Source organism: Lepisosteus platostomus, chromosome 9 (genome assembly GCF_059453375.1).
Source record: "Lepisosteus platostomus isolate fLepPlt1 chromosome 9, fLepPlt1.hap1, whole genome shotgun sequence".
Lineage (NCBI taxonomy): Eukaryota > Metazoa > Chordata > Actinopteri > Semionotiformes > Lepisosteidae > Lepisosteus > Lepisosteus platostomus.
Window position 1 is genome coordinate 37535623 of NC_142619.1, and position 124306 is coordinate 37659928.

The 124306-nt window shown below is 36.9% G+C and overlaps 2 protein-coding genes across 3 annotated transcripts; both read right to left on the bottom strand.

Annotated features, from left to right (window-relative positions):
* Positions 1-13386: 13386 nt before the first annotated feature.
* On the bottom strand, positions 13387-33396 carry LOC148654924 (transmembrane protein 168-like). 2 transcript variants are annotated; one of them, XM_088644872.1, is made up of 5 exons: positions 33211-33396; positions 30572-31837; positions 23452-23594; positions 20914-21188; positions 13387-15181 (listed from the first exon to the last, which is right to left on the bottom strand). In XM_088644872.1, exons 2-5 carry the CDS (start codon positions 31706-31708, stop codon positions 14634-14636), a joined length of 2103 nt encoding a protein of 700 aa, XP_088500998.1. In that variant the 5' UTR covers positions 31709-31837; positions 33211-33396; the 3' UTR covers positions 13387-14633. The 2 variants fall into 2 exon arrangements, with proteins under 2 accessions (XP_088500998.1, XP_088500999.1); XM_088644873.1 differs by having other exon boundaries at positions 33238-33389.
* Positions 33397-37988: 4592 nt separating this feature from the next.
* Positions 37989-108348, bottom strand: samtor (S-adenosylmethionine sensor upstream of mTORC1). The gene is made up of 6 exons (XM_088644874.1): positions 108118-108348; positions 88834-88975; positions 80056-80184; positions 72935-73018; positions 57103-57217; positions 37989-41580 (listed from the first exon to the last, which is right to left on the bottom strand). The coding sequence occupies exons 1-6, from the start codon at positions 108278-108280 to the stop codon at positions 40951-40953; spliced, it is 1263 nt and encodes a 420-aa protein (XP_088501000.1). The 5' UTR covers positions 108281-108348; the 3' UTR covers positions 37989-40950.
* Positions 108349-124306: the final 15958 nt, after the last annotated feature.

A 124306-nucleotide genomic window follows, 5' to 3' on the forward strand; every position in this document is an offset into this window, starting at 1 on the left:
GAGTAAATGTTGAATAATAAATGAAAGAAAGCAACTAAAGAAGAAATCCAATGGGAAGAATGGTTTAATGTTTCTCTGTGATTGCTGTGCACATCATTGTATTGTACATGCAGGAACATTTCTTAAAACTTAAATTTGTTCTGATATTCATCCATATGACTACAATAATAATGTTTGTGAAACTGAATGCCAAGGAAAAGCTTTACACCAAATTGAATCATTGTATTTACAGGGCCTTCTATAATCAATTTATTGAGTATACAATAAATAAAGTAATCGTACCTTAATTGTTATTTTAAAGGTGTAGCAGTTCTTTTTCTCCTTCCAGAACAAACAGCTTTTAAAAATAAACTTTCCAGCCAGTAGGGGGACCCATTTCTCTGTGCCACATGGTCTTGTTACCGTGACAACGCCAGCACAGAAAGAAGGTCAGCCTATGGATCAGCACTGAGGGAGTATTCTGCAAACAAAAGGCAATGCCATCTTAATACAAACTTATTCCTTTCTTTTCTTTTTTGAATTGCACTTCTTTCATATAATTGTTTTTTAATTCTGTAAAATCCACTCCCCCATAAAATTGCAAAAGCCATAACAGACAGCTTGATTGAACTCAAATAAACCGAACACCTCATTTGTAAAAATAAGGCAATTTCTCCTCCCAGGAATGCCATCCGTGTTTCACTAAAGCTTGTATTGTTCAGCTCATTCCTGAAGCACCAACAATTAAAACCTTCTCTAAAAGAAATATTCCTCATTTTTTACCATTTCTGTTAATTGACCATGTTTACAATTGTTATCCACTGTTCAGAATTTGTCAGCAAAAATGAGCAATTGAGAAGAATTATTTTACTGCTTGCTGGCATGTTATTTTATAGACAGTATGTAGTATTGTTTTCACTGGCAAATAAGGATACCGCTAAAATTTGTACTTACAGTAGCTACACCCTCCTACAGGCTTTATGAAGAGATTTTGATCATGTGTATTTGAGTATGTCAGCGTTGGGTTGACCACAGGAGTTAACTAACCGTCTTTCCATTTGTTTGATGGTGGTGTTCTATTGTGTAATACCGAGGATCCAGACCGTGGTTAGGGACCAGAAAATCACAATGTATACCGAAACAATGTGTAAAGCTAGGGTGACCAGACGTCCTCTTTTTGAGACCTAAAATGTTGGTCTGACCGTGATTTATAAAATTCCAAAAATTGTCCGGGATTTTGTTTTGCTCTTTACTCAGACTGTGTAAACAAACACAGGCCTACATATTTTCATTCGTTCCATGCATTACTGGTAGATGTTTTGAATTTACACACAGCGTAGCTTGAAAAGGGTTTTTGTGTGTGTGTGGCTGTTTTTATGGCCATGTGAAATAACAATGTTTAACTTGTTTAATTATATTTCAAAATGTTCAGTTAAAATTGATCATTTTTGCAGCCAATGAGGACTTCCACTAAGTTATGATGTCTTCATTTTTCCTCAGATGTTAAGACTTTTTTGTGTGAAAATGGAAAAAAAAACACTTTAAAATAGGGCAATATTTTTGTTTTTTCATTGTTTGCCATTATGGAAGAGAAGTTAAACTTACAAAGAAGTTTATTAAAAACTAGAGAGTGTAAATTGATTTTTTTGATTAGAAAAAGTAATAAAGATTCATTAATCTTTTTTGAAAACCAAAATATGGTCACCCTAGTAAAGCAGATTTTTTTTCTCTACAAGACCAATGTAAATATGGAGGGTTCATGATTGCCATGTGATTGAAAGTGAGAGGCCTTTTCCTTAAAGAATAAATGAAATAGAGACGCATTAAGAAAATATACATTATATTGTTTAGGTTACTTTCCCAAATAATGCAATTTATAATGAAAAGATTTAAGAGAATTAATGTCTTGAAGGAATAATGTAATTAGCTTATATTAGATATATTCCCAACATACAGTTTAGACACAGGTATGCACATTTAATGTATCTGTAACCCATAAAAACAATAACTACAAATAGTGTACTTTTGGATTGTGATCATGTCGAAACAATAAAGATTGTATCAGGGTAAATCTTTTGCCTCATACTGTTCATACAATTTAAGTGGGTGGATCAAAACTTGATCCGTTGGTTGGATCAGTGATGTAATGCGTTCTGTATATTGTAAGTAATGTGCAAAAGCTTATCTATAAGAATTTTTAGATTTTAGATTTTGCTTTCTTCTTCATAAAGTCCTGAATACCAGTAACACACCACACCATACCACCAGGGCACATGGTAGTGTAGGAAGAAATATAACCACATCTGGAAATATTATTTTTTAAAGGTCCTTAAACCTAGTGAGTATGTACTATATGCTATTGTACAATATTTTTTTGTCTGAGGATAAGATTAAAAAAGTATTTATGAAAGTTATAAATCTAACTCTAACTCTTGTATATCTAATCCTTATTCCTCTGACTTCTTAACAATGCGTGCTCTACATTCTGATTTTTAATTGAGATTTGTATTGTTTTTCTCTATAGGAGTTTTAAACAAATCTCTCAGCTTAAATGAGGGCTGTTACAGTCAAGTGGCTTTTATTTCTTCTAAAACTATAACCTTTGAAATCTTTTGAAGGCGATTGAAGAATAATGAATAATGTCAAACGTTTTGCCATCATTATTAGTAATCTTAAGATTTTTCTGGCCAGCATTGAACTTGTTTACATGCCCAGCTGTCAAAAGATTCCACTTATAACACAAGACTTGATCTTCTTTCTATGAAATACAGTGCCTTGAAAAAGTAAGCAGCCCCTCTCTGTGGCATTATATTTTTGTGAAATCACATAATTATACAGTACATAAAAATTTTCAAACTTAATATTTCATTCAAAACATGAATGGTCAAATTGAAGATTTCTAAGGGTAAGATGCTGTAAGTTTAATGTCAGCAAATACTAAAGATAAGGAACTGAAATATGTTAATTGTTTTAGTATTCAGACCCCTGAACTTAAAACACCTGTTTTTAAATAAAACATAACAGACACCTGTTGCAATTTTTGGCCATTCTTCTGGGCAGATTTGCTCAAGCACTGGATTAGTGATAAGTGCTGATAAGTATTTTGTCATCAAAAGGGTTGATTAACAAGGGCTCTACTATAATACTTTATTAGCCATATACAACTTCATGCAGTAGGAATTTACCTCAGCTTGTTTTCCATGAGACACAGATAGGGAGAGAAGCTTGGGGTCAGAGCACAGGGTCAGCCATTTATACAGCTTCCCTGGAGCAGTTGGGGTTAAGGGCCTTGCTCAGGGGCCCAACAGAGTAAGATTCCTCTGCCAGCCATGGGATTTGAACCAGCAACCTTCCAGCCACAGGCACAGATCCTCAGCTATAGTGCTACTGCTCCTACATTACCAGCTTGTAACATTTGTAGACATAGATAGAAGCAATACCAGCTGTACCTGTACAATACAAACAAGTTACACAAGGCTGGCTATGGGAGTGTCTTCCATTGCCTTTCCAGAGCCTGGACTGGTGATAAACCTGACCCCAGAATTTGATGCATGAAATCGCTTATTTGTTGCCCCCCCATGTACAGCATATTAAAAATGTTGGATAAAAGTATGTTCTCATTTTTCCTTTATCTTCTTCCTTTACTTTGTTACAATCCTCAGTAAATGTCAGTGCAGTGAGTTCCTTTAGTTCTTTTCTGCCATCAACATGGGGATAGTGGCATACATAATTAAAGACAATGTTGCCACTGTGAAAAGGTCTTCATCATAAGAGGACACTCCTTGCAAATAAGTCTGCTATCTGGGATGCTGCAAATGTATGCTAGATTTTAAACAGAGCTGCTGGTGGCCATGTCTGCAAAAACATTTTCACTTTTTATTTCACGTTTTATTTTCACTTCCAGGGGAAAATAACTCACTCAAATAATGATATGCACTGTGTCGCTAACCTACTATTATTACCGTTTGATCTCCATCTTGCTATTTCATAACAAATGGAACACACAATTCTTTAGATGCACGTTTTCCTAGCAAAAGACTAAAATAATCACACACTGAATAGCTGCTATTAACGTTTTATATGATTTCCCATGCAATTTTGCTAAATACAAAAAGTAGTGCCAGTCTTAAAAGCAGTATTTTTTCCTCTATGAAATATTCATGCTGTTTTGAGCAAAATAGATACACTTCATGGATGAACTCTGTACATAATACAATTGGAATTTTTAGAACACTATGAAATGTAAATCATTATTAAGCTGATTTTTCCAAACACTTTCCTCTGCCACTCATGTCCATTAAGAAGAGACTGTATATTTTTGACACAATTGTTCTCTGTTTCTCACTAGGCAATAACTTTACATACTGCCAGAAGCCTTACTGCTTACATACTTACATACAGTATGTTGTAGGTAGGCGGACAAATTCAGCTAGTCATCTGACCTTCTGAGGAGGAAGTTAACATTAGAAAACTTTATCAGACAGGGTAATAGTGGGTAGAAGTTTTTAAAAACTCTTTCACTAAAATATATTCCATCTATAATCCTACCCCTCATTGTGTCACAGTACATAGAGATGCAGAAATGTAGTGACAAAGGTAAGGTGAATTCTATCATTTCTAATTGTCCAACTTATTCAAACAGATTTATGAGGAACACATAATAAAAGTAACACATTAAGTGCATAAAATAAAAATAAATTTGAGAAGTTATGATGTACAGTTTTTTTACTTATTACTGGCGATTATTAATATTGAACCCAATCACTTCATTATTATTTGGAATTGTACATAACTGTGACAGGTTGTAAAGTAAATAAGAAATGTGTGATTCAGAATAGCAAGGGTTAAAAAAAGAGTACAGAAAAAATGTTATAAGTTTTGTGATTACCATTACCAGACAAACAGCAGAACAATTCAGTTTCATGAAAAGTGCTGTGTGGGCTGTTATTGACAAACACAGAAGAGGAAGTGTTGCAACTAACTCCCGTTGTAGAAGATCGAGCCAAAAATGAATATAACTATACCAGCACAATGACAAAATTATTGGATTACTCCAAACGATTTGACAAAAGAAGTGAAAGGAGATGGAGAAGAAATTCACCTGTGTTCAATTTACCTATATCACAACAAGCTGAATGTTTATGGGAGACAACCAAGATTCTTAAAAACAGTATACATAAGGAAACACATTTTCTACTAAATCACAGTGATCGTCTTTACTGTCATATTAGATTGGTTTACTTTTTTTTACATTACTGTTGCAAACTACATAAAACTTGCAGATGCCAACAATCTGAATTGTCATCAAAGACGCATGATAGCTTTAAAGAGTGATCTGTATGTTTTCAGCAATGACACTCATCACAGTCAGTACGCACCTCTTCATAACAATTGTAATTAAATTGATCTGCTATTGTTTGTTAAATAACTTGAATATTACTGTATAAATATATCACATTAAAGGTAATATTTACGGTTGCGAAAGCAAGTCTGGTTCTTAGTATGTTTCCATAGTATGTTTCCGTTTTCAGGATAATAGAAAAGATATGAATATTAGTATATTAAATGTTAATATTTACACAGTACATTTCCAGAATACATTTGTACAATACATTCTTATAGACTGAACCTTGAAAAAGTATGGTTGCCATGGCAATGTGATCTTAGCAAATATAGCCCGTAAAATGGTTCTCATACATTCTGTACTATATTGCAACACATAGAATGTGAATAAGATACCGTATATATTTTAACTTTTGAGCTGATATTATACTGTAAGTGTTCAAATGCATTCATTTGCAAAGAAACAATAACAAATAAAATAAAACCAGTAATCTGAAATGATACAGAAATATTGGTTGATTACCTAGTAACTTTGCTTTACTGTTGTATTTATTAGACATTATTCCATTATGGTGGAATACAGAATATAGCACATACCCTCAAAAATTAACCCATTTGCAATTCTGTGTAATTTTACTTAAATATAGCAATACAACAGTAATAAAGTATAAGATTTATCTCATAATATTATTTTAATACCAAAATTAAGTGAAAGTATAACCTAAACCCTAAAACCTAAAACTAAACTCAAACCCTAATCATAAAACCAAACCATATCTTCATTCAAACATTTTTTTTAAAACCCTCAACTAAATTCAGGGAAAGCGTAATACTGGAACCCTTTTCCTAAGCCTAATCTAAAACTAAAAATATCCAGTAAAAGCATAACAAATCTGGTAATTAATTTTCTTATTTCACTGTTGCAAACACAGAGTTTGGTAGTGTTTTTCTGTCTGTGTAAAGTGCTGCAATGTTATGAAGAAGCCACAATGTCAGTCTCTAGTATTATTGTATCATTTGAGCCTGAGGCAATCAAGAATAATCTCCCAGAGCTGTGTAGTGCTGTACATCACAAAAATCCAATGGATATACTATATTTCCTGCTGTGAGATTCTTGAAATGAAACCTTCAGAAATAGAGTCTAAAAGCTCTTTGCCAAGTCTAAAAGCTTATCCCTTTTCATAAAAGTGAAGCAATCTGGTAAAGGAGCAAATAATTTAACAGAATATATATAAAAAAAATATCCAACCAAAAATGAATTCTACCACATATTCTATTACACTTCTCAGATGTAAAATGCACCGTTTATTGAATGAAAGCTGGAAGTAAAACCAAGAGCCTAAAAGAGACAGAATAGTGTCATTTTTCTTAATCGTTTTATGTATTCTGTTCAAGCTACACTATAAAAAATAAAAAGCTTACACCAACCACTCACATTTTCAACCAATTAACTGACTGACTGAAAGCAGGAAACCCAGTAGGTTTTTCAGTGTTAAGGCCCTGAATAGCAGAATGGGAAAGATGAAAGATATTCTCCTGGGATAGCCACACAGTTTGAAATACCCCCACACACGTACTGTACACACTGATACTGCAACAGTATCTGCTTCCAAATTAGGGAATCCCATTTTCTTAAACTGAAATCACCCAACTGTACATTTTAATTGCTCTAGTCCAGGCAGGAAATGAGGAGATAAGGCATATTGTTATCGGCATGTGTCGTGTAAATTGAACGGACCCCCCTCTCCAGACATGTGGCTTCTCCTTGTTGCACTCTGCGGGGGAACTTGAGAAGCCCTCCTGCTTTGCCAGGTTGGTCCAGATCACAAGCCAGCTGTGGGGCTGGAATCAAAGAGCTCTGACAGAGGCCTCCTGGGGCAGCTTCCTCCATTGCTGTAGCGAGGAGAAGCCACTGTGCTACTTCTGCACACAGCTTCCTTTAGATGTGCATTTGCTCCTACACATGTATGTGGATCAGAAATTTGAAGATATTTTATTATTATGTTTTAACACAATTTGTATTTCTAGTGAAATTAAAAAATGTTACATTTTTCTCATTAAAAACTTCCAGAAATCCCTCCTTGATTCCTCATATTTTAAACTGTATAAAAATCTAGCACACACCTGTTATAAGCAATGTAATAAGCAATCCAAAAACATGTCCACGCTCACATAAAAATCAACCATGCTTTACATTTGCACCTGACTAGTCACCAATTTGTAACTTTTTCCCCATATCCATTAGCCATCTTCAAGTAATGCCATTAAGTGTTTTCGCTATTTATAGTTGGTTTTGCATCAGACTTCACAATCTCCCCACAAAGTATCTCAGGGAAAATGAGAAAGATAAACTTTAAAGGAAAAACAATTTCTCAAACATATAATTGTTTCCAAGGAATAATGTTGTATTAAGAGGATGGAATATCCAAGTTTTCATCTACATCACAGCACTTATTTATTGGATCGCATTAGTGCCTCTGTGCATAGACATCCGGTTTAGCGCACAATTTGAACCCTGCAACTCAGAAACGGATGGTTTCAAGATCTACTGTGTCTCTCACCCACTGTAACCAGGATTCCCCAAGCGCAGCCAGTGTTAGGAGGATTTTTATTCATTGACTCTGGCTTTTCCCAGATTAACGTCTCAGATGACTTTGTGATTTTACTTGGACAGCTGGACAGAAGAATATGCACTCTGTGCCTGTTATACTGCATATGCTCTTCTACACTTTGTGGTGAAGCATATGTTTTGTGTGCATCTTGATATTTCTGTTTAGAGGGATGTTCTGAGGTATAAAATCTGCCTGGAAATGCTCACACCCAGAGCATAGCAGGAGAAAATTCATTTTTATGTGTTCCTGTTATTCTCTTCAAAGAGGCCCTTTTTCATAAGAAATAAATGCATTTCAAACTTTGTTGAGCTGCATTTTGACTTCTTGTATGCCTACACCTCGTATCTATAAAGTGCTTTAGGCTGAATAGCCCTCTATGAAAAGCAGCATGGAATTCAAAGTTGGTATGATGTTTTAATTTTTACCAATAACACAGTCCCCTGTCTCCTCTATCATATAAAAATATATTCCAACTATGGCTGTTCAATACTTGCACAGCAAAGTAGATATATTTATACATGGTGGAATTGTTAATTTTATATACTGAGCCTCAAAAGAAAATGATCACTTATAACTGTAACAAATTTCTTTCTTGTAACAGGTGCACTGACATGAACATGACATTGACAGAACATGACATTAGGACATTTATTCAATATGCAGATTAACATTGATCAGCTGTCTCCTATGAAAAGCATGCATCAGTACCAAACAATACAATCTTCAACGATCTTTAATGACCAATGAGGCAGGCTTAACATCTCCCGTGAAGGCTGCGGGAAATGAATGGGTTTAGCTGAATAATTCTTGATGTTCTGGGGGTGCCAAATATTAAGTTTTGCTACATTCAGATTAAAACTTTGCACTGTTTATATCTTAGAAATGACAATTTTATGAAGGTCTAATTTTAAGTTTTAATCAATTTGCCTACAAACCTGATGCCCAACAATTTGCCCAGTGTGGTGAAATCCTTTTTGTGTCCTGCCTGTTGCTGTAATTGACTCTTCTCCCCAGCTCACTGGCTGCCTTAGTGACATGGCAGTGAACCGTCAATGGAGTTGGCATGAGAACAGAAGAATGAGTGCAATCGAAGCATTCTATATCCAGGTGGATTGTTTTGGCATCGTAGGGCCTAAATCAACGTGCGTCTGACAGGTATGCTAATTACCTTTTAAACTTCCACACTCTGAAACTGCTGACAAATACATTTATCCTTGAAGTTTTCTTTTTACTCAGGGTACATTTGTGCTCCGTTAATTATATGTCACTAAAAGAGCATGGTAAAAGTTCAGAAATGTTAAAAAAACAGAATTTCTAATGACCACACAGTGCCCGTAATTCATTTTTATCTGCAATTCCTGTGCAGGATTGAAACCTGAGTGCTGTATGTTTTGAAAAGGAAATAAAGCTTGGCAGCTGCTTGCGTCTCCCAAGCCTGGTGAAAGAGACCCAGCTGCTAACAGTCTCTGTAAAAACCATGCAGCACAAAGATGCCAGACTGTGAGCAGCCCCCCACATTCCTTATTTTTGAATTTTTTTTGAAGAATGGATTTTGAAGAGATACAGAAAATCTACAATACAGAATATACAATAAGTACATCATTATTTGTAACTCTTTAATTTGGTTAATACTTTAAAAATATCACTCAGACAACATTCAGATCACTTTCTTTGAACAAAGTGATCTGATCTGAAGATCATTAAAGTTGCTATCAGCTTTTATTTACTGTAAAACATTAAGATATTAACTGTCACTGAGCTGGCACTCTGTTGAATTTTTCAAAATCCCTCTTTAAAGGTCTGCTTTTCTCCTTCCTTTTTAATACTACAGTACTGTATATGCACCAATAACTGCATTTCGGGTTCAGGAAAACTGTCTCCCAGAATATAAAGTCCTTCGAAAAGTCCTTGAAACACTGCCCATATCTTTTCGTTGGATGGAACGTGTTGCTTTTACTTGTGATTTATACGAGTTCTTTCAGATTGTAAAAATAGTTTTCCTTTTCAAAAGCAGACTCATGAATGTACAGTACATATTACACACAGAAATTATGCAATACTTAAGACAGTCAAAATCACACATTTAAATAATATTGAAAACCAGACCAAAAACTACAGAGGAACAACTCAAGGTACTGAAGTGAAAATATGAAGTGCCAAATCCCTAACTGTTTTCAAAGGCCTAGAGAAGAGGTAAAACAAAGAGCTGCAGTGAGTGAGCAGATTCCAGCTAATACAAAATGGTATGGTAATGTACTCCAAGATCAAACAAAAGAGCAGAATCCAAAAGCATTAAACTCCGAGAGTCATTCTTTTCAAAAGGCACTGCATCTGTAACCTCTAGATTTGTATATTGGTTTCTATTTTTTCAAAATGACTGTAAAGTTGGAATATGTTGTAAACAAATGTAGGGGAAGGACTTCATTTTATCTGTTTAGAGTTAGCGGGGAAAACCGGATGAACCGGAAAAGCTGGCATTATCCTACCATTCAGCAAAGCCTCCAAAACAAATGAGTATGAAATGGCACTTTGCATGACCACTCAGGGGTTGTTTGGACTCCTTAAGAGGTTCGAGTGGGGATCTGTAAGTGTGCAGGCTGAAAAGGAACAAGTAGAGGTCAATTGAACACTGAAAGGTGGAGTTGTCTTCAGGTAGGTACATCACAAGAAGGTTCCATAACTGAATCGTTTTCTTGTCTCTTAATTCCAGGATAAAATATACTACTGATTGTTCTACAAATCATTTACTGCATAGCATGGGCATGCTGGCAAGCAGCCGCATGAGCCCAGAGTAGGCTGACTGCAGCAGCAAAGACGGGCTGGTGCAGTAAAGGTGATCACAGGCAAGCACAGTCCTTGCAAATACAGTCCAGAGCAATAAACAGGGAGAAGCAAAGTTCAAAACAAAGAGACAGTGCAGAGGCAACAGAGGAGGATTCAGAGAAAAAAGTCATGGTGAAGCAGGGTCCCAGGAAGCAAACAGTGAGAACTCAGGAACTTGGGGTAAAGCTAGAGACATGGCAAACTCTGTGACAAGAGTTCGCGAGTACTGTCTGATCGCAGCCTACAGTATGTGGTCTTGAACCACCCGAGGTGGGTGTGGTGAATAACTGCCTCCAGGTAGTACAAGACTATTGTCAAATTAATCATCAAGGTTACTGGCATTGAATGACAGGTACAGTAGCTGACTATCATGGAAATACTAGTAGGCCCCATCGCTCGTATGGGGTGATGAGAATGACAGCGATACAGTAGTTCTTTCTTATATTGGTCATTTAACACAATCTCTGACCTAGCCCCTCAGCTGAACAGTGTGAACAGAAAATAATTTTCCAATTGTTAAATTATGATCTTGCCTCCTGTCTTTTCTAACTGGGCTGTTAGAGGTTGCCAGTTTTCAGGAACTGTGCCTGCTGCCTACATACTTGAATGACCTACAGAGACACTGGCCCAGCAGTGTCATTGGATGGGGAGTATAAGTTACACTCAAGCCCCATGGATGTAAGTACTGGATCTCCATGGTGAGATGAGTGTGTGCTGGCCAGAGCAGGTAGGTTTCTCTCTCTGTTGTGGTGTATGAATAAAGCAAGCTTCCATTTTCCCTGGGCCAGGATGACTCCACACCTCCATCAACATACCTGAAATCCTGTGAAGACAGCAGGAATACCAGTCATGCTCATTAGAGTAGCAAAGCTCCTTTGTAATTGTGGCATCCAGTGGAAAATCTCAAGACTAAATTTTATCCTGTATATCCTTTATGATATCAATAAATATAATATATAATTATAATTCTATCTACAAGTTTAGAAACTTCCCATTATTTTCATTATGCACTGCGGTTGAAAAAGCTGGTGAGCTCTTTACTATGAACTCTGCAACCACACACAGGGAAAACCCATCCATCTTGGAGCCATTTATATTAAAATAACTAAACAGGCTACAAGGCCCTGTACTGCAGGGTCAGGACCTATTGAAGGAGAGACACCTTCTCTCACTGACAGCACCCCACACATGAAACCCCCAGGAACTCATTGGGGACACTGTTGCCTACTGAGCCCAGCTGCTCCACCCTGCCCTCGGAGGTGCAGCAGCCAGCTACTGATTTTCTACTTTTCCATGCCTGTTTGGCATGCTCCTTGCCTGATTCCTAAACCCTGGAGTTCTCTATCCCCAGCTAATAGATGCAAGGATATGCTAATACCCCTTTATAACTTTGTGAAAACCTGTGCTTTCAGTTAAATAGGCCCTTCATTAATCAGAGATACATTTAATCAGTAAATTAAGTTTTGGAGTTACATGTTTTACTTGATTTGAAGCAAAAGCAATTTGATTCTAAGTTTAGACTGCAGCTGTCTTTCTTTGTTTCCTTTAATTTGAACACTAAGGTGTTTCTACTGATACATGCACACTAAGCAGTCAATACTTCCATAATGTATTTGTACAAAGTGCTTCGCAATAATCAGCCTCAATCCCAAATGTCTTATAAACAAAATTTAATTCACTCTATTGTTTATATAATGTAATATTAATATTACTGCATCTAATAATATTGAAAGAGTTTGTGTCCCTTTCTCATGCCATCAGCGTTGTGGTTTTAATATTAACAAATTAATCTGTCTTAGTAATAAAATCAGATCTCTCACACTGGTTTAGTGATTAGGAATACATCTGAATTTGTGAAGATGCTGTTGCTTAGCCATTGCCTTTAAAGAGAAACTAGAAAGAAGCTAAAAGTCAGGTGTATTTTATCAGATTTACTTCGAATCAAACCCCCAGCATATATTACAGAACACGGATTCAATATAAATAAATACAATTCATGTGTCATCAGGCAATTCATTCAATTAATTCTCTTCATTCCTTATATATACTTCAAAACTCAGATTAATTCTCAAACTCTCTTCATGTTCTTTCTCTTTAGGATTCCCAAGATGTATTGTGGTGTGCTCGTGTTATCTCAGTCTGATTGCTTTTACACAGACACAGATTTCTGGAGCTCACACTCAATGCAATGAAAAATGTGAAATGTTGACCATTTCAGGCTTGGATCTTAGGTTTTCAAAGTGCAGCTGTGACTTCAGTAGTGACCGTCTTTAAGGCTTAGTCTTTGAGAAACTGTTCCACTAATTGGGATAGTACTAATTACTGATTGAGCTATCTGGTATATGTCTCTATACCAGAAAACTACTTGATCTCTAAATGGCATGTTACAGAATGTCCTGTTTTTGCCTTTGCATATCATAGCTTCTGCTGTGCCATAAGGTTTGTTCTATCATTTTCAGAAAGTGAGAAGGGAATACAATTACACAAAATAAAAAAGTACTGTTTTGGCCATAGTTGTCTAAATTTAAAAATAAAATAGAATTAAATAAAGTAGCTTGTCAACTTAAAAAAATCAAAAAAGAAATTTCTCTGACACACATCAGCAACGTAACTCAGGCAGAGGCAGAGCTGAAGAAAATGGATTTATTTAAGAAAATAGTTTTCTTAGGCAACAATAATAGTAATTTTTCCATGCATAAAAAGGGAAACTGATGACTTTGGATCTGTAATGAAAAAAGAACAAGGCAAACCATTTCTATAATAAAACTAGAAAGCTCCTCCCTGAGTCGGGGATGATAACAGTTAAGCTGGCAGGAGGCCACTGCAAAATATGTAACAAAATATGTAAAACACAGCACCAGTTCCGCAGGCTGCCACAGAGTGCCTTTAAACTAACCCACTCCAAAAGCTGCCACCTCAAAGCTGCTTAAATTACAACAAAATGAACATGCATTCTATATTAGCAGGGCAATTAAATGTTAATTGTTGCATTAAGATGTCAAACAAGCACACTTTAGCTGGTCGCAATTTTTTTTCAAGCTGAGCCAGACATGTTCAAGGGCCAACAAGGCTATTAGATTTCTTTTGCTACAAAAATGAGTTTAAACATTTGTAAGTGATCATTTTGCTATTAAAAACATGAAACCATATACTTTGTTTCCAATGAGTGACCTATGGGAGAGTTGATGCATAGTACTGTAGAGATGTTGTGTAATTATCTGGATAATATCAAGCAATGTGACACCAATGTCATCCTTATTCAAGCAAGCAACCTCACAGCCAGGTCTAGAATTTGTCATCTGCTATGTCGTCCAAGGAGATATTTAAGCAGGCATTTTGATAATATCCAGATCAAAAATTAAAAGTAAAATAAATAAAAGTTGGAGGATCAGCTTCAGGATCACAAAGAATAAATGATAGGTTTTAAACATGATTCTTTAATCATACTAATCCCCAAAACAAAATGTGTTCTGTTCATAAGATTTTTTTTCTTTTGGACCTCAGAGCATTTTTTTTATTTGTATATAAATGGTGATTATTATCTATCCAAAACTGAAGTACCTCACCCAGCTCAACATGACACTTTAGTACCTGCTTCATAGCCAGGCAGAGTTTCACTCTCATAACAGCTGAGAATTAGAAAGGACACTACAGTCACACCCTTAGGACTCAGGACTATGTTTGAGGCACATTTCAAAGGTTTTGCAGAAAACCACATTTTGAAAACATCACACATGGAGCCACCTAGATGTCAAACAAAGACCAAGAAAGAAGAAAATGCTCTTGCACTCCTTTGACAGTCAAAAAAATAAAATAAAATACCATAAAAATAAGGGACCATAAAGGGGAAAAAAGGGGAAAATACCACTGGGCCTTTCAAGATTTAACCAGCTTGAATCCTTGTCCTGTGTCAAGCACAGTTGGTGGAAACCATCTTAACTTCATTCTCCTAAAACATCGCAGACAAATGCTACATGCCCAAAAAAGGTTTAGCCCACCACACCAGTTTGCCAGATGTACAAGTGGGTAAGTTATCCTGGGGAAATACACCATCCAGTGCTTGGCAAGATCACTTCCTGTGGGCAAATGCAGCATATAGTCACTCCAATGCTTGGAAACCCCATACATTGCAGTCACAGTACGCCCTTTCTCCGACCACTGAATATTGTTGTCAGGGTTGCAGTTAAATTCCACCCAGTCCGATGTAAAATCTCCCAGCTGAGGGGGATCTGCCTCCTCTGCGTCAACGTATTTGGCCATTTTCGCGCCCTGAACAGCCACATACAGGTCGCCGACTTTCTGTACTTCTTTGACCCAAGGCAAAGCATTTTCACAGTCCAGCACGATTATGAGCCTGGAGCAGAAGGCGCCGTTCTTCTCCTTCCACCAGTCCAGCAGGTTTCCTAGCTGCAGCGTGTCCCCTCCTGAACAAGAGAAACGAGCATCACACGGTTACCCATCAGCTTGACCCCTAGCACTTACGGCTTCCTGCTCGTTCCCTGAGGTGGAGCAGGTACATATCAACAACAGCTTTTGCAAATTTAAGAAAATAAACTGGATTATAAAAGGCAAAGACTAACAAAGCCAAGTTGATCATTTGCATACATGCAAATATATCTAAGAAGCACCATAGATATAGACTTCAGATATGTAGTGCAAGCACATGAACTGTATGTTCTAGTTTAAAATTAAAAGCATACAAATACATTAATGTAAAAACAAAACCTTTTACTTTTTAAAAATTTCCCTACAATACTGTTATTAGACATTACAGGCCTCCTCCTAAGTGGCTAGAGGTTGGAGAGCTTCTCCAATTAAAACCACTGACAATGTATTTTTCAGTATTCTAAACTTGAGGCTGCCTTGAATCAAGTGATTTAGTCACAGTGACACAGATGCATCTTTGCAAAAAGGGTGTCGGGGGGGCAGGCTGATTGAATGCATTTGCTAAATAAAAATAATGTACAAGTCTCTATTCATCACAACTGTTCTAATAGTTTTAAAGATGTAATGGTATAATCACTCTATGAAAAATGCATAAAATGCATTTTAAATTGCTAAGAGCTGATGTAGCAGATAGTTAAAATAAACATATTAGTAGAAACAGTTTAGATCAAAAGACCAATGGCCTGTGTTTTTTTACTATAGGCTCTTGTGCAATGAAAAAAACATGTTCTGAAGGAAGCATGTCTATAACATAATTCAAAATAACATCACAAAGAAAACATAAAATACCAGCTGAGTAACTTGCAAAGTGCAGCAACCATATTATAAAATAATTATGAAGCATTTTCATATCTGCAACAAATGTATATTAACTTTAAAGTATAGAGATGATAAACTTCACGATCTGAAGATGTTATTTCCATACATACAGACCCCCACTCATTTATTGTCCAGTACTGGTTCTGGAATGTCAAATTGTCTGCAGGTTTTCATTCCTAACTAACAGGCTAAATCAGCTTCTTACTGACTTTTTCACATAAAAAAAAAAAGACTTTCGTCTTAAATTTAGAACTGTCAATTATTTTTATTACACTCGCCATTTTTGGAATTGTCAGTTGTGTGCTTTTTACGTTTTTTGACTCGCAGAGAAAAAAAACAACCCCCACACACACGTGAGAAAGAGTAAGCGAAGGGAGATTCCTATGACCTGTGCATGTTCCAGGCAACGCCAACCACACAGCCCTGTCTACGAGGATCAGCGCTGACTTGAGGAGAGTCAGATTCGCATGACTCAGGCTCGAACCCGTCACAACAGGACCTGTCAGTTAGTGAATGTGACCCTAGCTTTATAGGTTTCATAAGATTCTTGCCAGCTGCTCGGACAGACCCATAACCAGACCACCTTAACGTTTAACTGCATAGGCCAGTCCTTCAGGTGCTGTTGTATAAAAGAGACTGGGAAAACCTGCTGACACTGCAGCCCTCCAGGGCCATGTCTGGACAGCCTTGAATGAATGCCTCTTTTTAATGCAAGCACAGGGTGGCACAGACTGAATTGAACTCCTGAGTGCCTTTTAACTTTCTCTGTGTATACTCAAAACACTGTACTAGACTGGGATCGCCTCTTCACATTTCTGCAGAAATTAAGTGGAAAACAACAATCTAATTCGTGCTCCTTAAAGCATTGTCTTGCCCACTTCAGAGTCTATTTAATCAATTATTGTATCATATTTTATCTGAAAATATTACACAATATTTTCACGCCCTATTACACGAGCTTCATCTTTTCTCACTGTCTGCCTCACCAAGTTTCATATTAAAGCAGCACGATTTTTTATTTTTGCTGTGTGTCATGCTTCATACTATTTATCTACAAACCCAGAGTGCATTATATGATTTTAACAACTCATAAAACTTTGTTTTTTGTGGTTTGAAGTAGGATACTGCTACATTTTGAGCAACCTCAGTGAAACAGAGCCTGAAGAATTACAGGGATGGTAATAGTAAGAGTTCTGCTTATAACAGATAAATCACCATGTCCAGATGTTATTTTTGTAACTGTTCTCTAAGACATGAGGGATGTTACTCATGAACTTTTAGCCAGGATCTTTAATGGGTCACACTAAATAGGAGAAGAGACTGGAGACTGGAGAATTGATAACATTGTACCCATCCATAATAAGGAGGGCAAAACTGGGTCAGGCAAGAATTTACACATAGTAATGAAGGTATTAGGGACAGCCATTATGGGTTTAGAAAAGACAGACCCTATTTAGCTTTCTTGGTTACTTTGAATAAGCAATGATGGACCCAAACTTAAGTAATTTTGGACAATCTGATTTTAAGACCGTAATTGAAGCTGCACATAAATGTCTGATTTTGAAACTGGAAGAAAAAATGAAAGGGAACGTCATGAATGCAGAGAGTAGAGACAACGCAAAAAAAATATTGACTGGAACAATTCAATTGCTGATCTAAAACCTTTTACTTCAAACTAATATTTTTAATTAATAACTTAATTAAAATTACTGACACTATTATTTTTAATTTATATTTCCATTTTTCGTACCTATCAGGTACCTTTTCCTACACCCATTCTTGTTTTTCTCAAGTTTCCATTCTCTGAATCCTTCTGTTTTTACATTATTTTTGTTCTTTTATATTACATTACGGATGTTTCTTATGTAGTTAACTATTTTCATGAAATCGTTTTGTATATTTTCCAATTATTTTGTCTTTTGTGTTCCAATTCATTATTTTATTTAGATTAATTTCATTTTTTTCTTTTTAGTTTTTGTTGAAATGTATTAAAACTCATATTATTAGAAGTCCTAAGTTTCAGCCCTGGGTTTTGAACAAAATATTACATTTGAAATATATATGCATGCATCATTTTCTAATTCAACAAAATGTGACAGCATAGGAAGGGTCTGGATACAAGTGTAAAGGTACTGTACAGATAAAGACATTGTTTCAAGCAAGGGTGCTGTTAGGATCACTGGTATTAGAGAATGCATTTGCAATTTGTAAAGAAATCTGTAAAATATTTAACTCTGGTACAACAGAAAGAAAAACGAAAATTTTGAAAGGTGTAACGTTGAAAACAATAAGGGTGAAGACATACTGGCAATTTAATACACAATAATGATAATAGCACAATGACGTATGCTTTGCAGCAGATGCCAAATGTATAAAGAAGATTGCTAATGAAAAGAAAAAATCATGTAAGATATAATTAATTTTATTAATAGCTATTGATATATATTAACTATTACTCTGAAACTTAATTGAAATATGGACTCAATTGCCTCCTCTACTTTGAAGCCTTTCTTATATAATTACATGTACATTTTTTATTTAAATAGTAGCTGTCAACAGCTTTTTCCTTGGGGGATTTCTGGCGAGAACAACTGGCTGTACATAGGCTGAAGAAGAATCAGAAAAGCCTCTAATTAGAACACTGTGAAACATTTTGTATTTGCATTTCATGGTTCACAATTGTTTGTATGTGGGACAAGATGGCCTCATTCTGACAAAGGATACCTGATACAGAAATGCCAGAGGCGAAATGCTGCTTGCTCATTAGTCCATAACACTGCTGTGATTGACAGATCGACATGAAAATGCCAGAGGCAACATACTGCTTGCTTACTGGTCCAGAAGCTCACTGCAATTGACAGTCTGGAATGATTATCGAAAAAAAAGATTTTTTTTCCCCATCAGATCTCAATGGGTATTCCTACGATTCAATGCATTAAATTCCTATGAGGCTCAAGTGCTCCTTTGCCTATTAACTAAGACTAAATAAAGCAGTACTAAATCAGTTTTTTGGTACAATCTTTTTTTCTGTTAAAAGAAGAAATCTAACCCTATGGAAGGCTGGGAAGTTTCTTGTATTTTGTACTTGATCCCTTGATAAATCTTTTCATTTCTACTGTTATGTTTCTTTGTTTTTCTTTTGGCTTCTCCAATGCTAGGGTGCATCCCTCCTCACACAGCATCCTCGAAGAAGATAAATATGAAAAATGTCAACACCACAACAATATGGCGCAGGACTGAGTTCCATTAATTTTCACTTCTTAGCGATTAACAGCTGCAGGCACACGGCTGATGGCCGCAGTCTTTGTTAATCTGCTTTATAGGCTGTGAGGGGCAATACATTACAGCAGCTCCCTTCAGTGTGGTCCATCTGCCAAGAAACATCATTGACACTTCGAATCTCTTTGACTTCCCTGCTGTTTCACCTGAAACCACTTAAAAACTGCAACAGGGTTTTTTTTAATACTAGCTTCACTCAAATACTGCAACATGTACTGCAACAAATACAGAGAGATCACATTGAAACCCTGCCAAGATACTTCTTTTACAGGGTAACAAATACATAAACCCTCTTCAGACATCTGGATTGTTTAAGGTGCTACATAAAATTAATGTTATGCATTTTTGTATGTTTTGCTAAAAATAACTAAAAGGTGTTTCTGAAAAAGAGGTACTTTTCAAGTGAAGATACAGGAAAAAAAAACAAATAATACAAACAATACAATTTTCTAGGGCTCAAAAGAGATAGGAAAGGGAGTTTAGTATTTCTGGTTAATGTTTTTTGCTACTAGGTTATGAATTAAATGATGAGAAGTACTAGTTAACTGCACATAAAATCAAAATCCTTTCATCTACCATAAACACTGCATTTTTGTTTCTTTCCAAAAATTACGAGGTGGAGAGTTTATGACAAGTACTGGAAATACAGTATTTTTATGTCTTATTTTCCTAGTCCTGGGAAAACCTGACTCTACTGCAACATCCCATAGTCCTAAAATACTCTACTAGAATATCCAACACTTTTCAGAAAAATCTACCAATAAACATGAATTCAATTTAGTAAAATGTCCATAATTCGAAATGGAGAAAACAACTCCTTTAAATCCAATGTTGTAATAATGCCAAGTATTTTAATAGAATCATGTTTTTAAAGGTGCCAGATGCTCTCGAAGCAGATTACGTTTAAAATAAGGATCTGCATACTTTCTTCTTAATTGTGCTCTTTATAGTTTTATAAAGAAATGTAAGTTTTAGTATTTTAAATTCCAGACACTATTTTAAGTCTCAGCATGAAAAAATCAATTACCTAGTAATTTACCATAATTATCTTTCATTAAGCATGCAAATAATTTTGATGTGATAATTAAGACTTGGATTATAAAATTAAAAGAATGTATTCTACTATATTGTGCACTCCATATGAACTGCATTTGGACAATTATGTTTGGAAATATAATACAACCTAAAAGACAAGCTTTTTTATAATAGGTACAGCATATAATATTTTTCCCTATTTACTGTCTAGTGGGTAAAAGCCAAGTGTTTGACTGAAAACTATTCCAGCCTCTTAAATCCTGCCAATTTCTAAACATAATCGCTGCTGGGAAAAATTAAATATAATAGATGCTGTGGAATATTTTGTAGCCTATCCTACATTAAATCCTCAATAAAAGGCTTCCTCAGGTCCAGCTGTTATCAATAAATCATTTGCGTGCACTAATCACTTTACAATAAAAATGATCAAGTATCTTGGCAAAAGCATTTGCAAAGCTGCCAGGGTTAACTTTCAGGCAAGGTTTCACAGTTCCACAGCTAAGAGTTCATGGGTGTGTAATTGATGTAGAACTGCTTGCTGGTATTGATCTGATTCACCACATGAAAAACACATTACCTGCCAATGCCCACTCTCCGGAGCCATGGGAGTGGCCACTGTAATACACGATGTAGGTATCGTGTCTGGGTCCGTCCGGGGTCCGCAGGTCCAGGAAAGACTTCAGTTTGGACTGCAGGGTATCCAAGGACAAGCCGCTGGTGGAGTAGTCACAGCCGTACGTCTCAATCATATGGTAGGCAAAGAATCTCTGGATGGAGTTCAGCATGCCCGTCGACCTCAGGTTTAAATCCTCCACGTGGTGAGGAGGGAGCAAAGTGGGCTGGCCATCAACACTGTAGGAGAAAAACAAGAATATAGGAGACACGCCTCTGTCTCGCCAGCCCTCTACAGTGTGTCCCATCCATTAGCTAGTCAACACTGTTAAATAAAGCAAACAAACTTCCAAAGATTTACCTGTCAACGCTGCCCCAGTGACTCATTCTTCCTACATTCAGACAGTCCTGTGGGTGGATGTCTCTGAGTACCATAAAAACCTCACTCTGTCCACAACCTAGAGCTGTGGCTCTCAATCCTGGGTCTGACCAACCACTCTGCTAATGGTTGTCTCTCCAGCTGGGCTCTCAAATCTTTGCTGTTCTAATTAGTGCCTTAAACACGCTCAGACCTTGGTTTCAAAAATACCTAAGCTAAAGTTTATTTTGTCCCAAAATATCACTTTATAAAACTTCATGCACTCTCCCCAATTTGCTAATTTAGCATTTTTCTGCTTCACGACTAAGAAGCTCCTTACAGGTGATCAATTGAAGAAGAACAAACACTGAATGACACTATATCAGACACTCCCACAGTGAGTCAATGTTTTCTGTTAAAGACCAGTTTCTCCCACATCACCCAACGCTTACATATGGGATAGCTCTGACAATCACTAATTAGTAAAGGCTTCATATCAACTGGTAACTTTTAACATTTTAAGAACTGAAGGCAAATTTTACAAAAGACCTTTCTTATAACATTGAAATTAATTACCCTATATACTAGAAGACTCAAGAGATCCTCAGGACCAGACCAGGACATGGATTGTGCATTGATTAATATTTCACCTGTGAATGTTCTGCTGAAATATATTATTTCCTACTCAAATATAAATGTGTTTATATGTATATCTGATGGTTTTATCCATTTATCCAATTATATTTCAATTCAGGTGAAGTACCTTTTTCCAGCATACAACAGCAGTGTTTCACATGGGATTTGAACCCAAAACCTTCTAGTTAGGAATCCAGAATCCTAACCAAACCTCCACAAAGCTGCCTTTTTAACTATATAAAGTGGCTGAAAAAGTAACACATGCATTAGCTGTAAATTATAGGAAACAGGAGCTGTCTTGGTTTGTACATTTTTGCATTGGGTTGCAAATAATAAACTTACATTTTTCAGTGACATGCAAGCACAGACCTGTAGTGTTCTGACTATGTGATTTGTGAAAAAAAATGTAATATTCTTACTTTGTTCACAAGACATCCTTCCCAAAAGCATACTTGATTGAAACTGCATACTTAGAACCTACTACATTATTCTAAAATTAGAATTGTTAAGCATTATACAGGCTTGATTCTTCACCGAGGCTGAAGAAACAGCTCCACTGTCTCATAGCCACAGTTCAGCCTGCTCATTTGTATGAGCTTGGCCTGCTAGTTTCTCCTCTCCCCAGGGGAGGCTGGCACTCTCCTCATCATTGAAAAAAACAGGATGTGAATCCATTAAAATCCGAATGATAAAACTGCTACATTCTCATCACGTGTCTCACCCCCCTGCTGGGCTTCAAACTCACACTCACACTGGAACACTGGAAGGTGATAACTACAGCACAGTGCTTAAGTGTGATCAGCCATTAAAGAGAAAACTGGAAACATTTTGTTAATATGCACAGATAAAAGGTGCCATTCAATCTGTATGCAGAAGAGACATGAAACAACAAGACTTCTCATTAAGCAGGGAAAATACTGTCAAAAACGCGTCTGTTGATGTATAATGAATTATATTTCGCTTGTGATGACCTGCGTCCATAAAAATATCTTGTTTTTAGACTTCTTTTTCTTATCAAGTAAACTTGATCTACACTTTACATGATATATGAACATGATATCTGTTATGAACCTCATATACAATAAAACTGGAAAGCTGGGCACCTAGCATTTTAAACTAATGTTATAATTTGATGGTGAAATTTCAATCACCGTCACCATTATTTTTTGCAAACTGCTTTAATGTTACCTCAGTTAAAGCTGGACTGAAGTACACAAGGAGGCATAAGGCAACTGGTATCAGTCACACAAATACAATGACATCCCAAATTGGATTAATTCTTTAAGGCAAAGGCATGACTTTAACCCATGTTTAACCCATTTGGGTACTCGGATCTCTAAATTTCTCAATAACCGATAGGAAAAGCAAATTATAAAATCAGTTTTTGACCCCAGTTGCATGCATCAGACTATTTGTAAATGTTTTACAGCGTTGCCATAAATGAAAAATCCTAAAATGTAAAAATCTTAAGTCTTAAAGTGTATAACGATGGTCTGCAGTGTTCTGTACCTGCAATAGTTGGTGGGGACAATGACAGCATATCCCACACATGTTCCTCCCAAACAATTTCCAAGTTCATGAAACAAACCATGAGCCAAGGACTCCAGGGGTAGAACAACGAGGAATACACTCATGAAGATCCCATTAGTGACCTGAAATAAAGTACAAATTAAAACCAGAATGTGAAGCTACACTTAAGTTATATCTAATACAGTTGCTCACTCAGTACTAACCTGATAAAACAAGTTTCTCTCTCTTATCAACATGTATTAAATCCTCACATTAAAGAGGTCCCTCAGTTAATGATGTAGGATATGGTGAATTATAATATTTTTCAATATTAATTTAATTTAAAAAAAATATTTCTCATGTGCCAAAAGTTTAGAATCAACAAGTAAAGTGCTGTAAAATGGGAAATCCTGCTTATTCTTTTTGCTAGATGAATTCAATTACAGTATACCATGAGCAGATCACTGGGTCCTCTTAAATTCCTTTAAGGGGAAAATGCCCCTTGATTACTGAATGTAATGTTTCTGAATGCATAGAATAAGGTGGGGTATTCTGCCTTGTACGTCAGCTAAGGTAGAGGTGAGCTGCCTGGGGTCTGCAGATTGTCCATCCAACCAGAATGTTCATTCTGACTGTTAATCCTTAATGCTCATTCTGGGGATACTGACTGACTCTCTATCACTGCAAAGACTGGTTCTACCAAGGACCATTAAAATAAATTATCTGTCAGAATTGAGACAGAGCATATTCAACACTGTTTTTTGAAGAAGTTTCTTTTTTGCACTTATGGAGAACTGATAACAGAGAACTGTGTAATCTGTGAACCATTGATCTAACAATGCATACAAACTATTACACTAAAATAACAGCTAAAAAAGTCCTTTTAGACTTACCTGAAAAACAGACATGTATATTGATATCACGTACACTAGAGATAGCTATAATCAATGTATTTTTAAAACCAAGAAAAGACAAAGTTATGTAGGTCTTGCAGACCACTGTCTCTTCTAAATGTTGATTTGGAAAACCTTTCAAAATCGCTTTGCATTAAGACAGGATCCTGTCATACTAATGCTGATTCATTCAGCAGATATAGGGGTCAGAAAACATCAGAAAGCTCCTGCCTGTGACTGTAACTTCAAAGGAATGAAATCAATCCCCAATATGTGTTAGCTATGGGTACAGAAAAGGCCATTGATATGACTGAGTGGGATTTTTTATTTCAAACATTCATTAAGGTGACGTTTGGAGATATATTTGTGAATTTCATTAGACCTTTGTACAAATCACCCAAAGCACAGACACTTACTAATATAATTAATATTTTAGTCCCTTTACACTGGGAAGACGCACAATACATGAATGCCCATTATTTCCATTTTTATTTGCTTTAGCTAGTGAATCTTTAGCTGTTGCAATATTAAGTGATAGAGATAATACAGGTGCTTATGTTGGGAAAGTGGAATGGTGTTCCTGCATACAGATGAGTTATAGTTATATGTAAGAAACCCAGGCAGATTTCTACCAATATCCTTTCATATTTTAAATCAATATAGTGCCTTAATAAAAACGCAAGGATAAATGTAAATTATTTAATAAAACTATTTAAATAGAGGCTTGAGGGATATATAGGTATTAATGTAACATCAGGTTGGAAAAAATTAATGTATATGAATTGAATTATGGACCACTGATAATATTATACTGGATTTAGAGAGATGGGTCCACCTACCTTTATCAATATAAGGAGTGAATATGATTAAAATGTCTGTTTTATTTATGAGGTGACATATTTATTTCAATCTTTACCAGTAAAATGTCCATCAAAACATTTTACACTGATTAATAAATTGATTTCTAAATTTATTTGGGTCAAGAAAGAAGTACCAATAAAAACTTCAGTGTTGCATGCTCCATTTGAAATAGGTCGTTTAAATCTTCCAAATTTTCATTTTAGCTGGCTGATCAGCTGAGAGCTGCCACATAACTGGTTTAACCACATATAGCTATGTCTTCTTGGTTAATATTGGAGCAACAGTGAATACGTCTTTAAGAGCTACACTTTATATTATGTGCCATTACTATAAACGTTGCCAAGTATGTAAGAAACAGGAAAAGGTAAAAATTTGACTTAATTTACCGCTTTATGGGATACCTTGTTTGTTCCATGATCTCTTTTAGATGGTATTAATTAGGCTTAAACGCTAGAAGAAGGGTATTGTTGAACTAGGTGATTGATGTTGTAAGGACACTTTTTCAGATTTACAGGCAACAAAAAGGAAATATATCTGATAAACGTTTTATACAGTATATGTCTGCAGATATGAAACTTGGTTACAGTTAAATTAAAAAAAGAATTTCTATAAACACCAAGTGAAAAAACAATCCAACGTATTTACATCCTTAAAGGTTTTCTCTCTAAATTATATAAAGTGCTGAATTCAGAAATGAAAGATGATTTTATAAAAAAAAAAGGTAAAATGGGAAAATGATTTGCAACATGAGATTTCAGTACAACAGATACTGTTATGGAATTATATATTATATGCATTATATCATGTAATATTATATGTAATCCATCGAATATGCCATTAAGGAGAGCTAAATTTAAAGTTAATTTACTGTATTATCTGAGTGCCCATGTTGCAAACCAGAAATGATGATATGATGCATGTTATGAAATTGTTATACATTTAAAAAAATTGGAAATGCTACTCATTATATATCAAAAATGGAAAAACATCAACCAACATTTATTTTTTGGGTTATAAACATCTATTGTAGAATTTTTAAAATAACTGCAAAAAAAACATACTTTTGGAATTAACTCCAGCTATGCATACTGAAATATTAGAGAACAGACATTGCACCCTTTGTAAGGCAATGATGGAATGAGCTTGTGTCATATTGTACACTGGAAACAAATATGTACAATGTAGATGGACAACCAACCAAGAAATGTAAAGGGTTTGGGAGATGGGAATGATATGTTGGAAAAATTATGAAAAAATAATAACATTTATAAATAAAACACATAAATAAAAAGAATGACATGAAAAATGCTTAACTGGACTGAAAACAACAACTAAAAAATGACACCAGCATATGTAACAACACAAGCTGACATAATTTTACACTGTATTCTACTGCAGTATCAAAAATGTATTTTCTAACAATTGCTAAACATCTCAGAATTGAGAATTTCCTTCTCTAAATGAAAACTGCAAGTTAATTTTTCAGGCACCATACACACCCTAACCAGTTGGACAGAGAGCTTAAAAAGCCAATTTGGAAACCCTCCAGACTTAAAATATGTTTCTTCATTTCATAAATTAAAATAGTACAAATTCATTAAAACAACTTTCTGTTAAGGGTTGACAATACTGTCCTAACCACCTGGTACCACTGCAGAGAATGTCTTCCTCTAAAAGACATAACCAGCCCATTACATGAAAAGACTGCCATCCCTCTGGAAATGACTCTTCAGGAACAGCATGAGCTGACAGACAAGTCACTGAACAGGCAGAGATTTACAATGGACAGCTGTATTTACTGTGGACACCTGTACAACAGGATGGTCAATGATACTAGCTTAAGAAAGCCCTATACAACAATTTGTCTTAAAAAGTCTAAATTCATTTGACCTGCCAACCTCCTGTTAGAATAAAATCAGAGGAATTTCAGCAGCAAAAATTATAAAGCAGAGATTCTCCCACAGAGCATATGCATTTGAGCAATTACGTGAAGTGAACTAAGAATTTGCTTAATGAAACCTTTTTAAAATATTTCAACTCTAACTTGGTTGGAGGCGGTTCAGCAAGAGATGTAAGCCTAATTCACAGAGTGTAGCTGAGATTGAAACCACGAGAGAGCACCAAAACCAGGATTTAAAATTACGGTTAATGTACACATTATTTTGACTGCACACAGTAAAAACAAACTATAAATACAAAATACGTCACCCTGAGCTACAATATGCTACTATGCGAAAAAGACTTAGGCGTTATGTTGACACATCATTTCTAACTTCTAGACTATGTAGAGAACCAATTATAAAGGCAAGCAAACTATTAGGATATATAGTTAAAAATACAAATTTTAAATGAAGGAATCTTATGTTAAAATTGTATAATGCACAATTTTGGTCTCCATGTTTAAAAAAAAAAAATAGCTGCCCTGGAATCAATTCCAGGATTGAAGGGAATGTTTTGTCCTAACAGGCTGAATCGCTGTTCAAGTTTTATAGTCTTAAACAGAAAAGACTATGAGGAGACTTGATACAAGCACTCAAAATCCTCAAAGGCAATGACAGGAGACTTTTTACCCAAAGAGTTGAAGGAAAAAGCTGGCTGCCATGTTGTTGAAGCCAGTAGCCTGTCTTCTTTCGATAAATAGTTAGGAGAGATCCTGAAATCAATAAACTACAAACTACTACATGGGCTACACAGGCCAAATGGCCTCGTTTGCAACCTGTCTTACATCTTTAAAATATGTCCGATTACATGCAACAAATACACCTGACCAGATCAAACTGAGGTGCAGTAACAATGCTAAAGCATACATTCTTATAGGTTCATTGATTAAGATAATTGCTTTTATTTCCTTTTATGAGGCCTGACAAGAAGTACACAAATCTGAAATGGCGGTTAATAACACTGAAAACAATAAATCAAGGCAACAAAAGTGCTTTGTAAACCATCTTAATAAAAAAAACAGCATTTTATAGGACAGTAATCTGCTAAATCAGCAGGTATGTGTAAATTAATTTCACATCCTGTCTACCTAATGATGCATGCAGTCTGCACATATTTAATTACTCTTTAGTTCTGATGTTAATTTAAAGTTATTCTCTTTCCTACCAGCAAGAGCTTATTGTTGTGATTTTGTTATGAGCTTCACAGGTGGTGTGAGATCTCCTCTGACACAGCAGTCATTAATAAAAAAGATTCAGTACTTCTCTTTTGCTATGTGATCTCCAATTGTTACATACAAAAGGTTATGTGTGTTTCTGTTATATGGGTTTTCTTGATGTTTTATAGTCAAATGCAAAAACATCTTCCAAACTCTTACAGCAAAATCATTAAAAGAGATATTCAAGTTTTAACAGATTCTAAAGAAACATCACCAAAGGGACAATTAAATTAATTTTAAGTATGGTAAACACTCACATTAAACACTACAGTGCAAAGAGTTAAGCTTTCATTTATCACTTTTTGCCCATTTTAAATACAATGTAGAATCTTTCATGTATGAAGTCCATTGAGAGGGGACAGAATGAGAGAGAGGGAGAACTCAGAAAGGGCAGTTCTGAGGACATGCATTTCAAACACTCAATTCTTTAAAGCTCATTATGAAGACTGTACATTGTTCCATCTATAGCATGTTGTATTTAACCAGATACATTAAAATGAGAATAAATTATCATTTACATCGATGAGCTGGACACCACCCTATTATCCTGCATGTCACTAGAGAAATGTGAGCAAAGTACCTTGCTCTGGGGTATAATAGCAGAGACCCACCAGGAATCAGTACCCAACCCCAGAGTCCACAGCCCTGACCACTATTCCTCATTGCTGCCTATAGGCCTGTTTCCCACAACACACCTCTTTAAACCCTGACAGTTTCTCAGAGTGATCTGAGGTACTACAAATAACCAGAGAACATAAAATTATATAAAAAAGCATCATATATAACAACTTGGAAATTGTAGATTAGATCAATAAAGATGATTCAGTTTGAACTACTTTCTTGAGGTGAAGCCTTAATGCCCAAAAATGAATAACCTTTATGGTACTAGGAACCATTTTTTTTTTTGCTTTTACCATTAACCGACAACAATCTTTAGAAAACATATTTAGCATCTTGAAACTCATCAATGTTACCGCCTGCTGGATCTTGTATTAGATTCACAGAACAATCTATTTAGAAGCCTTGGGCAGTCTAACCTTCGGGTAAGAAAAATTACTGCTATATATTATGCACACTTTGTGTGAATATCATACTCACAGCTTTGTATATTCAAATCAATTCTGAGGAACAGTTATTTTTAACTCTACCATGATGAAAATGTGGAACTACATTAACCATTTCTGATATTTTGAAAACGTGAAAGATTTTCCAAAACCATGAGATTAAAGTCTGGGAAGTCTTTAGTAATTTAGTCATTTTGACAGGTCCTGTACTTCAAACAGAGCTTTCAGAAGTCACTTGTCTGGCTAGCTACAAAATCCTGTCGTTAATCAAGAGTGATTGCTGCTAATTAGTCCTGTCTTATACTTGATTTTGCAGATAACAACTTAAAGTACAATTAAGCTGATGTGTTGCCTTTGGAGAAATGCTGTAGTTAAAGAAGGTCATATAAATTAAGACTTGTCATAAAATACAACAAAAAAAATGTTATGTCAGGCTAGGTTTTGCAAAGAAACAGTTATAGATCAAACTGTTGAACATGTACTTTCTTTTTTGCTCCTACAGCATTAATTAGTTTCAAAAGCAAATTCCTATGCTTCCAATTTAGAAATATATACAATGAATGTTATAGAGCATTATAGTAAATAAGAGTGTTTTTTTTTTTTACTTTTTACATGCAAAACAATAAATGTATTGTTTGGTAGTGAAAATTATGTTTTATATTCAGCCAGGAATTTTGTAGGCAGTATGGACATTAAATGACTGAAGTAAATTAAAACATATTTTGAATTCTTCCATTCTTCATTGTGTTGTCTGCTTCATTCTAACATGGCTCCCTTAAGACAATCATATTACATTTTAACTTATCTGAGTTAAATCATTTAGCATGTGGATTGAGCAAAACTCAACAGACTTAGTTTTTGCTAATTCAGAGGTTTTCAAAAAATATGATTGTAGATTGATGCTTTTTTTCCTTTCTGGCACCATACGTCTTTGCAATAACCAATGATACCTTCTAGTAGAAACCCAATAATACCTGCTTTACAAAGGTAAACCTCTTCAAAATAAAAAACAATTAGGTTACGGTTTTATAGCTCATAAGACGAATTTAACTTTGCTGACTTTAAAATGACTGACTGAGACCATTAATTTGCTTTGTTGTGTATGAAATTACAAGAGAGGCAGCTGTGCATGAATTTTAACCCACCTGCCATGACACTGCACCCAGGATAGCTGTTGACACGAGACTGAAGAACACCAGGCGCTCTGAGATCAAGCAGAAATGGCGCATCCCCTTGGATGCCATCACCCTGTCCAGGCTTCTGTTTTCAGAACGCTGAGTGTAGTACACCTTCTGGCAGTCGTTCAGTTTGGTGTGGAACCCCCAAATGGTGATGATGAAGATGATGTGGCAGATCATCCAGAAGATCCCAAAAATGGAGAAGCCCGGTATCACAAAATACCACATCTGTAAATCCCTGAGCTTGAACGCCGCGAGGATAAAGAAACTGAGCTCTAGAAGTCCGAGTGGGAGAACAGACAGCCTCCGGCACAGACTGCCGTGAGTAAGGAACGGCAGCCAGCGTTCTGTGACGGACAGGCTGCCGAAGTAGACATCGAACAAGGGGTCGCACATCAGGCGGCTAAAGTAGCATGCCAGAGCAAAGGGGTTTATGGAGATCTTCAGCGACGGAAAAAACAACACCGAGGATATCACTGCGAACAGGACCAAGTTTGGAATTGCCATGAAGGACTTCATCCGCAGATCGACCATCAGAGTGGCCAAAGCTACCACCAGGAGAATGATGCTGATAGCCTTGTGAAGCAGCATTGCGGTGCTAGCTATAGCAAAGCCGACAAGCTCCAAAAACTCAGTGGAAGTCAAGAGAGCAGGCCGGTAACGGACACAACCGCAAATTCTTTCCACGAGAGCTGACAACGTCCTTATGATGATGCTGGTCAGGAGCAGGTAATTGGTGACTTCCTCTTTAACATCACTCTTTAAGGAGGAGCTGTTCAAGAAACACAGGAGACCTAGCAGAAACCCAAACCATAGATGGGACAGGCTCAGGCTTGCAGTTTCCATGGAGAAGTAATAATACAAAATGCTGGCAATTCCTAGGACAAACAGGCCCAAGATGAAAATCACCAGAATTAGAGAATCGTCCGTCTTCTCCCATCGTACATAGAGACCTAAGCATACGGCCACCAGCAAGTTGAGACTGGCTAAGTGACCAAGATAGCGCACAGAAGACCGCATGCTGACCTCCTTGTTCAACTCCTCCAGTCTAGTCATTGCTGCATACAGACAGTGACTGACACAGTAGCGCAATGACCTGCACATGTAAGTGGATGGGGACAGGCTCCTGCTCACACCAGCAAAATGTGGACCTGGGAAGGCTCATCCGGGATATTTGACATTCTCAGCCTGAGGAGACGTTCTCCAAATGCTGTAATAGCAAGTGTTCACCAACTGTAATAAACAAAACACCAAAAGCAAATTAAATAAATGCTTGTGTGCTGTTAAGTCAATAATCACAACCTCCCAAATACACAAAATCTGCAATGTCAAAGCATACCAATATCAATAAACAGGCTGCACAGCTCGTTACAAGACATTCTTACACGACGAAATACATTTATACATTTATACATTTTAAGAGCAAATGCTGGGGTCCTGGTAAATCCAGTTTCACTACGGGTTTCTGGGTGAAACCTGTAACCGAACCAAAAGTTAACACTCTTTTCAGCACCTGTTTGTATCCAAAGCATTCTCCTCATGAAAAAGACAACTTCAGCTTTCCTACAAGCCCTAGGCAAAACTAGATTTATCAAACCACCAGATTTTGCCCTTAATATATATCTCACCATGAAAACTTTTAGAGACAATGTAAGAAATCACAATTAGGTATGTTAAGTATATTCATATATATGAGGACTCCAAACAAACCTTACAGAAAACTTATATGTTTGATGACCGTTTGATGAATGCTTGTTAAATTTCTTCTTTCACGCCGAAATAAATCGTAAAAACAAGGGATTCATCTATCACACTATACTCTAATAATTTAAAAATGTCAGTATGTAGAGCATGTCACCTTTTTACAAAATCATAGAGAAGTCAAAACAAAGTGGTACAACGAAAGCACTTCTTGTTGCAGCAGAAGTAAGGAATTTCATGCCAAACACAATCTTAACATTAATATCTTGTGCACATCTGACAAAAAATCACTTCCATTGCGCAATGTGTCATTTTCTGATTGTATCTCATGTGTAACCAAACTAGATTCACATAAACACAGTTTACACTTGAAAAGTAACTTAAGCGTAAGCCCAAGAGAAAAGAAAGTTCCTCTTCCGCCTTATTTTCTTGGCTTGCCATAGATATTAGAAGGTGCATTTCTTTATACTTTCTGGGACAACACATTTATTAAACAGGATAGTAAACACGAAAAGACCACCTTATTAGCGACCATGCTAAAATGCATCAATTATTTAAAGATGAACAAATAACTTTCCTAAATAAGCTATTTTATTATTACATTTACACTGTTTATATTTTATTTTTTGGTACCGAAAGACGTGATAGTACATGCTTAGATACTGAAAATACTTTAAATAAAACGTACTGTCACGCGTTTTATCTACCAAGATTACATAGGTGCATATTTTATTCAACCATATCAAACTCTAAGACCAGACAGATTTCTATCCGTTTACTAAAAGTGAACAGTCTCTTCTCATGACGTTAAAACATATTTCTATCCGATAGCAAACTATCACCACTTCCTGCAGTGCGCAGTGAATGAAGTTCTTGCGTTTAAATTTATTTTGTTAACTACGCACCAGTTCAGTAGATTTTCAACGACTAACCGTGGACACAGGACAAATAAATCCTATCGTCGTTTCTCTCTGTTTTAATCCCATATGGTTATTTAAACTTCGTTGTTTAATTTATTTTGATTTCAGTTTGAAAACTTTCCCTGCCTCACATCCGCCATACTTTCTCCGTGTCAACTACGGCGAGCAGCGAAGACCAATCCCTGCCTCCATGGGACTCTTATCGCTAAAGCACCCATGCAGTCAAACGGGGTGGCACTGGAAATGCAGTAGATCGTGGTTACACGGGCATCCTAACAGTGTGCTGCTGTGAAGACACTTAAGCATACAAAAACAAAGATAGCAGTTGGATCACGATTTAGTGAAAGAAGCTGTTTGAACACTCCAACACAGAAAAGGAAATGACTTTACAAAATCATTAATGCATATAGTTTTGATGATTTAGATTTCAGGGTCATATCATATATTTTCATCTCATTTAATGAGATGAAAATGAGATATTTGTCAACAGTGACAAAAGAAGAAGATTACAAACTCTAAAGACACCGTGTCCCAGTACCCTCTGAGTCATGTGTAGCAGGGCTCCGTGTGCTGATGCAGTTAAGGAGCGATGTCACCCCCTCTGATACCCAGTGAAAAACTCTACCACAGTACAGAAGGCCTGTAAGAGGTGTTGTGCGTGACTGAGGGCCATGATCTACCAATATTGAATGTTGGAAGGAAGAAATGCATTCGTCACACATGCAGGAGTCAACGCATTAATGTCGGGTAAACATTAAGGGTAAATGGTTAATAACATACACCATAATGGATGATGCAACATTTACCAATAAAGACATTAAGACTGAAGTGAGTAAAGGAAAAAAAAGTAAAACAAATCATAATTGATTATGCATCTTTGGGCATCTTGAAACTGAGCAAGTGTGAGAACATATTATGATGATAGTGCAATAAGAGTACATGTCTTTTTTACCTTTTAAATTTCACCTTTCACCTTTCACATTTCTGACAAAGATGGAAGCTGAGGCTACCAGGCCATGCCAGTGTACACAAGTTATGAAGGTGTACTGTTTATTGTGTGAAGAACAGCATAGGAGGATACAGTAAGTGAATTAACACTGTTCCAAGGTAGAACCTGAAATAGTTTTTGTAAACACATGTAGATAAATTGCTAGTATGAATCATTGTTTGGGATACTAGGGTGAAGGCTATAGTTTAGAGATTCAGAAAATGTTTATACTGTATATATAACTTGCTGAAGCCAAAAAGACAAATTTAAAATGAGAAGCATGGTTAAATGCTTCAAATTTGGAGTTCATCATATTCCTGAACTTCATTCTGCATCAAATCTTTGTTTTCAAAAGATATAGTACTGTGATATGGTGGTGCACTGGTTAGCACTGCTGCCCTGCAGTGCTCGGGCACTGGGGTACCATCTGGGTGGAGTTCGCATGGTCTCTCCATGTGTGCGGGGGTTTCCTCCCACAATCCAAAGACTGGTAGGATTTCAGGGAAATCTGGCCCTAGTGCAACCATGTAAACGTCAGCATCCATGTCACCGTCCCATCCGGAGTGTACCCTGCCTTGAGCCCATTGCTTGCCAGGACAGACTCTGGCTCCCTGGACTGAATAAAGACGTGAGAAAATGGATTGATGGATATAACATATTTATCATGTAGCACATGTATGGATAATCATCCATACTGGTGAGTGGCAGTCGGTTTCGTTCAAATGAAGAAACCTTCAAAGACCCCTAGAATCACAAAATAATCCATAAGCATTGGTTGAGAGGGCTACAGAGAATGTATACCTTTTACAGTATATTGTCTATTTTTAGAATACATGGAAATAAATTGTTTACATTTAGTTTTAAAATACAGGCTGGTAACAAAAACATTTCAACCATATTTACTTCATTTTTATCTATGCTGGCAAATGACTACAGACTGCCACCACATCCTGTGCTGCATGAAAGTATCTGGCTTGTCAACCAATACTTCATGAGTTACAGAGCCTGTCCTGTCCTTATGGATTATTTGATTAAATATTTAAATTAGATCATCAGTTTTATAGTAAATTAAATTTGTACTATAATCTGCATGAGTGAAAGAAAACATAAAAAAATACTTGCTATGCCATGGACCTAGCTATGCCAATATTTTTGTCAGCTGGGTAGAAGAATGCTTCTTTGCTTCCTATACTGGCTTTGTCCCTGACCTCTACAAGCGAGGCATCGATGACTGCGTCGATGCTGCTACACGCTCTAATGACCAGCTAGAGCACTTCCTGCATCAATTCACTCTCACCCGTCCCTCAAATACACAGTTAACATATCTTCCACCACTCTTCCGTTTCTATACATAAATGCATCTATTAACCATCCACCACTCTCCCCCTCGGTCTATTACAAATCCACAAATTCACACAGCTATCTCCTGTACAGCTCTTTTCATCCCACTCACATCAAAACTCTTTCCCTTTTTCACAGTTTCTCAGGCTACGTTGACTCTGCAGTGATGACACGGATTTCCAGAAACAAGCAGTCAAAATGCATTCTTTGTTCATCAATAGAGAATACCCTTTCCCATGTTATCGATAGGGCCATCACCCAGGCCAAAAACAGCCCCAGGATCATCAAGTCGACCAGGAACTCCTAGTCTCACAACTGCATTTCTTTGGTGCTTCCCTACCACTCTAAAACACCTTCTATCCCCAGGACCATTATTAACAACTAGTCCATTTTACAGGGCAATCCCTGCATCAGTACCCTTTTTTCTGACCACCCAATCTATGTAAACTTCTTGTTCACAGCTCCCTTGACCGCACTTGGCAATCATCCCCTCCAGGCACCTTACCCTGCAACAGAACTCGCTGCATCACCTGGAAATACATATTTAGCAACACGCTCATTCAGGGCCCCTCAGGTCAATTCTGGATCACCAAGATAATATCCTGTACCTCCAGTAACCTCATTTACTGTATCTCCTGCAAAAAAATCCCCAGCTATCCATGTTGGGGAAACCGGAGGGAGACTAGAAGACTGCTTCAGAGAACAGTGAAGATTAAAGATTTCTCCAAGCCAATAGTTTCTCATTTCAGCTCAGACGACCATGATCACACTGATCTGATCTCTCTCTGTTCTCAAAGAAGGGTTTCTCATCTCCCATAGAAAGATAACAGAAACAAAACTCGTCCTGAAACTAAGTTCACACCTTCCCCCGTCTCTCAATGACAGACGTTTCGTGTTATCTTCTCTATTCTCATGCAGGTTTTGACTTCACACCTTTCTTCACCCCTCTCCACTTTGTACTTCATGAGTGGCCTCTCTGCCTCCTCCCCTATCCCAGCTTTTGTTCTTCTGTGCCGTTTAATATTTGCTGTCTGCCCTGTCTTTCTCACACCTGAAGAAGGCTTCACAGCCGAAACGTTGCGTTTTCTCTCCTCTTTTCACCATGGAATAAACCTATTACTTGTTCCTTTGCAGACTATGCATGCTGATGCAGCTACCCACCTGAACTGTAAAAACTACTTTCCCATTTTGAAAAAAGGCATTTAGGAGAAAGCAAATGAAGAAGTCTAGAAATTTGAGAATGACAACAAAATCTTAAGTTAATTGTTAAAAGGTAAAAAACAGATTCAAACCTGTTAATAATATAATCAATGCACACAAGAAAAATGAATGTTTCATCAGTACTTGAACAAGCCCCATTTCCTCAACCAAATTTTACTGTCAAACTCAAAACAGATCCTCTTTTTACAAAAAAAATATTTTTGGTGGTAGAAGGTAAAAGGAAAACACATTGGGGGTTGAGATGCTATACGCTTATTTCTCTCAGATCCTGGTGACATCTGTATTGAAGGATAGGATGTATGAAAACTCAGTCAGTTAGACAGTACTAGAAGATCTATTGGATGGATGTTTGTACAGTATTTCACCAAGATAATGACTACAAGCATTCTGACTCCTGCAAAGGAATTTTTGCAAGACTGCAGCAGTCAGTCTGCAGACTTGAATCTAGCCAAGGAGCTGTGGATGTACCTGAAGGATGCTGTTCCAAAGAAAACCACTATCTACTGGAAACTCTATTGAGGAAAGCTCAGAACCATTTCTGGACATACGCCAGAAACTACTTTCAATATGCACCAGACCACAGGGTTTAAAAGAAGCATACAATACTAAAATGACACTTAAATAAAAAATACTAAACATGCCCAACAACTTTAGATGTTTGTCTACACATAACAAAAGTACAAAATATTTTTCATGTTATTTTTATTTAATGCATATATGTTTTTATTATAAACCAAATTTGTATTTTTTTATCATTCAGCACCACCGCTGGAAGTTTCAATACAATAAATGCTTTTAATGCGCCAAAAATGTCTCCTCTATTCACTTTAGCTTATGATTAACTTTTGTCCTAAATGGAAATATATTTAAAGCAATATATGTCTATAGTTAAACAACAGTACCTTTTATCTAAATCATTTAAATACCTCTACATTAAAGGCAGTATCTAAACTTTTACTCAATAATATACTTCTGATTAATGTATTTGAACCAGACCGATCATGATTTACTGGAATATATTTTTCTACAAACCATATAAAACTAATGTAGTAGCACTTTATTTTCTGACATGAAGACATAGTCAATATACTGTATCATAGTCCAGGTACTAAGATCAGATTTTTGCCATTATGAATTATTTTCACATGATTTCTGTTTTACCATGCTTTAAAATCTAGATTATAAACAGAGTCAATAAACCACACAACAGGAGTGCATTCACATTCATTTATAAAAGGAACAGACATTGAACAATACAAGCATGTTTGTGCTCTGTGATAGTCAAAATATATTTCTTGTACAAGGAAACCAAAGTAGGTCATGCAGAAGGACAGTGGAATACAAAAACAACAACAAAAAATAAAAAAACAATCCGTTTTAGTCCAACTGCTTTTACAGTTTTCCAAAATCTTAACCACATGCTTTGCTCTCCTTTCAAATCTCCATCAGGACAAGAGGCACTGTTTTACTCACAAAGATCTGTGCAAGTCTAAAAGAGACATACAAGTTCTAGACTTTCAATTCATGGTTCTGGGGTCCCTGAAAGAGGAACAACTTACTGAAACCAGATGAAACATACACAGCATTTAAAGGACAATAGATTTGGAAATATTTGTTTCACCATTTCTAAAAAATCTGAAAGGTTTTCTGTTTTGTTTTCTCTTTTTCTCTCTCAATCCCAGATTTAATTTTCGAGGTCTTTGCAAACCATCAGGAGTAGCATGCTTCCCAGGGCTGTAACAATGTGAGACCATTAGTTTTATGCACTGGAGAGAGATGCTCTTAAGTTGGACTATTTGTAATCTTCAAACAGCTCGCCTCCCTTTCTTAAGTAACTGGATAGAAAGTCTTACAAAAAAAAAGAACACAGATGAAAAAAGTTTGTTATACTTCTGTGCATTCAAAAAGATTTTAAACCATCAATGCACAATCTTGGCATCTACAGTTATGTAAATGTAAAGTTAGGCTGAAGTATCATGCATCAAGGCTTCAAGTTCACAGAGAGAAAAAAACAATGTAAACATACATTTTATGTTTACAGAAAGGTAAAGAAGTAGGATTTATGAAACAAGGCTAGCGTTAATTAGCAAAACAAAAATGTTTCAGTAAAAGTAGTGGTGGACTGCTCTTGAAAGCTGAATATAAAAATGAGAGGGGAACATTACATTTCAGCAATTAATTACTACAAGGACCACTGCTAATACAAAATAACACCAATTATTTATAAATTGAAATTAGTGTTTCCTGAAGTTATAAATCAATTATGCCAAATTATGGGAATATTTGGGGAATAACTGAAGACAAACTTCTGAAATATACTTATTGGGAAGTTATTGTGTACATGTCATGAAACTTAAACCACACAGCTTGTAGAGCATGAACAGAACACTTAATGAAAAATATATATATGGCTAAGAAGGCACCCTAATGAATGGCCTTGAGCTACCACTGAAAGATAACTTGTATGTTTGGCTAACAGTAAACTCTTCTGTATCTTAAAGCTTAAAAGGCTAAAGAATTTGTAGAACATTTCCCCTTTCACATTATTTTATCACATCTACCTGTAACATGGAACAAGAACTGATTTTGTTACATTTACAGGTTTTGGCACACTTGGGGGATAACAAAATACATTGAAAAGAGTGACAGAAATGTATATAAGGTTCAGCAACCCAAAACAATATCATAAGTGCAACATTATCAGCCAATTTGCTAGTGTTAATAAGAACCATAACAGAACACCCCTACAATATTGTTAAATACAGTACTTCTTTAAGGTCACGCCAAGCTATTGCAGAAATGCACTCAAAGCAAAAGTAACTTTGTCTAAGACCAGAGAGGATATTAGTGCAAAAAACCCTCATTATGAGGTAAATTATTTTAAAGAACTATGAGACACTGACAGCTCAACACAAAGGCATTTGGATAAATGTCTTTTGTGTCAAATTACTTTTGGCTGATGAAAGGAACAGCTGCTTGAAACTGTCTACAATATAACTAGATTCAAATCTGAAGGATCCCCTAGAGAGGAGAACAACAAACATAAAAAATACAGCTAGAGATTATCATAGGAAGAAGTTATGAATTTCAATTTTGTTTTCTAATGCAATGCTCTTTCTATATTCCAAAAGGCAGGATATTTGTTAAGTTAAACACTGGATACTGAAAAATATCAAGCTTTACATTTACATGAGCTTTCAATGTGATTTGTGTTTGGAACATTTTTAAACTGAGTAAAAAGGCAAGTACCTGCGAGACAAATAGTAAACTTACATTTGTCTTGTGAAGAAGCACAGAGCAAAGTCAATCACAGTCTGAATGGCTTGCTTTACAAGTACCAAGTAATTATACTCTAAGTTTATCAAAGAAAACCATTTGTTTTCACAGATTCACAACAGTAAAATATAAAAGCACATCTGCGAGTGCTGGAGAAGCTTAAAATGATTAAGAGGTTCCCAGTGTCAGCAGCCAAAAGATGCTAAGTTAAATTGGTATTGCTGCCTTTAAAAAAATGGCCAACACCAGTTTGTTCAAAAGTGAACAGACCACATTGTTCGTCAAGAAAATTTAACTATCAGACTAAATGCACAAATACAAAACAGAAGTGGTGCAAATTACAGCCCAACTCTAGGCAGAAAGCAAAACTTCTTAAAGAAGTTTTATTTTTCATTAACAACACCTTGTTCCCCTCTCCCCCCCGCCCCCATTAAATTCAAAGGCTGACACGAAAGAGCCAAGACACACGTCCTCATGTTGCTTTACTATTTGGCTTTTCAATCTGCCGCAAGAAGAAATATAGTGCATCGAAAAAACATGGATCATTTTAAAAGGTTTATAATAGATGGTTTTATCTGCTGACCTCACATGATCAACTAAAGGACAGAATAGGAAGTATAAGGCTAATTCTCCCTCCCAAAACGCTTTCAACTACCTGCCCTGTTTTTTCTGTTAAAAAAAGCCCCCACACCAATGTGCTGTTTTTCCATACCAGATGCAGAAGAACCATTGTAATCAACTTCTGTAAACTTTTTTTTTCTGTGCAAACTGTACATTTTTGTTACACAAAGAGCATGAAAATACAGCAGAGTTATTTTGGCAACACAGCAGCTCAGACAATAAAAGGCAAGTTTTTTTTTTTGTTGTCATTATCTCCTTAAGGTTAGTTAGTATTTCCATCAGGTCTGGAGTAATATAGGGTCCTCCAGCTCTTGAACTGGAACAGAGCCAGTCTGGCTCTCTCCCGAGTCAGAATCGTAAGGTGCGTCAGGGAGCTCCATAAAACTGCAGACCAGCTGGTCCTCCTCGAACTCGGAGCGTGCAGGGATAAGAACATCCGAAAACTCCTCCTCCTCGAGATAGTTAAAATCCTGAGGGATGTACAGCATCTCTGGGTAGTTCCTGCTGACAAGATCGCTGGTGGTCTTTAAGGAGACTTTCCTGAAGGCCATGAGATGCATGTGAGAAAACTTGACATACTTGTACCTTTTAAAACCCAGTGACTCCACGGCGATCTTCCAGCTCTTCATCATCAGGGTGTGACGGTTCTGATGGGAGGAGTCAGGAGTGATGATGAGAAGCAAGCCGTTCAGAGTCAGCAGCTCGTGGGCCTTTTTGCAGCAGATCCAGCGCTGATAGGGGGAAGGGAAGTAGGAGAGAAGCAGAGAGAATACCACCACGTTGAAGAGCTCTCCGGGAAGGGCATCAATGGGGCTGCGGAGCTGCTTGAGAAAGGCATCAACGGCGTCCCGCGCCAGCTGGAGTGGCTGCTGGAGCTGGAGGTTAAGGAAGTCACACTTGTACACACTCTGGGAGAAAGAAGAGTAAGAAAAAGAGCCTTTCATCATCAACGGACTGTATTCTAGAAATACGTTACCATAGTTCCATTGAAACCTTTACAATATCAATTCTGGGCATATTCAGGTTTTTGCTTTCATGTTTTCTTTGACAATTTTTTACCTGTGACGCTAAGTCTTCATTTTAATATGCTGAATTTAATCAGAATGAGAAATAGGTGAATGTAGTTCAGGTGGGTAGCTGCGTCAGCATGCGTAGGCTGCAAAGGAACAAGTAATAGGTTTATTCCATGCTGAAAAAAAGAAGAAAGAAAACACAACGTTTCGGCCGTGGAGCCTTCTTCAGGTGTCACCTTCTTGACACCTGAAGAAGGCTCCACGGCTGAAACGTTGTTCCTGTAATAGGTAAATGCTTACTTGTTCCTGTAATAGGTAAATGCTTAATTTTAATTTTAAAATAGATTTTTGACTTGACTGCATAAAAAGGATAAACCAATCTGTTGAAAGTAGTTAGATTTAAAGATGGCACTGGCATTAATAGCCAAAAGCCATATCACCCTGCAGCTCTGAACTAGCTACCCACTGAAGCTAAGCTTCGGATGAGATGTTAAACCGAGGTCCTGACTCTCAGTGGTCATTAAAGATCCCTGGGCATGTCTCGATAAGAGTAGGGAGTTATCCTGGTGTCAGGGCCAAATTTCCCCCCTCGGCCTTTACAGTGGCCTCCAAATTGTCACCATGTATGATCAGCTTGCTCTTGCCCTGCAATGGACTGGCGCCCTGTTCAGGCTGTTCCCTGCCTTGCGCTTGTTGCTTGCCAGGTAGGCTCCCGCTTCCTGCAACACCGTATGGTATAAAGCGGTTTGGCAAATGACACGACTGGCATTAATGTTATATGTATGCTGATGTTTGGAGAGTAGTATTTGGGTCGATTGCGGTACATTGTATTTAAGTTGAAAAGAGGCCTAAAATCCTTAATTATTATATAGTAGTTAGTTTACTGAGACAGATTCATGGCTGTTGTACTGTTAGGTTTAAAAATGGGGCAAGGCTAAGATTGTCAAAATATTATTTAAGGGATTAGAGGCAGCATTATGCAAAGTTTGAAGATTAATACTAATAAGCACTAAAGTGTGCAACATCCTCTACTATAACCCTAACTCTAGCTTGTTCCCAATTCACATCTTGACTACAACTGAGAACATCAAAAACACAAATATACCAGACTTTGTGCTCATCATAATTCTTTAATCTAATCCTTTCACTTTGCACAAGGCTAATGTACCACCTTTAAGTCAAACTCTAATCTGGCCTCCTAATTACTATTTTACCACTTTAAACTGTTACTGATTTACATACAGTAAATATATTGATTAAACTGAGATTTTCACACCAGTGGAAAGTGCAATAAGTACAGTACCTAGTATAGAAACCTTTATTATAACAAAACAACTGTAAAGTTTGAAAACCTTGTAACCTATTATGAACCCATAACATAAGTAATAACCTTTTTGAGGACAATTAATGTTAAGAAAAATACGGAAAAAAAGAAATTTCAATACCAACTGAATTCAATGAAAGTAATATTACTTAAAGAAAACATCAAAATACTAAATTACAGCATAGTGCCTAGATAGTGAGATGTTGTACCAGACAGACCTTGAATGTAACCTGACAGGAAGCCAGTGCAAGGACTCCATGACAGGAGTGATGTAATTACTTAATTATAGTCAAGTAAGGATTGTAAGGGCCAAATTCCAAACATATTGTTACAAACTAGAGGTTCAGGAAAATAGGTTAAATAAAATGTACCCGAGCAGTATGTATAATTTGAGGCACAGCTCTTAATTTTCTGGCACAGCTCTAGCAAAAGAGTAATAAAACAGTCAAAACTTGACAAACATTTATTAACAATAAAATAGCTACAAAACACTAAGCAAAACACATAAACACAAGTTACACTATATACAAAACCATGATTCAACGGCCTTTGTCCTACAGACCTACTGTAGAAATACAGTATTCTAACCATAGTAGTCCCCTCTGAGTAAGAAGAATTACCAATCTCTGGAAAACAAATCACAAACTAGTTTTCCCACTTTAGTCACAGCAGCATGGGACCCAGTCTGGCAATATTTTTAAGATGGAAAATCAAGATAACTATTTGCATACAACAAAGCATTGGGTATGAGTCAAAAATCATTCTAACTGTTGCCAGAACATACTGTATGAGTAAAGATGTACATTCGATTCAGAAATGTGCTACCAACACTCCAGTGAGAAACTGCATAGTCTTCATAGTGTGTAAGTTTTCACAGTAGCCAAGGTGTCAAGTGATTCCTTTTTTGAATTACTGAAGAGTTACACCTTACCTTCCAATAGTCAGAGACAAGAAAACAATAAAGTACAGAAAGAACAGAATAAATAAACCTAAAGGCTGACGACTTTGAAGGTATATTGACTGTAAAGTTGGAAATGGAAGAGACAGGAAGGTCCAGATCAAAGAAAACAGGCCTGTGACCAGAAAGACACAAATCAAGATTAGTCAGATGGAAAACAAAAGAGCTATTAGCAAAGAGGGGAATAAGATGTGAGATCACAATAAATGAAAATGAGGATAAGAAGGGTAATTCATTGCAAAAATAAATTAAATTGGAGTCGCTGTAATAGGGTACTCCATTAACTATGAGAAAATGTAGAAATGCAGAGCAATCTAGATGCATGCACTTACAATATTTTACACAGCAGGAAAGATCTACAGCAAAACACAAATGTAATGCACCATGTATAAATACTGCAGTATGCAGGTTTTAGCAACGTGAAAAGCAACCTGAGTCATGTAAGCAAATACTGTATTTTAAATAAGAGAAAGCATCAGGTTTCCACAGAATAAAATAGCAGATCTTCTTTTGCCATCCCTCCTACAGCATGCGTCATCAAATTCAGGATACATTACAGAGCACTCCCACAGCCCTCAGAAGAGCAGGATTCAGTTGAATCAAATACAATACTTAAATAGAAATGTGTCTCACCGTGGAGATTCAACAGTCTTTTCTGACGACGCGCTACAAAAAGTTCAGCAAGGTTACACAACTTAAATTGAGGTAACATTTAAACCACGTCAACGCCTACATGCATCAAAACACCTCAGACTAGCAACAGAAGATTGTACCTATCATACTGTAACTCCTTTCCCATTCCACAGGTCAGCAACTACAACAGTATGCACAGTTAAGCCTGATTTCCACAAGAAAGTGCAATCAAAACTAATACTAACAGGTCTACTTAGCACATTCTGCTGGTATTTCCAGGCTTTGTGGACTTATTTCATATTGCTGTTACCTTTTCTGTGCCTCAGGAGATACTGCTGTGAAAGTGTGAGGTTTTGTCCAAAACTCTTTTTCTAAGGCAAGCCCCGAGACCTGGTGTCTCTGCCATCGTCAAGCAGAGATCTGAAGCCTCCTGCTGATTGACCCTAATTGCTGATATCTATCAGTGTTAAATTAACTGCATTTTTAGCTCTTCCAGAATTTCACAAGGAATCCTGCTATGCAGCAGATGTGCTATTAATGTAGTTGTACAACATGATTTATATTTTCTCCAGCGTATACTTTTACCCTTGCCAATTCATTTTAAGACCTTAACAAAAAAGCACCCATTCCTGGCTCACTTTCTTCATTCTCTTGTTTATTTCTCCTCTGCTTTTTTTACCCAGCTTGGTCTCAGAAGGCAGGGTTCTCCCCCCTAAACAAAATGAGGCTGTGTCCTACTTCTTCCCCAGCTAGATAGAAAACAAAGGGATTGGAGTATCCAGACCTGGCTAATGTGGTGCTGGTGTGCCCCAGGTGAAGCTACTGGCAACAGACGGGAGATTGTGCATGCTCAAAGACTCAGCAGACAGTCTCTAAACTAGACTTTGTTGCAGGCAAACAAAAAATGTTGAATGCTCACACAACAAAGCTGAACATTTCGCAGAATAAGGTAAGCAAGATGGAGGCATGCTCGTGTAAGAAAAACATGTTGATAACAGGACCGCCAGAGGTGGACTAATGGAATGATGAGAAATTCTTTAAAGATGCATTAATGAAGCAATTCATGAATGTTATCTATTTTTTTAATGTGAGATGTAATTGTGGAGAGTTTCCATAGAACATATAGAGACAGTTCTTCTGAAGGATGTTACAAGACCAAGGATCTTATTTTAAAGCTTTTTTTCTAGTTCACAGACAGCTCCTTCCGAAAGAAAGCAGGCCCTGCTCATTTGGTGTAGGTATCGGTGTTGAGCTTCTACTCAAGATGACAGGACAGCTAAGACACAAGAGTGCATCACTGAAAGAAGTCAGTGGTACTTAAGGCCCTCCACACAGATGGTTCTGTTTACAGGAGGCTGAAGGTTTTGCTAGATCTTAAGGACTGTCCTGTTGTCATGGATGTTGTGGGGAAACTTTTTTGTTGATTTTCAAGGGTAATATCTATATGAGTGATAGATTTTTGATTAATGGAGAGTGTCAGCTTAGAGTTTGTTGCAGCTACTGAAAATGAGATTTGAGAAATTGAGAACTGAGATCCTATTGACTACCTCTGTTCACCAACAGCAGCACCTATTCCTTGCAATTTTGGGGTTACCGTTTACGTTTTTAGATGGGTTTTCCAACGTTCTGAGTTATCTCCTACATGGAAATTATTGTGCTAATGCTTGCTGACTGGATTGTGGGAGGGAAAGCCCTTTGATTTGGCTTGGAGTGGAACAACATTAGTATAACAGATTCAAGAACAAGAGGAAGGCGGACTCTGTTTTAAAGAATAGAGACGGTAATTTTACTGCAAAAGCATCATTTAAACTTTTATATTAAAGTCATGCTGTGATAGCCTAGGGAGCCTGACATGCTTGAAACCTAATATTTCAAGCCAAAATATTGTTTCAGTTTATGCCCTTATGACATTCCAACCAGACTGGTATAACCTCTTGTCCACATCCCTGTTGGAACTTGTTGACTTTGGTATTCTGGGCACGGATAGAAATGTGGTCATGAATCACATATTTGACAGATCAAATTCAGAGGAGACAAATGCCCAGTCTCAGGCATCTACAGCATGGAGAAATTATGTCTGATATGGATGTGGTAGATATATGGCATACATTTTTACACCTCAGCTAGAAGATTTTTCTTGGCTAGACATAAATCATTAATCACAACAGGTTATATTTTTGTGTCCTTTTTGTGCTGTGCACAATATGGAGATACTACTGTACCTATGTTGCTATTAGATTACCACGCAATATTCTGTAGATTCATGTTAACTGATATATTTTACATTTTTATATATAGCATTACTTAAAATCAGGCACTTTGTAAACACTTCAATGCATAACTGGAAAAGTTTCTTGATTTTAACTGTGGCTGGTTCAAAAAGCTTTCAATTCTTTGGGATGGAATCAAAGGATTCATTAAAACTATTACATTGCATTTACATCACAATGGCATAAATCTCACCTCAGGAAACTGGAAACTGATGGCCTTTCTAGAGCAGTTAACAGCTTATCTTTTCTGAGCCTACTGCATTAGAAATCAATCTTGTTAGAAAAGTTATAACCAGTTAACATTTCTCATGTAAAATGTTAAATGTTACAATTAATTTAATAGCAGTCAACCCAGTAATCAACTGTGACACTTTGTAGTAATGTTTTGCAGACATCACTGCTGGAAGATCAGCACAGAGGTACTTCTGTCAGATCTCATACATCTAAATTCTACATTCCTTCTGTTTTACACTAAATTCTACATTACCGATATTCAACTGTGAGAAAGTGTCTGCAGTTCTTCCAGTCTCTTTATTACTCCAATTAGTTGCCAATAACTCTGTCTGGGCTGGAGGGTCTGGAAGACTGCTGTAGGATATCCTGCCATTCCTCCTGTAAGCCTGTGTCCAGCTAGGGAAGGCTGGATGATAATGGTTATATCCTTTTGAAGGCACTGGTGATCTGCTTTCCACATGTTTTATTGGACTAATCTAGTCATGTCAAGCCTTTGGCATTGTTATGTGGAGGTTGAGCCACTGTATTCCTAGATCTCCACAGTTTTGCAGATTAACAAGGGGACAGGATGTTTTCAATGTATCATTAAGCAATGTAGCATTTTAAAGTTGCACTCAATCAATACCAAAGCCATTCTTCTATCCCCATTCATGTATCATCAGTTGGCATGAACAAAAGCAAAAATGTTTTCGCTAATGCCTTGTATTCATGGGTGACTAAAACACAGCAACTCAGCTTGATGTCAGTCTATAGATTTCCTTTCTCAGTTGTCAACATGTTATTCCTAAATAATCTCCAAAATTGCAGATAGTTTTCATGAAGATGGTGAGCTTTAATCATTCTGTTGATATGTGGGTTATTTCTTCGTGGAACTTCTCATGCTGTAGTTAAAGCAGCATGATATGATTACACAGATATTCAAATTGATGGTCCTGGGTCAATGAGCTGACATTCTACCTTCCAGGATATGGCCCGTCTCTCACAAAGTTAGTTCCTTGTCTTTCTGGACTATTCTGTCCAATTGTTAAAAGAGAATCATCTTATAGGCAACTACAATGCAGGCAGGCTGCTTTCAATCATCATTCCTCAAGTGGGGCCTCCTTGTAACGTTTGACCTTCATGCATTAATTAAAATAGTCTTTTTCAATAGCTCTTTATACAGATTATTAATCATTGCATTTTGGCACATTTAACAAATCATAATCCAAACACTGAGCACTGGTGCTTGCGAGAAATCACGTGATAGGAATCAGTATTATGTTATACTTTGTAAAGGAATATCATCACAGTAGCACAATGAACTACTGCTATAAAACATAAGACAGTATATAGCATTTAGAATGTAACTTAGGAGATTTTGGGAGTTAATGTAAAACCTTTTAAGTACAGAATTAATAACTTGTCACCTTTGGACTGTACCATGACTAAGCAAGGAGAAACTATTTTGAACTACAAATCTTTTTTGAAAAGACAACTCTTAGTCATTATTCAAAGACTCATTAGTCTCTCCAGAACAAAGGAAAGCCATGAATCATAAAACCAGCAGTCATCTTTCCACAGTTGCAAGCTCAAAAGCCTCAACATAAGGCAAATGTTATCATTGTAACGAGCTCAAGAAATACATTGAAAAGCTATCACTATATACACAACAGCAGTGCTTTCACATCAGGTTAACATTCACTGTCTAACTCCAAGAACATTTGAATAATTTCTCCTATCATATTTTTCAGAAGTAATTCAACTTTCTTCTTGATAGCTTAAACTCTTAAAACATAATAGCAATGTCAACACAAAAGGAGTACATAATCCACTGACATGTTACTTACAACTGTATTCTTTATGTATAATAACCATACCTTCACTCAGACTAATTTGCAACACACAATGAAATGGCTTTCATCCTGAACCAATTCAATATAGCTACAAAAGTATGTGATTAACAAATCAATAATCATGTTATTTTAAATGAACTCTAATAAGGTTTCAAGCCAAATGAAACTGATGATCTGGAAACTCACATTGTAGAAAGGCAAACTCTGCACAGCACAATGCCAGGTAAGAGGGTATGGAATCATCTGAAGAACTATAGTCATTACCCCTGCTGCAGATACTGTACCTGTCCTTCACTTTCCTTACCATTTGTTATGAAGACAGAGTATTTGACGGTTTCAAAGTTCAAAATAAAAATAAATCAAAAAAGAAGAAATTGATGGTGTGATCACTTTTAGCAACACAGTCAATCCTTCTACCACACATACCTGTCATCTTTTTAAATTGTTGTTTTTCCTCAGTTACTCACACTCAAGGGAGGAAACCATTGTGATCATGGATGCAATAAAAATAAAGACCAGGGATGATGCTCAAACCACAAGGTGCATTGCCTTAACACAACTTACCAAAGGGCCATTTTGTGCTATTACACAGTTTGAAAAACTGAAAATATTTTATGTTGTATATTGTTATACAAATTAATTATAGGAGACTCCAGTAGCCTTCAGATTTATTCCTACCATCGATGAACTAGGAATTTACCAAATATATCAATCTCTTTATTTTAAACTATGAGCATCAAACTGTTGCTCATAGTTTAACTATATGGTAAAATAAGCCCTGTCCATCAAATTGTTAATTTAGTATTTCTTAACCTGTTTTAAACAAAATACAGAAAAAAGAAATAATAAGAGACTTTTATTTTCAAAGTTTTGTTAAGGATATTTTTAACAGAGAAATCCTATTTTGTATATTTTATTTTTAATAATATTGGCCATCTATGTCTTTGTCAAGTTACAGCAGGGAAAAATTTAGTTAATATCAGCAACTGTCTTGAAACCAAGCAACATTTACTGTATATAATATATACAGATGTATATAAGATATAAGGATATAAGATAGACAAGATTTTTTCATATACATAATGTAATATATACATTGTAAATGTCTGATCTAAACAGAATACATTAAAATATAAAGTAATTTAATACATTTTCATAAATATGAAAAAAGACCCTTATAGTAATCAAATTACTTAATATCTTGTTTAGACTGCACAGTGATTTTCATTAATTAAAGTTAATTTGAAAAAAAGGTATAGTACAATATTAAATTCTGCCCTGACCGAAAAGGTAACTACTGTGGTGAGGGTAATAGCAGATATGACAGAATCTGTGGTAAAGTTACATAAGGAGTCTATTATGGGCCTAGGATGTGGCATATTCTCTATCCCATGTGGCTGCAGCCCATTTTGTGTTGGTAAAAAAAGAAGTGCTGATCATGCTTAATTAGGAAATAAGGGTCTTGCAGACAAGCAGTTAGAAAAAGGATGGATAGGTGTGGCAGACTGAGGTTGCGGTCTGTTTTAAGACCATCTGTGTTGGAAATTAGTTGTTTTTGACAAAATAAAAGTTGAGGAAACAAATAGCTTTTGGTTTTGGAGGACAGAAGATATTTTTCATTTCTTTAAGTTTGAGTAAAGTAAAAATTAAGTTTCCAAACAAAGAGCAATTTATTTTTGGCCACAAGGAAGCAGGAGGACCTTCATTTTGTACCAGGAGGATAAACCAGGAACACACAGCTGCTGCGACCAGCAAAACCCCAAGGTGTCCCCAGGTCAAAGCCTATCCTGGAAGCACAGGACCCAGGGAGGGACTGGTTGCAAGTGACTGATTCCCCCCTGGACAATGTCCCAGGGCATTGTAAAATGAATCCAATATCCAATGAAAACAAAGAGATCCTATCTATATACCACTCAGCAGACAATGGAGGCCAGACTGGAACCCACAACTCTGGATCTGGGAGGTAACAGCATTACTTACCACCCCACCATACAACCCTGCTGTACTGCAATTTAGTAAAAGTATGTGCTTGCTGTTGTTTTAGCTTTCTTCCCTGTTCAGAGCAAATTTAAACTAGTTAGATCCACAGCTAAATCCAGAGCATTTAATTGTTGAGAACAACTCCTTTTCTGTATTTAGGTTTTCCTTTCTTAAACAGTACCACAGCATCATGAAAATCAAACCAAACAGCACCTAATTCCGTGTTGTGAAGCAGAAGGAAGTAAAAATACATTTTGACTGTGGAGACTAAAGTATTTTTCTGAAGTGAGGGAGGAGGAGGAAGGAAGCAGGAAGGTGAAGTGAAGAGGTGGGTTAGGAGAGTGAAAGGAAGAACAGGAGAGAATGGGCACTGCAGGTGAGAAAGTGACTGAGCTGAATCTCAGAAGTTTGAAAAGCTAAAACTGGTAAATGAGCTTAAAAAATGAACTCGGTTTGGCTTCTGGTGTCTTTTTGGCATAAATGTCCTGAAATGCCTGTGAAAGGATGCAGACAGAAAGTGTTCGTGTCTGAGTAAGGTACAACTAGGAGCTATTGGCTTTGATCTTCACTGCTCTGACATGTTTCTCAAAACAGTCAGTTTCAGGCAGTCTTCTACCTGTTTTGTCATTGCAAAGGGTGGGCCAATTCCTGCAGCATAGATAGCCTATTTGGATTGTTGGTACAAGTGTTCAATAACTTTCTCTTAAAATATTTTACATGGATGGCAAAACTATACCAACCCTTTCTGCCCAATTTACCCATCTCTCTGGCACACAACCTCAGTATGTTATGAAACTTTGTGTCTCTTACTCTTTCAGGCAGGGATGACACATTTCATGAGAAAGCCATAACACACTTAAGAGAACTCTTGATTGTTTTATTCTGCCTGGGCACTGCTGAATTAGCGATGTGTGAGGAATCTTACTGTCATTTTGTACAGAATGAGTTTAAATTCACAAATACACTGCATAGTATTAAAAATAAAATGGGCAGCATTTAGGCTCAACATTAACCTCAAAATAATAAATACCATAAGAAAACAATGAGGAAAATACTTATGGAGAAGTTCTGTGCACATATTGAAACAAATCTGTACTAGCCTTTTGAAACTTATTAATTATACCTTAATAAACTGTTATACTATAAGTAGTATAGTCCCTTAAGGTAAATGAACAAAAAAAGCTTTCACCTTTTTCATGGATTTCTTAATAGAGACAATACAACACTGAAAGAAATAATTGCTAATTGTGAGGTGTCACAATGTAGAACTATAAGGTACTATTTTCTATACATTTCTGCTGCAACGGTTGTACAAAAATATATATATTTTGTAACTACTAAGCTAAATTTGAGGATTGCTAAGTCTTGCTATGTTTTTTGGGGGTAGGGATTCAACAAGTCCTCATCTGCTAACTTATCTAGAGGCCAAAAAACCTTCACTGTGAATTAAAGTGTGGCTTGCTACCAATATACAACAGCTGGGCATGTTATTTCAACAACCATATTTGCATTGGAAAAAAAAATCAGTATTCTAGTAGAGCCTAAAGAAACCTGCTAACTGAGTTAACATTTTAGCTGATGTTTTGCCTCATGTGGCATTAATGACTTTCAAAACTTCCTGTGGGAAACGAGAAGTTGAGTGCATTGCTCTATCTTCAACATGCATAAAATGTATAATGCCTAAAGGTTCTCAGATTTTTCAAATCTCATCTTGATGAAGCTGGCAAAAATGTGTGTTTTACTTGCACTGCAGGGAAAAAAATGGCCAGCTAATCTCTTTACACTTTAATTTAGGTAGGTGTACGCCATATTCTGCATTCATAAATAAGATACTCTGCCAAAAGCCCCTGTAATCACAGAGGTAGCAAAACTGAGCATCTGCTCTGCCATTTGAAACTCAGCAGACATGACTGATAATTTGTCTTGCAAAAAGGCACAGCAAAATGACTTCACCACACGATCCCCAAATTATCCCATTTATCTACTTCAGGCATTTACCTGACTTGAAAGCAAGCAACAGGGATCTCCCAGTGTTTGTAAGGGTGAAAACAAGAAAGCAGGGCAGATCGGTAAGTTTTAGTGATAAACTAAACAGTGATAACAAAAATAGATTTATACTGTCAGGACATCTTTCTTCTTGTGCGTAGTACCAGTGTGGGTCTTTTAGAATTTGGTTTAGTTACTCCATTGCAGACAATATATGAAAATAGTTTTTTTTAAAAAATTTAATAATAAAGTTTTAAGATAGTAGGGTTTATTACTATTAATATTAAGGGCGAATCCATACAGGTTTTTCCTAATTGGCTGAAGAATTATGAAACTAAGCATCTGAACGCATAAATATAACCAATCATTTTTCAGCAAATATTAAACAAGGTCAAAGTTTGAAATATTGTAGGAATTTCTAAACGATAATACTATTAGCTGGTCTGTTGGGAGGAGCCAAAGTTATACCTATTTGAATCAAGATGAACACAGAAGGCAGGTTCTTTAAAGAAAATGGAAAAGACCTACTTTCTCCATCTGGAGTTTGAGAATAATGGTTTGCTCACAAGCATTGAAATCAAGTGTTCAGCTTGCAGTGTGTGCATTGTTGTTGGGGAATGTGGGAGACACTTCACTACTGTTCATAAGAAATTTGAGCAGAATTTTACAGAATGGAAGTAGTCTGCGGTCTAAAAAGGTAAACAAGAAAAAAGCTGCATTTCAAAGGAAGGACAAGACAAGGAACAATAAGTCATTTACAGAAGGTGAAATTGTTGAAGAGACAATGATTGTGATTCAAGGTTTACAGAAACTGTCCTGATATTAGATGAGCAGAGGGGAACAAATATCACAGCAAGAGTTTTTGTGCTGTTGGACAATGTAAGCAGGTAGTTGTTGTGGGATGTAGTGATACTGCCTATTTGGCTTTTTGACATTATTGTCTCTGAAGTCAACAAACAGATTTGCTGCTATCCACAACGTGAATAACTATTTTGTTAAAAAGAATGTGTAGATCAAGAGGCTGGTATCAGTAAAAACCAACAACAGCCATGAATAGTTGCAGGTTGCACTGCAAATATTGCAAACAGCAAAGCAGACCCATGCTTCCTCACATTTCTTGAACTATCACTGTATCATCCCACCAGCAGGCAATTTGTGCCAAAAGGTGAGACTTTGGCAGAGGAAGAATACTGTGTCACTTTAATCAGAAATCAAGAGTTTTCACTAAATTAAGAAATGAGGATGCCATCGAGCTGAAAGTATATGTATGATGACTGCTGTTCTTCTTGATCTACATCAATGTTACAGATTGTAGTATAGTCACTAAAGTGATGAAATTTTCCAGATTATGGCAAAATAGGATTAGTAAACGCTACCAAAGCAACAAAGGAACTTCTAAAAAAATATTTAGACTAATTCTGGGGATTCTGGATATAACATTTAATGTAGATAAGTGCAGAATGTTACATGCAGATAGCAAAAATATTTACTACAGAAATAAGATGGGGGATCTCTGAGCTTGAAGAAACTACTTAAAATGAACTTTGGTGTTTATGCTGACATTTTCATCTTCAAATCAAGGTGATGGAGCAATAAAAGGTGAACAGAATGCTAAAATACAAAGCTCAAAGCACAGAATTTAAACCAAGGCGCTATGATGACCTCACTCAGAATACTATGTAAAAGTTGGCTGTTGTTGGTCAGAGAAAGCCAGCCAGTTCCACTCCTGGTTTTAAATGAATGTCCTACACTGACAGGATAATGCAGTTACAGTGGCCTTCTTCAGAATCAACAGTGACACATGAACCAGAGGACTCAATTGGAGACTATGAAGAGTATATTCAAAACAAGGTATTTTTACACAAGTAAATGTTTTGGATGTCTGTAGTAAGCTACTCAGTTATACTATAGAAACAGATACCTTGGCTTCCTTCAAGAAATGCCTGAATGTGATCCTCAGATCAATCAGATACTGGCAACCTAACAAGCTACTTAGGCCACATGGCCTCCTCTTTTTTGTGACTTTTTGTTGTAACTGGTCTTGCGATACAAAAAAACTGAAAGGTCAGGTCTGTAGCCTTGACAGCTTATTAAGTGAACAAACTATTTTAAAGGAGTTTAATCTCCCTTTAAACTTGTTTTGAGATTTCACATGTCAAAAAATACAAAGAGGAACATGCCAAAACGGTTCCTTCACTGTCAACCTTCACCTTGTTTCATTATCAGTAATGAAGAGAGAAGCATTTTCTGAATCTTAGAACTCAATGTCTTATTTTTATGTTTATTTTTTCACCTTCTTTATGACTGACTACATGTGATAATTTATTAGCAGATATGCTGCAGCACCATACTGTACATGCACAAATTATACAAACACTCATTCTCATTACCCAAAGTACAGATAAACAGCATTTCTTGACATACAAGCACATATATCCTACTGTAGTTCTCTCATTCTTACTAGCTTATTCTGATAGCTAAATGACAATCAAGGAAAAGGTAGGGAATCTTTTCTTGTAATGAACAAGACTAAAACTCTAAAAAGGCTTTTAGTCTGTTTCACTTGATATCAGATGCCCCCATTAGTTTCATACAGTATGCGTCTCTCAATGTAGAGAGAAATGTTATCAGGTAGAAGAGACAAATTGTGGGACAGAACTGTGTGAAGCGGACAATTAAAATAGAAGCACTGTTTACTAACTAAAATGCCTGCCATAAAATTATTCTCAGAACTTGCAACTGCAACAACATATTCAGAGTCCCCTCATTTTGCCTTTTAATAGTCTGCTTTTTAATTATCATGCGAGAAGGAGAGCTATGGGTTCCATTCTTGTAGCTACATGATATAATTAAGAGGCTCTTAGCATTGAAATGCAAAGAAAAAGCATAAAAAATTCTGCTATGGTTTAAAAAAATAATTAGGCTGTTACACAAAAAATATAGACACCTTTGGTTTTAAAAGCAGATATCTAGGCAAGGAATACACTGCAAATGAGGCTTTGTTGGGATATATCATTTTATTATGTTAGGATTTTTTTATTACTGTATTATGTTTAAAGATCTACTGAACACTGATACAATTTTAAATTTTAACATGACCCACTGCATTTCCTTATTAACGTCCCAAGCTTTTCCAGAATTCTGAACTTCAAATTTGACTGATCAAGAAATAAAATTATCCAAAGCCTGGAAAAAGAACATTTACCTTGGTCATCATGCCTTATTCTCGTTATTCAGGATGCTGCTCAGAACATTTTTACATCTTACCCTCCCTGTCCAAAAAAATCCAATCCTCTGTCTCACTTTAGAGGCACATGACGTTATTTTTAATATTTAAAAACGTTGTATGATAAGCAACAGTGTCCTGTAGCCACCAATTAATCAAGAGTGAAACAACAAAAGGATATGGATGACTGCTTCAGTCACGCAGTTTTATTTTCTAATTTAGCGTTTATGAAAGGGGCGATGTAAGTTTCACAGGAAGTCTACAGTAAAGGCTGGCATTAACTAAAATAAAATAAAATTAGTTAATTTTTGCAACAAATACAAATATGCTCAGGAAATTTATGTACTGAAAGACTATTGTATGGCAGACTGGCCAGAATATGTCTGATGTTTAATAACCAGTGGGCATTTTGATATGAAACATGTATCTAAAATAACTGGAAAATCACATCCTTTGTGATTGAAAAGGAAAAAAAGCATTTCCCTTTGATGGAATTAACACTTTTATTTAATTCTTTTTTGCAGCTGCTTTTCCTTTTCAGACTGTGTTTTTGTAAAACGTCACAGGAATATCTATCATGTTGAGTACCAGTGAGCATATTTGAGTGTTGCGTATTTGAGTACTCAAATACATATGGAAAGTATGAATGAATATAAAGACAGTCAAACAAGACCGATTACCTACAGTAAAGAACTACAACCCTTACACTAATATCTCTGGATGGTTTCCTAAACCTGCTGATCCTGATTACATTCGATGATTAGCAAGAGCAGCACCAATAATGGTTTTCATTAGCTTTTTGGTATTTACCTAAGTTTGTCTGTTTAAGGATTAAAGATATAGATCTTTAAGACCCAGTGATCTTATTTATCTCCACTTTGTCCACTACAGTGCACAAGATTAATGTTCTGGGTCAGAGCAAAATCTTTTCTCTTAATTTATACTGGAGAGTAAATCCTGTGAGAACCACATACCTCAACAGCAGGCACAATATCAATGCCCACAGTCAGGAATTCATCAAACTTCAGAAATGGGTTAAAGCAGCTGCCCACATCCAGCAAACGAATTTTTCCTGATTGGTAACCCATCCTAGAAAACAGAATGACAGCACAACAGTTGTAGAACATTATTAAACTTTTTAAGATGCATTTTAAATTAAATTAAAAGAAAGAAAAGGGTATTTCATACACTTTATACAAGGATGAAGCATTCACACTGTATTAAATGCACTGAAGTGATTTTAATTCCATTGCACATGGATGTATTCCCAGTAACCAACTGCTGTGCTTGGTAGGTAACTGTGAGTTTGCTTGACATCATGACAATAGAAAACCACAATTCTGTATTAGTTCACTAGCTGGAGATAGCCTTTCCTGCTAGACAAATCCATTACAGTTCCAAACCAATTCATCAGCAACCTTCTGTTTGTAATCTGCAGACAGTTTTTATTGTACAGCTTTGTCACAATATAATAACATTTATCTCAAGTTCCAGCTGAACAGAAACACAGAACAGAAACAATTAAGAGCCTAATTTCTGAGAAATTAATTCCAGGCCTTCTAAGCAAATCTTCTAACAGTATTGTCTTATGCATAGCAATTTGTGTCTTTTGCAATTTTAACAATAATAATTCTTTTAAAAAACTGTCAATCAAATCAATTGAGGCAATACTTTCTAGGCATTCCAGCAGTATCCAGTAAGAAGCAAACACTGAATTGTATAAGACTTTTTTTTACTGACTTTTTTTTTAAATATTAAACCTATTTCACATCTACCACCCAGGTGCAACATTTAGTTGCATATATTTTCTGTATTCATCGGTCAAGCATACAGGCTATAGAACTAAGAAAAATGCTGTGAATGTTTTTAGCATTTTTATACAAAGGCTACATTAACCTAATATTTCACTACCTGTTTCTGTAATTGTTTAAGACATACATGTCAAACTAACCCAACAAGCAAAGTGGAATGATAAACTAAGGAATGTGAAAATGAAAAGAAAACAGAACTGAATGAAGTATGATTGGGAACATGGACCAATGGTGAGCTTTCTTACTAGTGAATGCCATTCAGAGAATGACTAGATAACTGAAAACATCTGGGACTTATCTGGCTTTATTTAAAAATAAATGAAAAGATTCGGCAAAAAACTCTTAATTGCTTTAAAGTTGCCACATTATTGGAAATATACTCACTCCTAATAATTGATCTAAAGAAATAAACTATTAGATGGATTTATATTTACACACAAAGTGTTTAACTACTTATGGGATAAAAAGGCTTAAATATTTAACTGTCAGGGTCTCTTGAAATGACAACAAAGAAATGCTCAGAAATGCTCAAAAGGTTTCAGTGTTTAAACATCCGTGTATTTCTCAGACCCCTAGAAATGCAGTATAAACGAACCCAAAAAGACATGCAAAGTCTCACAGGTGACAAGAGGGGCAGTGATCATCTCTGCTGTGTCGATAGTCTAATTGTAACAGTGTCTGGGGCTGAGCCCTGTCAGGCAGTGTGAAAACCCATGAAACAGTGCACTTGTGCCCCCGAGTCCACGCTGTTTGTTTTCATACAATAAATTTAAGTCTTCCATCAATTACTTCTACACGGTGAGTAATGCTATTCTGTGAAAAACCACTGTTCTCAGATGTTTTTGGTGTTCATGGCAAGCAGCTTCAACCATGCACTGTTTCAAACATCTGCCTCAGGCAAATAGCATATTTTGTTTAGCTCTCTTAAGCACCAAATCAAACCTGCCTGTTAGTTGCTTCTGGAACTGCAGCTTGTATCACAATAACATTTTACTAAGGTTTTAATTCAGAAGTGAGTTTTGTAGCTTTCCCTGCCTTTTCCTCAGCTGTTCAGATGCTGCCACAATTACAGTTTGCTGTAAGATGGTAATTCCTGTTGTACTATTTTAACAGACCAATATTATCCTGACAAATCATATAACCTTCATGTCCATATTTGTAAAGAAAAAAAAACCTTTAATTACCATTATTATTATCTCCTATCTTTTATACTGTGATCACCAGCTGAAATCAGAAAGGAAGCAACACATTCCATACATGCGGCATCCTATGTAAAGCAGTGTGACGTGTAATAATTTTTAATTATGAATTTTTTAATATTAAAGTGGATGCAATAAAGATTGATTCATTGCATTTTTATAATGTGCTGTTTTTAGAAACAGGGTATTTGCATAACTACTAGAACTCCAAGGAAGGAAAAGATCACACATGGCCAGATCCGGCTGTAAGGTTGTAGTGTTCTCCCTCCCTGTCTTACATTGAGCTAGGGACTATTTGGTTATTAAAGATAAAAGAACAGCTATGTGTCTGAGCTAAATTTCACCCTGGGCTTGTACTGTACAGCTTGGGCTTGTGGCCTTCCTCAAGTTCCCTCTTAATTCAAGTGGTGAAGTGATTTCTCACTTCTCTGCTTCATCCGCTGACCCACCATCCCAGGCTGGTGTTGTACTTCAGCAGTGGCTGATGTGAGTTCCATGCTATATGTAAAGTGCTTTGAGATTATTCTAGATAAAAACAGGAATCATCATTTTACATGGTTACTCCCGCCTGTACCTGTTTATCTTAAATTCATCACCTATTAAGATCTGCATAATTAGGATTAAGGGAGAAAACTCTTCCAATCAAGTTGAGGAAAGACCGCCTACGCTCGGCATGCTGAAGTTGTTGAAAACAATACACTAGAAAAAAAGTATTCCTGAAACCCAGAACCTTGTGGAAATAGCTAAACAGCAAGTGGATGAGGCATCAGCACAGGTGATTTATGAAGTGAGCTGGAATGTAAACTAGCAGACACAGCAGTCTACAAGACTGGAGCCAATGGAGTACATGACTATTGCTTCCCTTAAAGAAACCAGGATTCAGGCAGAGACCTAACAATCTTACTAGACTGGCAAAACAACATATTATATTAGATTCTCCATATCCAAGAAAATGGAAGAAAAGCTAGGGAAAACAGCAATTTGCATTAATCAAATCAATATAGATGGAGGTTATAGTTCACTCAGATGACCAATGTCAATACAACAGCAGAATTTTCCCTTAGAGTCATTTTCCTATTAAAAAAATAAGATTTGATTAAGAGTTTATTGAGGGCTACATCTGACACCCCAGCACATTCTATAGAAAACATTCAAAAAACATTAGACTAGAGAAGGCTTTTGATATTAGTAACAATCAACAGTTTTAACATTTTCCAATAATTGCATTTCTCTAAAGCTATTGCTGTAGCAGGTCAAATAAACATCTTGAAGGTGGCTCTTTAATAGGAAACTTTTATATTGTTCAGGTCTCCACGTTTCAGATAAAGAGACATCTCCTAACAGAAGGAACTCTTAATGTTTTGCATATCCATTATTAGGGCAACTTCAATTTAAACCCCTAAATGCATCATTCACAATCTAAAACCTAACAGTCTAACAAAACGCCTAAATCTAACATTATTCTTTTTGAAGGGCAAAGCTTTAAGCACATTCTTGCATGAAGCTTCAAAGAATGAAGGACAGAATCCATACATCTTTTGTAACATTTGAATGTGTCTGGTACAGCAGGAGGGACTGCTGTATCTAAGCCAGGCAGGCGTGGCACTCAGTTCACTTGGATGCTACTCACATGAGTCTCTGGAAACAGGGGAGAACGAGACACGAACCCATTCAAGGAAGATGATGAAAACAACCATAAACTTTGCTTTGACATACTAAGTCTTCTTGTACAATTTATTTGCGTGAATGTCTCTCAATCTGAGGAATTACTACTGTTTCCAGGGCATTAGGCGCGCAAATCTGACAATGGTCAGATGCTATTTTGGCAACAATAAGGGATGCTGGGCAAGGCCAGGAGTGGATGACATGCCAGGCAAAGATCGCTGTGGATGAAAATGATGGCATTGAGCCCAAGGACAGCGTTATTTAGACGGTAGTACAGTGGGAGGCATGTCCTTCACAGCAGTTGTCTGCCACTACCAATTCTACATCAAGCATCAGGGAAGGTGCTACCTTGGAACAGAAGCCATGTAGTCCAGACGTTACTCGTTAGAGATCATTCCCAAGTGGCTGTGCCTTACTGGTCATGTGGTACTGGTGCGGACTCATTTTTGACAAATTTTCACTGATCTCTATTAGAGATGCATTACTCCTTGAGCCAGCTTCCTCCAAACTCCTTCACTCTCCTGGAAAGGTCACTCAGCCCTTCTCCAATGATGACTGGCTGGTTGTTACAGATGACGGGTGGGAACACCAAAGTAGTTCATCCACAGTTGCTCGTTTACTGCTCCTAGCTTAGGAGTTGTAGAAGAAAACCATGTTGACAACTGCCTACTCCAGTTATAAAATACAAATAAACTGTGAGAACAAATGTGTGAATAATATCTAATTTATCATCTTGGCATATAAACATATTAGAGAATTAGTCATATTAGCCGATTTACATGCAACATACAACGCAGGTATAATAAATAATATTATGCATGGTTAATGACTGTAACAGCTGTGCAACACAGCTGCAACTCATTCTACAGCATCGGTCTCAAATTCAGTTCCTGGAGGCCTTAGTATTTTTTCCCCCCCAACTGAGTAGGCAATAAACATTTAACCTTACTATTTTCTTAGATATATACAGGACTTTTCTTCCGATTCTTTACAGATGATTACTTAAATCCATTTTCTTAATGGGAAACCTGTAACACACCTTGGAGCCTGAATAGATGTATTAAAATTGTTCAGTTAATTCAGTAATGGAGGGGTGTCATAGTGGCATGGTAGTTAACTGCATCATAGCTCCTGGGCTCTGGGTTTGACTCCCATCTTCCAGAGACACATGGGTCAGGTTTACTGATGTCTTTTATTTTGCCCACGGGCTTTTTGTGCAGGTGCACTTCTGCCTGGAGCCCTGTGCTTCTCAAAAATCCAGGTGTTGAACCCTTACTAGATGTAAGAGGCTTTCTGATGATGGATCAAGCAGAGCAACCACATAACTGAACACTAAACTGAACACTAAACCCTCCAAGAATTGAGCTTGAGACGTCTCTTCTAAGGTTTGGACTGCCTTTAAACCCAAATGAATAGTTCTGACATAAGACAAACACCCCGGGTCTCTTTCCTATGGGATTGTTGCACAGAACAGAGCAGCTGTTCTACTTCTGGCACATGGTTTTATATTTTTTTTATCATCTTCTCTCCACTGAATACTAATAATCCACACAGATGTCACAAAATAATCACAATTATGGGCTTCCTTTGGAAAAGTAATTAAAATATTATGAGACAGATGTTTATGGTCTTCATAAATCAATATGTTTTGAAAAAAGTTATACATATCCCAATTTTGGACCTGGAAGTTTAGATAACTAGAGCTATCCTGTCTACACAACTGGTTTATAATTCTGATTTAACTTGTTAGAAACTGCAATAAAAATGGGAGTAGAATGTAAATTTCAATTAACTCTACAGTATCATCCATCCATTTTCTAGCTGCTTAATCCAATACAGGGTCGCAGGGGAGCTGGAGCCTATCCAGGCAAGCAGCAGGCACAAAGCCAGGTACATCCTGGATGGGACGCCAAGTGCATCACAGTGTACACGCAGACACAACACACACTCTCACACCAGGGCCAATCCTCCCAGAAACCAAAAAACTACCAGTACATCTTTGGACTGTGGGAGAAAACCAGCAAATTCAGAGGAAACTAACGCCAACAAAGGGAGAACACCTCAGAAATTAAACTCCAGGCCACAGCCTGCAGCATTATACACTATTAAATCAAAATAATTCAATCATTATTTTACCCAAAAATCGCAATTAGTTTAATGTCATTGTTTTTTCACCATCACATTAATTAATTAGAGATAAACAACACTATATTCCCCAGAAATTAAACTTCCAGGGTTTCAGGTAGTCCTTTAAATGTATAGTAATCTGCAGAATAACTCCCCAAAAATAAGGAATTTTCTAGTCTCCTCTTATTTCCCCCACTTCCTTTCTTTTACACAACAGGTATCAAGAAACTTTATGAGGTTGCACCTGGAAAACACAGCAACCACCTATTTAATTAGAAGCCGTGATGACTCAAACAGATTGCCTATTTATTTTTACGATACTGAAACAATTCAGGTTTGATTAAAAACAAGCAAAATGACTAATACTTCATTTGATTCTATGCACACACTTGACACAGATGATGTCTTAGCATGTACTTTAAAGTGAAAACATATGCACAGACATCTCTAGTTTGGGAACTTTCTTTACCTTGCTACAAAGCGAATACTCTAACACTCAAGCCACACCATGCAATTGTGTACCGTAAACAAAGTGGATGTGCATGAGGGACACAACCTTCTCAGTAATGCAAAAAACATCTGAAGTTAAGAGAGGCCAGAGACAGAAGTACCATAAAATTAAACAGTTATCTCTGTACTTGTTACTGGAAAACAGAACTTCAGATCAGCATCAGGCTTTGAATTCAAGATGACCAACACTACAATTGTAATAAAAACAGCAATACATGTCAAGTTAGAGACACAGTTAACATACTGAATCAGTCTTATGATGTACACCTACACAAATAACAGTACTTCTGATGTAGCAGGATGACTCCTTGCCAAGACAAAACTTAAAATCAGCCAAGCTATATCCTGTGCTACCACAATTTTGGTTGACAGACACCAACAAAATCCACAAAAATACAACTTCAGCAAATTGTCATGGGTGCCACCATTTTCACTGACCTGAAAATTGCCATGTAACACATGTACAAATCAGAAAATGGTGCTGAAACAAGTTACTGTTTGTTTGGGATCCTGACATGGATTAGATGTTTTTCATAATCTCATTGCAATATACAGATCTGGTGCTGCTTAGATCTGCTGCCACTAACATTTAAAAGCAGAAACCTCTTGCCTCAGTTCAAAAGAATAATGGTAATTTGTTAGAACTATGAAACACAAAATTGTGAACTGACAATGTTAAAACCTACTTATGTATGCTTCTTGCAACGATTAAAATCCTTTTTCATCACGCCAATTTGGCTAAAAGATGCTTTATGCTTTGTAGAGGAAAATGCCATTCCTTGCCAACAGGGACTTGTGTGGTTGCAATTGAAGAGTCATGTTAGGGTAAAAGGACAGCAAAGAAACCGGTCAAAGTTGAAGTGAAAAGAAAGACAAATTAGAGCATTCTGAGATTCTGAGAACCATGTAACTTCAAACTGCCACAGGCTTTCCTTGCTAATAGCATTTCACACATGAAATTCAGTGGTACAAAAACATTAAAAGCACAAAAACACATCTTTCCAAACTGGCATTGTCTAAGTAGGGGACATCAAACATACTGTAAATTGATTAACCCGGTTTAAAAAAGCTGCAATTTATTGTTATGTACATGTGAGAAAAAATGTCACCTATGCTGTACATAATATACACCAAAGCACACTCAGAACAAAAGTGATCAACTATATGATTTTATCAGACTCTTAAGTTGCTGATGGCTCAAAAAGACAGACTTATGCTTTCAGATTTTAACATGATAAATGAACGCTATAAATTGTCACTTTTAGTTATATCAATTTCATCCATCCATTTTTAATCTACTTATCCAGACGGGAAATGCAGTTCTCTCACTTCCAATCTCACAAAATATATTTTATTAATTAAAATGTTTTTAAACACCTATACATCTATATCTAAAGCACACTCAGAACAAAAGTGATCAACTATATGATTTTATCAGACTCTTAAGTTGCTGATGGCTCAAAAAGACATACTTATGCTTTCAGATTTTAACATGATAAATGAACGCTATAAATTGTCACTTTTAGTTATATCAATTTCATCCATCCATTTTTAATCCACTTATCCAGACGGGAAATGCAGTTCTCTCACTTCCAATCTCACAAAATATATTTTATTAATTAAAATGTTTTTAAACACCTATACATCTATATCTAAAGAGATCCTTTATTTATTTTACTTTCATCAGAAGATCTGCATTCATAAGAAACAGGACATACAAAAACACGGGTAATTTTCCAGAAGGAAGGAAAATGTGTTCTACCAGACAAGTCCAAGTGTAATGTGTTTTATATACCGAACACATGTAATTAGTCGAGTGTAAGGAACATTGATAAAACATTGTATTGGTTTTGACTGAATTTTCCCAGAACTGCATTTTTTTCCTGATGCAGTTTGACAAAAACAATGTGCATCCTGAAGACACAGTGCCCTCTCTTTGGGGAAAAATAGTTCTGTTGACCAAACAGGGCAATGAGGAGAAATGGAGAAATGTTCCTAATAACTATGCACATAGAAAACGGAGACATGCACACAAAAACTATACAGCCTAACTTTGGATGACAGATGAACCCCCATTGCTAGCTGCAAATGAATTATCAATCAGCATTCTTGAGTATTTAGTGGCAAATATAAGTTGCAAGGTACAAGATATAAGTTGCAGCAGATACGTCAAGTTACAAAAACTGATGGGATGGTAACGCCAAGGAAAACTTCTGGTATCTAATGTGTAGTGTTGAAAAAAGCCATAACCTTTTCCATTGTATCTCTTCTTAAAACGTCAATTTTGCAGACTGCATACTCATCTGTAACTATTTTTATGGACATCTTTCATATTTTGCAAAAGGAGACAGAATTCTTCTAAACCAAACAGACTACCCATTATAAAAAAAATGCAGGATCACTGAATCATGAACATCACATGGTTTTAAGACCCACTTTTGCTCATAATCTTTAGGAAAGTAAACTCAGCAGGGGGAAAAATATCCCAACACATAAACACCTTGTTAATAAGATTGGTTCATGTAACAGTAATTCAGGGAAGCTGCCAACACCACAGCAACATGAGACAGATAACCCAACCATGACAACTGCAGACAGCATCAACGGGACCAGTACCGCCGGTGATCACAGGATGCGCTGAGAATGACTGGTAGCAGATTACAGATTACAAGTCTGTTAGGAGCCTCTGTGACAGGAGATAAAAATGCCCGTCCAGGAAAGCACTAATCCACTTCTCCCAAGTCTACTGTCCAGCAAATCACAGGGTGAATATTTAAGACTTACTTTAAGGGTGTTACAGTGTGTGGGGGAAGCACCACAGCGAGCAACAGTAAAAAGTCAACGCCCCAGGTGAGGGGGCGGAAGCACCGGTGTGAGGTTAGCAGGGATCAAAAATAATACAAAAAGAGTGGAAAAATAAACAAAAAGGCAAAAAGAAAGGTGCACCACTGTGCCTCGTAACCTCTAGGCTGGGTTTACCCTATTTAACAGGGTTCAGCCTAGGAGAAAGAAGAACCACTAGCACAGCGGTGACCAGACTGTACTTACCCTATTTAGAGGGGCCCAGTCTGGTAAAGCACGGCGTGTAAGGCAAAAACAAAACAAGAACTTAGTGCGTAAAAAAAGTGTGTGTGTGCAAGACCTGGTGAAAGTGCATGATGGGACAGGCAAAAAGAAAAAGAAAAAGAAAACCTTATGCAGGTGCTATCCCCTCCAGGACTGTCGGTGTCAAATTCCCCCTTCCGGGGGTGGCACTGCTCGTCCCGTTGGGGGGTGTCCAGTGTGCTTTTATAGGACCTGTGGCTGTGGCTCAACATCTAGAAGCTGGGACAGCTGGGACTACAAAGGCGAGGCGTCGCCCTTCTGCCAGGGCTCCGCCTCCACACTGGGCACGCCCCTGCGTAATGCCACGAGGGTGTTGGAGAATCTCAAAGGTCAGCAGATCAAACGAGCCTGTGAGGCGACAAAGTAGGTACATCCCCTCAAGAGTTTATGGTTTTACATATTTAGACATACTTGTCCTTTACCTGGTCCTCACTAAGTCCAACTAGTAGATAAAACTAACCTCATTAGACAAATTACACAGATTAATTAAATTAAACTATACTTTGTCATTATTTATTAAAAATAAATCATAAGCCAGCATTCAATATTTTTGTGTGAAAAGTAAGATTCAATAACTTGCAGCAGTCCCTTTGACAGCAATAACTTGTTTCCTATAAGAGTCAGTCACCTCTCAGATAACCCAGGAGGAATTCGGGCCCACTCTTACCTACAGATCTGCTTGAACTCCATGAGGTTTGAGAGATTTCTTGTATTGTCATGTGCTTTCACCACATTGAACACCAATCAAGACCATATCAATAAAATATTGAAGAGCTGTAACAAAGGCCATTTTCGAAGCATGAAACCATTTTCTATGTTTCACAGAAGATGGGTGATGTTCTACCTTAAACCTTGAACTTCTCAGGTTTTAATCGTGAAGCCTCCCTTCAGCTTACTTGGATCTTTTTTTGTTTCTAAAATTTGAATCAGGCCCTGACACTAACTTCAGTCCAAGCAAATAAATAGAAGATATCTAATTTATTGAAAAATCCCCTGTCACCAGGGAATGTCAATGTGCCATGGCTTATTCATTTTAAATCTAAGTATCTGGGTCAAGCCTTTTACAGAATCAGAACCAAGACTTAGCCACATGTGCCTCAATGACAAACAGATCCCAACAGCTTCTTAACAAGAGAAAAATTCACTAGAAGAAATGTAAAGTGTTCTTCTAACGTGCCATGAGCAAAAATGTTATATCCGTCTCTAAACCGATGCTAAACTAGAGGAAATATCTCAATCTCCACCAAATACTGCATCAAAACACAGTTTCACATGGCTTACCACAAGAAGAAAATAACTCCACAAACATAGCAATGCAAAACCTTTATCTTAAATTTAGCTGATTTTTCAAACACCTAATAAGTTTCTGCCCTTCATTAAATGACATATTAAGACCTACAAGTGAATCCAACAAATGGCCATACAGTTTCATATAGAGTGCATCAGTGACAACACTGAGGTCATGTATCTATGCCTATTTTTTGGAACAATAAAGGAAATAAATACAGAAAAAGCATTCCTTTAGATGCAATGATTGATATACTATCTGTGGATGGTGTGTTAAGTGACTCCGGATCATGAAATGCAATTTAGCTGCCTTCCTCACTTTTCATTGCTCTGTTGGGTGTTAACATACCATCTTCAGGCTTTTCAAGCCCCTAAAGAGATCAGCTTTAAATCACATTAAAAAGGAATGGACTTAAATGATACCAATTGGAAAAAAAAGTTAACATCCATTGTCAATTAATGTTTTTTTAATACAAACTCACTAGAGCAAATGACCTCTGGTGGGTTTCCAAATTTCTTAAAACCCAAGGCACATTACTACCTATAATGTGAGATGCATCTTGCCCCCAAGAAAGATGAGGCAGAGTTGAACAAAAAGGATCATTTTTATCTTCATGAAATATCTACAAACCCATGATTGTAATAATGTGCATTTTTTATAGATTTACACACCATGTAGCTTTTAATCAAGACTGGCACGAGCAAGACGCAGATAGCCTAAACAAACGGGCGATCTCAGAGTCATTTATCCCCTGCTCTGGCATCTTCTTTCTGTGACAGCTGAAGTGAATGCAGGGAGGGGGGCGGCGGCACAGCAGCCGCGGACGTGGGATGAAACAAAAGCATGTGTCACAGTCTCCGTAGCCTGGTGAGCGAGATAAGGATGGATTTTGCTGGAGGAGGCATTTTTTAGAAAAAAAAACACCAGATGACGACTCAATTTAAAAAAAATAAAGCTATCAGCAACACTAAAACCATTTTTTGTTCTGCAGCTGCTCGTAAGACAGTCTGAATTAAGAGGCATATATAGTTTAGCGTTTTAAAGAAAAATGGAAATTTCCTCAGAAATATTCTTTGACCGTTAAAGGAAAAAAAACTTTTTGCCACAATACAAGCAAGAATCCGTGAACGTTTAATTGCAATATTTGACTGAATTTCACAATGTTCAGCCGAGCCTGCAGAAGTGACCTTTTGAGAATTGCCACAGTGACATTCATTACATTCTGTGGCGCATTAGAGACCGCAGGCCCTGCTGTTTACAGGCCTCTCCGAATCCACTCTTGGAAGAAAAACACTCCTTTCTCAAAGATATTGCTGAAGTTAACAGCATTCCTATATGTTACTGGGTCTGGCATTATTTAGGCATGAAGTTGTACCACCTCTGAATTCTGAAATCTGAGGTAACAAACAGAAGAAACCTACAATATAATGAAACTTAATTTATGACCACATGATTTAATGTTATGGCAGGTAACTGATAGTAGATCCAGTGCCCATTATTAAAAGTAAAAAAATACAGTATCTCACTAGACAAACAGTTGTTAAGAAAAGCTGTTTTAATGTGATTACACTTCAAATATTGAATAGTAGCCTATTCTGCTTTAGTGCAAACTGCCCAGTTATCTGATAGCTTGGAATCTTTAGAGAAACAGCTGGTTGAGATCCTCAGATCAATCAACTCCTAGCAACCAAATAAATCAGCTTAATGTGTCAATTGGCCTTGTCTCATTTGTAACATTTTATGATGTTCAGACATTCGGCCTGAAGATACTGTAAACACATGTAATTCCTAAGCACACAAAGCCCCATCAGAACATGAAAAGAATCAGGCTTTGATTTAGTAATCAATAAAGGGAACTTTCAGTCTGAAGCATATCATTATGTCCATCTTTAAGCAAACTATACATGAGATGATGACAATCAATGACTTAAAATAATATTATGAAAGGCATAATTCGTAAGATTGAGAAGTCTTTTCAATCATTCCTACACAAAGCACCGATGCATTTATTTAAACCTAATTTTAATAATCTTCCCACTTGCTGCACACTATGTAAATTATTTTATTTCAGTACTAAAAACAGTGTGAATGACAGTACATACAGTATGTGTATTGGATTGCTTTATACTGAATTAAATTATTGTCTGTAGCCAGTTAATCTTTAGTCTGTAATACTTCTTCTATAATAAGACGTGAACAGCAAAGTTAATTTTGTTATTTTGGTTAACACTACATAAGTTTCCTTCGCCTTATAAGCAGTTTTGGTTCATTATTTTATTATAACACTGGTTCATACTGTAACTGTTTGCTAATCAGTCTATTAAAACAGGCCATTTGCTGCATCTATGACTGATTCCATGATTTGGTTATCATGTGAATGTGATACAAATCACAAAAGAGCTGTTCACCAAGTTCTGCTGTGATCTGTAAAATATAAACTAGGTGAGACGTATTAAAAAAAACAAATTTAAACTTGTAATTAATGTTACCACAAAATAAAATTAACTCCCCCAAAACCAAAAAACACCAAAAGCTTATTAGTAGTTTTTTTAGTGGTGTTTTCACAGATGTTGTCTTAAAATCTGTTCAATCTCACCTTCAGTATGGTCTATAAAGATGTCATTCAAGATGGAAAAACCTCAAAGAGCCATCTGAGGTTTTTGCTGAAGATTATCATATGTATAGCAACCATCTCATATTCACTAGGACCAAGGCTGTGTGTGAACATTCCTTCATGACCTATCCATGACTTCATGCAACTTTTAAAGTCAGAAGAAATAAGCTTAACAACAATTGCAGTAGCATTTTCAAAAACTGTTAAAACACAAAAATATTACAGAACAATGCCCACAAAAGGTAAAACAACCCATCTTCTGTATATACTGTAAGCAAATTATCAGAATTATCACTAAATGATCAATATGCCATGAGGAGCCCCACAAAAAATAATCTATGTGATACAAATGTCCTAACGTCTTAAGAAGTATTCTTAGGCAGTAAATGTGTCCAAACAACTTTTCCTATGAGGTGATGTAGTGCTTATGCAACAAAGTCACTTGAGTATATCATAGCCATTAATGATCAATTTATCAAAATGAAACCAAATCATTTTTGCATAATCATACTGTTGAAGCACAAATAGGTTACTATGTTTATTTTCGCTCGATGTATTATTACTGTAATATGGGGTGGAGGGAATAATTGAATAAGTGTGAATAAACTGATCAAAAAGAAATATCACTCAAAACAGTATCAAACCAGGTCCTGGCACAAAACAGTAGGTTCCAGCACCCTGCCTACAGACATGGAAAAAAAACTCCTGTATTCTGTAAGTGAGGCACACATACTGTAAAGGAAAAAGAGGAATCACATAGAAGATCCTATTCAGAACTCACTACAGAAAACAGGTGCCAAGTGAATGTCAGCCTTTTCCCCTGTTCTAAATAATGCAATGGTAAACAAGTGAGAGATGTAGGACAGAACACAAAGATTTTCTTCATTGCTTTTCCAGCAGTTACAGATAAAAATTAGTCAATACATGTAGGAACTAAAGAGTGGTTTCACTATAACGGAAGTTCATCAGTGCAATGTAGCCGTGTCTTGACTATATTCTTGGGGCTGTTTTCTCCAATCTTTTCAATTCAGTTATTTTTATTGTATCCAAAAGGTGCCCTGCTACAATACATTTCAAAGAAATGTTTTCTCCGTCTATGTACCTCATTTTTATCAGTGAAATATTTTTCCCTAGTACATGCTTTCCTGTTACTTGCTACTTTTGACCATTGCACTCCCAGAAATACTCATTTATACATCCTCCCTAGATCACCTTTTGTATAGTCTTTTTCCACTCAAACATTTATATATGTGAATTTACAGAAAATAACATTTCATCTACAAGTATTGTGCATTAATTAAACAATGACCCAGTTTTGGATTGACCTGTATAGCACTGTGCCATTTTCTTTTTATCTTTGATGGCGTTTCATTAAAGACAGCAAATGTGATTTTCTAGATACTCCTGTATAATACAAAAGCTTTGCTTAATGTTATGTACATTTCTTAGCTGGATTACGATGATAAAAATGCATACCAATTTAAATTGTTTTTGTTCATTCGAATCAAGTTAATCTTTTTGAAATTGATGTTGAGTCACACAGTTGTGGAACACTCAACAATCACTTTTTTATCATTTATATACATGTTCAGCAGCAGTCATATCTGATTATGAAAACAAACCACTCTGTTTTCCGATTTTAATGGATACAGTGCAACAACAACCTCTAACAATTATCTTAATATTCCCTAAATTACAGCATTAATCATTCTGGACAACTTTCTGTGCTTGATACCTCATTTTAATTCCCGTGAAAACATACCTAAGTCTACAATACTGAACAGACTTTGGCCATATTTTAGAAGTGATGTTCTAAAGTCTTAACCCCCTACAAAAAAAGGGTTAAGACAGGGAATTACAGAAATAGACCGATAATCAATAGGAAAAATGATCACAACCTCCAAATTGTAAAGATTATGACAAATATACATCCAACTGGTTGATATGATTAGAGGGAATGGGTATCTTTTGTGAAAAAGTAACAAGTCAGGGTTAACACTGGGTTAAACAAATATTTTTACTCACTAACCAGGGGAGATAATTTTAACCTAGGGAATCTCTATACAGAAAATCAGATTTCGTAAGAACAAGAATGACAATCTCTAATACTTAACTAGAATCTGGTCTTTAAGTACCTTTTGCCTGACGCATGCAAGATTATTGCCTGTCGGATTCTGAAAGACTGCTGAAACAATACAAAACTGTCCTGCATTTCAAATGACCATCAGCCTCTGTTTCATGCGAAATGAGCATGATGTGTTGCAAATGATGACATACAGCAGATCACCAATATTTTACAAAGACGTCTATTGATAAAACACCTCTAACTCAAATTACTGGTGTAATTAGTGATATAATAAATTTACAGATATGGCCGCACACATTTTTATCACACTAATAGTCTTTTTTCCTTTAGTGAGACATGAATTGCCTGTGTTTGGGACTATGAAGCATGTTAGTTCGGGAGTAAATGTAATCGACTTTTACCATGATGGTTCCGATGTCTCCAGCAAGATTCCTTCTTTGTCAAGGATAGTGCCACAGTGGTTTCTGTCTTCATCTTTGCAATGGCTAAAAAAAAAAAATCAGATTAACAGTGTAACAAAAAGCAGTGCAATCACACAGAAAAGTAAGTTGCTATCACACTAGATATTTTAGAATCTGTGATATTGTGCAGCACCTTTGACGGAACTGATAGGCAAAGCAAGTCAGCAGAAGAGCAGACGTGAGAGGCTCTCTTTCCTTTTTAAAACTTAAGAGATTTGTGCTGCTATGTTTAAATAATATAATGTTTAGAAACTAACATTTCTCCAATCTGCAACAAGATGTGACTTAAACACTGTCATTAACAGTACTATTGACAAAGAACAGGAGATAAAAATATTTTAAGCAAACACTGAAGTTTTAAAATTTTAGAACACGGAGGCATTAAACTTTTTTACTGTAACTGTATTCACTATTCACACGACTTTTATTTTAAATGCAGTATATAACTTAGATAACTAATAAGTAGCTTCAGCACAGAAAACTCTTACCATCTCTTAGACATCAACCATAAAAGCATGGTCCTTGTTTTCATTCATCACTACAGTGAGCTATTACATTAAAATAAATTATATATATATATTTACGCATCTCATTAGACCTGTACATTTTAAGCATACTTCAAAAAGTCTAGGAGGGGTACTAACTGGGCTCCACTGACTACTTCAGTTGCAGCAGAGTCATTACAGGTTTGAGTTATGACTTGCTGTGCAGTTTATCCCACAGTACAATTTATACTCCCTTTTAATAAGTCTGGGTCTGCATCTCCAGTATTAGTGCTCTAGGATTCAGGAATCTAGCAGAAGTTTTGTTAAAAGTAGTCTATGGGGACACAAGCAGCAAATCCAGAACACAATGTATTAATTCACAGAATGAGCTAACAAAAAAATGCATGAAAGTAGCACAGCCATAATATTCACTTCGGTCAGAAAAATACCTAAAACCCCTCTTATATAGATTTTAATTTCCAATCTTTGCTTATTGTAGTGAATGTAATTTAGAACAGAAATATCAATTTACTAATTGATTCTTCCAATTTAGGGTCGTGGGTAAGCTGAAGGCTACCCCTGGCAAGCAATGGGCACAAGGCAAAGTACATCCTTGGTGGGACACCAGTCCATCACAGAGCACACACACACAAGCACACACTCACACCTAGGGTCAATTTTCCCAGAAGCCAACTAACTTACTGTACAGTATTTGTTTGGACTGTAGGAGGACACCCACGTGAACACAGTGATAACCTACAAATTCCACATAGACCTTGGGTCAGAGATAAACCCAGGGCCCAAGTGCTGTGAGGCAGCAATAATAATATAATAATGATAATAATAATAACAACCAATACTAACCACCATGCCACCCAGAATTGACCTATCTGATATTAATTTTGCCTATGTATGCTTGAACAACTCCCCACTGCAAATTTCATTAAAAGATTAACACATTGTCACAGAAACAATTTTACAATTCTTTACTGATGGACTGCTTTTCTGTACAATGATGGAGTGACAGTCAGACTTCTTGAGACTGAAAACCTCCAATGCAGTTATGCATAAGTTAGTTACTTATGTAAACTATTACTTCAGAATTTCAATACCACTAGAAAATACATAAATTTAGCACTTCAACACTTCTGTTATTTAAAAGAAAAATATAGGGAGAGTTAAGAGGAAACTATAATAGCTTCAGAGGTGTCCTTGGAGACAGCACACACAAGAAGCCGGAGAGAAGGATCAGTACCATTAGAATACACAAGTGCATACATAAACCAATAGTATTAACATTCACAAGGGGACTCACATCGCTAAACAGCAGTTCTTAAACCCCTATGGACAGACAATTTGTCACTGCTAGGTAAAAGGTTTCAATGAAAAAGACCTTGAGATAAAAGTTGAATTCACCTAAAAGTTAAACTGAACAGCTGGTACAATAGTACTTTGACACATGGATACTGATTTGGTATATATTTTACTGTCGACAGAAGCAGCAAGAACATGGATTTTCACTATTGCTGGAAGACTTCAATTTTAAAAAAACTATTAAAGTATTTAAACAACATTAAAATCCATTCACCTTTCCTCCTATATCAAATATTTTGCTCTTAGAGAGTCAGGGCAGGGAACATCCAATTATTAATGGACAGGTACATAAGCATTCTCTGACTCATTCATACAGGAGAGGATGTCTTTAGACTGAAAGGAAAGTGTGGGTCCTAGAGAAATCCCATACAGACATGGGGAGTAAAGGTCTGCACAGGCATGAAACTGAAGCCCGAACCCGGCCTGTACCCGAGACCTTGGGACCCGACCAAGCCCGAATGGTACTGTCAAATTTGAAACCCGAACCTGAAATCGGTCACTCTTTTCCTCTCAGAGCGATTAGGCATGCATGCACACACACGGAGACAGGTTCTCACAGACGCGGTTTAACAATGCTTTGCTCGGCTGCTATCCGCTTCAGTTGATTGAAAATGCTGTGCGCTGAGAAAAACTGGTATTTTCTAAATCTGTAATACTTTTGAAAGTGGGGAACCGTAATAAGCCTACTAAAAAAGCTAATGCTATAAGCAAAGTTTGCGCGTTGTCTTTTTGTTTCATCCATTGCGAACAGTTAGCTAGGTAGGCTCTGTTACACACATACAGTATGAGAGAGAAAGAGCGAGTGAGCACGCAAAATGAGTAATTTATTAAATGGGTTTCACTTATTAGAAAACAAACCTGAACCTGGCCCGAGCAGAAGTTGTATGTGGAAAAACTGACCCGAACCCAGCCCAAAACCCAATACTTTGTTGCGCCCCATCGGTCAGGTAGAAGGCCTCTAACAGACCTGGGGAGACCTTACAACCCTGACACAAGGGTCAGAACCCAAGAGCTGTGAGGCAGCAGAGTGAACCATGTCGCCAAGCAGCCACAAGAGTGAATTACTCTTGAATTTCTAACCTCATAAGTATATGAATTAAAAACCCCTTCGTGTCTGAGAAATACTGCACAATGAAACATACAATTTGAAAGAAGTGTACTTATACTGTAGGTATTCCCAGCATTCTAGCTGTAAAAGTATAAGAAGCCCCAGGGAGCCCCTTTGAAAGATTCATGCTTCTGGAGAAGAGTGGGCAAGGATGAGATTTTTTTCATACTTCAATGTGTTTTTATGAGGGGATCAATTTATTTGTATTTCTTTCAAGAAGAAAATGCTTCATTTTACAATAGAGTTTGCTTCTTACAACAAAAGGAAAGCCGTTTCCCGTCAATACAAGCACTGGTTACTCTAAGGTTACTACACGAGCTCAGGGGCAGACAGGGGGTGACTGACAGGGAGGTACTGTACGAGCTGACATTAGTCTGCACTGCAGGCCTACATCAGGGACTCTTCTGTACTGTTTTCTGAGTTTCTTGAGGGCTTTTGCAAATTAAAGGCCCTTCACCGTTCCAGGTTTTAAAATGTTGTTAACCAAACACTGAGCTGCCCCAGTTCCACCTTAAATGCTTTTCTTTATATTCTGGCAGTGTCATTTTGAATCTCTTCCTTGAATTCTGCATGAGGAGATTCAAGCAGTCGTCCAGCTTGATGCACTATGTAGCTCAGTTTGTTCATGCGATGCTGGATAGCGTGCGCTACAGAAACCTGGCACAATTCCAAGTACCCGTTACTTCCAGCTAATAACTACTGGGCAGCTAAATATAACATCTCTTTTTTAAGCCCTAAAGAAAATATGCTTTACCTACTGAATACGGCAGGACATTGTAAGAAAATTCAGCCTTTTAATTTGCCACAGCAAATTTGCAAATACTGTATCAGGGCTGGACTTCACATTCTCTCATAATAGCAGCATTTACTGTATTTTGATGTCCCTTCGTATCAGAGTGTATGATGTGCAATATAAATGACCTATCATTGGTTCATATTAGTCTGCTTTTTCCTTACGTATAACAGCAGGCCATGAAATTGAACTGTAGTGGTTCACAAGAGGAGCAATTATGAGATACAAGACCCTCAGGTACTGAAATCAATAGTGAAGTGATACAAAAAAATTTGCAATAACAGCTATACACTCAATAGTGACAAAATGTAACATCTGTCATAAACAGAAATCAGAAAACAATCATTTGGAATACTGGAATAAATGTTTAAGCACTGAAACTATTGTGTGGTTATTAAAATAAATCACTTTCCTTTATTTCTACGCTACATCACTACATTATAAAGGGAAGCACAGATTCCATTTAAAAAATCAAGCACAGAATTTAATATAGGAATTAAAATGGCAAAGGGAATTATGGCATATATACCATATTTTGCATTAAGACAATACAACCAATGAGGATAAAACAGTGTTATGGGGGAAATCACCAACTCTGCATTTCTGCTGGACTCATCCTGTTCTGACTGTTAGACACATCACTCTGGAGGTCTTAACCTTACCTCTGGGAGATATCAAGCAACCCGAGCTTGAGCTCAAACCCAAGAGTGGGTGGACATCAGAACTGGTGCTCACTAGGAGGACTTCAGGAAAGATGAGAACACTTCATCTCAAAGATGAGAACACTGATGTCTGTAGCATGCCAGGGGATGGGGTGATGTAGTAGTGATATTTCAACAGGCAAAAAGTATCATCTGAAGAGAAACCAACGTCCCAGGACACCCATACAAAGACGTAAGGTAAAAAAGTGTGCTTTTTAGTCATTCAGTACAACACACGTTTAATATACTCCGAGACACAAATCAAAATCCCAAGATCATCTTTGAGCTCCACCTACAATGCTACATGTGTTTGTCCCTCTCTATAAATAGCCAGGTAGCAAAGTGTATACCTACACAAAAATCCCAAAACACAACTTTCACAAAATCACAGTTCCACAAACGGTCTGTAGGATGGACACTTCCTTCTCTCTCTCCCTCTGATGCAGCTCATAACAGACCTCTTTCCCAGACATCCCATTCAAATGCAGGAAGCCTGTTACCCATTTTAAAATGGCACATGACCAATTGTCTTCCTTCAACTGGTCATTCCCACAGCTTTCTGGGGAATGTAGTTCAGACAATAATTGCCATCCTGTCTGAACCTACTGCCAAATTAAACACCCGGAAGCAGTTAAAAAGGACTTTTTATTTTTTGGCTTTTGAGGCGATTGTGCATCACCAGCCCTCAAAGACTTCAGTCTATGTGAAACTTCTTCAAGGCTTTGAACAGAAATCCTCTTTTGCACTTCACACAACTGAGTGTATCTGTCCATGTATTTACAGATCCAGCCATTTCTACACAATGGACTTAATTCAAGTTCAAAACCCCTCCAAATTGAACAAAGGAGAACTACTGGTTATTTAACAATATACAGAGCAAATTTACAAAAAATGAGGGTAATCAATTCAGGTTGCTTGAGTGAATAACAGTTGATGTACCAATAAAAATTGCAAATACAGGCAGCTGAAAGATTTTAATTATGAGCCAAGATTAACACCTTGTCTTCTTGCAAAAGCAGAGGAAAAAGTTAAAAAGTAAACCAAAAATGAAGAGACATATGGAATGGAATCAGTATTGTACTAGCCTTGGGGGAAGGGCCTGCACTGTAGCAACAACCGTCCATCTTGATGTACAGTACAGATGTGTACTTGTGCTTGTATACTCGGCACCTGGAAAGGTCCCTCAGTTTCATTTCAGAAAACATTTTGAATGAACAGGTTTCTGGCTTAAAACCAATTTAATCTTTAAAAGTTACCCAAGATCAAAATATTTCTATGAACGAAGTCATTTTGTCCTAAACCAAATGTGAGAAACCTGACAGTTACTTTCAATTCAACAATGCTATTTATAGAGGAGTTTCTAAAACGTGTTAGCTATTGGTATGCGTGAAGCAGACAAGTAAATCATGCTTTTGGATTTCCACAACTTTACATATGACTAAGGCTGGTTTGAAAGAGTTAATACATAAAGGCATCAACACAGTCCACTGCCACAGAGGCTAATTATAGTCCATGATTAGTATAATCAAACAGCTTCTGTATACAGTGATGCTTTAATTGTTTGATTTCTTTGTGCATGAAGATCATAAGTGAGGCTCAGAATAAATCCATCTGAAAAAAATGACATCTTGTCATCATATTTCAAAGACGAGAAGAGTAACTCAAAGGAAATGTTCCAATGCATGCTGAAAGTAATTATTAAACTGTAACTCAAAAGCGTCTGAGTGGCATCATGTAATGATGAAGACAAATATGCAAAAACAACTCAAAAGCATTACTGGCATGCATACACACTATGTTTCTTAATTTCAATACTGATGTTTCTGTATTTCCCACTCAAGGTCTGCATTCTATGACAAACTGTACTTGCCAAGACTCAGCTCAACTGGTTTTGTTTGTTGATGTTGAATTTCTAAATATTTAAGTCTAATGCAGACAACCAGTCTGTCCATTAAACGTAGCCTTATTAATTTTGACTTTAGGTATCCAAAAGTAAAAAAATAAGCTACTACATAAAATAAGAAACATTACATATGTTTAAAGTTCACAGGTTGTTCAGGTAAACAATACATTTGTGTTTTTTTATTTGAATAAAAAAAATGTTAATTAATTCTTTCAGCAATTGAATTTCAATTTTCAATTTCAATAAAATCTCCAGCCCTGGTCCTGGAACTACAATCTGGTTAATCTTGTATTTACACCTGAACACCCGCAAGTCCTCTTTGATTGAATCAAGTAATCTGTTCAATTAAAAATGAAAAAAAGATCCTTGAGAACTAGAAGGCTGAACAGTACTTAAGACTTCAGGCCCAAACGGTTCATAAATTACATATTTTAACAAATCACCTGCTTATTTACAATGAAAGTGTCCCAGATCTGTATAACTGGATGATTTAATGGAGACCTACAAAACCTGCCGGATTGGACCCTCCAAAACCAGGGTTGAAGACCCTTAATTTAGACCACACTTTAAAGAGCTAATACTGGCTTTTATTACTGCCAATGAATATATATGGGTTGAATTACGCAATGATAAACAGCATAAGAAACAAAAGCTATTTTAATTGTGAAAGGCGGGGAATCATGTGAAGAGCACTTACTTCTGTGGTGCACTGTTCCAGTGTGCATTAAGAGGTGTAGCACTCATAGCAATTGCAAGACGAGCTCTTTTCTCATCCTTTTCCAACATTTTCTTCATTCCACCGTCTAGAAAGTACTCCTGGCAAACACTACAAGAACAAAGAAGCACATACGTTACAGATATGGATAACAGACCAATAGCCTTTATTAGCATTACAATATTAAACGTTTAAGCTTTACCTAAATTAGACTAAAAACATGGTCATTACTCCTTCATAGATACTACACCACACAATAAAATCACAGGCATAAAAACAACATATCAAAAGAAAAATTCACATCAGCATACCAGGACTACTGTCAGAGATGCAGAAAGTCCTTGTCAGTTTTTTAAATGGTGTCCTCCATCATTTGCACCTGATTACTCTCTACCCCAAGTTTTGGTTTTAGCTTTCAGATAAAACCATGTATCGTTATGAACCGATTCAGTCTGATGATATTAGAGTATTAGCCATACAAATCAAACACACTTACCTTATCCTTTAGAAAAAACAAACACTTTACCATGTTAGGCTGTTGAATTATATAAAGAGTACAGTATAATCCTTTAGATTATAATCCAGATAATTTACAGCACAGTATAAATCAGTAGTTTAGTCCCCATTTTGAATTCCGCTTTTGATTTGTTTACTTCTGGGATAAAGTATTTGTGTGCTTCAAGTAGAATCTGTTTAAACTGTTGCCATCCATTTCCACTGGTTTCATATCGCATCCCATTTTGGTTTTCTTAATTTGCATCTCATTCCTTCACCATTTCCATAAATGGTGAACTTTAGTTTTGAAAAATATTTTTCAAAGCACACCATACAGTAAAAATTCATTCTACAGTGTCCAGAAGGTGAACCTTTTCTTTCAGGATCTGGATTTTGTGGATTTTCTCACAAAGCTGGGCTGTAGGGGTTGTTCCAGTGTGCTGTACACCACAGATTACTGGTGCAGATTACTGGTTTAAACAATATTTGAAAGTATTAAATGTGTGGTACACTTGAGGCAGATAACTGTTTTGGATATGAGAAACGGGTGTGCTGTTTCCCCACAATGGATGCAATGCATTCAGCCTTCCTGCCTAGAATTACAGTTCTTCAGGCACTCCCACAGCACTCATTTGCAAACCAGTCAAAGGACCATCAATTAGTCAAACAAATGATATTTTACTTTTGTTTAAATGTAAACAAATAAATTATCAAATTCTTAACCAAGCAGAAAATGGACTTCACCGGGTTTGGTTCTTCTCCCCTCTAAGTATTAGTATACCCTACTGAAAAGCAGAACAGCAGGAGTTTATAATGAACAGTGATCAGCAGATATATTCAATGCCACTTTCCTTTAGTGGAAGGTTTGGAAACCACAGGACTCAAAAGTCAAGACAGGAAATTAAAAGTTCAGCAAACGATCTTTGCAATGTGTGATTGCTAGTAAGGGGAAATTGTATATAACTGCACCGACACAAATACAGCATTCTCGAATGGCTGCAATGACTCCAGTTCATCCCTTGGCTGAGGTACTGAATCCATGTTAAAAACATACACAATAGCAGCTGCTGTTGTGAAAATGTAGGCTAGGTATTAGAACTCTATGTAAAAAGATGAACATAATTTAATTGGTAAAATACTTTAGGCAGAGGCAGACAAAACTGCAATGGGTAACCCTGCACGAAAATGGAAACTACCATTGCCTTTGTCTCTACATTATTTCAGCCTTTAATGTAAAATGTCATGGGATATTAAGCAGTACTGAGAAACATATACCAATAACCAAAATAACTTTTACCTACAGTATATCTGACACAAAATATTCATGCTACGTAAACAAAAGATATGCTTGTCTTACTGAGGTTCAGGCTGAAATTCTCCACCACTTTCAGATAAGTACTGTAGCACTGCACTCGCAAAGCTATAATTGTGTCGTCTAAGTAATCTAAATCCGAAACAAAATGTTACTGTCCACACAAAATGACATATGTGACATATGTAACAGATTACCTAATGTTTTTCAGTCACTTTTATAAACTAATATCCAAATGAATGGCTTACTCTAGGACAAATATTGAAATGTAAAAATACCATTTTTGTCCCCACACTAATTATGACTCATCTCATCAAGTTTAAAATTGCTAGGATATAAATAAATGTCTGAATACAAAATAAACAGCACAAACACTTCCGCTCAGTCCATGTTTTCCACAATTTCCATTACAGTTGGTTATGCTCCTTTTGTAGTAAATTATGACCAATCTTGAAAGGAAAAATAAAAAACATTTTAACTGCAGCCGCTGCAGTACTCTTATTTCTAATAAACTTCGTCACTAATTGCATTGAAAATGTAGAAGTACCTAGAGCAGCAGCAGCCAGTTTACTAATATGCACACCCCTATTCTTTAAGAAAACTTGTCAGACATTTCTAGCGGTTACAATAGCCAGCACACGCTTGGCAACACTGCTTGATAAGTTCGTTTTTGATTAATCTAGGTGATTTGCCCAGAAGGGACAACTTCTATTTTGAGATTCATCTTGCCAGTCAGGAGAAACGCAGCATATGAGTCTCCAGAAACATAACAAAAGCTGCAAAGAAATCTAAGCATTATAAACCCATAAGTGTTCATTCATTGCTTTTATTCAAAAAGGAAAGCTTGTGTTAAATGTGTGATATCACAGATTTCATACACAGAACTTTAGAACGTATCTGTAGCACATACAATACGCTTTTTAACAATGTAAAATTTAACAAAAACAAATGTCTCTATGTGTTCTCTAACCAGAGCAGTTTGATTGTTTATGATCATTATCAGCCATGGGCAAAAAATCATTTTTGGCCCAATACATCCATATTAATCTTTGAATATAGGCTAAACATACAAGCAGTCAAAGTCAGCATCCATATCACCTTGCTGGCTGCCCACTGAAGCTAAGCAGGGTTGAGCCTGGTCAGTACCTGGATGTGAGACCTCCTGGGAAACTGGTTGCTGCTGGAAGTGGTGTTAGTGGGACCAGTGGGGGGCATCCACCCTGCGGTCTGTGTGGGTCCTAATGCCCCAGTATAGTGGCGGGGACACTAAACTGTAGTGGGCGCCGTCTTTCAGATGAGATCTTAAACTGAGGTCCTGACTCGTGAGTGGTCATTAAAGATCCCTGGGCATGTCTCGATAAGAGTATAAGAGATAAGTCCAAACTGTCCCCATGTATGACTGGCTTGCACTTGCCCTGCGATGGACTGGCTGTACCCTGCCTTGCGCTTGTTCTTTGCCGGGTAGGCTCCGGCTTCCCATGACACTATATAGTATAAAGCGGTTTGGCAAATGACATGATAAAAAGTCAATTTTCTGTACAAATAAAACTACCCAACAATCATCAGGAAAAGTTACAAACTTTTTGTAGCAGGTACACTGATTTTTGCATTTTCTAGCAGATACAACACTGGCAAGTTTATTATGCTGATTAACAATTGTCATCAACAGGACTTTTAGTGTGAAGGTCACAAGCTTGCGGCATTACACGATGTTAATGGTCAACTTATGCTTTGCAGCAGGTTGCGGATGTGGTCTTGTGGGATTCTGCCTCATTCCTCTTACAAAACTACAAACGTGGGCCTGTTAACTGGTCTATGAGCCCTAGATGCCACTTTCCATCCCAGTTCATCCTGCAAATGATCAATGGAGCTCAAGTCTAGCAAACAGGCCAAGAAGGCTGGTGTCATGGATGCTTGAGCAGTCATCATGAGCAGCACAATGACCCGGGTCACTCTGCAAGAAAGTCTTCATGACAGGATGAACTCCGGCAAGATGGGCATCAAAGTGAGGTTCCAGGAGGTGCTGTGCTGCAGTATTGTGTTCAGTTCTGATAAATGCACAGCAAAAAAGATTTTATAGAAATAGAAAGTTCAAACGAGAATGCAACAAGAATGATTCCTAATCTCAGAGGATTATCATAAAAACAGGTTAAGAGAGAAAAATCTTTTAATCCTAGAACAAACGGGGCCAAGAGGAGATTTGTTCTAAACGACAATGTAGATGGGTCAATCAAGGGTACTATTTCACACTCGGAAGAGAAGCAAAGAAAACATAACTGGACACACAAATGTTATTTGTTTCAGCTGAAGATTGTTTTTTACACAAAAACTGTGGATATCTGTAACAGATATCCCAGCATGATGGTTCAGAAATAGCTGGACAAAATGGTTTACTTGCTTAGATACTAATCTATAAAATGAAAAAGATACTCATTTACTCTCTCATTTGCAGCCTTTATTTTCTTGTGATGCTTGTGATCACCTATGCTATTAGCTTGTGACTTTCACAGTAGACCTATTTGCTGATGACAAATGTTAATCAGCATAATACATTTATCTGTGTAATGATTTTTCAATAAAAACTAAAGCGCTGGCTACAAAAACATTTTCCTGATAACTTTATGAACATATTGTAGTTGTAAGCAAAACATTTTAAGTTTAACATTTAGGGCTTTAAAATCATGTGATGTTCTTCGACACTGTGGTTTACTTATTAAAACTCAAAAACGGATAACTGAGAAACAAGGCAGGTACATCTCTTGATTGTACTGTGAATTGTATAGTTTTTATTTGTAATTGGAGCACAGATGACACTGATCACTCATTCCTGGACCTATTTCATGTCTCATAAGTCATTGTTCCAGTAACCTAATTTACACTTGCATGTGACTTATGGTTAATTTTCCATGTCTTGCACAAGAGATCTGATGACTGATGAATACTTATTTCAACATAAACAATTACGTATTTTGCCTAAAAAAACATGCAGTTTAGCATTTTAAATAATTAAAAAAAACTAAAATATAGGCGTTTACACACACTACATAATTTGGAGAAAGTGATTAAAAGTCTTTAATGATTAAAGATATATCATTGTGTTAATTACACTACTACAGATTAACCATAAACTATCAAATCCTTTTGCAGATCACTGTTCATGGAACCATGGTTCTTCTTTCTTTCAATAATCAAGATTATGATGGATGTCTAAAGTGAAGTGAGAAAGAAACCATGACTTACATCTTAGGTGTCAAAAGTAACTCAGTCATATTATAGCACAACAAGGATGAAGATCTACATAGTATCTTTCTTTCTCTCACTCTATGGATCTAAAAGGCATGATCCTTCAAGCTATATAAAACAGTTGTAATACAGAGGGGACTCACAATATTATATTTGCTGTTGTCTGAATGAGTTTGCCTGTGATAGTGTGGGATTTTTATCCCAGCCTACAATTAAACAATCTAGGTAAATTGAAAAAAATACAACTGCACTAGGAGCTGTATATACTGGATCAAAGGCACCACATAAGTCAAACTGCCACTTACTAGTATTTTCAAAATAGGCTACTCCATATTGAAGAGCATGTCTCTGTTTGCATCTCTAAAATCTCCTTTACAGAAGATGAAGCTGTAGAATAACCATTACCATAAATGTCTTGCTTTGTAATCTGACTTTTAATCATTTCAACTGTCTCTAATTATCCACACATTCATTGTAGTTATTACAGAGTTATTTGCGTTAATCAGCTTCTCAAGATTAAAATGCTATTGATATAAAGGCTATCTAGAGTTTCTATGCTGTTTGGCTTCAATATTCCTTGTATATTTCCTGAAAGTAAAAATAACAACTCGGGAGCTTACTATAAGCTTAAAAAAACAATGCACTTATTATGGTCCATATTTATGCAATGATAAAAATTACAAATAAGTAGGGAAAAGTGAGTTGTAATTAATATGACATGTTACACTACATTTAATTACAAATTAAATACTATTTACTTTATCCTGGTAAACCATAATTTGCTATTGCTCTTCAGAAAGAGATGGTATGGAAAGCATAGAAAATATTAGAAAACATTCACTTTAGTAATTGGATATTTATTCTAGAGAACATGTTCAAAAAGAGGCTTTACCATAGCATGTCTACATGGGTTTGTGTGGTGATCAAGAGGCTTCAACCACTGTTTAAAAAAAAGTTTATTCAACATTTCAAAATGTTGTGTGAGCCTCCTTCTTGCTCTTTACTCTTTGCTCTTTCAAGATTGATTGTGAAATAACTAACATACTGTATAAACATCTGAATTATGCAAATTAGTGATCACATGAGAAGCACTTTCTCATTATTTTTTAATTGGTACAAAACGGTAATGAGTGTATCAACACTGATTGTCTCACTGTACAAAGTGCTAGTAACATCTCCACCATGTTAAAAGCAAATTACTCAATTTTGTTTAAATGATTGGTATTCACCCATACTCAAAATGTTTGTTTGGAGAGGTGGTGATATTTTAGTTTACTGAACTTCTGACATGAAAAACCTGGGATCTAACATAGTATGACAGTAATACATCACATTATGTAAATTCTATCCTAAGGATAACTGAAGGATACATTTTAACTTCAAGGGCAGATAAGCTACTTGTGACTATGAAAAATCTATTTCCTGTATTAAGGCTATGTTTTGACCAACTCTGAGTTTGCAGTTAGTGAAGAAATAAACATTTACTGTAAAAACAAAATGCAAGAGAGAAATCTCAGTCTTCTGCAGAGCTCCTGACTGGTTTTATCTATTGCTTAACTATAAGCACATGTTGCCTCAATGTCACTAGTGATACTGGGCCAAAAATTCCATTAATAACAAAAGGGCCACTGTGACCCAGATCAAATCTACTGATGAAACCGTCTCTGGTTGTTTGTAGTTTGTGTTATGCAACATGAAAAAGTACATCATACGAGAAAGAAAGACAAAAAAATCATCCTTGTGTTCTCTTACAAAGGTAATACATTGTACAGTATATATTAAGATTGTATATTTATATATATAAAATCACTGGAAACAGTCCATGATTTGCTTATATCCCACAAAGCAGATGAAGAGTCCCACAATGTTATATAAGAGGTGAAATCATACTGAGCCTTAACAGAAACAGTTTTTTTTTAATAACTATGAATTTGTTGCATTTACAGTATACAAAAAATGACTATTTTTCATAGCATGCTGTATTCTATAACATTATATTGAAAAACACAGGTAAATTCATTCATTATGCCGATTAACATCTGTCATCAACAGTGTTGATTACTCAATAGAAACCTACTATACACTTGGCAGGCGTGTGGCCACCACTAAAAGCAAGACAAACCGTACATCCGCGATGCATGCAATGCGCCAGATTGCAGACGTGGTCATGTGCGATTCTGTCCCATTCCTCTCATAAAGCCCGGACAACCACATCCCTGCTCACTTGTCTCTGAGCCCTACACCACATGTCATCTTAGCTCATCAATGTTCAACGAGGCTCAGGTCTGCTTAGTCACAGCAATACCATCATATTTTCATATCTCAGAAAAGTAGTTGAACAAGCAGCATGAGATCTCGCAGTGTCCTGCCGGAATGCTGTCATATCAGGATGAGCCCGTGGGCAAAGCAGCAAGTAAGGGCCCAGGACTTGATCAATGAAGCACTGTGTACTCAGGTTGCCATCAATCACTACAAGTAGAGTTCAGTAGTGACTAGACATTCCTGCCCAGCGCATCACACTATGCCAGATCGTGACATGTCATTGATGGACTGTTGTACCGCAGTGTCTTGCCAAGTCAGAAACTGCTTGCTGTGAACAACCAGACGGTGATTGACAGTGCCCTGAATTAGTCTAGCACCCAACATCAGCATGAAGGCAAAGCTTTCTTGATAAGTGGAGCTTATTAGTTCCTTTCTGTATCTCCTTAATTTTCATCAAGTACTGTTCAACAGGTGAAACTGCCACATCACAAGAGCACCCCAGGCTCTTGCACTTAATGAAAAGATTCAATACTTAAGCAACAGTGAGAGTCATTTGAGTATATTGCAGTCATTAACGATCAATTATTCAAAATGACAACAAAGAACATTTAATCAATATCCAGAATTCATACACTTTAATGTTTAACATCATGCATGCATAAACAGAGCGATAAGTGTACTGTTAGGATCAGTATAATTTTATGGTAAAAAATGTAAGGAAAAGGGAAAAAGTACAAAATGAACTACAGTTAATACTTCACCTAAAACATAAGAAATAACTTAATTTTAGGAAAATGTTTAACTGCTTCATTTATGAAGAGAAATGACCTAGCAAGCTAATGAAATCTATGAAATGTTGATCTGTTTTTAAGCCTTTTCTTTATAGGAGCAGGGAAAAAAAATCTGTTTAAGGAATGAATGTTCTTATTTATTTACTGCAGTCTTCTCAGTAGCCTTGCTAAATCCTTCTCCTACTCATACACTTAAAAGGTTCTCAGCGTGCTAAATCCTTTCAGTAGGATCTGCACGATACAAGGGATTTAAGAATAAGAAAGAAAATATTCATAGCTATTCTCCAAAGCCAAAAAAGAAAAAAAAACTCCAGTTTCATTTAAAATCCACTATTGTACACACTAGTGAAAAATCCACAACTCTGGCCTCTCTAACCTGCAATCTTCAGTTAGGGTCTAGAATGTTTAATGCAATTCCTGAATCTTCCTTAGTGAAGAAGTAAAATGCCATTTTGGATATCAAAGTTATTTACTGCTAACACCGTCAACTTCCAACTAAGGCTTTAGTACAGATGGAAATTAAAGTGGGGGTCAATCTGATTTCCCTAAAAAGCTCTAAAACTACTAAATATTTTCTGTACTAAAAGACTGCACTTCTCAGTCTGAAAAACAGAATCTGCCTCGCGGTCGGGAGAGTATTTCGCAGAAATGTCGTACCTCCGGCACCACTCGATGCGTCCCTCGCCCTCACTGCTCTTGGCCCAGTGGTTGTCGGCGAGGTTCTTCATGGCCACCGCGTACTCGCAGAGTGTCTCCTCATCCTCACAATGCTCCCGCCAGATCTTATCGAAGTCCCCCACTGGAGAGACACAGGAAACCCCAAAAAGGGAGACATGAGCAAGGCAAAGAAGCAGTCAGATCTGGAGAACCAGAGAGCTCGATAGTCCAGAATGACCGGAGCGGACAGGAGGTGTCACAGGGTCACATTCCCCGTCTACACACAACGTCCAGAAACAGGTATTGCAAACATATAAACCCTTTCTAAATTTATTCATCTTCCACATTTCCAAACTTGAGCACTTACATCACATTAAAATATGCAATGTAGCAGCAAAGCCGTTACAGTAAAATAAATAAAAGTGACAACTTAAAATTGTACGTCCGAAATTATTTGCTGCTCTCAACAGAAAGCATGGACAGTGGACTGAGATTTTTGTAAATGAAACCTGTGCAAAGTGAAGTCAACAGTACACAGTATCAAAAACCATTTCTCCTTTAAAAAAATGAACAGTGCATAACTGGAATCATTGTTTCCTAGCCTAATTCCTAATGAAACAGGCCACATCTCAACATTAGACAACATCTCAACAAATATATAAACTTTCTGTGGCAAGCAATAAAGCAAAAAAAGATGTTCTAACAGTAAATGTAATATTCATATAAATGTCATTAACTTGGAACTCACTCTGAACCGAGAGTGTCCTTGGCAGCTGTTTTCCCCACTACAGCTTCAGAAAAGCTCTCTTACTGGAGTTTAAAAATGCTTTTTAAAGGACTGTTTTCCTTAGAATATCTAAATCAATAAGTTTAGAAAGTTCAAGCTTTTTCTCTCTTCAATACCTCTTAAGATATCAGACTGTGTAAAGCGTCATTTAATAAACCTTTTCCTTGCCTCTCACTTAAATACTAATCAAAACTGAAAAAGCCAAATTTATTCCAAGCCAAGCATAAAAGTGCTAAAAAACAACTTCATCAAGTAATGGGTGACCATGGAAGACCCACTGGGGAAGCAAGCCTGGTATTCTTACAAAAGACAATTCTGCCAGGCTTTATTTTATTTATTGGGAATGAGACCTCTGCAGAAATAAAATGACGCACCTTTTCCGGACAAAACACAACATTCAGCTTTAACAAGTGTTAACAAAGCAAACCTAAACAGACTGGACATGCAAAGTGACAAGCCAGACAAAACTCACACACTTAGTAACACCTGGCAAAAAAACTGCTACACAAACACACATGGAGACATTTTCAGTGCCAATTAAAAATACAAGAGCTCTATTGTCTTCTGGGTTCATCTACTACACAAATCAAGTAATAGGTGGAAAAGAAAAAAGGCAAAAGAAAAGGTCTGAAAAGTATTAAGTACAAAAGCCTTGTCCTAATATCCTGAGAGTGCCCCTTTTGCATGTATAATACTCAGTTCCGCAACTGATCCTACTTCACTTGACACATCTAATAAAATTCACTGAAATCATATTCTGATTATACAATATATTTTGCTGAAGGGAACAGGATCAACTCTTAATTACTTCTATTTAATTTGTAAGTACAATTCTTTTTCTACTTAAAATTCTGACATCTGAAATGTTGTGTTAAATTGTAGCTGCATAGAAACTGAATTCGTAAGTGTCTCAGAGGTTGCTAACCTTACAGGAGCTAGATTAGATTCTACATAAGAGAGAGCAAAAAAAAACTTAAGTTTCTAAATTTAACTTTTATGGTTTGTCACCTTACTTTTGTGAGTATAAAGTTCCTTAACAACTAGCATTGATCACCCTTCATTACACTGGCCTTTTAAAAGCAATTTAACATATCTACACAGCTAAAGAAGCCTAAGAAAGCAACAGCAACGAAAAATTCCCCCATTTAGCCTGAAATGATCTTCCCTGGAAAAGATATTACAGCCCATGAAGCATGTGAGACCACGACTTTGTTAATTTCATATCCTCTTTTTCAGCCATGTGCATGAAAAACAATAAAGGAAATATAAGATACTGTGAAAATAAATACAACTAAAATCTATACATGTTTAAGGTATGAGTCAACATAAACCCAGTTTTTAGGAGCTGACAGTAAGACCCTATCATGACAAAAATGATCACCTGACTTGAATCCGAGTTCTTTTTCAGGAAGGATATGCATCTTCTAATCTACACAATACTCTACTTGATGGACCTTCAGAACATAATCAAATTATAGTCTCACTCACTGAGTATCTGCATACTGTAGTTAAAGCATCTGTAATTGGCTTTGTTTAGCAATGCTAAGCAGAATACCTACTTAAAGTTTACAAGAATTGTTGTCTGTGTAGTCTATTTTTTGGTGCAATGAAAAGGAATCTATTAAAAACCATTTAAAATTGGTAGGACAATTTGCAACAAATGCCAACATGTTTTACAGTACCGAATAAAACAAACATTCAAAAACATTTAAAATTCCCACTGTTGCCAACCATTATACTACTTTGGCTTTAATCCTTTATTGGTAGAATTGTAGTCTTTGTGTAAAAAAATCTCAAAATAGTTTTCCCTGTTGTTCAGCAATATTTACAAGTAGCGGGACTGAGACATCCCAACAGGACTTTGAGCACCTGTATCGAATATTCCGATTCATAAAATACTCATGTCAACAAACCAACAAGATACAGAACATACAACTGTTTTATTAGAAAATTAAAAATATCATTTTTACCTTTTTAATACAATGACTCAAGAGTTCAAATAAAAAAAACATGTTATATTCTGTATGTGTGGTGAAACTCAAAAGAGCAGTTTGTTTTTTTTTCATTCAGGCAAAGGAAGACTGCAGTGAACACACCTCGAATGTGGCCTAGACTTTTTTTTATTAGCACACAACTCACATCTGGCTCTTTCAGAGGCAAACTCTGGGCGGTGTTCACCTCGATTCTGCAGTCCCCTCTTCTGACGTGAGTCTGCAGTCCCGCCGGACCAGGAGCCCGCATTCAGAGTTTCTACTGGCGGGACTTGCCAGGCCCAACAGGCCATGAAGGATTGAAGAAAAAACTAAGCGAGAACCATCAAGCTGATCTAAATGATGATTTAATAGTCACACCACTAAATTAAATCAAATTTATAAGAGCTACAACTGAGCAATAAAGAAAAAATATCACAATTTAAATGATGAAGCAGAGGACTCCAGGTCTGAAAAAAACCTTGTGACCTAAGGCCACCTTTCAAATGTGACACATACTCTCCCACGTGAGGAAAACAAGAAGTATTTCCATTTCTCCAAGCTGTCAGCTACTGGTTTGTCTTCCAGCCTGTTTCTTCTGCATGACTGGACATGTCACATACAATTAATACAATACAATCCATTGATTTGCTAGCCTTTTACATGATAACACAAACCCATACTCAAGAAAATTGTTTTTTTCTACTGTTTTTGTTTTTTTCTACTGAACTAGCAGTTACTGTGTTGGTCTTCTGCCTGAAACGCACAATGTGTTAATAACAGGACTCCACTGCACGGTACAGAAATAAATTTCATTTGGACTCTCACTTGAACGATCCTAAGTGCTGCCTTAAATTAAATGTAGATGCAAAAATGAAATGTTATGAGTTCTGGATAATTCAAGAAATGATGCAAAGCATAGACGTTTAGACATATCAATTTGGTTGATTTAATTTGGTCTTAAAGCTTGCCTTGCAGGAGGTAATAGTTTCTCAAGATACAAAACGTTCATCACATATGTATTCTGGAAATGTGACAGTTGCTGTATTCATCAGTATCACAGCTGTGCAACCATACAGTAAGTTAAACTATTTATGATACAAACAGCTTGCACTGCATGCCACATTCTGACTTATCATGGTTCAGAGCTCCAGTTGTACTTTTTGTAGATTCATGTTCTTTTAAGAGCATGACAGTTGAAGGTTTTCCTATAATGCGTTGCCTCTATTAAATGCACTGTATACAACATATAAAAAGTGCATTCTTTTGAAGCCTTTCAAGGTTGTTTTCTCTGCTGAGTGGGTGTTATACCCAGTTCTGCAAAGAACAGAGCAGAAGATTTTACCTGCTTCCACTCTACAGATGAGCAGCAGAGCTCTGTAATGGTATGTAGGAAACTGGGACCAAATATGTCATTTAACTTCAAAACAAATTGACAATAACATTTTAGGCTTGTTTGTAGCCACCTTGTTCTGAAATATGGTTCTTGCCATTAAGGATCTGCATACGTGAAAATCTGTATTTTATAACTGCCATTTATCAGATAACTGGTGCCTGATCAGCTATCACATTGTCTTCAAACAGAGAATGAAAGTATTTTGATAATCTAAAGATTAATTAAAATGTCTACTGTTGGAATTGCCAGTTAAGTAAGACTTAACTGAAAACTTAAGTTAACTGACTTCAAACTGAAAGCCAAGTTAGACTGGTAAAACTGAAGAATAAGAAGTGAAGTGTTATACGTATAGTGTATGTTTCTACTATCAGAGCAGATCACTTTGTACTTATCAGTTTTGAATTTCATTTGCCAAATGTCTAAGCCTTATGAAGTCTCTTGCTGTAGTTTCTGCATTTGCCAGTCCCCTTATTATAGGATTAGCAACAAATCTGGCTAGTTTGCAAACTGTATCAAAATCTTTGAATGACCCTGTAACAGATCACTGTGGCACATTACTATTCTCATTGTTGCAATAACATGTTAGATGGCCCTTATGATAACATGCTGTTTGTCTGTTAACCAGTTCTTAATCCATGTACATATATTACCTTGGATTCCTAAGGCCTTTGTGAACTAACATATGGACCTCTTATTAGGTAGGGATCATTTGAGTAACCTACACTCATCCATTTTCTAACTGTTCCTTCCCCGGGGGAGCTGGAGTCTATCCCAGCAAACAACTGGCGCAAAGCAGGGTACACCCTGCATTGTGCATGGGACACCAGTCCATCACAGGGCACACACAGACCAGGGCTAATTTCCCAGAAACAATTTGACCCGTTTTCAGTCTGAGGGAGGAAACCCAGGCCGACACAGGAAGATCTTCCAAACTCCACAGAGATAGCACCCCAGGTCCAGAATTGAACCCAGGGCCCCAGTGCTGCAAAGTAGCAATGCTAACCCCTGCATGACCATGTGCCCAGCACTGCATATTATAAGAGCAATAATAAATACAAATCAGTGACAGGCTTTACCATAACATAAAACAAATGATTTTGAGATTTTATACACTGTTTTTCACTCCAACCTGGAAAAAATTCTGGACAAGAGACTCAGGAAGATAGTCAGGATCCACAACTCACTATTTGGATTCTCAGCGGGGAAAAGCACAACAGATGCCATTTTTGTAATGAGACAGTTACAGGAGAAGACACTAGAGAAAGGGAAAAAGCTGTATGTGGCCTTTCTGGACTTGGAGAAAGCATATGACAGTGTGCCCAGAGAGGTGGTGTATTGGTGCTTGAGGAAGAAAGGAGTACCAGAAAGCATGGTAAAGTTAGTTCAAGCAAACTATAGAGATGCAACTACGAAGATGATAACACAACAGGGAGAGACAAAAGAGTTTGAAATCACAGTTGGAGTACACCAAGGATCAGCACTAAGTCCTTTCCTTTTCATAAACATTATTGACACACTGACAGAGGAGGTAAGAACAGAAGTGCCTTGGGAACTCATCTTTGCTGATGATGTGGCACTGATGGCAGATTCAGAAGTAGAACTACAGGAGAAAGTGTTCAAATGGCAGAGGAGTCTGGAAAAGGGTGGACTGAAAATGAATGCAGAAAAATCTGAAATAATGGTAATGGAGAGAAGAGGAGATACTATGACCAATGTTGAGGAGACAAATGGAGGAAAACTGAAACAAGTTGATGGCTTTAAATACCTTGGATCAAAACTGGTAAAGGGAGGAGAAACACTGGAGGCAGTAAAACAAAAAGTGAAAGCTTGATGGAACAAGTGGAGAGAAATAACTGGAATAATCTGTGACAGGAAAATTCCTAGAAAGTTAAAGTGCAAAATGTACAAGACTGTGATTAGACCTGTACTACTATATGGAGCTGAATGCTTGGCAGTTGGAAAGAGGGAAGAGAACTTGATGAGAAGAACTGAAATGAGGATGTTGAGATGGATTCTGCAGATTTCAATGAAGGATAAGATCAGAAATGAAGAAATCCGTAGACGATATAGGGTGGTGGATGTGGTTGATAAGATGCGAGAGGCGAGGTTACGGTGGTATGGACATATCATGAGGAGGGACGTTGAGGAAGTAACAAAGAGGGTAATTGAATTTGAGGTGGAAGGTAACAGAGGAAGAGGCAGGCCTAGAAAGAGATGGATAGATTGTGTGAGAAAAGATATGGAGGTATGTGAAGTGAGTGAGGAAGATGTGCTCGACAGAGACAAGTGGAGAAGAGCAACCAAAGCAGCTGACACCAGGACAGTCTGGGACTAAGGCTGTAAAAAAGAAGAAGAAGAAGAAGAAGTTTTTCACTCCAACCAAAGCTTCTTTTGCCATTTAAAACGCATGCTGCTGTGTTGCAGCTTTTCATTAGCTGTGGCTAGTGTACAGACCAGTAACCTCACCCATAGCCTACTTCGGCTAAAGTCTCATGGTTTTGTTCCGTCTTGGCTATGTTACAGAATAAATCCACCAGTACCAAGTGGTGTAAATGTGTAAAAGGGACACATCAGACTGAAATACAAAATACCATTTCTAATGCTGTCAACATGCCCCCAGAGAATCAGTGTAAGTGTTAATGACATAACATTAAACATTATGCCCACACTATGAACAGCTCTCAGAGGGAGCATGCTGAGCTCTGTTTAGTGTTCTTCAAAGCTCTGATAAAGCATCCTAGTGTGTTATGTAACTCAAAGGCTGATTAATCTTTTTGTCACACAAATGCTCAAGCTAACCAGCACGCTGAAAGCTTTGGAGCACATTTCAAGTCTGAATATAACTAGACCACAACTACAAGTATGTAAAGCAACTTGAGGAATTTATCCTGCTTGTGAGCGGATACTACTTCTGGGGAATGAACAGCAGTACCTTGGACTTAATCGTTTAGAAGTAGAGTGTCTGAGAAAAGGAGATCGCAAAGTACAGTGAAAATGTAGGAGACAGAAGGCAAAGACAGAAAATGAAAGACTGCAGGCGGAGATGTAGCCAATATAGTGACCGACACTTCATTAGGACGTGTGTACGCAAAACTTTGCATGTGATTGCCTAGATTAATAATTTTGCATGTAAACACAAAACCACATAAGGCGGGTAAGACTGCCTTATTAGTGCTGCTGCACTGAAGTTGAAGTGAAATGCCTTGTTTTGTCCTCCAGCTTTAAATGCTGGACACTGTACAGTATTTGTAGAAAATCTCAGAAGGGGTTAACACCATTGCTTTTCACCATTTACCTGCAAAAAAAATTAAAACTGTAAGTGTCTGTCCATTTTGAATGACAGAAGATTGACTACATGTTAAAGAAAGAAAGAAAAAAACGTTCTGCTGCGCCCTGCTTGCCAAGGTATTTTCTGGACTTTGGGATACTGTGATTAACTGCCCACTCCCATTTGCCCACCTAAGGAATGATCAAATTATTAAATGAATCGTGGGTGAGTTCTGGATTCTGACAGCAGAGCATTTCCTGCCAGAAGGAGCTGACCCCAGCGTCCAAACACTGAAGAATATTCAGTAGCAAAAAGTGACATTCCACCAACTATTACCACTTACTGGGGGGGAGGTTAAAGGAATATAGTTTAGCAAAATTCACATTTTTTGTCTTAAATCATGTCATCTTTTTTCATGTCTTAATTGACAATAATCTGAAACATCAAGTTCATTCCTTCCTCTTGTGTGTCACATGTTTCCAACAAGCACAGCCTGTTGTTCAACAGTCAGTTACACAACCCATTGCATGTAACCAGAGCCGACCTGCTTCCTGATTATCAGTGCTACTGCCTCTCTCGCATACTGCGACGAGCTGCAAGGAGGCTGGTACACTGGGAAAGTAGAAACAGACTGTTCTCAAAAAGTAAAATAAACAAATCACACAACAGACGAGACGTTCTCAAATCATCTGATTTCTAAAACAAAATTCCTTAAAACAATTAAAGTAAATACCGTATTGTTCTAACAAATACAATATATTTCGGATAACTCTTAACTTAAAGTTATTATAATTCTTAATAACTCTTAACTCCATCAATCAAGAACACTGAGCTAAGAACCTGGTTTCCACAATTAAAAAAAAATCATATCATTGTCAAAAAATGCTTGTTCTATATCTGTATTTATGTTTGCTTTTCAAAGCTTACATTCACAAATTTTGCTTTATTCAAATAAAAAGGACTGTGGCATGATGAAAATAAATATTTTTTATGGCCTTTAAACTCTGTATTGTTTTTTGCTTGCCATATAGGAAACCATGTTTGTCTTTCCTGCCATTACAGATAAAGTTATAAAGTGCCATTATACTGGGCAGACAGGAGAGCAGATATTTAGGCCAGAATTACTTCTATCAGTAATGGAGCCAATCAATACGGAAATCCATTCTATCACTTACATAATTAAAAGACACATTGTCAGCATATGAATTTATGTATTTCTTTGCACTAAAAGTCTAGTTGATACCCTCCTCTAAAGAAGAATTTAAAATAGTTAGGTAAAGCCTATTGTTTCCCTCCAAAACATGAAAACCATAACAATGTAAATTGCGTCTGTTCGATCTCCTGCAATGCCCTGGTTTTTAGGAGCCTGCTTCAAAGTGGCATTTGTTAGCAACAAGCGTTATGTAAGCGCAGATTTGCGCTATAAAGACAGCTCTTTGTCCTGTGTTTTCCACTTCAGTGTACTGTATGACTGTCCTACTTAAAATAATAAGGAAAAAAATAGACTTTCTGCATCAAAGGAAGCAGGCAATATTTCGGCACACAAAATAATACATGGGCCTACTGAGCGGAAAAAAATCATGATTTTATTTTTCTACAAAAAAGCTTTTTAGCGTTACACAAGGTCTGCCTCCATGGACTGTAAAGTAGCCATGTGTTTTTCCCACTGTGGACTTAAACTTTCTTATTTAAGAGTCGTGCGCTGTCAGCAAGACAGATCTATTCCGTCTTTATCTCATGACGGCCCAAGGAAAATATGTGCCCCTCACTTTCTTTCCCAAAGATAAGATAAGACCTTGCAACCTGTGAATATCATTAGAGCTGGACTGCTACCCCCCAGCAACTGGGGCCAAGAGCATTTAGGTCTGGGCCCTGTACAACAATGCCACTTAATGAAAGCCTTCAAAAAGCCCTCCACAACACAGGCCTGCACAGCAGGAAGGTGAACCCTGAAAGCCTTTAGAAACCAGCTCCCAGTTTTTAAACCAGGGGCTGATGGTGGTGGCTGGGGCAAATGACAGACTGAGAGGGAATATTTAAATGAGCTGCTGCTGTTCATTAACTGCTGTTGTTCTTTCAAGCTTCTGTCTGTCTGTGAAAGCTTTAAAGACAACTTCTTATAAATAGGTCCAGTGGGTTTTTTGGAAAGATGATAGAAAGAAATGTCTTTCTTGTGGCAGGACTAAAAGCAACGTCCACGATGTGTACAAAGTGTGGAATCTCTTAAAATAATGTTTCTGTTTCCATACCAAAACAAAAGTGTTTTTTGGAAGAAAGATCAGTGCTTGCACACAAACACACACATGATGTCTGGTTAATCGCTCTTATACTAGAATGCTTAACTTACTTAATTTGACGGTGTCAGTTTTTTTAATTCAACATTCAGTATGAATAAAGAATGACATTCTTCTTTTTTGGTCTTGGCATGGTGCTGGTAGCCTTAGAAAAGATCATTTTTGAAGCACGACCTACACAAGAGGAGACTGGATGCGTCAGGATTAGCGTGCTGCACTTCTTGACACTTTGATCTTTGGCTTAATAAGAGCCTCATTTGAAAGCCTACTGATCACACATCCTCAACACTGATGCTCCTGTTGGCAAAAGAAAGAGCCAGGAAAGGGTATTAAAAGATCAACGTCACATTTGTTTTATCTCTCGCGCATGCAGCGATTCGGGAGACAGCAACATTAATAATGTGTCAAACGTGATAATCAGGAGAGCCATTGCCACCTGCATTTCTCATCCAAGCTGGAGCAAAAGCATGAGCGGAATAATAAAATCAAACTAATTTCAAAGCCATAACATTGCAGAATCTTCATCAAAACAAACAGGCCATTTATATTTGTCTTTGCATGTTCATCTACAACTCCTTGGCAAGAAATAGGAGTTGGAAAAAATTCAGCTGTGCGGACAAAGATAGACTGCAAGGTAATTGAAGTCCTGCTGAAAAGCACAGACGTGGGGTGTTGGTGGGGAGGGAGATCAAATTGGAAATACAGGCAATGCATTCGCATCTCCACAGCACCCGGAGAAACAGGAGCTTTCATTTCGATTTTAGATTTTTGTCTTGTAGTCGCCATCTTTCTCACAAACACTACTCATGGATTTATAGCTGAATGTCACACAGCAGTACTTCCTAAATGAAATACCACGAGATGGACAGAGTTCATTCAGAAAGCAAACCTCAATGTCAATGCATGTTTGTTCTTTACATGCTGGTGCCTCTAGTCAGAGTCCACCATTCACACCAAAGATGGATTTGTCAAGACAAAATTTACTTCAGGAAGTGTTATTTCACAATGTTGCAAATGTGTTTCTTCATGTGTTCTCTACAACACAAACTGAGTTATAGGTTTACTTTTTTCAGTCCAACTCATTGTGGTGCACTGACACCCTGATAAAGAAACTGTACATTTTACACAAAGCATGTAGTCAGAGTCCACCTTTCACACCAAAGATGGATTTGTCAAGACAAGACAACAATTTGTTTATTTCAGGAAGTGTCATTTCACAGTCTTGCAAATGACGAGAAATATTTAAGGGGAAAAATAAGGGGAACACCACTGGTGCTTCAGAAATGCTTAAAAACCAGAGAGCTTAAAAATCCACAACAGCATGGACAGCGCATTCATCATGACATCAACCACCAGATTAACACAACAACTTCTCCTGCATTGAGTTTAATTTCATTTTTCAGAGAGGCACGACACAATGCATACTGTAATTTGTCAAAATATCTGAAAGCAATTCAAACCTGTGACGTCTCCAAGACACCCCGGTCTATACTCTTATTTGATACTGCCACACACACACACACACATTATGAAACTGGCTGCAGTTAAGATGCTACCCCAGCCTGCTTCTCCAGCATAACTAATGCCCAATCACAGGCAGGAGATATCAAGAGCTGATGCAAGAAATCATACTGAAACCTTGGCTATACTATCTCATTGGTGGTAGTTCCCACAGGTTCCAACAACTCAAAGCAACAGAAGCTCCAAGTGTTCATTCTTTACTGTAGGCCACAAGAAAAACAAATTAATGGACTGACCACTTAGAGTGGGGGACTAATAAGTCAATTTTCCTATTTTTCTTTTATTCTGAACAATATAATTTCTCATCTTTTTTTCATTTTAGCCATGAGGATATAATAATATGAGCAGTAATTTAGAGCACTTGTTCTATATTAAGTCTAAGATCCTGCATAATCATTAACCAATTTTTAATAAGAAACAATATTGTTTAAACATTAAACATTGTTGTTAATGTTTAAAGTACTAGCCTTTTCCATCACTACCAGTGCTAGAAGACTGACAAACTGTAATACAGAAGTCTCCACAAGATACTAAATCTAAGGACACTGCAGAATTTCCCTGAATTGCCTCAAACGCCAGCATTCTAGTCCCTTAAAGTGCACAGTTTATGTAACACATAAAATTAAGATGACTGTTCCCTTTTTTCTGCTTTTCACAACTTTTAAAAACCAGAGTTTAATGTTTCAACTCACAGCAGTTCCTTGTTAAAGATTCAACAGGAAGAAGATTACATCTTGCACAGTGGAGCCCCACTTTTCCCGCTATGACTCTGCTAAAATAATCCCAATACACAGAAGATCCCAATGAGATATGAATATTCAGAATGGAACAAGATGCTCAGAAAATGGTCTGAAAAGGTTCAATGAAATATACATCACAAAAGCTCTTACATGGCTTAAAGCAATGGAGGGCTATTTTGTAGTCAGTATTACATTAGTCATGGAAAAGACAGGGACTAAAAAAAATAATTAATTACTGTACAATATAAGCATGTTAGAACTGGTGCTCTCGCTTGTTTTTAGGACAGGCTAGGTGTATAGTACTAAGACCCAAATATAGCTTTTAACTCAAAACCTCCCCTTAGTGGTATTCAGCTCCAGGTCTCAGCGCCAGGAGCCCTACAATACAGTCACAGAGTTACAATGGGACCTTCATTCAATGAGACTAATGGGTCATCAGCAGCACACCAAGGCTCCGCTGTCACTCCACCAGCTCCATGGATCCCAGCTTCTAGAAGACCCACACAGGGGCCTCCTGAGCGACTCTACATCTCTGACCTCATGCATTCAGAAACCCAGGAGAAATATGTGGCTTTAACATAACTGCTGGAGCAGCTCAGACTGCTCACAGCCATCAGGTAACTGAAGGAATCGGATCCATCAGGTGCACAATAGCAGAATATTCAGACACTGACATACAGTACATAAAGCCAAATGGAAAGAAATCAGAAGTTAAAGCAGTTTCAGCCAGGTTATGTCAAGTTCACAAAGGCTTACACAAATTTTGCAAATGAAATGAGACTGAGGGTTGGCATGTTAAAGAAAGCAAAAGAAGGTTTAAAAGAGAAGGAAAAGTACTGATTTTGCTACTTGCTTTTCAGCACCAGTGAAGCCCCTTAGACACTTCCATTTCTGTTTGAGAAACCCCAAAGACTAAGCCAGCATTTTATTTCCACTGGAATTCATGCCTGTTGGTTTTTGTAAGGTTATTTGTTATAGTTCATGAAGTAGAGAAGACTTATCAGTTGTCATATCCATGTTCATCTATCCAAATTCTTTCTGCTCTGCCTATATTGCTGGTGTTATATTTGGTATGGCTTTACAGCATCAGTAAAGTCTCCTCTTAAATTTCTCATTGATTAATTGCCTAACTGAGTTCTGTACAGTGTCTGATTCTGTATTGAAAAATAAATTTTCAAAACCAATAGTTTCAGCAAAAAACTTTAAAATGACTTTCAGATGCAACAGTGAAGAAACATGTACGAAGGGCAAATATACTGCTGACAAGCTGCATGATTTTTAGATGCATGCTGTATCCTGACACACCAATATATCTCTATACTCTGATTTAGCCTTCAAGACATCACAGACATACTTAGTCCAGTATTCACTAAGGCAATAAACTGCACTGAACACACTTCCTTTCTGCTAAATCTATTGAATTTTACAAACTAAAGAATGGTGCAGTTAACACACAATATTAGAACTCCTTTGATAATACAATAAACTTTTTCTGAAGGTCTAATAGATATCTGAAAGAAGACCATTGCAGATTTCTTAAGGAACTATATTAGCATTAGGCTAAATGCAGGCTACATTCACTGGCATCAAGAGGTAAATTGCAAAAAGTTATTTTCTTTAACTACTGGACCTTTAACATAGTGCACAACTCATACATTAGTTTAAGTTGCAGCATACCAAGAGACCAATACCCATTCCCATATAATTTCAAAAGGAAAATAAGAAAAGGGCTTTAATGTAGAAAATTCTGACAAAGTCAGAAGCCAAATAATGAAGTCTGCCATTAACTGACACTTCAAACAAGTACAAAGGGTGACTTTGGCAAGCTTTCATTTGCATGGATGAGTAATCAGTTTTGGACAGCCATATGAATTCAGCCCGACATGTTCTGATGGCAGCTGTGCTTGCACTGATTGAAAGCTACTGTACACATCTCCATATTTGTGATCAACATCACACTCATGAATGCTGATGAAAATGTAAATGTTGTCACATGCAGAAAACTAATTTCCTATGTAGCTAATTACTCTGGGCACACCTAACCTACCATTAGAAACCTAAGGCCTAGACAAAACAAAAAATCTCATACAAAACTCTCTTAAACTCTCCCTTTAAGACACTCCCTCCAGGGTATAAATGGAATACTACCACTCCAACTTGTATTTTTACTTATTTCTGGTTTTAAGACTGTAAGCCAAAGAGTACCTCCAAGATTGAAAAGCACTGGAACAGCTGAAACACCTCTTTCTCATTTTTAGTTACTATTACTACAAAATGTATGTTTAAAAATGTTCAAAACCCTATTGAAGGGACATTTCGAATTAAACTACGCATAAATATAGCCTCCACAGGAAACATCAGGTGTGAAAAAAATTCTTAGTATGACTAAAGAGCTTTTTATTTCCATTAAGAGATAAAATCAGGGCACAATTACACAGTACAGTTAAAAAAAAACAGCATGATACTTTAATTGCATTTAGTAGCAGTGGGTGAGTAGTACCAGAGAAAGTAGTATTAGAGTTTGTTGCATTTGAGGGCATATTATGAGGACAGTAGGGTCTCCATAGTCGCAAGGGTTCAGTGCAGAGAACTGTCGCAAACAGACACATTTGCATAAAACCAAGTCAATCCCTATATGTCACAGAACTTACTAGAGTGTTTAGTGTTCATGAATGAAAAACATACAGTAAGTACTCCATCCCTTATATGATAATTAAGTTCTAATGCACTGGATTTCAGTTAATTAAAATGACATTGATCAACTAAAACAATAGAAATCTCAAACTTAATAGTGATCAGTTGACATAAATAACATGAATGCCTCCTCTGTGTCCACCAGATGCCTACACTTTCTCTCTCTGTCTCCATGATTAGCACACCCCACTGTAATGAAACAGGCAATAAAACTGTCAGTGAGCCTGGACCTTTCTTTTAATAATCAAAATAAATCCATAATCTCAATCCTCAGAAGTTCTTCAGTCATAACTCTCACTCCTATTAGATCCTCACTGACACAGAGACTGCAGGCCTGTCTGCTGATGGCAAAGCACAGGACCCAAAAGACTACCCCTGTGCCATTTAGACTCTCTACATTTATTTCTGAGCTCTCACTCATGGCATAGACACAAACCTCAAGCCCTTTTCCACCTGGCAGCTAATATTTACCTGATTACTGATCCCAGAGAGTGGCCAACCACCCACAGCCCCAATCAAATATGCTCTTTTGCGCCTATGCAATTTCTTTCCCACTGGATACCAATCAATCAATTAAGCCAGGTATGTTAAATTTCCACTCCAATCAGTGGCTTTAAAACTAAGCCCCTACTTTCATCATGATGATCTTGAAAATAAACCAGTCTGATTCACACGGAGGAGGATGCCGATTAGCACTGCTGCCACACACTGTAGCTCTTGGGACCTGGGTTCAGCTCTGGATTGGGAAGACCTCCATGTGGAGTTTGCCTGTTTCCAAGCAAAGGGCGTCTAGTTTCTATCAATGTCTACAGCTAAAAAATAAGTCATTACTAGTTCGTCTTAATGAATACAATAGTATTTTCGGAACAATAGGTACTGTAGTTGAAGCATTTCTAAACCTTTTCACTTCTCAGCTAACTGCTTTATGTTCCTCCAAAGCCTTCTTGATCTCTTATACCTCAGCAGGGCCGTTGGTATTTATCACAGAGCAGCACTTCCTGTTGTAACTGCACATTGCACTGGGAGATAAAATGATTAACAAAAAAGACAAAGCGATGCAGAAAAAAATAAAGAATACAATAGAAGCAGCTTGAAATAATGTAATTTATATCTTTTTCAACACAAATTGCACCAGCACTACTCCTTTAAGTCTTTTATTATACAGCCAACGATGCTTATCCTGCCTTGGGTCATAAGAGACTAAGGACTAGCCTTGATTCTTCAGATTCTGCAACACGTGTCTGCTTAATCTAAAATCCAAGTACAAAGGACAAATTTCTTGGGTACACGGCTTATCAGAAATACTTTTTGATAAAACTAAAGGTTGCCAACCTATTTGATATGTTTGGTAAGAAATCTCTGAAAGTGGTCTAATGTTGAAATACAATGCACCGTATACAGTTTGTATATATACTATATTGAATTCCTTTGAACCAAACTATTTCTCTGCAATTTCCTTCAAAGCTTACTCTATAGCCTCATTTTACTCTAGACCAGAAACACATCTGCAGTCTCTCTGCCACGGTCAAGGAACTGAGCACTTACCTGTACTTTCCCCCATTAGTGTCAGTGCAAGAGCACAGATTTCAGGGGGTATTTTTACTGGAGGTGTATTGAAAGTAGGAGAACAAAGATGAGCACAGTATCATCAAAATGAAATTTCTATGTTGCTTCCCTGACAAGGCTGTGAGGAAGGCATATCAATTGTGCATCCTTTTCTGCTTAATTCCTGAAAGTGTGGAGCATTTTCAGAATGTGCATTGCAAAAAATTTCTGTTTATAATTTATTCAATATTTCCACATAATGTGACAGAATAATGGTTCTGTGTTTGTACTATGTGAAATAAAATCATTAACTGCTGTCCGAATTAATGCTATTAAAATAACTGTCAAACCACTATACACTCAGACCTTATTGCTACTATAATATTTTATCTTAACTGGGTTTAGTTGTCACTAGTATAAGAAATTGTGAAACTATGTTTACATTTAAGCAAATTGCTATTTTTGTAGGATAGATTTTCGCTAAGACATTTTGCATTAAAAGTTTTTGGGTGCAGTAGATTATCTAAAAAAAGACGTTAGTACTGACTGAAACTCAGCAAGTAGTAGACTTAGTTCATGAGAACAGAAGTAACCTCAATCATTACCGTGCTGCACTTGTATGTTTGTTGTTAGTTCTGTAAAAGCTTGGTAGTGTGTCTGTTAAGAAGGTGCTATGCTAATGCAAGGCCTGTTTCACTTATTTGTTTCTAATTCCTGATAAAGAATCACAGTTACAACTGCACTGTTGTTCTATATTATATATTAATTACTTAATCAATTGATTCCTCAGTGCTAGGGTCCAAAAATCTAATATAAAACAGGTATCAGTTTTAGAATAGTACCAGTATTTCTACTGCCTTTCGTTTATGTTACACATCTCATACAGATTTCTGGTGCTAACATTCACAACTCAGAATTTTGAAACATCCATTTAGCTTGCTTCTACAAAAACCTTACCATAACAGCATCTTGTGCAGTATTTATTTACCCTTTGAGTTGTCACCTCACTCCTTAAAAAGTCACATTCTCCCTCAGAAACGTTTGCTAAAGTTAGAAGAATAAAAGCCTAAACTTAGCAAATGCACAAACCTGCTTTGCTCATTTTTCTTACAATTTAATTTATATTTGTTTCATACTGCAGCAGTTACATCCCACTCAGATTTTTTTTTCCTTGAACAAATGTAAAAGCTTAACCCATGACATTTTGCAATACAAGTGTAGATTTCCTAAATAATTAATGTGATTGTTAAATTCATAGCATTATTGAGATTTCTTTCTTTAAAGAATATTTCACCCTTTTCTGGCAAGGTAACTGGTTTTCAAGAAATCTATTGCAATACAAACTCACCCAGTTGATAGACAAAACACAACAGAAATTTTGAGGTAATACTAATAATTTTACCATCATGACTAGATATTAGGGCAGCATGATGGTGCAGTCGTTGGCACTGCTGCCCCACAGTGCTGAGGCCCTGGGTTCAATTCCGGACCTAGGGTCCTATCTGTGTGGAGTTTGCATGTTCTCCCTGTGTTCATGCGGGTTTTCACCGGGTGCTTCAGTTTCCTCCTATAGTACAAAGACATACTGGTAGGTTAACTGGCTTCTGGGTGTGAGTTGGTGTGTGTTTGTGACTGTGTGTCCTGTCCAGGGTGTACCCTGCCTTGCGCCCATTGCTTGCCAGCATAGACTCCAGACTCCTGCTCCCCTGTGACCATGAACTGGATAAAGAGGTTAGAAAACAGATGGATGGACTAAACAGAAGAAAGCTCAGCTCGACTGTCAACATCTCGTGACATTTCAACATTTTCTCACACTTCCAGACTGGGATGTTTTTAGGGATCTCTTGGACAAAGTTGTGAGGGCTTGTAGGAGTCCAGACCGCCTGGTTGTGGACTGCTGTTTTAGAGTATTACAATGGCTTTTTTTTTCTTTTCCACTTTTTTTCTGTCATCATCCTTTGTTTTCAAGCTAAAGTAACATTAAAACAAGTCCCGGGATATCAGAAAACCCTAAAACACATTTCAGCTTGCATTTACGTACTGTGAATATGATTTTAAAACACCAGGCAATATATGAAAATGAGTACTGAAGAATGTAGCCAGCTATCTAACATCACAACACACTTGAACTTAACTTTAAATCCCTACAGCACACGTGTAGCAAATGCACTGCCCGGGCATGTCGCTTCTGTAGTTCCTTCTAAATTTTCACTGTCCCAGACATCAACCCAGAACTAATTTCGAAGAACTCCTAACTAGAAGTAAAACATTTGGGCATATTCTCTCTTGAATATTTTTGAATGTTCAATTGCTGTTTCTCGTTTGTTTATATTTATTGTGTTTGTCAGTAAAGCGCAGTTTCTTTCAAACCATTTTGTTTTGTATAGGGGCTTTGAGTAACCATTCGCCTTTTAACTTTCATGCCTGTTACTTTCTTGAAATAACTTCCACTTCACTTACATGTACAAGTAATTTTAAAAGCGCTATTTGTGCTGATGCCTCGTTAAAACTCGAGTTTTGAAGTTCATAAGAAAAAGAGCGCAGCAATCGCACATTGTGACACTTTTGGTTACATTTTACTTAGTTATATTTGTTTTAAAAGGAAATCATGAATATACCACTGAGGCATTACTTTTCCTTGTACAGTTCTAAAGGCTCTCTCGATGGAATCTTGCAAACCAATTTCGGTCACCTTTCGAACCAGTAAGAAATGTAAAAGCACGCTCCGCTAATGACTATTTTCACTGAATTAATTTTAATTCTCCGTTTAAACGTTAATAATCTATTCCAGTGTTTAACGGACCACTGTGAAAACTGTTTTTCATTTCTGTAAACACGCAAATATGCACTGGCTTCAAAACGAAATACCTCCGGTTCCATTGCAGGCATACAAATGCAAAATTCAAAATTTTAAGGTAATTAACCTCAAGGTTTCTGTTTACGTTTCCATTTAAAGAAAGTGTCACTGTCGGCGTAAGTTCAGCAGGACTGGGACGACAAATGTCTCATTTCCCGAGGCCTAGCTAAATACACTGAAAAGCCGAGTTCCTGCTATCCAAAAGCTCATACCTTCTCTGTATTTCTTGCGTAACTTCCTATGGACGTTCTTGACCACTCCGGACAATTTCTCCTGTTCCAGTTTCTTTCTTTGACCCTCTCCAGATGTAACTGCGCGGACCTGTCCGGGTTCGGTCTCTTTTTCTTCAAGCCCAGCATTGTCCTGGGGGTCCATACTAGCACACAGCTCCTCCTTCAGTCACCGGCACGCCAGGTCGCAGGCAGGCAGAGCGCAAACTGATTGCGTCTTCCTGACTCACAAGGCACGACTGACAGCCAGACACCCAATCGGAGACGCGGTGCGAGAAGGCAGCTGTAGAGGTCGACGGCTGGTTCACAGCAATTTCAGAGCCTCAATAGCGCATGCAAAACCAAAAACAAATTCTCAACGACTTTTTAGGGGTTGTCATCTGAATAAGTTTATTTCATAAACTTCACAGTCGCGATTCTATTAATTTTAGATCTTAGATAGCGGGACGTTACAGTATATTTTCCCTTTTCATTGACTTGCACCACATTCATTATAAATTGAAACCTGCATTTTAAAAGAGTGAATTGAAAACCTTATAACTTAACAATATTGTTTTGCAGATTATTTAAACTGTTCTTGGGAGTGCTGCATAATACACTTAGAAATCAGTAGTGTCACCCGCCTTTAAGCACTGTACGAGAGTGACAGTTCCTCTAACAGCGGTAATAAAAATATAGCTTTATTTAGTGGAATTAGACATTTTAACAGCACTTGGATGGCCATAATAATGCAACCTTGCAGAAGACCTCTAGTGTAGAAGCATACAGTAAAGCTCTCTTTAGTGCCGCTAGTGCCTCCTTTGAGCGAGCGCCTCTGCACGCTGCATCCGACCTGTCAGACGGCTAGTATCACGGATCAAACGGGTACACAATATGCATCTCCAACTGTACCTGTTACACTGAGTCGGAGGGTCTGCAGTGTGGGAATCAGAACTTCCACTGGACCCGATTTGATGCGCGCTGCTAATGAGATTGACCCTGATCTTCATTCTAGCAGTTCTGTCAGTGTTCAACATGTTGCTGGTGTGGCCCATTTCAGCTAAACATTGAGCCAAGATGATAAAGCGGACAAAGAACACAATGACCCTGAAAAAACATACTGTATATTGCACGTCATTGCTGTGGAGGTAGGGAGTTGATGTTACCTGTTGTGATGTAGACTATACCAAAATTAACAGCATTCTATGGATGAATATTTTTTAGAAAAAATTAGGTACAGATTTTGGATTTTGATTAAATGATTTATAGATCACTGTGATTAATTCATAATTTGTGACTAACCCTGATACACTCAAGTGACTTTAACTGTTACAGAAACACTAAATCACCTCTTTAGAGAGAGGAGTGCAACAAGGTAAATTTACAAGCTGAAAATGCAGAAAATAAAAAAAGGAAAAAATACAACATACAATCAAAGAACAAATATGCCTCGATTATCAAGAGAGCAATGCCTTAGTGCCATTGGACTTCCTCTGAGCACTGTCATCCACTGTCCATGGTGTTATATCAGCTAACGATTTCTTACCAGGCAAGACATTGCAGCTACACACAGTCGAGCAATCTGGGAGAACACAATTACAGCAGCTCTCCAAGATCGTTGGGGAGGTCATAGTCTGACTGTGAACTGTGAGCAGGATGTCTTGCTGCTGCAGAGCTCAACTTCTCATGATGATGGCCACCTGACAGCACAGCAAAGAACTGGAATCTCACCTGCTGCGTCTCCTGTGGACTCGTCCTGCCATAACCGCATTCCAGTGGGTTACCGTGTATCCTCGTACTGTTGTAAAACAGTGACTTTCTTGTGAAATGCGAACATGACACTTACAGTATGTTACCCAGCTTGCCAGACTTGAGCCCCCCCGAATATCTTTGGGATGAGTTAGAATGACATGTGGTATCTAGGGCTCAGAATAGTGAACAGACACATTCTTGTCCAGGGTCTACATGAGGAATGGAACAGATACCCACAAGACTTGGGCATCCAGGCACCCATGTTACCTGAGTATTGCAGATGTACAGCTTGTTCTTGTCATGTTTAGCCAGCAGCTATATCACCCTGCAACTCACAACTGGCAACCCACTAAAGCTAAGCAGGTGTGAGCCTGGCCAGTACCTGGATAGGAGACCTCATGGGAAAGCTAAGGTTGCTGCTGAAAGAGGTCTTATTGGGACCAATAGGGGTGGCTCAACCTGTGGTCTTTTTGGGTCCTAATGCCCCAGTATAATGACAGGGGCACTATACTTTAAAAAGGCACCATCCTTTGAATGAAATGTAAAACTGAGGTCCTGACTCACTGTGGTCATTAAAATTCCCAGAGCATTCTTGAAAAGAATAGAGGTGTTACCCCAGCATCCTCGCCAAATTTCCCATTGGCCTTTACCAATCATAGCCTCCTAATAATCCCCGTCTATGAATTGACTTAATTAATTTGTTCTTTCTACACTGATAGCTGATGTGTGGTGAGCGTATTGGTGCACTATAGCTGCCGTCACATCATCCAGGTGGGGCTGCACATTGGTGGTGATGGAGGCGAGTCCCCATTACTGGTAAAGTGCATTGAGTGGAGTGTCCAGAAAAGTGCTGTATAAGTGTAAGGAATGATTATACATTCAATTATTAAAGTTATTTATCATAATTAATTTAGCTATATAACGTCTTTACAAAATGCTGATGAACCTGCCATAAAATGATTTTGTACTTTCCTAATATTAACTTTGTGAATGTGTTGCTGTTACATGCATTTTTTCATTCATTATATCTAAATGTAATGGCAGGGAAACCAAGAACAGCCAGGGGACCAGGGAAGTTAAAAACTGGAAGTGTTTTTGCTATGACAAATGAAATGAATGTATTTGTGTAGTGTTAAGTTCAAATATTTAAATAATTGTAGAGGTATTCATGTTTCAATTTTTATTTTATTCTAAACATATATTTAGAAACTTATCATGGCCTTTCTTCAGTTACCATTTGTTAGTGTGTTATTATAAGTCCATTCTTTTATCATATTCTGAATAAGAGTCATGTGAATATAATGCATCCAAAGAGCTATTATCTTGATGGATGACATTTTCAGATGATTGACGATTAATTATGGCTAAGGTCTGCTAAGTTCATTAAGATTGGGACTTCTGCCCATCTTCTCTTCTGAGCTTTTCTTCTGGGCAGACAAGGCAGATTGTCCATTCATGTGATGCACCCACATTAGTGATGAAGCAAATCATACATCCCAGCACAGAATGTTCCACTGAGAAAGCCCCCCACCCTCATAAAAAACAGATTTGTCAGAGGACGTGGAGCTGATACTGCAGGTTCTTCGCTGGAGAAGATGAAAAACTAAGTGACAACATCTTGTCCTAATAATACTATCACATTGTATCAACATAAAATATCATAACAATATACTGAATATTTTACTTACATTTTAAATACATTAATTCAGTGTTTAGAGGTATGAAAAATCATGTATTATGTCATCAAAGTCTTTAAAGATAAGACATTCACATGCCTTTAATGCAGTGAAGACCACAGTTCAGTTCATACCCTTGCCATGTCTTCATAAACTCCCCTTCACAGTTTATAGCTGGTAGGGTCAGAAAACCTCTGAGAGTGATGAACACATCAGGAAGTGTTAATTGAAAGCCATTTTGCAATACAACTTGCAGCTGCCTGGTTTATGATTTTTCAGGTTTTTCCTGTACAAAGAATCTTAACTGGATGGATTCTTCAGAAGAGTTTTGTTCTGAGTCATTGTGGTAAACTGCAGAAAACTAAGAGGCGTGCTTGTGATTGTCAGTGATGTCCAAGTTGTTTTCCAATAGTACTGGAAAGCATTTCTGCAGCACTCAATGTGCAGCTAATCTCCTTTTACTCTTTGCATTTACAGATAGCTGCCTTCCACCCCCCACCCCCCGTACTGGATCTTCTAGACTGCCATCTCTTTATCTTCCTTTTTCCTACACACTACCCACTCTTACATTTTCTTACTTTTGTTTTCCACCCCCCTTCTCTTTCACTTATGTCTCTGTTCTCGCCCTCTCGCCTCCACACCTGAAAAGGGCCTGATAAACATTTCTTTTTACTATTCGAGCATTAAATTAACTCCTTAACGTGTTCTGGTAGCTCATTGCCTGAATCGTAATGGAAGCTGTCTGCATTCTACCAATCACACCAAAGTCCTTTGCTTGTTGTAGCACATGTCTTTCACATTTCACAGAATATAATATCTCAGTCCAGTCCATAAGCAATGTAAATAAGTTGTTGTGTAAAGTTTAATTAAAGTGTAGCTTTTCATAGGTACTGAAAAATAGAGGTTACATCTACTGTATATGTTATACTGTAGCTATTGATACCTGAGTTATAATATGGTACTACAAGCAGTTACAGTCCTTTGCTTATAGTCAAGAGTGGGAGTACTGAACTGATAACACAAATAGGTCTAGAAAGTACTTCATTATTCCAAGAAACAACATTTCAGTTACAATAATATCATTTAAAAAAGAGAAAGAAATTTGGGAAAGCAAAACACAAAATCACATTCAAACCTAATTAGATGATTCTGCATTAGTGTGATAGTGATGGGTCTAGTATGTAAAAAGATTTGACCTTTGTTCAAAAAGATTTGTCCTGGTGCCCCAGGTGTCCAGGCCCCCTGTGTTTCAATCCGCCACTAACCGAGACAATAATGGGAACTGTCTAGATGATGAAAGGGATATATTACATAAGTATTTCACTCAAGTGTTCACAAAGGAAGGAATCAGGCAGCAAAAGGACATAATTCTGTCATGAATAGTATTAGTGAAGAAGGGGCACAAGCCTTTTGGGTACTAGGAGCACTCAGGATTCATACATTTCATACATCAGTATCCCTCCAATTGTACCTAAGAAAACACAAGAAGTTATTCTCAAACTATTGACACAACTCGTTGAACAGTCTCTCAAGACAGGAGGAAAAGGTGACAAAACTGGACCAAGTTATTATAGATTTGGGGTCTACAACCCTGGTTCTGGAGAGCCATAGTCAAGTTTCTAAAACCCACACACAATTTAACATCAGACAGACATAATTTAGAGATTTGTTATGGAAAAATTAATTAGAACTAAACTGTAGGGTTACCTAGAAAGGTGTTATGAGATATATAAATATAGCTAAATTAGGTCTTCCTTAAATAATATGTTCACAAGGAATAACAACAACTAAGAATTAAGTGTATTTGTCACAGTGAATTTAACTTAACCCATTTGTCTAATGGCTGATCTTCAAACCATAGGACAAGAAAGCTGGGCCACCCATGCAGTGTAAGGGGTGACCAAGGGGTTGCTGTAAAGGTGGAGACAGGATAACTAAAGCTGAATAATTTGGCTGCTTGTCGACTTTCCTGGAACTTCTGTTGTAAATTCCATTTCGAGCTCTACAGGGGGACCCAATCCTAAATCATCAAAACAACATCAAAAGCATTGACAAAGTTAGCCCAACGGACTTCTATATGGACAGACATCTCATGTTACATCAATGTGGGAATACATTTAAAACTGAGAACATTTGGTACTTCTTTACACAAAGGGGTGTATACTGTAGGTCTATGAAAGCTACCCATCCATGTTATTGAAGCTGATATCCTGACTTTTTTCACTAAATAATGGATGGATTACATCCTTGCATTACCTAGGTGTGAGGAACCAAATGAGCTAGATGGACCTTTCTTTATTTATAACGTTTCAGTGTTCTTAGGTAGAATGACTTACTCAATCCTAATGGCTGCATCCTTCATTTTAGATCTCTTTGACTAAGTCTGACTAAGTTTAAGTCTGATGTTTCTCACATTACCTTTTAATGATATTTCTCTCATCATATTTGTTTATTTATATCTTATGAGGTATCCTCTTTCCTATACTTTGTAGAGGTGTTGTCCATGCCTCTGTTTTCTAACATGTTATGATTCTTGTTGTCCATTACTACTTAATAACTCATTGAAAAAGCTGCAGTCACAATTGAAGATGGCACCACTCAATTTGATTCTGAATCTTGTTTTGTCTCATTTATATTGGATCAAGAACATTATCTGACATTGACTTTAAACTATACCTTTGTTCAAACAAGCTCTACATACCCAGTTTTATTGTAGTCTCTTTATTCTCCATACCCCATATTTACAGTAAAAGCAAGAGCTGTTATTACAAGAAGCAGGCCTCTTGGCTGTGCTAGGAATCAAGCAGTCTAATCTAGTCACACAGCTGGCTCATGGCCCACATGGAAATATCTACCACATGACAAATGTAATGGATATAGCTATTTGAAACCGTTATTTGTGCCTTTACTATTTTAAAACAATGTATATTTTCAGTTTAACTCAGAATTGCTACAGCTGTTTTATTTTGGGGATGCCTTTTCAGGATGATGAATTGAGAGCAACAGTGGCATTCATTTGATTTCAGATATAAGCTTTGCAAATAAGTGATAGTATTTGCAGTTTCTTTATATCATGCTGTTTATTTAAAAATGGCTTGAGGAAGGACAAAATGTACAGTATGTATACAAGCAGTGGTGGTACAAGAATAATCTTCTTTGTACCAATCTCAAAAGAATTATGACATGTGTCTTTAATGTACAATATGTGAACTGAGACAGCAGCTGAAGAACTACAGAGCAAGCCATCCATAGATCAAAAACCAAGGGTGCAACTAGTTATTCTAATTTATTACAAATAATTTAAATATATGGATCAACATCAACAAACAACATCTGATGTGCATTTAGAAATTATAGGAACAATCACATTGCAGATGTGTATTTGGTTAAAATTTTAGTAAGTATCTGTAATGGGAGCCGGTCCCGACTCCCATAAAATGTGTAGTTTTGGACCCTGAAGCAGACGGTATAATCCGGAAGTGACTGGAGTAGGACACCGGGGGTAAAACAGCAGGATCAGGACAGGATTAGGGGGGCAGTGATGGCAGTGATCCGGTGCTCGGGGGACGTGGCTAAGGCATACGTGTCTGAAACAGGAGAAATCAGGGAGCAGTCCAGAATCCAGTAGCCAGAGAACTTGGAACCAGGAACACAGAAGTTAAAATCAGAGTGACGAGGCCAGGTCGCTTCGAGCCCCGGACTCAGCTGGTCAGGACGCCGTTTGGAAACCTATGCCCTCAAGGTGCAGACGTGGGGCGACTTGATGCTTGGCGGGCCTCCAGGCATCCGTCTTCCAATGCAGAGCCCTGAGCTTCAGAGGCACGAGGTTTAAATAATAGATGGGGAACAAGGGGCAGGTGAACGTAATAATGAAACTATACTACAAAAGGGTCAGAGCGCCTATTTGCCTACTGACAATCGTGACAGTATCCTGTCTAGAACAATCATTTGTATACAGAATGTGCTTTACCAAGCTCATATTGCCTACTGGTGTATGTTTAAGGGCTGGAGCTAGGGTGTTAATATTATTAATTGTTGCTGAAGTGAGTGTAATGTACCAACTGGATTCAGTTTTCCTGCTTCTAATTTGAATCTCTCCAAGGACTACTTTCAGTAAAACAGTGTGGCTTGCTCCAATAAATGAGATGTTTTTTCATTAATGAATACCCAACCTTACATTTGTTCTGTGTTCATATTGTGTGTTTTTTACTGTTTTTTTTGGGGGGGGGGAGGGGGGGATTTGTGTTTGTATATTTATGAATGAATCACGTCATAAAACGGTTTTAAAATAAATAATTCAATGATGCCTTGTGTAATAAATGAAAACAAAGTATCTTTTTCTTTATGAAATGACTTTGAATGTATCGTCCACAGTTATCAATAAGTACAGCTGGTCCTATAATATAAATTACAGTTGTATCCTCTAAGGAAGGCTGGGTTTATAGTATTTCTTGGCAGTGATGCTCTTGTTCTGTTTTGGTGCTAGTTGTCACGCATTAGGTCTAGAGGAGAAACTGCAATCTGCTTCTAGCAGAGTAAAATCAGAAGACTGGCTGCTATAAAACAAGATGCCGATGTCACATCCAGAAATAAAATGCTCCTGAAGTGGTTGAAGTAACAGTAAGCACAATGAAACATTATCCATTTTTTCTGCAGTTTGGAGCCTCTAGCACTTTGCTGTATCTAATTTTTTACTCAATGTTTTATTCTAATTGTGAAGAAGGAGAAAACAATCAGCTTACTTGTTTTTATCATATACTGCTGGTGAAAACCAGTGGCGCTGCAGTGTGGCAGTTAGGATTGCTGTCTCACAGCTCCAGGTAATGTGGTTTAGCTCAAGTCAGAATTGTCTCTTTTTCTGAAGCCCTGCAGTGGATAGAAATCCTGTCCAGGGAGAGAGGCCCTGCGGTGGAAAAACTATCGATTCAAATGAAATTTATAGTTCTGCAACAGAGGACCTATTGCAATCATTTCACTGATTTCTTTTCCAAGAAAACACATTGTATCAACAATGATAACATCAAATAGATACAGTAATGTATGTTAGCACACATGAATAACATTGTAAATGTATTTCATTTGATGTCCATTCAATCATAATGATGTCTTACAGAAAAGTTCTTTTTCACTGTTTATTTAAGATCATCTTACATTTCCTAAATGTATTTAAGTCAGAGGATTATTGAGAATCACACATCAGTTGGTTGTAAAATGTATTACTCTTCATTTGCATTGACATAAAGTAGATAATATTCAAACAGTCTGTGTGTTTTGGTTCATTCGCATGTTGAACAATAGTTTTGCTTAAATTGATAATTGATACTGTCCCTTTATTGCACGTCTTTGTTGTACCCAAGCAGAAACTTCCCAAACCTCACATTTTAACTTTTCCACTTTCACCTTTTACTGTAGTCACTGTAGCACAATTTAACAATGTCTTACATGTTTTTCTTTCTTACGCATGCTGGTGAACAGCACTTTTTTTAAAGCACTTTAATTCAACAAGGGTTTTCAAAAGACATCTTCCTATCTCATATCTATTACTGAAGGTTTGACATATTCTCTTTGACTTGGAGAGAATTGAATATTGAATTGAAAGCAATGGCAAAATGAGGCTGGAAATGATCAGCCTTTGAGTTTTCATTAACTAATGTTGCTTCTCATTAAACTTAGCTTTTAGTTTATTTTATACTGCTAAATTGTGTTTGTACAGTTACCTGTACAAACAATTCACTGTGAAGGTTGAATGCGATTCCCTGTTTCATGGTCCTCAGATTTTACCTTCTTCCTTAGAGCTTTGGTAACTCATTAAATAAACTCTACCATATCATGCCCAAAGCACAAAATGCAAGATAAAAGATTGTTTTGTTAGTTACAGATGGGTGATACCAAATTTATTTCATTATTCAAAGTGCTGTAGTACCCCACGAACATAACTTAAAGGTGAAGCACTTCTTTTTCAAAATTTTGATGTCCCTAAATCCAGAAAAAAAAGATTTCTTCTTCTTTCTGATGTATTCACACTGAAGATGGAAAGAGCTTTATCATAAAAGTTTTATAAGGAGGTTTGATAAAGTAGTTTTGTATTGAATCCCTTTGCTTTTTTAATTTTCCAAAAAGCCTTACAACACCTACGGGCAAGAAACTTAATTAGATGTGTAGGTGTTCTGCGACTGACATTTCCTGAATTTCTGATAGAAGTCTGAAAAAACAACTCCTGGATGTTTGCTTAAGAGGATGCTGTTTCGCAGATCAGAGATCCTAGATAGAACAATTATAGTGTGAAATATTTAAAGACACAATTCTGCTTCAATTAAAGTAGCTCATCTGGACAAGTATCATTGAATAACTAAAAGGTGTTGTGTGGGGTCACTGTTGCTGCAGAAATTATATAAAACATAACTGTCACCTCTTATGATGGAAAATAGAAGCAGTTTTCTTGAAAAAATCCCTGTTCTTCCATCCAACTATTCTTCTGTGATTCGGGAGGTTTTTAGTTGAGAAACTGGTGGACAATGACTTCCTTCAGATTTCAAGAATCTTGAGAGGATTGAAGCATCACGGTAAAGTAAGAGCAATGTACAGTACAGACATGCAGGTAGCCAGGAAATTGGGGTTAAACTGAGACTTTCAGTAATATATTTCTTTACAGTGAATGGAATTCAAAGGAGTCACAGACAAACACCTCATGTAAGACCTTGACCTTCACTGAAGCCAACAGACCACTCTAATCTGCATCCACACCTACTGTGGCAGATACATGTTTCAAAAACACTCTCCATTGTGTCAGAGGAATACAACTTCTGTTATAAAAGTTTTGCATTTGACTTTTAAAAGAAGTGAAAGGTCATAAATAAAGGCAATTTCTGATTGATTATGTAAGGTTTATTAATTCCAACACCATTCATGGAACATATAATGATTCAATGCCCAATGCATAAATAGGAAGGAGGTGTGACAGGAAAGAATTTAGCTACTCCCAATGCAATTAAAAAGCTAAACATCTAAATGTATAGTTGTTGCCCTATACCTACATCAGCAAAATGAAGAAAAAGTTGAATGTTTTTAGTTTTAGCTGTACATGAGGATTTGTTAATTCATAAAATTTGATCTGTATTTAAAGTAATGTATTTATGGGTATTTAAGCAACAATTACTAGAAATATACATGCGAGCAGTGAATATTGGTGTCCAAGTAAATGTTCATCTCTTTTATTATGAAAAGATTTTGCATTTTGCACTTCAGTTATAATAAAGGCAAGGCAATTTGTTACTGGAGAAAATAAGGGTTCCAGTTTGTATTCTACAGGTACCATGACCCTGTCATTGATTATAGGGTTATAGGGTTATAATCAAACTCCTAATCAAATTCCTCATTTGATCAAAAGGACTGGTCAAAATTCTTACAGTATATAGCTGCCAAATCATATAAACAATCACTTAGGCAAATATTCATCTGCTATTATGCACAGGTTTACAACATTCTATTATTGATATAAATCACATCATATGTAAAGATATACATATTAAGCACACCTGAAGATTTATTTACTTAAAGTGGCCATGTTTTTAAACTTAGAAATTTGTTTTGAATAATTTCGAACCTAGTCTTCACATACTGTACCACATTTTAATCCAATTAGCGTAGTCTATTGAGAGAAAAAATGCTTTTTTTACCTGTAAAGCACTTTGAGTGGAGTTTCCAGAAAAGCATAATGTAACTTTAATGAATTATTATTATTATTATTATTATTATTATTATTATTATTATTATTATTATTATTAGACACATGCAGTATAGTAACCATGTATGAACCATGTCACCAATTCACCTGTCCTTAACAAGTGTAAATCTTGGACTTGACGTGATATTGTGCACTAGGCTTAAGATCTGTACTTTAATTTGTCTCAGAGAAGAAATATTAAAATGGTGAAAAACTAACATAACTCACTTCACGCAAGTGAAAACTCACTTAAAGGAGCCACGCTATGTGACCAATCAGCTTCATTTCTGTGTTCACTGAACATCTACTGTAGATGCATGGGAGCTTCAGGGCCATCTGAAGTTTTACAAGGCTGACACAGTCACATCAAGTTATAGTGGAATACATGCAAAGTATCCAGATCATTCATTTGAATGGGTTGTTACATGTGTTTTTGAAGAGAGCTACATGGATTCAACAATTGTGACAGACAGCATAACCTGCTTTATGTATGTGAGGTTTTGCTTCATTGGGGATTAGGAGGATACAGTAAGTCACTCAAGTGCTTTCTGTTAAATCAAGATGTGGCGAATCATGCAGCCAATTACCTTGTCATGTACTCAGTTGTTTTATTAATTTGTCATACCATGAACTACATATTTTTGGACCTATACAATGTTCATTTAATAAAAGAGAACCCCAGTTTTCAAAATTCCTAAAATGTTGTCCGAAATCGAAAATGGTGGCCAGACTTGCATGTGATTCTCATTCTGAGAACTGCCCATAGGCCTTTATAAAATGCTACGAAATTTCATGAATTATCTTCTGTGGATTGTCATTTCAGAGGATTTTGGATTTTGTCATTTCAGAAATTATCTTGGAAGAAAAAAAAAATAATCTGGAGAATGACAACATTCTTCCAACAACATAGTAGCAAACCTTCTCAAAAATAATCAAGGCCAAATAAAAAGAATAGCCTTTTTGTTCGGTGGTTTGTCATCATTCCCAATCATGTTTACATATTCATCCAAAAAACATGAATATGTAAATATGAATAAGCAAACAAAGCCAATAAAACAAAGAAAGCACTCACTTAACAGGTGAGACAGAAAACTAAGCTAAGCCCAAACCAAAAGCTGTTGGAATATAAATGTTCAGTTTTATCACTGGAGATTTATTTTAGTAAAAATAAATTAAATGCTAACCCTCACTGCAATATTAAATACCAGATTTGTCTTAGCTAGCTTAGCTAGTTAACAGCAAGTATGTAGTGTATTCATTGTATGTCCTGTATTGTAAATGAGGACCACTGCACCACATTGTATTGTAATTCATGACTGGAGAACAGTCTTCAGCCTAGTCTTCATAAATGTAGTAGCATTGGCCTCGTGACAAACTCCAGCAACACAAGAAAGCTCTTAATTGTGTTTTGGGAGAAATGTTCTGATAAGACAGTTCAGTATACTGTATAAAGGTGGAGCCTTGAATTTCTCTTTGAAATACCACTGAAAATTATTCCATGCTAACTTCAGTTTAATGTGTAGTCAGTGTTAAATATGTACAGTATGCCCTTTCAAGTGGCTTATGTTGAACAAAAGCCATTTCTTTCACTTTCTTCAATCATTATTCATGAGGTACATGTCATACTAAATATGGAATAGGTTATCTGAAAAATTCAAATTCAATAAATAAAAATTACGCTAAAATAAAAATGTCTCATTTTCAAGTGTAATTTTGTTGCCATTCCCATACATTCACAGTGGTTCTAGTCGTGGTTACTTAATTATTTTTAGACATTTGAGAATATCTTTTGTCAAATATGTAGTCTATTCTTTTTGCAGGTTGTGCAAGTTGAATTCTTTCTTTTTAACAACTGTTCAGCAAAATGTATTCTAACTCAGTGGTTAAGTATTGTCATTGAAAAGAGGCAAAAATGCAACTACATTCTAATTGAACATTGTTATTAGTCTAGTAATAATATATAATACATCTTTGGAAGTGAAGTGATTGACAAATATTTTTGGCTTCTAGTTTTTTTATATTGTGGCTTTAGAACTTTCTGATTTTACCAGTCTTGGTTATATATAATGCAATTATTCAGGACTCTCCACAGAAGAGGTTCTCTACCACAACAGTTTGGAGGTGCCGAAAGAGGCCAGGATCAAAAACAGCTCTCTGGAAGGGAGGGCTCCCCAGTGGCTGGTACTTGTATGTTTCCCACTTTACTTCTTTTACATGCCGCCTTCCAAAACATGACCAACTAAATATGGTTGTATTTGTGCATTTTTATCACATTCATTTTACTACGAGCTTTGCGAGAATGAAGTACATATTTTAACAATCTTGTACTTTTTACCATCATTTCTCAGTGAACTGTGTTTTATGAACAACGTTTCTGATAGACTTAAAACACAAAATAAAATATTTTAAAAGGTCTTATATTTAGTTTGATGGCCCACCATATTTTTAAGCTTTTTAATTAATACTCCTTGTAAATAAATGTGGTGTGTTGACCAAATTTACTATTGTCCTGTCAAATGTATACATTCTGAACATACAGTATTCACAATGCTGTTTCTGAAATTGCAATGACAGTTTAGAACAAAGCAATATTTTTTGAAGCTTTGTAATTGTTTGGTTTGTATGTAACACAGATATTTTTATGCTTCATCATGTGTTCTTGTTACATAAAGCTTTTAAGATGTAATATTTTCTCTTGTACTGTACATCCAAACATATCACAGTCTTTTTATAGTCCCCTCCTCCACACATGGTATCCTCTGGAGCACATGAGTCATCTGCAAATGGAGCAGCTGCAGTCTTCGCAGCTCTTTCTTCATTCACAATTTTAGACTGTCCTGGGTTTGTTCATTTTAGAGCAACACTGTACATTAATAATCATATTGTTTCGCACCATGCTCTGTGATAACTGTCACTCACTGATACAATTTAACACTGCAGACACTGAGAATCACAGTTTTTAGATCTTCAGTAATAAAAACATGAACAATGCATGCATGTGAATGGAAATATTTTTTAACTTTATGGATGAGAAATTAAGTCAGTAAAATATGTGGACATCTTATTACTAATTACTTATTAAATTATTACTGAATTATTTCATTTTTAAGTTAAAAAAACAAGTTCATTCTAGATCTACTGTATGTGTTACTGGTTTGCATGGATTGTCCTGCTATTAAGCAGCCTCTTACCCTCTTTCAGAAGAGTTACTAAACTAGTCTTTCTTGTCCATGTCCATGAAATTTGTTTGTTATTATAGTTGAATCTTCAATTCCTACTTTTCATGTTCCTTACTATTATTGGCTGTCTCTCCATCACTGACATTATAAATTGTGTGAATCCCAAAGAAAAAATGTAAATGAACATCTACAGATCTAATTGTATGACCGGTGGAAAACTAATTTTCCTCAGTAATTTGAGTGCTGAATGTTTTTCTCCATATGTACATAACATAAGCACCTTATGTAAAATATGCATATAGCATATACCCATCACTCCACCCATTAACAGAAAATCATTTTTTCTGATCTTAGATAATTCCAGAAAAACTGGAGTCCAAGGCAGGACTGTCCATTGCAGGACATCCACATATAGTACACAAGCACACAATGACAATACACAATACAATTGTATTGTAAATATGGTGAAAAGTATAAGTTTTGGGACAGTGAAGTAAAATTTGTTCTGTGTACTAAATAGTTTTTTATGAGACTACTGTTACACAAAAGTGTAGAATTTCAGCTTTTGCTTCTCCATATTAATTTGCATACATTTAGCCATATTAGACAAATGTTGTTTTGCATATTCAATCCCCCCCATATCGGTGCATGGTGTCACAGAGAACATTCCTCCCACAGAGGGCACTCCACTACTCCTGTCATTAGTTCCATGATTGTTAATATGTTCCCCAGGTGTGGCCTTTTATGTCTACTGCTATTTAAAGCCTAGCGCCTCCAGTCCTTGGGACTCAACATTAGGGTACAGAAGTCACAAGGCCCGTCTAGCACCAGGATACCCTACGTCCATCTCCTGAGGGCATAGGCCTCATCCCCGACACCTCCCGTGTTCTGAGCCTGGGTTCTGAGCCTGGGTTCTGGAGGACTTCACCCCGTTATCCTAGGATCTCCATGTTGGTTGTCTGTTCGTGTTTTCTCCATTCCCAGGGATTTTAACCTTGTCATGTCTCAGGATGGATCTATTGTTAATGGACTCTTGGACTGTGCCCTGACCCTCCTTCAGACCTGCTCAGATTTGGACGCCACTCTTTGTTTCCCCCACTCACTGTATCACAGACTGTCACTATTATTTTGTGCACCATTAAACCCCTGTGTGTTTTCCCATACCACGCCTCCTGTTTCCTCCTGCTCTTACTGCATCGTATAGGGTCTACTACAAAACCCGATACGGACTGCAGACCCTTAACTGTGCATTAACTGTGAAAACATAAAAGAGCTATGAATGTATATTTTTTATTCCATCCTTTGGAGTTTACTTTTTTGGTTTGGACTCTTCAGTTAGAAGGCATACACCTTAGAGAAACCTTTGAGAGTTAGAGAACCATGACTGAAAAGCAAGCAATTGTGAAGATGAGGGCAAGGAAACCCCGATTAAAACCATTTCAGAGAGATTAAGACAGATAGGCATCTCAAAATCAACAATATGCAATATCTTGAAAAAGAACAATTGCTGGAGGAGTAAGCAATTAGCAAAGACCAGGTCGTCAGAAGATGACAAGCTGCAGCTAATGACAGAAACGTCATTGGAACTGTGATGAAAACTGTAAAATAACAGGAAAAGAGATTGCAATCTCTAGATGCAGGGTGAAAGTATTTCAATTCATTGTGCAACACTACAAGATGCAAACCTCTCATCAGCACAAAAAACAGAAAGGCTAGATTGAAATTTGTGAACAAGTGAGCCACGAGAGTTCTGGAAATGGTTGATGTACAGAGGAGATGAAGATAAACCTTTCTGATAATCATGGAAAAATAAAAGTGTGGAGAAAGAGAAACTACAGATGATCCCAAATACTCTACCTCAT

Excerpts from the sequence above, each read along its gene's own strand:
- LOC148654924 (XM_088644872.1), bottom strand. The coding sequence starts at position 31,708 with ATGTGCAGGTCATTGCGCTACTGTGTCAGTCACTGTCTGTATGCAGCA. Across the intron at positions 21,189-23,451 it reads GTCCCCACCAACTATTGCAG|TGTTGATGGCCAGCCCACTT; the intron begins GTACAGAACACT and ends TTTCTCCTACAG. Across the intron at positions 15,182-20,913 it reads CGGAGAGTGGGCATTGGCAG|GAGGGGACACGCTGCAGCTA; the intron begins GTAATGTGTTTT and ends TCTCTTGTTCAG.
- samtor (XM_088644874.1), bottom strand. The coding sequence starts at position 108,280 with ATGGACCCCCAGGACAATGCTGGGCTTGAAGAAAAAGAGACCGAACCC. Across the intron at positions 80,185-88,833 it reads CGCATCGAGTGGTGCCGGAG|TGTTTGCCAGGAGTACTTTC; the intron begins GTACGACATTTC and ends TTGTTCTTGTAG. Across the intron at positions 57,218-72,934 it reads GAGACATCGGAACCATCATG|GATGGGTTACCAATCAGGAA; the intron begins GTAAAAGTCGAT and ends TCTGTTTTCTAG.